Here is a 123,973-nt window from a genome sequence, read left to right as displayed (position 1 = left end):
TATACAATGTGCTTTGCCACAGTTTAACATATGTGGGCCGTATACTTTCAGTATCCATTCAAGGCCTGAAGACAATGCAAAAAGTTTGTTTAGGCCAGGCTTGTTTAGCCGTTGGAAGGGATAATACACTGTATTAATGCCGTGTGACTATATTTTCAAGCACCTCGTATCGACTTCTGTAATGTGGCCTTTTTGATAATTCTTATACGGGCCAATGTCCCTTATACCTGTCTGAACTTTCTCGCTGTCTTCTTATTTCATTGTTATTCTATGGTACATGGAGGCAGACTAGGTCAAAAATTGTTACCGAGGAAAACTTGTGCCAGCCTCATACTATTGTTTATGGCCAAATTCACACCGGCCACCATCGGTCTATGGTTTCCGGCCCTCTGGGATTTCCCCGGTAAGTCTTATGGTCAGTCCTCCCCTGATTGATACACCACCATACCAATTGTCACGCTTCATCTCAAGCTACACGAGTTACACCACGTTTTCTGTTAATTTTGTCGAGCAGTGAATTCATAATTTAAATGATCGCATGTAAAATTACAAATGTTGATGTGAGTAATTTCTTCATCCTTTGTTTCTTTGTTCCTTTCTACCCTAAAACCTTGTCCACCGTCTAAATCTCGGTTTCCCAATAAAAGTTCTAAGGCTGTTTAAAATATGTTGTAGAGTTTTAAGGGCATCAGCGACTAAGGCCATATTTCTCCGCGTGTTCTGAGGTCGAATTTCCGTTTGCTAGACGAAACACCCAAGTTTCCGGGAGGAAAACTAAATGCTTCCGTCTCCTGAGACTGTAACTCGGCCATATTGTAATAAAGGTCCATAAAAATTCCTCCCGTCATCGACGGGACTCGAACTCGGGTCTTTTCCACCCAGTGTTGGGGACGGCGATCCTACCGACTGCTACTCACAAGGGCGGTTTAAGATAAGAAATGCAGAATAGTAAATTAGTTTGTATACAAATCTCCAGCTTCATTTTCTTTCATTTGACACCTGATCAGAAACAAAACTCTATGGAAGTGTGTAGAGAAATGCTGACCCGATTTGAGAGACAGGGCAAAGAAGTTTTTCATAGCATCGCATATTAGCTGGTGATGGGATATAGATCAGACGTTATCATTCACGGACAACACATAAATCAATTCATATTTATAGCACATAATTTAAGGACACTTTGCGACTATCGGACAGAATGTCAGAACTTGCAACTGTGTCAGAGTATTTTTGGACATAGAATTTCCTTTGCCGAAACTTGAGTGATTGTATATGGCGCTTCCATTCTGCGAATTAAATTATCAGTTAGGTTATGCATTTCCTTAAAATTACAATTAACAGAAATTCAAGTCTAATTGCATGGGTTGAGGCTAAAACTGTTTGTTTGGGGTTTCATAAAAAATGCAAGCTAAAATTTCAACTCACAAACAAACTCTTTGCAAATTAACGGACTTCAAATCCCAAAAATTAAGTATTTTATAATCGCTCTGAAGATTGAGTAACGTGAGTTGTCATTCCATAGAAAGTGTTTCCGCTGTTCCAACGTCAAAGAACGATTGATTAAGCATCAATGAAAACTTCCTCTGGCAATCATTGGTGTGATGTGAGACTCGTGCAGCAGTTCTTCCAAAAAACCCACACCGTGCAGGTCTTTGCAGACTGTACATGAAAAAACACTTATATTAACATATAGTCTCTTCTAGTGCCTCAACATAACATTTCCTGAGAACTCATTTTTCTCACTCATTTTTATTTCCCATTTTCTTCAGGGATCGGCCATTCTTCTTCATTTTAATTTTAACCATTTTCTTCAGGAATTGGACATTCCTATATATTTCCTTGTATTTACGAAAATATGTGTAATCTGTCATGTACAGTCCTGCATGAGAGGTTACAGTATAAGCCAGAACATGTCGAAATCACAGGAAAAATTCTTAGATGGATGGCAGAACGGCTGCGGGTTAGGAGGCCGAGGATTTTTGTTAATAATTACTCGTTATATCTGACCAACGTAAAAAATGGGGGTTCCCCAAGGATCCGAAGTGGGGCCGTTTTTGTTTTTGACTTTCTCAAATGACATCGACTAAGGGAGTAATGGGATTCAGGAGACACATAATCTGAAAAATGTGCAAATTATGTCAAGATCGGTAGAATAGCTAATTATCAAAGCAAAGCAATCCTTCATGACGACTTAGATTGACTTCGGGGATGGTTAGAAAAATAGCAACTAAGCAAAATGAAGGCCCTGCACTTGAGAATAGCAACCCCAAAATAACTTATACATATGGTGGAGTTGAATTAAAAACAGAGACGGAAGAAAGGTATTTCGGATTTACGGTCTGAAATTCTCCAGGAATATAGAGAGGAGGCAAGAAAGGCCAATGGTGTCGCATCGATGACTTTTCGAACATTTGATGAATGATAGAGATATGGCAATCGTAAGGCCTCATATTGCATAGAGATCGCACTCAGAAAAAGAAGTCAACTTATTGAAAGGGCCTAAAGACATTCAACGGCACGTTGAATGTCTTTAAGCCCTTTAGTTAGATCGGAAAAAGGTCGTCCATATGATGAGACTACGAATAAGTGGCCTACAGAGCTTTTTATCTATTTATCTATTTTGTTTTATTTATTTAACTAATTATTTTATATTATTATTTATATATCTATTTATTTTATTATTATTTATTTTTTTGGCTACTGCATCAAAATCCTCGGAATTCCTTGCACCATATGGTTATTTAAAATTTAAATTGTTATATCAGGGTTAACCGTAATTTAATACATTAACCCGTATTTGTGTCTGTAAATTGCGTGTGTTCTCTTCGATTTGCCTGTTTTGCTGGACGAAAAAAACCAAGTTTCTGGGGATCGAGGGATTGATCAGCAAGGACTTGGACTGAGACTGACTAACTTAACCATGGAGTGAAAAAACCTCACTTAAGTTCCTCGCGCCATTGACGGGACTCGAACATGGGCCTCTTCCACTCCGTGTGGGTGACACGGTGATAATACCATTATGCTACCGAGCAGATTGCACCATATGGTTAATAGTAATGCATCTGTTTTTTTTTTACCTACTTATTTATTATAATCATATAGTCTACGCGTGGTTTCTGCCCTTCCCCAACTGGATGGTGTTGGCCCGTGTTCGAATCCCGTTAATGACGCGAGGAACGTTTATAGGCTTTTTTCACTCTGTGGCTGAGATGGTGATAACAGGTCTTTCACTTCCCTCCTAGAAACTTGTCTTTCGTCTATCAAACAAGCAAGTCGACCGCAGACCTAACGTTGTTGTTTTTAGGTTTTAGGAGCATCGGAAACTAAGCCATGTTGCGTGTATATTATCTGTAAAGTTTGCGTGTGTTCTGTGCTCGATTTCCAGTTTGCTGGAAGAAAAACCCGAGTTTCCGGGAGAAAAACGACGCTACCCTCGCCTGAAACCGAGTAACTCAACCACGTTGGGAAAAATCCCATAAAAATTCCTCCCGTCTTCAACGAGATTCGAACTCAGGTTTCCACTCGGTTTGGGGAGGTTGGCAACTACCAACTGTTCTACCCACGAGGTCCACAATACACGTAACTTACAGACACTATATTAGAAAAGTAATAGAAAAGTTCAGCGCAATTTATAACAGTATTATAAAAGTGCAGTACAATTTACGGTATTTATACAAAGAATTATTATTTTGCAATAATTTTCAGCGATATTCATTAGAAATTTAGGTACAACAAAATGATTCCTACACTCAGAACTTCATTTTAACGGGATTTTACTCTAACTAGAAATACATTGTATAATGCAGTCTACCGTCCCTCCTAGCGTAAACTGTGTACTGGGGTTAAAATTAACTAAATAAAAAAATAAAAAATAAAATACTTGAGTACCCGTGTACGATAGCAAACAGTGGTCTTCGTAGTCTATATTCACACACGATTTCGACACGTCGTAAATTTTATAAAAAGATTACGTTATTGGAAAGTTTATTGTAAAGCTTTTACTTTTTTTTTTTTTTTTCATCAGTATTTTGAATAAACGGTCATTTTCACCCAGAAACAGGTGGAGTGCAAAGGTCTTTAATATGAAATGGTCATCAATTGGAAATAATGCATATAGCATACAATAGATGGCGCAAGGTAGCATGTAAAAAAACGGCAAAATTCCTTAAAAGAAAAATAAAATTACAAAAAAAAAATAAAATAACTGTACTATTATCTTATTATCTTTTAAGAATTTTGGAACTAATTGAATTAATAACAATATGGGGAAAACGAAAACTGGGTAATACTGTACGCTACCTAAGTTGTCATATTACTGCCACCCGAGAACTAACTCATCTGTCTATGAATTTCATGTGTCCTCGGAGTGAGGGGGAAGAGGATTCTAGCTGTCCATGCTTGAGACCGACTCACTTAGCCACGGCGTAAAAAAGCCCATAAAAGTTACTTGCGTAGTTGACGGGAATCGAAAGGAGGACTTTTCCAGGAAGTGCGGGGGAAAACGGTGATTATAACCACTGTGCTAGCATGAAGATACGGTTCTCTGCGTTAACCTATTCCACCTTTAGCGCCCTTTTCCTCTGGCCCCATAGTCAAGCATATGAAGTACCATGCATTTTTTAAAGTCTATAGTAGCACTCCCGTTTAAAACGTTTTCCCGTTTATACCAGTCTGCGCGGTAGCACAGTGGTATTGTCACCGTCCTCCCTACACCGGGTGCAAAAGGCCCTGGTTCAAATCCCATCGATGACGCGAGGAACTTTTATGGGCTTTTTTCACACCGTGGCTGAGTTAATCGGCCTCAGGTGTAGCTAGCAGGGATTTACTCCCGGAATCCGGGGTTTTTCGTCCAGCAAAGCAGGCAAATCAACCAAAGAACACAAGCAATCTACAGACATAATACACATGGGTAGTTGATTTAACATTCTGGGGGACCCTAATAAATAGTCCCCCTACAGTTTATATTGCTTTGTTTAGATCCCAAGAGAATAAACTCCGATATGAACCTCCTTCCCTCCTGAGTTCACAGTTCACAACTCAAGTCCACAGCTATTCTCTCTTCAAAAACGCCTTCACCTGTCGGACCGGTTCTTTCCTCAGCAGATGTTATCACTCGTCCAAGATCTAGATGTCGATTTAAACAAGTTTAGTCAGGACTGACATTATAGAAAAAGAATAGTCGGTAGTGGGTGGCCAAGGCCACCAATATTATAACCTGAGTACCGATGTATTCTCTTACTCAATTCAATGTGCAGTATATAATTATGCTATATAATTATTCGATGCAGTATATAATTATTCGATGTACAGTATATTCTTATGTTATATATTTTGTGATTAATATTGTGTACACTCACTTAATGTTTAGTATACCAAATTCATTTCTCTATTTTTCTAATACTTTATTTAACTTATTCATTATTATTATACTCTTTTTAATTTTATAAATATTTTAGTCCTGCTCATTCGGATGCAAAAATATTCCTCATGCATTATGGAACCCGAAGCAAAATGTCTGTTCCTAACTGACCTATGTAAACGCAGGTAGATAATTACATAGTGATATGTATTCTACCTTGAGAATGCCGTTGGTGGGATACCCAATGGGAGAAGAGGGATACAGGTCACGTGATACAAGTGAGTAGGGCAATTACATTACTACAAATGCACAGGTAAATAATTATATAGGTCATTTTCTGATTAGATATCGATAATAGTGGCAGTGTTTGGATAAGGCACTGCCTGGTTTCCCACATCTGCACCATCAGTACTCTCGTGATGAATACAAACCTCTGTGTTGTGGGTTGCATGTGTAGTTTAGTGCTGGGTTCTGTTTTTTGTGCTGCAAGGCCAAGAAGCAGGAAACGTGGATTCCCTAGTGGGACTCCCTGGTAGTTGCTCGCTACCACCACTGGGAGGTGAGCCAGGTTGTACACAGTACTCTGGCTGCTCTCCATTAGGGGTCGTCTGAGCTTCTGACAGAGAACAAAAGGAAAAAAAAAGCATGAGTGAAGGGGATAGCTGAAGGATTGGAGTAAAAGGGGGAGGAGGAAGAACATCAGTTTGTTTCGACAGGTGGGTCTTACCTCCATTTTTCCATGATTGCTTCTAGAAAAGATTGCTTCCAGGAAAATCGACCAGAGAACCCACGCAATTTACAGACAAAATAAATATATGGTTAGATGTAATCATTTACAGGGGACCCTAATATCATAATTTTTTATTTATTTTTTTTTTTTTTTGATATTAATCCCAACTGCATGTGGTGGTTGGTTGTGTGCGTTTACAATTATTATTGTTATTACTTTTAGCGGGGATTGGCGAGCTAAGCCAGCAGGGGGAAATCTCCCTAGTCATTATTATCAAAACTTTTTCTCCTTTTATGGGAGTTTTTTCCACCATGACAGGTACTGATAGCACAGTAATATCGTCACCGTCCTCCGCACACTGGGTGGAATAGCCCAGGGGTCGAATCCCGTCGATAATGCGAGGAGCTTTAGTGGGCTTTTTTCACTCCCTGGTTGAGTTAGTCAGTCTCAGGTGTAGATAGCATTTTTTTTTTCCAACAGAAACTACGGTTTTTCGTCCAGCAAACAGGAAAATCGACCAGAGAACCCACGCAATTTACAGACAAAATAAATATATGGTTAGATGTAATCATTTACAGGGGACCCTAATATCATAATTTTTTTATTTATTTTTATTTTTTTTGATATTAATCCCAACTGCATGTGGTGGTTGGTTGTGTGCGTTTACTATTATTATTGTTATTACTTTTAGCGAAGGAACTTTCTTACTGTTCTACAGATGCGCCAGATCACAGCTTTCCGGAGTTCCATATAAGTGTTCTCTGAGAGGCCCATTGCTGCTAGGCTCTCACGGATTCTCTTTGGCGCCATGCCGGTGGTTAACATAGGACCGTGATAGTCATTACTTTTTCCATTTGCCACGTTTCTTTGATTTCCTCTCTTAGTTCTGTATACTGCCTGATCTGCGCAGTTGTGGGGAATCGCCAGTAGCGCCTCACTCCAAACACTATGCACCTCCTGATCTTTTCCTCGTAGGTTATCTGGAGGTTGCTGGTGTTGGGCACCTCTATGTCGATCAGCTAGGTAGCCATTTTCTTTTTGTCGATCATTTCCATTTAAGCAACAGAACCTCCAGTGCGCCACCCAGGCAATTTGCCTATCTGCGCAAAAGTCTTAATTTTTGTTTTATTACAGTTTTATTTATGTGATTTATCATCACTGCAATAGTTATCAGGCCAGAATTATTCTAAACATTTCTGTTGATTAAATGGCTCGTTATATCGGTCTTTAGCCTGTGGTCACACAGAGATAAGCAAATATCCCGTGTGACCACAGTTACCGCCCCTTCCTCGTGGAGGAAGACCTCTACTCGAACGGAGGTTAAAATTGTTCAACTTTGGCTTTATAAAATGTTAAAACTGTAGTCTCACACTGAGTCTCTTTCCAAGCATAGCACTATCTCAATAAAGCCTTACCTACCAGGCCAATTACAAGCCACGGCACCTCCATATACAGACCCATAACCACAGACAACATCACTTAACATTTTTTAATCATAATCTGTTCTTCTCCGACTTAAGGCCATTGCCTTTTCATACTCGGAACAAGTATGGTCTACAGCATTATGTTCTGCTGTTTCTTTTCTGCTTTTGCAATTTATACAACAAGGTGGCATTTCCTTGTTCACACAATCTTTATAGGAATGTCCTTCAATGGAACAATATCCGCAAAACGCTTTCATTTTACAGAACTTTGCAATATGGCCAAAAGCCATGCATCTGAAACACTGGGTCACCGTGACAATGTCACGGACCCGACAGGCAGACCAATTCACAAACACTTTTCCTTTTCTAATCAACTGTTTATGGACCGGACCTGCTATCTGCACTATCCAATTATTCAATTTCTTGCTCTTTGCTTTATTCACACTTATCACGTTAAAACTTTCTTGGAATACTTCTTGGTTTACTCCATAATCTTTCAAGTTCTCAATCCACAATTGTTCTTTCAACTCTTCTTTATTCACATCTAGTTCCACATCATAAATCAGAATTTTAGGATTTCGCTTCTTTACCTTATCCACACACAATTTTAGTTCTTTAAACTTTGGACAATCAACGAGCATATCTATATCCTTTTCTGACTCTACTTCAAGGACGATCTTCTTATCCTGTACAGCTCTTAAATTTTGTACTTTAACATTCTGTAGTTCAGGTCTCACCTTTCTAATTAAATCTTTTTTAATATCTTCACTACATTTATGTTTACTGTTCTTGGTAGTGATAATTGCCACTCTGGGTTTTGCAACACACTTTTATTTTACCACAGTAGCATATTCCTTTTTATATTGTTCTTGAATATCTTTCTTTTCAGCTCTACTTACTTGTAGGTCTATCTCCAACTTTACTATGACCATTTCTAGATCATCCCATATTTCCATAATCTTGGTTGCTACATTGCCCGTTACTCGATATTCTCTTTGCAATAGGAGAGCCCTTAATCTCCCTCGTGCCTCCACTATTTTTTCTAATCCAGTTACCACTGGTCCTTGTTCTGAACTTTTTATCATAGAGTTCAACAACTTCTTCATACTATGTATCATTTCTAATTTCTTTTCTGGTGTCCAAATCTCCTGCTTTTTCCTTTTAGAAGCTGTATCCTGTGATATCCCAGTACTATCAGATTTTTGCTTCATTTCTTCGGGAACTATTTCTTCCACCTCTTCCTGAACCTCAGAGTTTTCACTCTCTGAATCTTCTGAATCACTATCTGCTTCCATCTCAATATCTGCTTTTTTCTTGGAAAGAGAGCCAGCGCTCGACTTTTTACCGGACATATTAAAAGGCTGTAATTGCCAACTATTTACAACTTTAACTTTATAATACAATAGTCTTAAAGACCAACACTTCAACTCAAAACACAAGAATCCAAAAATCTATTCAGAAACTTATTTAAAAACACCCCCCACTCAAGTGAAACGAGTGGGGGTCCCAAAAGCTTTAAACTTGAGGGCACAAAATGCAATTTTAAACTAAATTCTCTCTGCCCCACCAACTCAATACCCGTTTAGCCGGTCAGGGGGATGAACCCCTAACCGCTCACCCCAGACGTCGAGAACGTAGGGCAGCTAATCAATGCACTTCGTGCAACAGAAAACTTGAAAAGTAACAAATCAATAAAAAGAAATTTCAATCAAACTTCACTATTTACACTTCTGCTAAGTCACTCAGTCAAGTCCCCAAGATTAGCCCCTGGGGCTTCTTGTCGATCAGAGTTATGTCTGGTCTGTTATGCGGGATCTTGTCTGTTATGAGGGATCTTGTCTGTTATGAGGGATCTTGTCTGTTATTATGGCATATTCTCAGTATAGTTTGTGATTAGGGGTTCAAGTACAGCCTGGGGTTCATACTTGTAATACGGTACACTCTCTTTGATCAACTGGTATTTTTGCGATAGCTTCTGATGTATAATCATGGCGTCATGATCGTGTCTGTGAGTGTATTCCATCTGGGTAATCACTCTGAATCTTGCGGTGATGTGCTGGATTGTCTCTGGGGCCAGATAACATCGTCAACATGTGCATCTCTCACTCCGGGATCCTTGGCGATGTGTTTCCTATTATCCCTGGTCTGCGCGGGTAGCACAGTGGTATCGTCACCGTCCTACCCACACCGGGTGGAAAAGGCCTGGGTTCGAATCCCGTCGATGACGCGAGGAACTTTAATGGGCTTTTTTCACTCCGTGGCTGAGTTAGTTGGTCTCAGGAGTAGATAGCAAGGTTTTTCTTCCCAGTAACTGGGGTTTTTTCGTCCAGCAAAACAGGCAAATCAACCATAGAACATACGCAATTTACAGACACAAATACGGGTTAATGTATTTAATTACGGGCAACCCTAAAATAATAATTTGATTTTTTTTCCAATCCCGTCGATGGCGCGAGGAACTTTTATGGTCTTTTTCACTCCGTGGCTGAGTTAGTCGGTCTCAGGTGTAGATAGCAAAGTTTATCCCCCTGGCATTCCCGGTTTTCGCGGTTTCCAGCAAAGCAGGAAAATCGACCAGAGAACACACGCAATTTACAGACACAATACACATGGGTAGATGAAATAATTTTCCAAGTAACCCCAATATATAGTTTTGTTTTTTATTGTCCCTGATGTTGATTACCTGGTCTTGGATGGCAAAAGAATCCCTCGATCTCAGCGAAGAGCTTCCCGTTCATGAGCCAAGCGTTGGAAGCCATCTTATCTATATGGTCTTAATGGAAGTCATTGTGGTGTTTGCCATGGAGTGCCTTCGTTACCTATCGTTCTGTCTTTGTTTCTTCTGTCTGTGTGAGGGGTGACTCCTTGTTAAGGTTGCGTGTTGTGTGCCGTTTATCTATATTTTGTATGGCTTGGTAGATTGGTGCTGTGTTTTCCTGGAAGTAATCGCACAGGTTCTTAATAGCTTTCTCCTCTTCTTCAATGAGGTCAGTCAATCCCGACCGTCGTTCTTTACGGGCTATGGTCAGTCTCTCGATGGCCGACTTCGGATGTTGTTGGCTGCTCTTGGTCATCATTATCCTGGTCGATCTCATATTTTCCAGCTCGGTATTGGGGCGTTAGTACTGGGATTGCGCAAGTGTCTATGGCTGTGACCATATTTCTGCCATTAAACTTTGATTTTAGCAGGGTTCTCAGTCTCTGATGGTATTTCTCAGTCAGGCGTGCCTTGATCTCCTTGTGTGCTAACTGTTGGGTCTGTAACATCCCCTGATATTTTAGGTCTCTTTCTCTGCCATGGTCTTAATGTCTTCAGCTGGTAGTTTCATGCAATTGGTTGTCCTTGATGCAATTCATGGATCTCGCAGGCCAGATTGCATCCTAATGTTAGTACTAAACCTTTCAGTGAGACGGAGTAGCTGTTGGAGTTCCTTCTCTCTGTTGCGGCATAGCGATTGATGTCATCCATGTATGTCACGTGAGAGAGAGAGAGAGAGAGAGAGAGAGAGAGAGAGTGTATAGTTCTTGTTTTCTTTTATTGTATATCCGTACTTGCTGTTATTGAGCGTATTGGACAGTGGATTGAATACTAGACAGAATCACAGGGAGCCCAGGGTAACTCCTTGAAAGATTCCTCTTCTGATTAGAATCGCCCTGGTCGTGATGTTCTCAACCTTCCTGCTGGTCCTCCATTTTTCCATGATTGGTTCTAGGAAGTGTGTCCATGTCAGGTTTATTCTGTCGATCATCAGTTTCTCTATCAGGCAGCTATTGGACAGGGAGTCGAAGGCCTTGCGGTTGTCGATGTAGGCCATATACAGGTTGTAGTGCTCCATGACTTGCAGCATTAATGGTCAATTGCTGCTTGCATCCTTAGCTCATCTGCTTACATCCCTTCAGCTTTTGGCCATAAACTTCTGACTCTTCAAGTGGTCCGATATCTTAGTTATGTGTCTCGTCAGGATCTTGTTCATTGTTAGGAGACAGGTTATTGGGCTGTGCTTTGCTGGGTTAGTGGTATCTTTGTGCTTAGTTTTCAGATAGATGATTACTTGAGTCAGAGACTCTGAAATTGTGTCAGGGTATCTTGTTATCTGGGTGAACTTCTTTGCTATGTGCCTGTGTGTGCAGCTTTTTGTACCAGTAGTTTTAAATGTTATCTATTCAACAACTGTGTTCGTCAGTTGTGCACTTCCTGATCGACTGTTGTACTTCTTCCTCCCGAATTTCCTATTCTGTCATCTCTTGTATGTCATTGGTTTTCTTTCGTTCTAGATCTATATGGGAGTCACGGCTGTTGTGGCTAAATTCGCTGCTCCATAGGTTTCCCCAGAAATTCTCGAGTTTTTTCTCGTTGGGGGGTCCGTTTCCTTCCTTCTCTTGTCCGATTTTCCTGTAGAATGCTCTATGGTTTTCATCAAATATCCTGTTGTCTGTTTTCCTCTGGGCACTCTCCCTCTAATGGCAAAGTTTCTTGCCAGTAGTTCCTGCTTGAGGGTACCAAAGTATTCTTCGATCCTCTGATTATAGGTCTCGTGTGTGCTGTGGAGGTTATCTTTCTTGAGGATGGTCTTTACTTTTCTTATCAGCTACTTGCTTCTTATACCCCGTTGATACTGGGTCAGTTGGCCTGTGTTGATTCATCTCTTTATCTTCTGCTTTACCCTTCTTTCCCAGGCTGATGGTTCAATGTCTTTGCATTTTGCTTTTGTTGATTTCTGGTTTCTCTTTCGTTAATCCTGGTGGCTGCTACAGCGGCATGGTAAATAGCTGTGCGGATGGTGTCCAATGTTGCTTCATTGTTGTTGAGATAATCTGGTATTATTCGTTTATTGAGGTGTTCTGTGACTTTCCACAGGATTCTGGTGGATCTCTGCTTCGGTATGGTGTGAATCTTTGTGGGGGGTCTATGTCCTCGGATTCTTTCCAGGGGCATTCTTCCAGTCCTTTTCTATTCCAGATATCTCCAGAATAGAAGAGCTCCAAATACAAGAACCACCGGATATCTCCGTAAGTTGTTTCATTTGGTGTTCCTCCTCCAGTTTTGGTTCGGTTGTGTCCGTGTACGTTGCTGTTTGTAGTCGGTCGCTCATATCTTGCTTGGTTTTTTACAAGACTGCAGGAGCTATCAGATTCTTCGTGCCGATGGTCCGTCTTTGGTCTGCTATTCACGGTTCAGTGACTTGAATAGTCGGGAACCATTCTAACCATTTGTTGTGTAGTTTCGTTCGGTACATTGTCGGGTATATCTTTAGCTTGGTTACTTCATAGTATGATCGCATGATGAACGTATCCATTTCGATGCTCCATGTCATGCGTTGGCTTCTTTTTCCTTCCTGGGTGGTTAATAGTGCAGGTGAACAGCAAGTACTTCGAGTTGGTTGGACTGGGTGGTCTTTCCCTTCACTTGTGGTAGCCATACAAAAATATATTTATTTGTTTGCATGTATTTCTAAGGAATTCTAGAAATATTTATTGTGGGTACGGAATTTTACCAGCAATATTCCGTACCAACAGCTATCCAAACTAAGGGTACCAGCATAGAAAAAAAAAAATATATATATAATAACAATAAAAAATAAAATAAATAAATAAATAAATAGATAAATAAAATAAAATAAATAAATAAAGAAATAGATAAATAAAATAAAATAAAATAAATAAAAGTAAAAAAATAAATATAATAATGGCAAATATAAAATAAAATAAAAGGAAAAAGATAAATAAAACAAAATCATACCCACAGTTGCTTAGACTATGGTACTAGCTAAAAAATGATGAAAAATCAATTAATAACCCAAATATAATACAGTAGTTTAGTTTTTTTATTATGTTAAATATTCCTGCCTCTCATATTCATCCTACTATGGAGGTGGACCTCTTTAGGTTTGGCTTTTGCATCTAGCGGTGGGTGATAATTATCGATAGCGACACAAGATGGAGCCATTCTTCGACCGTGGAGAAGATAGGTCCAATGAAGCGACTTTGGCGACTTTTTCCCCCAACGTTTTCTTTTTTTTTTATGCAGAATTTGAACTTGGGTCTATGATAATTTTGGTCCAGCGTTGTAGCCATTGGACAAATCGCGTCCAGTGGTCAAATACGACGTTGTTTTTGTTATTTTTATGTGAATGCTATATTTATAATCTTCATAATATTCGAAATATCTTTAGTTTAATTTAATAAAATATTTTAAATTGATTAGATTTAAATTTATTTAGATTTAGAATATTTAGAGTTATATTTAATCTTTTATTATTAATTTAATAGCGAGTAAGTAAAAAACGTTCAAAGTTGCCAAGAAAGCAAGGCATATTACATTAAGTGTGTAGATTTTCAACTTACACATAAACCATAAACAGTTTTTTTTTTTTTTTGGTAGTTGTTAGCGAATCGGCTTCTGTGCACCTCCCAAGGTTTTTATAGTACTTTGATCCAAGCCAGAGGCGGGATTCGAACCCGCGACCTTTGGGTTGCCAGGCAGGCACTTTACCCACCTGGCTAGCCCGGTCGGCACCATAAACAGTGCAAAAAATTGAAAATCAATGATAATCTACCAAAATATTTATGAAATATGAAAAATATCAGTCCCGGAATGAGGTCTTATAAGCGATATAATAGGAGTTTAATATGATAGACTGTTTACTTTCTGCTACATTTAAGATAAATGCAGAAGAGATGCTGCACTGTTTAAAGAAATGTAATGTCTATTAAAAAAAAAGAAAACAGTATTTGTTTATTATTTTAATATAAGTATATTTTAATATTTTAATCAATAACATATCAATTTTATTAGAAAAAAATAATAAATAGGCAAAAACTTTGGCTCCTACATTAACTTATTACATGCACTGAATATGCACGCTTGTCATCATTGACGTAGCCGAGTGGTTAGGAGCGTGAGTGCAGTAGCACGCTCTGTTTGAGTGGACCGGGGTTAAAGCCTGTAACTGCTAAATACGATTAACGTTTGTAGTGATGATTTATTATAAGCTCCACAGACCTGGTGGTCGTGCCCGAGTATAAACAAAAATTATGATTACCCCATCAGTAATGGACTATGCCGGATGGCTCGCAGTATAAAATGCCGAACAACTTCCTAGACTACAGAAGCGGTAATCTGCATCTAGTCGTGCACATCTTAAGTTTTATGGGTTTTTTTCTCACAAAAGCCCTACAACAAGTGGCCAGAAATAACTAAACAACACAACAGCACACACCCTCCGTAAACATAGCACTGCACTCATTCCTGGCCATTGTACAGAGTTTTGTATATCATCACAGAGAACCATGGCAGAGTTGAACAAACGTTTAGGGACCACCTTACATAACACACACACACTCCGGCAAGGGGAGGGGAGACGGTCTCCCCTGTCTCCACCACTCCTCGCAGCCCCCCAAGTTTCCTCCTGATGAGGCATGGGCATGCTCCACTAACACCAAACTGGGGTTGACTTCCCTATTGACCCCATCCTTCTGTCTCTCCCCTCAGTCTTCAGTCTCCCCCCTCGCTATCTGCATACTAGCGAATGTCCCGCACATCTAAATCTAAATTTCCAAATTATGATTTCGCCCACTCTTCGGCCTTTCAAATTCAAGAGACGCTCCTCCCCATGCAAAGTGTGTGTGTGTGTGTGTGTGTGTGTGTGTGTCAAGCGGCACTAGGGGTTTCCCCCATCTCCGCGTTGATTAAATTGTGGATGTACCAGCTTACTGGAAATGCCAGAGATTTAAAAGTGTATAGACATTGTTTTTTTTTTTTTTTTTTTTTTTCAGGAGCATTAATAACTAAGGCCATATTGCTCCGGGGATATGCGCTGGTAATTCCCTGACCTCATCCTCCGTATTTGGTGGTCACGGGCTCGAACCCGGTCTAATCAAGAAGCGTGTGTTACGCACTGCTGCTCCTGCCCACCTGGCTACGAAGGCGCCGTATAGATATTGTATATGTGCAGTGTCATGTACCGTTGTTCTTCTGGTCCCTTAGCCCCTGTACCCCTGCTGAGGCCCAACATTGTCCCACTTTCGCCCCGTGGAGGCATACCAGGTACCCAGTAGTCAATAGTTCATTCTGGCAGGTCCCGCCACCTAAAATCCTGAGATTTCAGTGGCTAGGACCTAAAAAAACAAAGGTTGAGGGGAATGTACATACATACAAACATGCATATAAATAAAACATACACACATACACATCAATTCTAGAATTTCATTCTAGCGCCTTCCCCACGCCAATTAAGGTTAATTGGCGTGGGGAAGGCGCTAGAATGAAAAGCCAAGAGTTTTTTGGGCGAAATTTATTTTGATGGTTAAATTTGTGTGGGACTTTCGCTTGCGTATAGTTAGAGTGGGGGGAGGGAGACTGAAGACTTGTGAGATGTAGTCAGAGATAAGGAGCCGATAGGGAACGTAGCTCCAGCTTGCAGTGGGGAATGCTCATGCCCCACCAGAAAGAAGAGAAGGGTGGCGGGGGTTGCAGGAGATGGCTTACCGTCTCCTGCAACCAGCAGGAAAGGGGAGGAATAGTGGGCCAGACAAGGGAGCTGGCCCAGATCGCCAATAGGGAGGAACCTGTAGGAAACATACTCGATACCATTTTCCAGTAACCACCCGACCAGCTGACATTGGAACAAAGTGATATATGCCAAGACAATGAACAATACGAAAGTAATCAGACAGAACCCCCATTTACAATGAATGAAATGCAGGAGGCAGCGCAAAGAACCAAGAACAGGAAATGCTCAGGCCCGGACCAAATTAAACTGGAAATGGCAAAAAAGGCCATTGAATTCGTACCAGATCTTCTGCTCCACCTCTTCAATACCTGCCTGGCACAGGGCCAATTTCCAGTCCAATGGAAAATTGCAACACTCAAACTAATCATCAAAAGCCCAACCAAACCCCCGGAATTACCAAACTCTTACAGACTGTTATCCACGCTTTGTAAGATCATGGAAAGAATGCTACACAAAAGTATAAATCAACATTATCGCAATGCCAAGCTCAACACACCCAAACAGTACGGCTTTACTCGCGGAATGTCAACGGTTGAAGCAATCCGAAATCTGCTCTGCAAGGCAAATCAGTGCACTAAAAAATATTTTCTGTCCATCACAATTGACTTTTCTGGGGCGTTCAACACACTGTGTTGGCCGAGCGTCCTGGCAAGGCTCAGAGCGGCGTGACTCCCTCAAAACCTTTTCAATTGTTTAAGATCATACCTACAAAATAGAAAAGTCCAGATTGTTGCTCCTCATGCCAGCACCTGTAGAAAGGTCCGCAGGGGCTGCCCCCAGCGTTCTGTTCTGGGGCCTAATCCTGACGACTGCAGCGCACTCGAGAGTCTGCCTGGAGATCCAAGCTAATCGGGCACTTCAGACAGTTCAAGCCACTTTATACTCTTAAAATTGCGCCAGAGAAAACTAATTCCATCTTACTTAGGGGTACCCTGGACATGAAGAGGCCTCCATAGATCAAAGTTGCGGGAACCACAATCAAACTGTCCAAATAACTCAAATACTTGAGTATAATACTGGACAGGAACTTATCTTTCACGCCCGATATCACCAATTTAAAACAGAAAATAAGAAGATATACGGCCCTAATTGCAAGAGTGACACACACAGAGACTGGGAGCTCAACAGGCCAAATGCTTTTTACACCAGTCATAACCTACGGAACCCCTGCCTGGTTCTTGAAGGCAGGAACCGCGGTCAACAGACAATTACTAGAGACAACCCAAAGAAACATCCTCCTCACGATCTCCAGGGCAATCAGCACAACAAGCACTGCGGCTCTTCAAGTCCTGACGGGGGCTCTCCCGCTGAACCTTGAGGTGCTCCGATGTGGACTGATGTATCACCTTTCACGGAAAATTCACATAACAACGAATGGATACGCAATGGATATGACTAAGGAGTATAAAAAATAAAAAGCAAGACCATCGGATCATTTGACGCTACAGTAGCAGACTAGGTGGAGTGAGACAAGTAAAGGCGAGATCACCCGTAAATTCATATACAGTGTCATGAAACTATATCCAAAGGCTCCAGAATGGCTTTGCCCAGAACTGAACACCACCTTCCTCCTCACAGGACATAGACCTTTTAAAGATAAGCTCCACAGTATGGGTATTATTGAGGAACGTCACTGTCCCTGTGGCGAGATAGAAACCTGGAAGCACGTTATCCATGAGTGCAAATAATAATAATAATAATAATAATAATAATTTATTTATCTCTATTTTATGTTACACTTTTTTGGGAGAAAAGGTAGAAGAACACATAAGCCAATAGCTTTTTAGGGGGTGTTCCCTTAAAAAATGATGAATATACAAATATTCAATTGAAAAATGTACAGTTCTGAAATAGTACAGGCAATGTTAAACAGGAAAGACATAAATAAATTGGAGTGTTTTGTACATTTCTTTACAGAAGACTTCGAAATGCATCACTACTTATAATAACATTGTGAACATTTTTACAATTAAATGAGGAGAGAAAATAAAAAGATGAGATACATGCACAGAAAGTTATAAACTATTTGCCAACTGCTTCCTTTAACATTTGTACATTATTTCCATGTTGGCGTTTTTAAAATCCAGGAGTTGAGTGGAAGGTAATTTAAATCAGACATCGATGTGTTCGATTAGTAGTTTCTTGAATTGATTTAGTGAAGTGACATTTTTGATGTTTGCAAGAAGTTTGTTGTTCCAGGTTTTAGCACCTCTGTATTTTATACTTTTCTGACCTATGACTTTTCTGAAAAGCGGAATCTTCATGGCTTCATTTCTTAGATTGTATGATATTTCTTCTTCGTCTGTGGTTATGAAAAAGGATCTGAAGAGAGAGGGAAAGTCTGCTGTCTTCAAAGCATTGTAAACAAGGATCGCCTCGGCTTTCGCAATAGCTGGTAGATGCTTAGGAGTCTCACACAATTATACGAAGACCGAAGAGGAGAACTCATCACGAGAATAAGATACACTCCCACAAACCAATAATACCACCTATTAGACTCCAAGGAGGAATTTGCTGCCCTCAGCAAATTTGCGAAGGCATTATTTAGTAGACGAAAAACAATGATAACAATTTATCAAGGAACGCACTAAGAGACAAACATCAGATGTGACACCTGGACAAGACTATTGAAACGTGTGATCTCCTAGTGATAGCAATCCAACAAGGAATATGCTAACCAGACAAATCTGAGATGAGAGGATATGACACCGAATAAGACCGGCAAGACTAATGATTCCCATTGAAAGTAATCCATCAAGGAATGCACTAAAGAGATAAAAACCAGATGTGAAGACACGCCACTCGGACACTACATTAAAGACGGCTGATTCCCTAAAGACAGCGAATCAACTAGGAATACATTAAATTGACACATCAGATCTAACGAATAGCCATATAGGGCGAACTGGGCTGGATACACTTGTCTCAGCCTGCTTTCTTCCACTCTCCCTGGCAGGGGGTGAAGGCCCTGCTGGCTCCTTCCCCTCATGCCGCCCCACTCTTCCCTATGGCAGAGCATGGGCATGCCCCCTGCTGCCCTCTGGAGGCCATCTTCCCTGTCGGCCTCCTCCTTCTGCTTTCACTCCTGCATCAACTTATCTAAACTTACTAGGGAGCTGCTCATCGAAGAGCTCGCTCGTCGATTATAACTTAAGCTGTAATTTCCGATGAACACACTGTGTAATTTTTGTATCGTTCTATAAATGTATTTATACAAAAATTAGAAATGACAACATGACTACAGAATAAGAACCACTAAATAAAGCTATATTGTATTTTATTTTTAGTCTATTTTTAGCATTATTAAATTGTCATCACTATGTACCTACCCATCCTCCTGCCCGCAATAATTTTGTGTTTATGGTTCAACGCCAACCCATGGAGATGAATTTGAGACAGTTGAGAAAAGGAGGGTTCCATGAAGAAATCCTAGAACCTGGTCGCAATTGTGTTATTGTACAGCCTCCGAAATGGAGACCTTTTCTGAAAGCTGCATTTATTCTATGGTTGGTTTAACTATTATTATTATTATTAGTAGTAGTAGTAGTAGTATTATTATTAGCCATATGGTGCAAGGTAACCTGAGGCTTATGCTGCACCAGCCAAAAAAAAAAAAAATTCCCGCGTTATACTAGGAGAGAGAGAGAGAGAGAGAGAAATGGAAGGAAATCACCAAGAAAGTAAGAAAGAGCAGAATGATGATATCCAGTTCAGGACCCTAGGTTAGCCAAACCCATACTCACCAGACTGGCTGGAATGCAAAAGACAACCAAAAAATTCCAGTTTCCTGAACCAAAAATCATCCCATCTTCTCACAAAACTGACTAACTCAACTACAGCCTCAAAATAGCTCTTAAAATTTCCTTCTTTCCCAAAGGAAAGCACAATGCCTTTTTAATAGACAGTATCGCGCTACACATGAAATAGCAGTGTCAGAACGTTTGGATATTCACCTTAATTACTAAATCTTGCATCCTGCAATTTTTTATTATTATTTTATTTTATTTTTTCATCTGGTTTCTGAGAGTAAGATTACTGGTGAACAGTTGTTGCATCAAAAATGTTGACGAAGTACAAGTTTCTGCGACAAATGAGCTAAAGAGAACGGTTGGTGAATGACAATATGTTGTCATAAACTAACGTCATATGAAAAAGTCCCATTTACACTATTAATTTTGCAACCCTTAAGAGGTGATTTTGTATGAGGTCGCTTCCTTCTTAACACAACCTTGCATAACGTCCCACGTAACACAGATTGGGTGCGAAATTTCAGATTAATTTTAATAAGAATTAAACGCTTGCTGAAAAGTTTACACCTTATTTAATTTTTTTATGAAGCCAACCCCTATAGTCCCAAACATATATACATAAGGTAGTTATATTTATAATGTAAATAAATGATCTGTTTCTATTCTAGCATTATCAAGTTGGTCAGAGGCGTTTATAACTAGTTGCTACAAGAGTACTGTATTTTCATTAATTGTATTTAGCAGACACGATGGTCAGAGGATGTTGAGTTCACAACATAGAGAACATAAAAACGCTAATGGTATTTAGTAACAGTAAATAATGGAAGGAAAGAAGGAAGGAAGCTTGCAGAGCACCATCTAAATAATAATAAAATAAAACTGCACACATCTGTCCATCTCCTGTAATAATTTTTCTGTTTCCTTAAATTTATTCAAACTATCCATTTCAATTTCCATACAACCATATAAATTTTTTCTAACAATCAGTTTCTCTCTCGCTGAAAGCAAATCTTAGCACATCTATCGAACAAACCTCCTTTTTTTCAATTTAAACTTATGTCCCCTTATAAGCGTAGGTCAGAAAGAGCAAGGATGCCATCAGTATATAATTTACTCAATCCATTTAAAGCCTTAAACTCTTCAGTCAGGTCTCCTTGCAGGTGCCTGGTTTCCAAGCGCTGCAATTTGCAGAACTGAAATTTTTTGTGGTAAGAGTACGTACCCTTTTGTGTCCTTGGCTACTCTTGTTGCGCTTCTGTGCACTCCTTCCAGTAAATCTACGTCCTTCTTAAAATAAGGCTTCCAGATCTCTCTGCAGTACTCAAGATGAGGCTTAACCATTGTCTTACACAACAGGATAACAGGATAATTATATTCGTGTCCCTGCTGGCAAAAGTACTGTGCATTACTGACAGCACCGCTATGAGCTCTTCTAGCAGCATGTCTGTACTACTCAGAGAATTTCATGTTTGACTGCACAATTATCCGAAATCTTTTTCATTCTCCACAATCCTTAGTTTGATACCACACAGTTGGTATGTTATTCTGGGATTACTGCTATCCATATGCAGTCGTAAATGTTAAACCACAATTGCCATGTCTGAGCCATCTGCCTAATTTTTTTAGTGTTGTGTGAAGAAATCAGGATATGCTACTGCATACCCTGATTTCTATCATTAACTGCTCTGCCAACCTTTGTATCATCTGTAAGACATTAAGCTTGATATGCTTTCATCAAAATCTCTAATAAATAATGAAAACAGTAAGGGACCCCTGCTGTAAATCCAGATTTCACTAATAACATTAGTCCAAGGATTCGAGCTATATATAGGAAGAAAAAAATGTCGATTTCTGCTTTCCTATTTCAGCGAAATTTGGAATGGCTCAATAAATCATTCTAAAAGACCCAAATCTAAAACGCTAGGAAAATCTGTCTACAGAGAGAGAGAGAGAGAGAGAGAGAGAGAGAGAGAGAGAGAGAGTTGTTACAAGCGGACGGACGGACAGACATGTTGAAGACAACAAGTGTAGTACTCATTTTCGAACGCAACTAATGAGGCATATCATTATTTATTAAGTCATTCTGTGAAAAAAAAAAAAACAGTCTCATCTTTTAATAATTTAAATTAGATCATTGCTTTTTGAGACATGATTAAAGTAGTTTTTTACCCCTTCAAACTTTTTTAAAAATTAAAGACATATACTTTTTGAGACTAATTTTTATTCAAGATTTTAAATAGTGACATAATAAACCTCAGATAAATATTTAAACTCCTTATAATAACATTTGACATTTTAAGGCTATTAATCCTACACTAGCTTTTCCTAAACTTCTCACCCGATTAGAAATATTTTGAAAGAAAAGCCTGCCATTTAAGCACTCGAATTTGAAAGGAAATCTATAAAAATTATGAAAAGAAAAATTCAAATCATTAATTTTAAATAACAAAAAATCCATTTTAATTTTTTAAACTGGATTTTTGTATTGTTTTGTTATTGTTATAGATGTAAAGTAAACAAAGAATAAAAGAAATAAGAAGTCATTCATTAAGTATACTTTTTATTACATTTTAAAATTTTAAAGGTTTGCTTGCCATGTGAAATACTAATTTAATGTTATTTAGGAACCATTCATAAATTAAGTAACGAAATTTTTAATCATTTTCATTGTGTCACCAAACAACACTTCTTAACAAGAGCGTTTCATCCTACCCATTATCATGAAACTAAATATTACAGTTGAGTAATTTTAGTTACTTTTTTATGAAAAATCTATTATGTAGCATTTCTGTGATGTATTTTTGGGAAATACATGCAAAAGAAGGCTGTTCTTTCTTCTGAAGGTTGGTTCTGTAAGTATAGAGTTGGACAGTGAATGGATGTTGACTAGTTGAGGAATGCTTTCATTTTATTTCATCCGTAGTAATTCATATTTTATCTGATTCACTGACTCCTCTCCTTGCGTTAAGTGACTTGCGAATTATTCTTATATAAGTTACTTGGAATTTAGACATTTTTTGTATTTTTGTTTAAAATGTAATAAAAATTACACTTAATGGATGACTTCTTATTTCTTTTGTTCTTTGATTTATTCTAACGTTTCGCGCCATTGCTAGCCTCGCAGTCCTCCGTGATATTATAGCGGGTGTGTCAAGAAATTCTTTAACGACTCTTAAATCACAGCTATAGTTATTCGATCTCAAAGAGATGGGATAGGGTTCCCCCCCTCGTGAATTATTCAGGGGTTCCACCCTCACAAGACGCAAATCGGTCCAGAGCACAACCTTGTACAGACATAATACACAATAAAAGATCGGTTCTACTCTCAGTAGCATATAAAATGGCTCACTCTCACCAAATGTACGATCCGCCAAGAGCGTGTACTCTACTTTAGCATTTTCTGTTTTTTTTTTCTTTTAAATGAATTCAGTTTATAATTATACTTTTAAATAGATATAACTTGCTTTTATACTTATAATTAGGTAGAGTTGGTGGCCTTTTTTTTCATGTTTAATCAAAAAATAGCGAAACTACGTGATTATTTTTATGTATTTTTAATGTGATGACTGTCGATCTCCATAGTATCGAGATTGTTCTTCAAAATAAGTACAAAATACATACAACACATCTTTCAAAACGTAGCAAGTAACAAATGTAAGAATAAAGTTTATCACAATAAACCAATCAACAAATTTCTTCATATCACACATCACTACGTTCTATTACTTCTATGTACACCATGTTATCAAACGCACCCGGGCACTCATGGGATTTCGGAAAAATTAACATCCTCTTGTCAGGAATAAGTATAAAAACAACTGCGTTCATGCTAGAGGTAAGCAGATCAATGAAATGCCGTAGATGGGTCGAAGCGTTGAACTTAGCGGCTTCCAACAGAAGTCAACATAGGATGCCATATTAGCAATCAAGCTGTCGTGGCATTACAGAAAAGCTACAACACCCTAGATCGAAGGCGGTTGATGTAATTACTAAGTGGAAATGTCACGAGAATTCGGGGAGACCGCAAGGGGTGACGAAAAGCGAGTGCAATGTGTTCATAACAGTGGTATATGGATCCCGCCAGTCCTCAGCGAATACTGTCAAGCAGGAGTTGAGAGAGGCTACAGAAACTGATATTAATACAAAGACGGTACATAAGGCACTGCATAGCATTGGATTTAACGGAAGGGCTACAACACGCAAACCAAACATCACAATATACAATGCACAACTTCGACTTGCCTGTCGAAGGTGCACAACCAATGTACTGTAATTGGTTTCTGGAAGGTTGGAAAGATGTGTTATGGAGAGACAAACCATGATGACTCAAGCTCTGTTTGAGTCTGCTGAATGTCCGGAGAATGTCATTTATCTAAGTCAAGAGAACATGCAAGTCACTGCCAGGGGTTGTTTCTCATGATTTGAAATTTGACCATAATGTATACTGATATTTTGGAAAATTCACTCTTTCTACACTGGCGATAGTTTGAAGAGAGCCGTTTTTCAGACATATTAATAAATATTGTTATCAATAAAAAATTTTTTTTGAAACATGCAGGTGTCTAGTTACTTTTGATTATACAGTGTAAAATTGAAATCAATCTATTCCAACCTACTTATTTAAATGTCCATTATTTCAAAATGCTGATTATTTTCATTTGTTTTGAGTTATTGGGGAAAAGTGTAATCTGTCTTCAGTATTCTGAGTTGGACTGAGCAAATAAACGAGAGGTAACAAAAACCACGAAGGGTATCATCATATTGTGTAAATATGCTGACGCTTCCTGTAAATTGAGTATATTTTATAGTTAGTTTGGCTGTTCAGAGACTGTAATGTAATCTTCTCCCATGACCGACTAACTTTACATAAAGATGTGACTACTATGAAGGGTAAAGGGTTTTTGCTTTCGTAAAGGAGATTACAAGGATCACTGACAGTTTTTAAATTTTGTACAGTGAGACCAAGTAATAATGTTACCAACAACAAATTCTAATTGGGCCATGGTATGAAAAAATCCCATAAAATTCTTTCCGTTAAAATGAGATTGGATCAAAAGCATTTTCCACTGTGGTAGTTAGTTTTAAGTTGATATAATATTGCTTGATCCCATTGTTATTAATGTCTGCTGATTGGTATCAGGAACGTCTTCCTTTCCATCTCTCACCAACCATGAAGGGTAAAGGGTTTTGCTTTCGTAAAGGATATTACAGGGGTCTCAGACAGTTTTAATTTTTTTTTTAAATTCGAGAGGACTTCTTTGGTTAATCTGGTTAAAGTTGCACTTATTCGTAGTCCTCGTCAAGGCATAGATCATAGATTAGTGCCTCGCTATCCCTGAAGTAAAGGACTTCCTGTTTCCTTTTGTGTAGACAAAAAGTATTTATTTTGTACATAAAATAAATATTTTAGGATCGCTTTTAGGAAATGTTTTGGCTTAGGGGCTCATCATGATTAAATTCGACCCTGGTTCTTGTTAATGAAAGAATGAATTTTCTCACTCATTCTTGGCAATTTCTGATGAATTTTCAAGACTCTCATCTATAAATTTATTTGCTTCATGTCAGCTCTGCAAACTGACTCAAAGGATTTTATCATTTTCTGATCGAGGGTTTGAATATAATGCTTTGGATATCAGAAAAATTAATTCTACGTTCTGTAAATTTAAGCTTAGATGAGCTGTGCAATTTTCTAAAACCAATGCAATTTTAATCAAGTGAGAAATTATTTTCGCTTGATTACAAAACAACACAAAACAGCATTTTAATATATTTATTGTTTATTTTAAATACCCTTCTGCGTTTATTTATAGAATCACTTTACATTTCCCTTATGATAAGTTAAGTTTAATTAGCATTTATGGATCTGAATATTGTCGTGTGTTATTTATGAAATTTAAAATAACTATTCCTAATTATTGTTTACAAGTGAATAAATCAGTTATCTCTTTGTTGAAAACAAAAATACTAACGTAATCAGTGTTTGATTCCATCATTATGCGTTATCTAAATGAATTTCTGTCGACAGTAATGCTAACATATGGATTTGACCTTTCTGGGTCCCAGGGCATGCGCTTTGGAACCCTACATGGCGAAATCCATCATGGTCGAGAGGTTTGTACAAATAAAATCATTGAGTTCGCCAATAATGCAAATATTTATAACACTTACATGCCAAAATATATCAATAACTGAAATGGATTTTCATTGCAAAATTTAAACTCTTTTGAAGTTAGAAATACAGCGAAACAATGAACGAAAGATTATTGGATCAATAAATGTTGTATTTCACTGTTTAGAGAAGGTATACTATGACAAATCTTGTAAAAAATCACATTCGAAACCAACAAAGTAAAAAAGAACTCAATAAAATGTGATCTGGTTTAAACTTCTTTGGAACTTTCTTATTTTTTGTCTTTTCTGTGGAACTTTCTGCGTCATAACCGTCACAAAATATGAGGGTTCGAACCGTGGCCAGGTTATTGTACTTACCATGTTCTGTGAAAGCGACTTTGAAATGTGCAACAAATTAACCAAACATCTTTTACTAGAACACGTAAAAATCATACATCTATAAATAATTATATTTTTCTCCGAACAGCTGCAGTAGTGGCAGACACGAAGTGGGGCTTTGTGCGGTATTGGCTGTCGCTGGTAGTCCCGATCGATCTTGGAGAGACTGCGAAAGGCGTGGTGGTGGTGGTGGTGGTAGTAGAATAGAGTAAAGAAAGGGCGCCGTCAGCCGAATGTCCGCCATTCGCAGGGCCGAAACTACAGGGCGTTAGCAATTCAAAGGTTGGTGAAATATCTAATATTTGTGCAAGATTTTGTTTTTGAAATCTTTGCCGCTTGTACTGTAACACAGTATAACTACTGAGTGTTGGAAATCAAGATAATTGGTGGCCAGGTGGATGCACCAGACTTCAACACATAACAGCAATGGTTCATCGGAAGATTGCGGGTTTGTAGACAGTACGTTGGAATTTTGCGTAGTCTGCGAAGTAAGGGAGCATGTCTGCAGTTTTTCCATCATGTCTTCCATGGCTACACATACACGGCTTTATATACGGGGTGAATGAACTGCAAAACCAATTCAAAGAGTTTTTCTTCCGCGTAATCATTCTATTAGTGTTTTCTGGAAACATTACCGATAGGATACCCGTTTCTGAGTCACGGCTTTTACGTAGAAGAGGGGATGATAAGATAAATCCTAGGTCAGTTAAGATCCAAAATTTTAATAACGTTTGGATTAATGTAATGTCTTTAAGGGTGAGTAAATTTTGTATTTGAACGGGAGAGATTAAGAAAAACGAAACATATTCTGTGTTGCAGTACGGTGGTGCAGTTGAATTTGAAATTTGTCTTTAACTGAAAAGGTCGTTACCTCATATAAAGTGAACAGTTACTGTAACAGTGTAGCATGTCTGGATGTCGGGTTAAGGAAGCCATTGTGAGAAAAGATGGATAGGTGAATGTCCTGTATTAAAAAGGAATAAATACTCCAGGTCAAACAGGTGGTTCTTATACGTAGCGCACAGAACACATTGCCAGTGCTATAGTGGTTTCTTTCCGAGAAATAGGAATCTCCTAATCCTAATCTCCATCGTCTGCTCATAAAAGATGGCTAGTTTATACCAGTGTTCTCGAACTGTGAATCGCGGCATAGTTAACTGAATATACATTTAAAATAGTATTTAAAAAAAAAAGGGAAAATAAAAGAATATAATGTGTCCTAACTTTCACATTTGAATTGTTATTTCGGACCATTCAGTAGTAATGTAAAGCCATATTAAAATTGTGACGTCAGGATGGAATTTTTTTATATTAATAATTTACAAAGTACGATTATTATACAATTTTAAGTAAAAGAAGACGCCTAGGTGTTCGTAATAACCTCTAAGTGAGACTTGAAGTGTTTAAAAGTTTTAGAAGACCTGTCTATACTACTCTTTCAATTGATTATTAAATGGATTTAATAATTATTACTTTTACTAGTATTCCTATTTACCATTGTTAATACCATATTTTTGTATTAATTCCAAGATTCTGATGGGGTTGCATTTTTCACTTTGTGACTCAGAAATTGCCTACTGATAATTCCACTATTCCATTAACTTGTTATTTAAATTTTATATGTGTACACTAGTACATGGTTTAGTCACTCAATTGATTACTAAATCATGTACTCTAAGGTTTTATGCATGCTTTACTCACTTAGATCTGTTCAGCACTATAGCTAAGAATGTTCTCATCACATAAATATAGTAATTATTTACATGTTTTAAAATTTTATATATAGCCATCTTATAACCTTCAACAAACCGTGAGGTGCGATACTTTATTTTTATGGAAATAACAATATGATAAAATATGTATTTTAAAATAAATAAAATGTATGATAACTTATAAATATGCACAATGGCACACATTAGTAAGAAAATTATGCTGTTAAAACGTTACAATTAAAAATTACACAGGCCTATGATTAGCAGGCGTGTCGTTTTAAGCTACAAATTAAAAATTAGCTTGGTCTATAATTAATAGGCTTGTGGTTCTATAAATACGCTTGCGATTGCTGACGTCAAGTAAATAAAAAAGTACTAATATGGGCCAAAATTAATTAATTATTATTTTTATTTACTATATAACTGAAATATTCATCTGAAATTTTCTGAATTGCTGAAATAACTGAAATATAATAAGCATTTCTGCGCAAACATAGAAATATTTATGTAGAAGAAACAAGGAATGGAAGTGCCTTCGGCAGGAGGGAGGAAAATTATATCAAAACCTTCCAGAGAGTATGGAACAGTGTAATAATCACTGCATACATTATCCATCATCTGCAGGATTAGAGTTTGTGTTGGGACTGCCCGCCACGCAAAACGTATTCTTCAATGAAGCAGGGCAATTAGAACAAGACGTTTTAGTTTGAATTTCCTATTTTTGTTTCAGTATTTATCTTACTGGTGTTACAGAAGATGTAAAATTAGGGAGTTTATTAATAGATCGTGGTACCCTTTAGCAGGGTGTTCTATAGCCAGCGAATAAAATGTAACATACTACATTTGTGATACATCACGATTTTCAACTAATATTTTAGAGTAGAAAATGTCCAAGCAAATTAGCAATCAATAGGTTGGTTTAAATTTTGAAAGGACTGGTGTATGACAGATGAAAGACAGGTTGGCAAAACAAAAAAGTGTAAAAATCATGCATACATGAAGTAATCAGTTAAAAGTCCTAGAAAATTTTTAAACTGGCTCCAAGCACACACTTCCACTTATGATGCGTCAATAAACAAAATTTGAGGAAAAAACCTTGTGTAAAAAAAAAAAAAAAAAATTCATAAAAAATTTCATATTAAAATCGCTCGAGAAATATAATCTACACATGTGTATTATTTCTGTATAGAGCGTGTGTTCTCTGGTAGGTTTGCTTGTTTTTCTGGATGAAAAACCCTAGTTTCGGGAGGAAAAACCTTACTATCCTCGCCTGAGACAGTCTAACTTAGCCCCGGTGTAACTAAAACCTATAAAAGTTCCTCGCGTCATTGACGCATTGGCGAATTTCCACCCAGTGTTGGGAGGACGGTGATTATAATCACTGTTCTACCCACAAAGACTTCCCACACAGTGATAGAAGCATCTGTGCATCCATAAATGTAAGGTATGGTGCGTTATTCCATCTGCCAGAATTGTTTTGCTAATCTTTCATGAGAACACAATGAATGCCGACTGTTAATGGCAAATCCTTCAAGAGAGCTTCAGTACAAATCTTTATGGCTTGTAAGTTAATATGCAAGAAATATTTTACCAATTTTCCACATAATGAAAATAAGATTTCTTTAAGAAACATGTTAATGATAGAGCCATCTCGAACGCAATAGCGAATAACAAAATATTCCTCAACCTTCAAAACTTCCATTATGTAATTAAAGACCGTTCATACTTATAGCAAGTAAATTTTTAACTTTGCAACTACAAGACACCAAACACCATGTCAGAACTTGCAACTGCGTAAATGTATTCTTTGACATACACTCCTCCGCCAGTTCACCGAAACTTAGGCAGTTGTACAGCGGGGTTGCCATTTCGCGAATAAAATTATCATTTTGTGTAAACTTCTATTTTTTTTAAATATTTTATTTTCCTGAAAGCATACAATCCATGCAGAGTCTGAAATGGGGGGAAAAGTTTTTAAAAACTCACGAGGTCGTTAAGCTGTGTGTTCTAATTATCGACCTAATGTGGTAATTGTTTATTTACACCTCATTTACATTTTATCGGCCACTGGAGATTGATGAAAGATTCTACTTTGGTTGATAATGGAAATTAACTTGATGAATCGGTTTTTCACTGAACCATGATCTTGTATAGGACCATAGTTACAACTTCATTAACGAAAATATACATAGAAATCGTTTAAGAAAATCTGGATTTTGGCATATTAAAAGAACGTTGGTTAAAATATTTTAATTCGCTTAAAAAGCTAGGATTTCAGAATAATGGAAATAGGTAGATTACTCTCTTTGCTATACTCATTTCCTGCAGAACTCTGTCTTCTAGGTAAGCGTACTTTGCAAAAAAGCTGCATTGTTTGTACCCAGTTAAATTCTTTACGTTTTTGCTACATTTAGTAGTCTAATTATTTAGATAGCTTATAAATATGCCCTTTTTATACATCATTTTGAACTGCATCATAGCTATGTGACCTAATTTCATTAAAGTAATAACAGAAAATTTCCTTCCGTCCCTTTTCTGCTGTCCTGTCTTTACTAGATTTTGAGGACAGTTTATTAGGCTTATGTAACGGCCACAGGAGTTACTAACTGCTATCGGTCTTCTAAAATAGATACCATAATCGGTTAACGACACTGGGTATACAATGAACCACTAAGCTACATCTTTTGGCCGCCTTCCAGCTTTTCCAATGAACCCCCCCCCCCTTTTATGCAATATCATCAAGCAGACGTTGTCAATCTTTTGTGGCATTTACAACACACAGAACATTAGCTACCAGATAGTCTGTCAGATTTTTACATTATGCAGCAATGAGTAATTGGGATTTTTGATGACAAAAAATACAATGTTTTATTTTCCAGCGTTTATGTTCAGTGAGAAGAATGTCATTTTCTAACGGCATTCTTTACATGTAATTCATTTCGTGCAATCATTATTTGCTTGCGTGACTCTCTGATTACATTTTGTAGCTGAGCCTTTACTGGATTATAATTTTTATTTTTAAATTCAACTTAGAGAAATTTCATCACTCAGAATAAACTGATTTAGACGTGTTTAAGATTGGGTGGATGGAGAGGGTTTCTTAGGATTAGTGCCGGACAGCTCACGCTGTGAGGTCTCAATGTAAGGTGTCGTAAATTACGTATTTTAAATACGGTATATTTGAGGGATGTAACATCTATGGTAAAACTTTCCACCAGCAACCACAGCCCCAATGAAATAAGGCTTTATTAATTCGTTGGTACAATCACAGGATTCTAACCCAGCCTTCGAAATGGGTGATATTGGCATTGTCCCTCTGGTAGACCTGTTTTTTAGAAACAATAAATTAAACTTTTTTTTCATTTATTTCGTCATCTTTAAGAAAGCAAAATACTAATATATTCCAATGTAACATGACAGTTTTAAATTTAAATTTCAAATACCGAACTATTGCTAAATTAGACTTTTAGGTGCCATTCACAAATTACTTACTGTGATTCTTAATTTTGTGAACATCTCCTTCTCGTAACATTTGGTAACAAGAGCTTTGATCCTGATCCCCCAACTAATACCTAATGAAATACTCCAATTCAAGTCATATTATTTATTTATTTAAAAAAAAAAACTGTTACGTAACGTTCTTTCGTTCTATAATTTGTGAACGACGGCCCCAAATGCGACGATCGTAAGAAAATCCTTTCTTATGTTCTCAGTATACAGATGTTACCAATAATTATTAAAAGATGTTACCAATAATTATTAAAATTATTAAGATGTCTGACGGTTAAAAAATGACACGTCTTTTGCAGCTATGAATAGTAATTCTACGTCTAACATAAATTTATAAAGATCAATTTTATTTATTACCTCTTGTAAAAAAGCAGCACTGCCCATGGCCTCTCTATGTAAAGGTGTGACATCTGCTGTCCACTTGACGGAATTCATGAATCGTGCTTGCATTGGCTGTGACACGGTCTCTACCTCCAGAAGGAAAAAAAAAAAAAAACTATTTAGAAATAAAAAAATAAAAATAAAAGATAATGTATGTACGATTATATGATCATATAAATTGGACTCTCGTTTTTAGTATTATAATTTATTTATTTGAACCTAATACCGCTTATAATTATTTCGGTTTATTGTCTTTTAAATTTGGAGCATATCTTATAACTTGTATTTGTGAATTGGAGTTCGCTACAAATGTTAATAATGCCCTCTTTTGTTTTAAAATAATTTCCGTCCTTTATGTTTTCCGTTTGTGTTTCGGATCTCTGTATAATAATCGCTTACAATCAACCGTAAGCGATTATTACACAAAATAATTTAATTTATTTTGCCATAAATGAAAATCAACCTTCTGATTATGTAACAAATCCCATTAGCTAAAACTTTGACATCATTCCATCAGTCGATAAATAACAAAATTGTAGATATAACAACAGATAATGTAATTATCATTACAATCACTACACGTATTTGGAGGCAATGTTTAATTTTTTTTTTTTTTTTTTTTTTTGTCTTTCTGATGACAACTACTGTTTTTGCAAATGAAATAGGTGAGTTTCTGTACAAATTTTTCCCCTTCTTTTAATGTTAGTAATATTATTTATTTTATTGATTTTGTGTGTCCTATATTTTCAACAATTCTGTACCATAATTGGAATATTTTAATCCCGAATAATAATTCTTTCTCATCCACAAGGGTAAGTTTTATTTCCGTTTGGAGTTATCATTAAAAATTCAAATTCGCTGTTACGAAGGCTGATTTACGATTCCCTGTTATGAAGGCTGAGTTAGAGAAAGGGATATTAAAAGCAAAAACATATTAATTAGCTGTAACAGAGAGCACAAAATTAGAAAAACAAACGAAACAAATAAAAATGATCTGGAGATGAAACGTGGTGCCCTCAAGGTATTGGACAGCTTGAGGGCTATCCAACAGCTTGAGGAAATGTACGTTCAAAATGTACGTTTTAAAACTCTAAAATTTTAATATATTTTCTACTTACTAACTTCAAATATATATATATTTTTTTCAGACATGCATATATTTTTAATTACAATTATGAGCCTCTTCCTTCTAGAAAACACAACTACGAATTGATGACTTGGCTTAACTAATGGTTCAAAACATTTGCTCATCCACGTGGAGAATCTACGAAGAGACAATAATGCAGATGCTAATTGTATCCTAGCATTCTCCTGCGGATACCAGTAGTCAATGTAAATTTTTTGTGCTTACCAAAAGCGCATTTTCACACTGATGTATATAATTGCAATGGTGCTTAGTGAGAAGGGAAAAAGCCTACTTTTCACATTTCTATGTATTCCTACAAAGTGTGACATGTAGCATTCATGTAGCATTCATAACCTGCTGTTCAGAAAGAATTCCCTAAAAATTACAGTAAAAAATCCTAAGAATAATAGCTTAGAAAATGAAATGTGTTTGATTCAAGCTGAGTAATAACGTATACAAGTATTAGCAATTGGGTTCTTGTTTTCATGACAAGGAGCCCATCACTTTCCGTATGGGTCCCTTGTCAACGCCCAAATTTCATTCAAAAATTTGGGTGTATGTCCTTTCCCAAATATATTTCAGGTTTTTTATTTTTCATTTTTTTTTAATATTTTTTTATGAGTGAATATAATTCACACAGCTGGACAATTGCATCTGTTGGGCTCTTGTAAATTCAAGAAATAGTCAATTTTATTTAAAGAAACAGCGCAGTAAATAGCTGGCAAAGTTCCTTATATTTGATCTCGATTGCTGGGAAGCAATATCGTTCATTTTAGATCTTCGGGATATGCACAATTTTTCTCGTAAATGTAAAATATAAGAAACGATACGCCTTGCGGATTACAGCTTAGCACATGCTGCTTAAAGTTTTGTTTTAATAAGGGGTATCGTAATCAATCATGAAATTTATCTTTTTAATCTGGCACAGACAAACAGGGCACAGAGATAAAACTGATTAAAATTTTGTTTTGATAAATCTGATTGCTAAGGAGCTATTATTGTATATAAATCTTGTTTACAGCTGGGATACTCATTTTATTCTGATGAATACGGGGTATATTTACTATCGGGGATCCAGATTAGCATATTTTATGACTTCCTGCTCATCTGTTGTTAGGTTTCTACTACGTCAAGTAATTCATTCACCTAATGACCTGAGCAAATGCTTCTGTTCCGAGACCTGTTAGGTTTCACCATAAATGCTGAAGATCTTACGATTTAAAACACTAGAAAGTTGATGGGGGAGCCCATCGCTTTCCGTATGGGCGCCTCGTTAACACCCAAATTTCATTCAAAAATTTGGGTGCGTGGCTCGCCCTCATGGTTTGAGCCCTGGAAAACGAACCTTGTGTTAGAGGACGGAGGAGGGCATTGTGTTATCATAGGTAACGTATTTGTGATAGGCAGAATTATGTAAACAACAGGCTGCAGATTCACAAGTCTACGAACAATAACTAGCCTCATAAATTCCAAACAACCAGACTAAATTGCCTGCAGGGGATGTTCCTCAGAATACTAGAATTCTTGAAGAGCTGGACATTGGTTGTGAGCATATGTGCGAAGATAAGTCCTAAGAAGCGTAGTTATTCAAGAAATATCCTTTTGTAACAAGCCCGCTCCAGATTGTTCCTGCTTTCTATACCTCTGATGTTTCTAGGTGGTCTTGCTAAAGACTATGATCGTGAACAATTTGGTAAAGAGGTTGTGCTGTGTTTGTCCCTGTCTGATGTCCAACCTAGTCCTCGAATTCATGTACCAATTTCAAATGCGATGTGATCCCGATATTGACAACCTTCTAACTCTTTTTTTTTTTAACGGTATGTTCACATTACTCTTTTTTTTTTACTATAAGTTTACTGAACATGCAAAATCCTCATGTAAATATGTAAATAAGATATCGTATGTTATATTATTTATCCTTTGGCATATCTGCAGTTTCTAGGAGAAGTGTTTACTTTAGATTAATTTAAATATATAATAAAATAATAATAATAATAACGTCTACAACCGTGTCAACCACCGATATGGTGCCAAAGACTCCACATAACAGCCTAGCAGCAATAGGTCTCCCAGACAACACCTACAAGGAACCCCAGAAAGTAGAAATCCTGAACACCTGTAGGATAGTCAGAGAGGTTTTCGAGCAACAGTAACATCAGACATAATAACCAACCTGTGTACTTGGTAGCAGTATCTGTCGCGCGGTGGCACCCTTAATCATGGAGAAATAATAATAATAATAATAATAATGGGCGCGATGGCCCAGTGGTTAAGATATTGGACTACCAGCCTGATGGACCCGGGCTTGAATTCTGCCTTGATAGAAGCGAACGCAGCTCTATTATCTGGGAGACCAATATAATAATAATAAAATAATAATAATAACTTAAATAAAAACATCGCAAAAGTTGCTCCATTGGACTTACCTTCCCCAAGGTAGGAGTGACGGCTCGGGCAGATAGTGGCGTCATCTGGTGTCACTCGCGAGAACTAAAACAACTGGATATAAGCCGAAGCTAAACAAGTCCATCTCCATAGATGGATGATGTCTCAGAGAAATATTAATCTACTCCATCGAGTGTGGCGCAGGAAAAAGTCACTAGCGTTCAGGCCTTAAGCACCGGTTCGAAAAGTTTGAGACAGTCTTCCGAGCAAGGCAGTGGAGCAAGTGGCGCTGTCCCCCGTATGGCTACCACAAGAGAAGGGCAAGACCATCCAGCCCCACCACATGGAAGTGCTTCCTGCGCAACTGCGCTAGAGACCACCCAGGAAGGAAGAAGATGCCAACACATAAAGTGGAGCATCGAAATGAATACATAGATCATGCGAGCATACTATGACATAACAAGGTTAGAGACCGATATGACAATGTACAGGTCCCGAATACATACCAAGTGGTTGAAACGATTCCCAGATATTCAAGTCACCGAACAGCGATTAGCGGACCAAAGAAACTATTAGCTCCTGCCATCTTGAAAATAATCAAGCAGGATGTGAGCGATCAACTACAAAGAACAAAGAATATGGTCAATATGGAACCAGAGGAGGAACAGCATACTGCGGAACCAGAGGAGGAAGAGCAAGAAGAAATACAACCCAGAGTAGCAGAATTCTCATGTAATTTAATTTCGACAATTTATGCAATTGTCTGGCATAATTACGTTGGACACTAAGTATTTTGGCCTCGTTTAATAAAAAAACTATGTTTTTTGTTAACGGCATGAAAGGCTAATTCTGACGCTGCTGAACAAGAAGCACAAACTGAGGCCGCATGTTGGTTAACACGAAAATTCAGAGGAAACCGCGTAGAACCTTGGTACGACGAGTTGCAATCACCGCAAGGAATGTATACCAGGTCATTTATTTATGTTGCGAATGAGGAAAGGGCTGAGCGATTTTTCAGTATAGTGTGTAGTTTCCGTATTGACCTGCCCACAATTTTAAATTCGGTATCATTAAAGAATCTGTTAAGCTGTTTGTGCCACTGTTCAACATATGGGACAGAAATTACGTATTTTTTAATATTACAATTGTTGGTTGATATAGTATTTTGTATCCTATCCCTAGCTTGTACCCTAATTCGGTTTATTGTAAAAAAGGGATAGCCCCTGTTTAAGAATCTGCTGGCTAATATTTGTATTTCTGAGCCCAAAGCAGATTCCGTCGTTGAATATTTATAGGCATTTAGAAATTGATTGAAGATAATAGATCTCTTGTAGGAGAACGGGTGATAGCTGTTATAATGTAGAAGCATGCCGGTGTTTGTAGATTTACCGTAACTTCATTACAGTAATTAATATATATATATATATATATATATATATATATATATATATATGAGAAACAAAAAGGGAAGTCCCAGCTTCAGAGCGTGTGGGACCCGATTCGCAACGTTAATCTATGAGAGCAGCGGCCATTTATAACACTTCTGTAGCCTACCGCTTAACGATTCCTTTATCTATAGTTACAGTCTTCGGTGGTAGCAGAGTAGTTTTAATCCTCCTGCTCCCTGGGGTGGTTATCAAGGTTTCTCCCCCCCCCCCAGAAAAGCAGCAAGTCGACAAGAGAACACACTCAATATACAGACACAATACGCGTGGATAGATGAAGTGACTTTTTGGTGACCCTAATATAATAGTTTAAAATCACCCTCTTCCCCACAACGGGTGGAAAACGCCTGATTTCAAATCCCACCAATGACGCAAGGAACTTTTATGGCTTATTTTCACTCCGTTATTAAGTTAGTCGGTGTGAGGCGAGGATAAATATTACCCATCCCCACCCCTGCGCACACACAGAAACATGGGTCAAAAAAAAAACAGACAAACCGACCAGACAATCCACACAGCTTAGAGACATAATGCACGCGGGTAGATGAGATAATTCTCGACTGTCCCTAATATGACAGTCTTTTTATCCCTAGTAGTAACTTACCTTACTGGAACAATATAATGCTACATTGTCTAAATTTGCTGGAAGATAAGTTACGGAAATATCAGACCCGAAACTCCAGTTCATCAAGAAAACTTCAGGCCACAGTAAAAGATATTTCTCCTATAACAGTAAATATATGCTAGCTATTTGTTACTCAAATTAATAGTTTGCTCGTATGAATAATAAATACAATGGTAATAATTAAGAAATTAAATTAAAAATAAATTTAACTTTCACTGAAGAAGTTTCTATTAAATTTATTTACCAATAACAGATAAAGATACTTTTTCCCCAGTATATCTTATTATTTTCCTTAGATAATAAGGCATAGGCTTTCTGCACCATGCGGCCATTACTAATACTAATACTAATACTAATAAATTTTTATAATGACACAATAAGAAATTCGAAAATGGTTGTCCAGTGAAAATTACAAGTTTTTATGATAAATTTGTTTCTGAATAATTAACTATATAATAACAGGGATAAATTAAAGTTATGAGAGAATTAGGCTAACGAGCCTATTATCTTGATGTACACTATTTTTCTTAACTTCAATTGGATTCCCATCTGTGCCGTGGTCTAGAAATGGCAGATTCATCACATTATTCTCCACAGACCGTTGTTGTAGCCATCGTACTTTGTACATACAGATATGGTCCCCTAAGAATTTCCACAATAGAGGTGAGGCAAATTGTTTAGCATGTCACAATATTCAGCTGTATTACGGTTTCTACGATGGCAACCAAAGGACCAAGTTCAAACAAAAAGGGCCCCATATCATTGCACTGCCACCACCAAACTTAATTTTTGATGCGGTACTATCTGTGTGAAACTGTTCTTTGGGAATATATCAAACCCAGGAACATCCATCTGATACCAGGATTGTGTAGCATGATTCATCACTACACATCATGTACTGTCAATGCAGTAATATCCAATTATTCCGTTCTCTGTACCAGTGAAGTGCATTTCTTGGAGACTGTTTCGGCTTTCCAACAGCACGCTGGAAAGTCGAAATTATCACGATTATTATAACCACTCAATGAAGACTTTACTGATGGTCAGGTGGGCCTATACCCATCCAAGTTTTATCAACAGTTTCTGGAGCCAACACATTAAAGGTGCCCTTGCAATTTCCTCTTACTACTTGTTTTAACTGTCGACTGCCGTGGGGATCATTGTGGAAGGGCTGGTTTGGTATTCCACAATTCATAACCTTCTGTCTTCCACTGGTGTTTTATGATTTCACCAATTGATTTTGGGTGTCCTACTTTTTGTATTATCGGGCGAATGGACGTACTAAGAGGAGAGTGAGATTCTTTTATCGTCCTATTCTGGTCCAGCTGCCCGTCACCTAGTGCTAACTTTTATATCTTATATTTGTCCTCGCGTGTAGCATAGTGGTTATAATCACCATCCTCCCCACACCTGGTGTAAAAAGCCTTTGTTCGAATTCGGTCAGTGAAGCGAGGAACTTTTATGAGCTTTTTTTTCACTCTATAGGTCAGTTATTTGGGCCCTCTTGGGCAGTACAGTTGGTATAATCGCTATCCTCCCCACACCAGACGGAAAAGGCCTGAGTTCGAATCCCGTCAATGGCGCAAGGAATTTTTATGGGTCTTTTTCACAACGTACCTGAGTAGGTCGGACAGAAGAGGGTACTGTTGTTTTTCCTCCCAGAAACTCTGGTTTTTCGTCCTGCTTTTTTTTTTTTTTTTTGGTAGTTGTTGGCGCATCGGCTTCTGTGGCCATAATGCACCTCCCAAGGTTTTTGCAGTACTTTGATCCAAGCCCGAGGCGGGATTCGAACCTGCGACCTTTGGGTTGCCAGGCAGGCACTTTACCCACCGGCTAGCCCAGTCGGCTTTCGTCCTGCAAATTGACCACAGAACACATGCAATTTTTTTCCCAGCAAACCGGACGAGAGAACATACGCAATTTATGGACGTAATACACACTGGTAGATGAGGTTATTCTCGGATTATCTTAATAGGTCAGCTTTTTTTTTTATGTCCTACATTTAACTGTTACTGCCATATACCTGTCATGTAACTTCTGGAATTAACAATTACTTCCTATGGCCGAGGTTGTCTCAGTGCATGCTTCAAATATACGTATATTAGCTGGAGTTAATGTATTTCAATAATGAATTGGGAGGGGAAAGGAGTAGCTAAAATATGATATAGGACAATAGACTTATTATACCATGGGCTAATCTCGCTCTGTTCATCAGTCGTTTGTTGTTTAAACAGAGGAATGCTTATAATTAATTTAACAAATGTTGTGTTATTTACCATTCGTTTTTGTGGTGGGATGGAAACGAAATCAGAAGGACTGGCATAGGAAATATAAACTGACATTGTTCAAATTAAATAAAAGGAATGGGTTTGGTTTTTTTTTTTTTTTTTTTTTTTGCACACTGTGCACACATTATCAAGCCTCAATTGTTTCTGGCAAGAAGCAAAAAAGGTCAGGCTTAATAACGATAATACAGACTACATCACTTCTTTTTCTATCACTACCTCCCATCGTTTCTCTAAATTTTGTTATTATTGTCCATTATTGATTACTGTCCATTATCATTGTAGAGCTATGTTAAGTTTGCACCTTGATTGTGGTCTCAGTGAATTTGAATGTATTTGCTGCGATGAAAGATCTGCTGCTCCCATAGCCCGTCGAAATCCAATTGATAAACTTATTGCCTAGATCAGCATACAAAAAACTGACGTACATAATCAGATATGCTCTGCTGTCATTTTAACAAATCTCTCCTAGCACACTGGTTGCAATCGCAGTACCTTTCCACGTGGCATGTAGAGAAAATCTAGGTTCGAATCTCTTCAAGACGACGATCGCAATCTTTTGCCCAGTTAGTCGGTCTTCATCGAGAAAACTGGCAATCTGACCATAGGTTTGCTAGGCTAGTTGTTAGTGTTTAGACGCATCAGCAACTTATGCCGCATTGTACCACCTGACCATATAATACAAGCGGTAAACAGACACAGCATACTGATGCCTCATGATCATAGTTTCCTCGGAAAAAAAATCTAAGAACAAAATCAAAAAAATCTCTACCTAACGTGGCACGACAAGTTAAATCTGAAGGCGGATATCGAAAGCATGGAATTCTGCTCTCGACCCGATTAAGCATGCGTGAAACATCCGCTGGGAAGATATATTGGTGCTCAATTGGCAGTTTCTATGAGGCTCCAGTTTCTGGAGAATATTCCTAACAAGGAGTGATAAAAAAAATATATTCAAGCTCGTCTGCGTAACTTGATCAGCTCGACGTCACGATGTTTCGAAACTCGTCCAGCAGTAGTAAAAGATTGCCCACTGTAATAAGACCCCACCTTCAAGAATAAGTGAAAGGAGAGAAAAATAGAAAACGCAAATTCTGTAAACAATAATAGCTCACATGGGCATCATTAAATTTCTTAGTCTCTATAACCTCAATATTTCGCTGTCTGGTTGCCCCCTGTGTAAACTGAAAAATTTGCTTAATGTGTTTGTTGAGGAATGCCAACATCGATTTGTTTCAGAATGAGGTTGGACTCCAGATAATCCTAATTGCTTTAAGTAGTGTATTTCAAACGGAGTTATCTTTTTGAGTCAATATTTACTAATGCTTTTATTTTCGGATGCTTCAGTGATATTAGAAGCCATTATAATGAAGTGCACAAAACTTATAATTTCCGGTGATCTCAAGTTAAAAAAATAATAAATAATTTAAACCAATAAATTTTTGTGACAAAGTTGGGAGGAGGAGCAAGGAAAGTTAATATGTAGAAATTATACATGAGCAACAGAAGCGAAAGACATAAAACACATAATAACAGAAAATAAAAAAACAGCTTTTAGATTCACAGTGAAGATTCACAGTTGATAAAATTATTTTAAAAATATGCAAAAATTGCAAACTCGAGAAGAATTATGAAGAACACAAAAGAAGAGAAAACCACACGAATACCTAAACAAACAGAAAAGAGACGTAAAATTTAAGGAGCTAAAAGTTGAAAAAATTCAGTAATAAAATTTTACTGGTGTGTACGTCGTGCTCTGCGTGCCATCTAACAATAGCACGATCTTGAGAATATGTGAAAACTTAGAGATACGTAAATTAGCAGTAGGAAAAACTATTGATAGTTATTTTGCAGAACACTTTGTTTTTATGAAATAAATAGAGGGCGTTAGGTGTTAGTAGTTCGATATCGGGTAAAAATGTGTTTGTTTTTGCCTAGTTTCAATAAAGCTCACATCGAGTTATCATCAGCTTTCAGAAAATAAGATGGTTAATTAGGAAAAAAGTTCCAAAGTCTGCGCTGGTTTCGACAGCTTGATCATTAGTTGTGCTTTCGTTATTTTGGGATCAACGCTACTGACATACTGCTAACGTGTGTAGTAATGTGTCGACAGGTAATCATCCCGTCGTTTTAATGGCCAAAATACATAAATGAGTTGCAACATTCTGTTCACTTCAATTGGCAGTTAACAGCTGTGGTGATTATGTCCAAGAAGAATGCTCAAATAGCGCTACCCTTAATTCTTTTTCAAACTTTACTCATGGCCATGAAGAATTCATCAAGGACATATGTAGATTTCATATAATTTCGTCGTGTCGATATACACTGTGCTGCCACTTTATTAGGTACACCTACCTAGTAGCGTGTTGAGCCTCCTTTAGCCTTCAAAACAGCCTGAATTCGTCTTGGCATGGATTGAACAAGATGCTGAAAACGTTGTGCAGGAATGGAGTACCATGCAGACATGAGTGTGTCACGCAGTTCCTTGAGATTCGACGGAGGTGTAGGCCTGCAGCGAACAGCCCTTTCCAGCTCATCTCAAAAATGTTCAATAGGATTGAGGTCCGCAGACTCAGCGGGCCACTGCAGCAAAGAAAAATCATTGTCATGTTTCTGGAACCATTCCATAGTGAATCGGGCTTTGTGCACCGGCGCATTATCCTGCTGGAAGTAACCATCTGACTGAGGATAAACTGTTAACATGAACGAATGCACTTGGTCAGCAACGATGTTTAGGTATGATGTGATGTTAATAAGAACTAACACATTGTTAGCTGTTTAGTTGGATAATTGAATTTCATAAGAATTATGGAAGGATCAAGTGGAACAGTTAGGAAGCATACAGTGGGATCTGATACAGGGGAGGACGGTTCCCCCCTACTTCCACCTAAAGTGCCACAGTCACGGGAAGAGTTTATAAAATATGGGGAGTTTGTATACTCTAGAAGACACAGTCAGGATCAGTTTAGAGCTTTTGGGAATACGAATATTCAGTTAGCGCATGAAGAGGAAGTTAGTGATCAGGTAGCTGCGAATACTGAGGTGCAACTTATACCAAGTCAGGATGTTGAAACTATGACTGATGAGCTATACAATGTACAAGATGTATCGTCAATGTGTGAGGGGATTTCTAAAATGAGGAAAGACATTAGGAGCTTCCTCTTGGCAGATGTTAATAAGGTTACAAAGAAGGTAGGAGACATAATTATGGACAAATGGGCTAAGTTAGAAACAGCGACTATGGCTGTATTAATAGAAAATGAAAAACTTAGAGCTTTAAATGCCGAGATCAGTAAACGGGCGAATTTACTAGAACATTTAATTCAAACATTTTCGTCTGAGCCTTATAGTAAGACTGAGGCCCACAAAGCAGTAGTGAGTGATGAGGGGGGTGTAATAGGTAGTCAAGATCATGCGCAAGTGCAGGGGGTGGAAGTAAAGCGTACTTATGCGGAGATAGCGAGTGGTACTCGTCCTAAGGAAGGAATACCCAGGTCTGGGGAAAATCTTATGATTCTTCGAGCTTCTGATAGTAGTGAGCTTAAATCGAGTTCTGAAGTGAAAACTGCTGTGGCAAATGCTTTAAAAAATGAATTTAAGTCAGTGAAAGTCCGAGCTCTGCGGTTGGTGCGAAATAAAGGTGTGTTATTAGAAACAGCTATAAAGACGGATTTGGTGAATATAGCTGCATCGGATTCTTTGGCGTCTGTTGGAATAACAACGGGTGTTCCTAAAAAGGGCAACCCATCTGTGATTATATATGATATTCCTAAGGAGTTAAGTCAGGAAGATATCATTGAAGAATTATACTGTAAGAATTTGGAAGAATGCGGGATCACGTTTGAGGAAGTTAAGAAAGACATAAGTTTTAGGTTTACGACCAAGTCTAGAAGTACAGCTTTTGTACACTGGGTTATTACTCTCTCCCCAAGGTTATATAAGTTTATATCCACATTGGATCGTTTATACTTGGCAGTAAGTTCGCATAGGCACCGCCCCTTTACTATAGTTTCCAGATGTTTTCTATGTCTTGGATACGGACACGTTACGAAATATTGTACTCACAGCTCCCCTACTTGTGGTCATTGTGCAAGAGGGGGGCATGTATATGCTGAATGCCCAAACAAAGATCAGGAGCCAAGCTGTGTTAACTGCAAGTGCCGTAAGCGGGATTGTTGCCATTCAGTAAGGGACGTCAGATGTCCAGAATATCAAAGAGCACTGGAAATGGTACGAACTCGGACTGCTAATGAATAGTTGTAATGAACGAAGAGAGAGGGGGTTGGAAGAAGATCCTGAGTTAACTGAAGTTTTTTATTCTACAGGAATTAAAATAATGCAGATTAATGGACAACGATCGAGATTGGTAGCGGACGAGATTAGGAAGATTAGTGAGGATTTTCAAATTGATTTGGTGGCAATACAGGAACCTTATTGGGCTAGAGTTCCAGGTGAGCAAACATCTAGAATATTTGGTTATCCCTTAACGTCACGAATAATACAACCGGTGCAGGAAGAGCCTAAAACTGGAATTGTGGTCAATAATAGAGATCTAGACGTAGTGGTTGTTCATAGGTTATGTAACCAGTTCGCTACATGTGTTATGGTGGCCTCGGCAAATGTTCAATTCTATTTTATATCTCTGTATTGTGCTCCTTCAATGGACTTTAATAATTGCGTGGATTATTTAGAGTATGTGTTGCTCATTTTAAGACCTAAACAAGTGATTATTTCGACAGACGCTAATGCAAAGTCTCCATTGTGGTATAGTGCAACATCTGACATGAGAGGTTTATTGCTGGAAGAGTTTTTATCGAGCCATAATTTATTTGTAATGAACAAGTCAAATCAACTCTCTACTTTCTGTGGACCAATGGGTGAATCTAATATTGATTTAACTATAACAACTTCTGGTATTAGACATTGTATTTGTAACTGGAAGGTAATGCCTGATTGGACATCAAGTGATCATCGAGCCATATTGTTTTATGTGAAGAATGTGCCGGATTTAACTGGTACTCAAGATCGGATACCACACATTGTTCGGTTTTCGTTGAAATCATTTGATTGGTCCATGTATGAAGCTTCTATTCTTCGGGACTTTTCCTCCGATAAACAACAACAGATAGTTCGTGAATCTGCAATATATTTAGCTAATACTATAGAGGATTCAATAGTAAGAGCGGCATATAAGTCAGGTAGGAAGAAGGTTATTAAACTAAAATCCTGCCCATGGTGGACAAACGAACTGACTGTCTTACGACGGGCTGTATATCGAGCTAGGAGACAGTACCAGCGGCATCGGAATTGGGGTCATTCTGAGGTAGTTAGATTGCATGACAATTATGTATCTCTTAAAAATAATTACAAGAGAACCATGGCAACTCGGAAGAGAGAAACCTGGCAATTGTTTGTAAAACAATCGGGGAGAAACGATCCCTGGGGTTTGCTATATAAGTTGTCAAGAGATAAACTGAGAAGTTTGGAGGTATTTAATACAATTCAAGAGGATTCTACTGAGACTATTGGCTGGGAGGATTCAGTAGATGCAATATTAACCAGGCTGTTCCCGGTTGACGATCCCATCTTAGACTCACAGTGCCAATTCGAACTGCGGAGAAAAAATCAATTTTATGTAGCTAGAGGCAATACCATGGCGTTTACAATAGATGAACTAGCAGGGGTGTTAAAGAAACTTAATTTTGCAAAATGTCCAGGAATAGATTTGATTGAGAACGCATTTATAGTGAGGTTTTTTAAGTTAATACCTAACATGTTACTTTTGTTATATAATAAGTGCCTAGAGGAAGGACTGTTTCCATTGAAATGGAAGATTGCTTTATTGAGGCTAATTAGGAAGCCTGGGAAACCTTTAATTGAGCCTAAGTCGTACCGTCCAATTGCTTTGTTGGCTAATCTGGGGAAAGTGTTAGAGAGGTTAATGGCAATACGTTTACAAGAATTGTTAGAACGCCATGACATGATTACACCTAATCAGTATGGTTTTACACCGGGGAAATCGTGCGAGGATGCTCTTCTGGACTTTCATACATACATTTCAAACTCTGATTCAAAATATGAACTCGCTATATATATAGATTTTGAAGGTGCGTTTGACTCAGTATGGTGGGAGGCAGCTCTTTCTCAACTGTGTCGTGCTGAGTGTTCTAAGCAGTTATACAGTCTGTTCAGGAGTTATTTTTCTGAGAGATATGTGACTGTAAGGTCTAAACATTTTCTCCTTCAAAGACAAATCACGCGAGGTTGCCCTCAGGGCTCTGTATTAGGTCCTTCCATTTGGAATTTAGTGTTACAGAACTGGCTGGTTCGACCACAAGTAAATTGTCACGTGATAGCTTTTGCTGATGATGTCACATTAATTGTGGCAGGTCGATCACGACACGATTTGGAGCAAAATGCAAACCGTGTAATAAATGATATTAATACCTGGGCACAAGGATTTAAGCTTACCATTAGCCCCCAAAAGACCAAAATGATGCTTTTTAAAACCAAACTTGATTTGGGACGACCGCCGCAAATAAAATTAAATGGGAGACAGTTGACTATGGTTTCTGAAACTAAATACTTGGGGCTCATTATTGATCACAAGTTGTCTTATTATGCGCATATAACACATCTACATAGCAAGATTAGGAAATTTGCCGGCTATATTATAAGAGTATCAAGAGGAGATTGGGGTGTGTCCAATAAAACTTTATTTTTATATTATAAGGTGGTGTTTCTGCCTATGGTTACATATGCAGCGGGAGTTTGGTCTCACAGAGTGGCTCTTGTTAGATTTCAGGCTAAATTAAACTCACTACAAAGAACGATGCTTCTCAGTATATTAAGGGTATGTAGAACTGTAGCTACGACTGCACTTCAAGTGATGGCTGGGGCAGTCCCTTTGGATTTGTTCGTGGCTTATCGAGGGCTGTGCTATGGCATTAAGAAGAAAATATCTACTAGACTTGTTGGCATAGAAGTTGACATAAATTCTGATATTAAGAGGGAGAAGAGAAGATGTTTAAATGAGATTGTTAACTTGTGGCAAACAAGATGGGACACTGTATCTACTGGTCGAGTGACAAAGAAATTTATTCCGGATGTTACCTTTTTAAGTGACAGAACAGTTCGAAGTTGGTTTACGCCAAGTTTACAAACATCATTTTTACTAACAGGTCACGGCTCGATGAAAGCGAAATTATTTCAGTTGGGTCTTTCGGATACAGATCTCTGTTTTTGTGGTCAGGTTGAAAGTTGGCACCATATATTATATGTGTGTACAATTTACGATAATGTCAGGGAAATAATCAGGGAAATCATTGCTGAAAATGAGTTAGGTCGGGAAGAGGTGTTTGTATCTAATAGGAGTGTATTTCAATTATTCCAGGATTTTGCAAAGGGAGCCTTTGAACTGAGGAAACGCCTGTTAAACAGTTGAACCAGAATAGTGTGTTGAAAAGAATACTGAAGTGGGTCCAGAATGCCCAAGAGACTATTGGTGATGATGAGGAGGATTTATTTATTTATTATTATTTTTTTTTTATTATTTTTTTTAATTTATTTATTTATTTTTTTTTTTTTTTTATTTATTTTTTTTTTTATTTTATTTATTTATTTTTTTTTATTTTATTTATTTATTTTATTATTTTTTTTTTATTATTATTTTATATATATATATATATATACGTGTGTTATTTATTATTATTATTATTTTTTTTTTTTTTTTTTAAGCTCTGGATTGGGCCCCCAGAGGGTTTTTTTTTTTTTTTTTTTTTTTTTGTTGTCTCATAACCTGAGACCTTATGCGTCCCATCTACTGGAACTGGCCCACCTTCCCGTGGTGTGGACGAGTATCTAGAAGCAGCCTTCCTGGTGATAGCTGCTTCTCGGTAGCTAAGAGGTCAGCATAACACAACAACATAACATGCATTAAACTACACGAACATTGCACTACTACACGCTGGCCTGTTTTGCAGAGTCTGTTCAACGTACAAAGAAACGAGGTGGATTTGAACGGACGTTCTAGGAGCCACCCTACCTATACACACACATGTCCACATGTCCACATGTCCATGATGTGATGTTAAATATTGCACCACTGGTATTGAGAGACCAAAAACGTTCACAACAGCAGCAGCACTCTCCACACCATTACACCGCCATCACCAGTCTGCATTGCTGACACCTGTCATTAATAATGAGTCCATAAACTCATACTATTTTCGCCATATTCTGTCCTCCCATCAGAGCTAAACAGTAGTACTTGGAATTCGTCAGTCTAGAAACGTCTAGGCCTTCCCTCTCCAGTGTTAATGTTCCTGCTCCAGTGGTGTATTCGCGCCGGAACGACGTTCCGGTACTTTTTTCTAAATGTCATAATAGAAAATCATTAAATTTATACATCTAATATTATGAAACAATGGCATAATCAAAGGGGAGGAAAGGGGAGAAATATCTATTTTACCCATTGCTACTAAAAATTTATATATTAATAGTAATCCTTAAAATTAATAGATTTCTTTAAAAATTTATTTAAAAACAAAAATATAAATTTCGCAATGAAACTTGAACGTTTCTTACTAAAGTACAATGAGGTAGATAAAGAGTCCAACGAGTGAGATATACTGTGATGCATGCGAACGCTGCATTTTGATTCGCCATGAGCTGAACGCTAGAACTGATTGTTCTATGAACTGTTAGCCTGAAGTCTGATTCAGTTACTGTAAAGTCGATGTGGCGTTATCATACAGCCTTCTGGAGAACGAGCGTTCCGGTGAGCGTTTCGGTACTATTTTTTTGGCAATACACCTCTGTCCTGCTCCCACTGACCGTACCGTCTTGTTTTTTTGCTAACAGGAGTGGAACCCAGTCATACCCCATGCGATACCTCATCCGTGACAAGGATATGACGAGTTGTGCGTTCTGAAATGCCTCTTTGGTTTACGATTGTTGTAGTATTTTTTATAAATCGGTGTGCAATATTAGAAAATTGTATTTGACTGATTGTTGCCTTTCTATTACCACGCACACGTCCACAAATCTTGTCAACCTCCATTGACCTCTGGCATCAACGAGTTGTTTGCGACCACGGGCTCGCCGTTGGCTGGATTTTATTTGGTTATCAAATCAATCTAGATGCACCTGAGATACATACGTGAAACTCCAGCATGGCTAGTTTCTGTAAAATACTCATATAGGTGCGGCTGACGCCAACTACCATGCCATGTTCAAAGTCACTTAAATCTTTCGTCTTGTCCATTCTCGCACTTAAATGCTTACATACATATTTGCCCTACGTATCTGCCCACCTGCTTTGTATAGTGTATAGTGTATAGTGTTTCTTGTCAAGCGGCACTGGGGTTTCCCTCTCTTCCAACTTCGCGCAGTGTACTCTGTGTCGCAGTACAAACTCTGTAGAGGCCAGAGATAATGTAAGTTTATATGTAGTCTGCATAGTGTAGTGTTGGTTATGTTGGCCTGTTGTTCCTCCGACCATTTAGCCGCGGGGCCCCTAGTAGGATTCCGTTTCCCGTCTACACCTTGAGGAAGTAGGCTGGGAGTAGGATGTAGATATAGACTCTGGCTGGGACGAACCTTGAGCTTGCCAGAGTGGGCCCCCTTGAAAAAAAAAAAGAACACTGGAAATGTTTATTAGAAAAGGACCGCAGAGCTGATAGTTAAGTATATTTGGGAAAAGGGATAAAGATAAGAGAGGTGAACGATAGGAAGGCTTTCCACCTGGAATGAGGAAGTTAAAGGTATAGAGCGGGCATCCCTGTGGAGGGAGCCCACCCTGCACGGGGGAATTGTCAAGAGCAGTAAAAGGTTAGTGGTTGTAGGATCCAGCAAGCGAAGGGTTTGGAATCGGAGGTGGTGGTGGAAGGGAAGCAAGGCTTGTAGGGGTGAAAAGTCATAAGGTCAGGCTTGTGTGTGTGGGTGTACGTGTATCATGGTTGCTCCAAGACAGTAACCAATCTACACTTTTGTTCTCTGTGTTGGTGTAGAAATTCTAAGCCACTTCGCCAGCAGGGAGCAACGAACACCTGGGCAGCTGCCGCCTGGTGCCCGTCCCCGGGCAAGATGAAACCGGCCTGGATCTACTGTCATAAGGTGAGGGCGCCCTTAGTAGGAGGAGGGGGATCGCACTGTGGAACGTGCTTCTCTGTTTAGTGGTCCCATACCAGCCAAACCAGCTGCAGCCAGTGTCAGCTAATCCTACATCATGCCTCAAAAGCGGGGCATGACGTCAGCAAGGCAGTTGGGGGTTTCCAGTAAGGTTGCCCCTCTGCAGTCTGCTCTTCTACTGAAAACAAAGACAGTCTTGGTGCTTTCCAAAATTTTGCAGTACAAGTTTTCAAGAGACGACGAGTCCTGCTGCAAATGGAGCAAGAACAATGCTGATAAAATTACCGTTGTACTTCCACAGCACATTCCAATTTTTCGTTAGTGAAACGGATCCATATAGGATGTCTCTTCGGCTGCAGTAAATGTAATGGAAGAAAGCAGGTGAAATGATTCAAGAGGGCTGGTGCGAGGACTTTCTGACTAGCTATTTTTCTTGGCAGAGATTCAAACTCACATGATGTGAACGGTAGTGTTTCATTACCCTATACTGGAGTGGACATATGAAGGTTTTTTTTTTGCACATCAGCTTCTGTGGCCAAAATGCACCTCCCAAGGTTTTTGCATTTTTACTGTGATCCACAAGCTCAAGGCGGGATTCGAACCCACGCCCTTTGGTTTGCTAGGCAGGCACTTTACCCACCTGGCTAGCCCGATCGGCAACATATGAAGTGCGAAACTTCAATATGTTATAATGGAGCAATTGTAATTATTTGTACAGCATATAAATAGTGGCGGGGGTGCCAGGAAGGCTGACTGGAACCTCCGAGTACAATAAATAAATATCTTTTGGTGGGGGGTTTATATAGCATTATACTTTATATATTATTGATTTGATATTGATATTTATTACTTAAAGCGGTCCCAGCCAACCAATGGCAACCCCGCTGTCAGTTACACATAATTTAGCAGTACTCTTATATACTCCCTCTCCTGTTTGCCCAAGTATAGGGAGTGAAAAAACCTGCTACGACCAAAAAAGATTGATATGAACAAATTGAAAAATAATCAAATTACATATAAAATAAAATATACATATAATTAAATTTCAGACAAAGTCCAAACTTCATTGGAAAGATCTGCATCTGTTCACAGTCTGTTGGAAAGCAAGCAGTGCTAGGAGCTGCCGAGAAGAGAAATACCAGCGCCAAGAGCTGCCGAGAGCAGAAATTCCAGCAGAAGGAGTTGCCGAGAAGAGAAATGCCAGCACAAGGAGCTGGAGTTGCAGTGGATAAAGCAGACTCAAGCCTCCACGATTTCACAGAATTCTAGGTAATTCGGCATACACCATACCGCAAATCCAATTACAAATCCAAGGCTTCCAGATGCAGAAGAGTCTTCCGCCTAAGAAATATTCCAGTTGCAAAGGCTTGAAAAGCCAGGAAATTCTGTTTATCAACTAGAATTGTCTCGCAGCCTTCTGCCATAAGATTGTGATTACTAACCCGAGATACCAGTACTCCTCACAGTTGTACATAATATGTTCCCATGATTCTCTTTCTCCACAATGGCAACTAGATCTTTCATTAATTTCTAAATCATGCAACTTTGCATTAATCGAACCATGACAAGTTAATAAGAACATAGCTTGTAAGTTTGGGGCAAACCATTTGAATTTTATCGAGGCTGCATTTCTGAAATCTGCAAAAAAATTTGTGTAATCTGTCCTTTATCACAAACACTTCAACGCATCTTGACTTTTACCAAAGCATCCCAGATTCTTGTAATTTCTTTCCTGGGATATGCCAAAATGTCCACCTGTATATTCAGAAAAGAAAAGGGAATGCCACGGCGGATGAAGTAAGCCAATGCACAATACAATAAATGCAGATCAATAGGCAATTTTCCAGTCACAATCTGCAAAGCTAGGGTTGACACAGTTCTGAATGTCATGCACATCCTAAGGAGCATTACTCTTTGAATGGAACTGAGATTTCTAGTAAATACTTTTCCACTTACACGTTCAAACCAAATTGGTGCACCACACTTTACCATGGGGATAAATACACATTCATATAGCAAGTTCGGCGCCTTCCTTTTATTCCCAGCTCTAGTGATTCGAGTAATCATTCCAATAAATTTCCTCGCCTTTTCTGATAGATAAGTAACATGTGAGTTGAAAGTCAGAGATACATCAAACATAATGGCTACATATTTTCATTGCCTTGCCGATTTTAGGCTCGACCCATTCATTCCAACAACCGGGGGTCTTCTACTCGAAAATTGATCCTTAAAGACCATTGTCCTTGTTTTGGTTCCTGATACAGTCAGTTTATGTAACCTACACCAGTTATTAAGTTCAAACAAAGCCTGCTGTGACCTGGTTTCTAGTTGAATCCGTGTATTTCCTTCAATAAGCAACACAAAATCATCGGCATATGCCACCATCTCTGTATGCTCGAAATCCCTACGCAACCAGTCCTCCAAAACTAGGTTCCACATTAGTGGTCCAAAAACCGATCCTTGTGGGCATCCCCTGGTCACCTCTCGTGCAATAGAATCAACCGACGACTTAACAGTCACTGTACAGAGCGCGAAGTAGTCCTTTACCATCCTAAAGATCTTAGTTGAACAGCCTGCAAGTGTCAACATCATAAGAACGCTGCTCCATTGAATGGAGTCAAAAGCTCCCTCAAAGTCAATAAAGATTCCAAGGACATACTTACTGTTCGAGCCTAATATATAGTTTCGCATGCCCGAAGCGCATCTTCTGTTCCACGACCTGGAATAAAACCATATTGTCTGCCAGACCAGCCTAAGTTTTTTTCAGTATAGTCAGTAATAAGTCTCGCCAGCATCCTTTCAAATACCTTTCCTAATCCAGGGAGGAGGGCAATAGGTCGATAAGATCATGGATCATTCTTTGGCCTAAATGGTCCCTTCAGTATCAGCTTTAATAGGGCATCCTTCCATGGTGATGGAAAAGCCCCATCACGCAGGCAGCTACTAAAAGCTTCAAGAAGGATCCCTGGTATCAGTCGATGAGCCCGTTTAATGACCTCTCCTTCAATGAGGTCCATCCCTGCGCATTTATTGTTCCTTATGCGTTGTACTGCAACACAGAGTTCAATCAGGCTAAAGTGATCCTCGTCATGTGCCCCAGAGTAAGCATGATTAAGCCTTTTCATCAACATCTGTTCCTCATCGTCTTGCTCAGAGATAGTATTTCCAATCAGATTATCCAAAATCGCAGCCATACTTTCTCTCCAACTCGTACTTTCTTGGTCAATACCTCCAATAGAGTATTCTGTATCTCCATTATATATTTTAGTCTTGCCAATACATAGCTTATATACAATTCCCCATAGGTTCTCATTGCCCACTGTTCTAACCAACGTTCTCCAGAACAAACTTCCATCTGTCGTTGTGGAAGTCGATAGGTTGAATAAATTTAAGGAGGAACTGAACAGACATTTGGAGGGAATGGTGTGATTTTTTTTTTTTTTTTTTTTTTTTTTGGCTGATGCTGCATATGCTCATACACTTGCTTTCTTGCATCACATGTTACTACTACTACTACTACTACTACTACATGATGCTCTTACTGAAGGAGCACCCCATTTCATTAAATTTGGCGCATTATGGCCTTGGTTGCCAATGCGCCATTAAACACAAATAGCTAACTAACCATTTCAAGAAAAGGGTGAAGTGCACTTAATACAGTGGCCACTCAGTGTACACGATCCTACCAACTGCAAATTACGATATCCTACCAGAACTCATGGAACAAATGTCCCATAAGTTTTAGAAGGATAATGTAATTTGTAGGTTTTTTTTTTTTTTTTTTTTGCACATACTGATTTCTATTCGAAACGTTTGTAACAAACACTAACGTCTACCATGCAAACAAAATAACCAGTCTTATGGCTCTAAGGTTACTTGTTACTATGCTAGCCCTCTTCATATTCGGTAATTGGCATATTTATTATTTCTAAGCGGGCCAGTTTTCATTGAAGAAGTAAAAAAAAAAAGAAAAAAAGTTTGAATATTTTCTCATTAGCACGCCTAATGTGTATTTTCGGCCTGTTTTCTGTTTGAAAGATAAGAACTGCAAATTTCCAAACGAATAAATAAAATGCTACATTCTTACAATTTAAAAATGTTTTTAAATAAAACTAAAATATTATACAAAATATTTTAGATTTATAATCTGAATATATTATAAATATAAATTTATAATCTTCTCTAAATACAAAAGTACAAAAAAACAGTTTTATCACATAAAAGGTGGTAGTAGTAGTAGTAGAAGTAGTGGCATGTGATGCAAGAAAGCAAGTATATGAGCTTATGCAGCATCAGCTAAAAAAAAAAAAAAAAAAAAAATCACACCATTCCCTCCAAATGCCTGCCCAGTTCCTCCTTAAATTTATTTAACCTATCAACTTCCACAACGACAGATGGAAGTTTGTTGCAGCAATTAACCACCCGCTGGCTAAAGGCAAATTTCCGCACATCCATTCTACATCTGTCTTTTCTTAATTTGAATTTATGCCCCCTTAGGTTTGTAATCTGAACAAGTGGCAGGATCCCATCAGAATTCAGCGTGCTCAACCCATCCAAGGCCTTATACACCTCAATCAGATCACCGCGCAGGTGTCTAGTCTCCAGCCACTGCAATTTGCAGAACTTAAACCTCTCTTGGTAAGAGGATCTTACCACTGCAATTTGCAGAACTTAAACCTCTCTTGGTAAGAGGATCTCTTCATTCCCCTAACCAATCTTGTTGCCCTTCTCTGTACACGCTCAAGCAAATCTACATCCTTCCTAAAATGAGGTCTCCAGACCTGTACGCAGTACTCAAGGCGTGGCCTGACCATTACCTTATACAGAGGGACAATCACCTCCTTTTCCCTGCTAGCAAAATTCCTATATATCATTGACAAAACCCCATGACCTGTCCTGACAGCCTGTCTGCATTGCTCAGAAAACTTCATATCTGACTGCACAATTATTCCCAGGTCTTTTTCATTTTGTACCACCTTAAGTGTAGTACCACACAGTTGGTACGTTTCTCTGGGGTTACTTCTACCCATATGCAGTACTTTGCATTTGTCAAGGTTAAACTTCAGTTGCCACTTCTTAGCCCATCTGCCCAAATTTTCTAGATCCTGTTGCAGTAGCACTGCCATTACTGTCGTTAACAACCCTGCCAATCTTTGTATCATCTGTAAACTTCAACACTAAGCCTAATATGCCTTCATCAATATCATTGATAAATAAACAAAACAACAGTGGATCCAACACCGAACCCTGTAAGATTCCACTAATAACATTAGTCCACGAAGAGCAGCACCCACTGATTACCACCCTCTGTCTACTCCCACTCAACCATCCTTTTATCCATTGTAGCAACTTACCCTTAATACCATTCTGCCCTAATTTGTACAGCAGTCTTCCATGCACAACAGTGTCAAAAGCTTTTCTGAAATCCAAGTATATGATATCGAAATTATGTTTTGTACCCATTTGTTTTGTAACCATATCATAGTATCCTATCAAATTTGTCAGACAAGACTTTCCCTTAATAAACCCATGCTATGTCTGAATTATTGCTGCGGTCTTGTCTAGATGATCTTGCAATGCATCTTTAACCAGTGACTCCATTATTTTACCCGGAACAGAAGTTAAACTAACTGGTCTGTAATTACTCGTGTCACCCTTCGATTCCACTTTGTGAATTGGGGATACATTTACACATCTCCAGTCCGTGGGGATCTCCCCTGAGTCCAAGGATGCTCTCATAATTATGGCTAAGGGTTTCCTTAGTTGCTTTGCCGCCTCCTTTAATATAACTGAATAGATCCAATCCATCCCAGGTGCCTTCCTTATGTTTAACTTCAACAATTTCTCCTCCACTTTGCTCTCAGTTATTACAAAATCATTAAGTATCCTGCTACAATTTGATAACCTGCTGCCATTTTCAAACCTTAATAACTCCTCATGTGTGAATGTAGATGCAAAATACTTATTCAGTTTGTTTGCTATCTGAGTAGGATCATCAACAGTCAAACCATCGATATCAAGTGGACCAATCAGATTCATCCCCTTCCTTTTAGAGTTTATATAAGTAAAGAAATCCTTGCTGTTTTTCTTAGCATCCTTTGCCAAAGATTTCTCGTAATCTGCCTTTGCCTGCATAACCTCCTTTGTAACCTGATTACAGACTAGCTTGTATCTGCCATAGGCTTCTGAGTCGCTTGATAATTTATATGCATCCCATGCATTTTTCTTCTCTGTCACGAGTCTCACTAGTTCATTTGATAACCATTTAGGCCTAAACCTTGAACAATATTTCTTAATAGGTATGAAACTTTTAGTAACTTCCACGATTAATTCCTTGAATGCTTCCCACTTACAATTTACTGTTGATAACATCGTCAGTTGATCCCACTGTACAGAATTTAAAAACTGTCGGAGACGACTGTACTCGCCGTTATGGAAGTAAAAACCCTTTCCTTTATCCCTGATGGTTACGTAGGTTACGTAGCAAAATAATTTAGATATCAACAGCAGCTCTTTTTAATGACAGTACTGTAATTTATTACAATAAATTAAAAAATTAGAATAATTTAAAAAACAATATTTCTCAAAATCATATAAAGGGGACGTATATATATAAAAATAGAGGGAATATAAATAGAAAATATAGGAAAAATATGTTACAATTATTAAATACTTCATCTTATTAACGTTTGCTTTAAAAGAATTTTTAATATTTTAATTAAAATTAATCAATATTAATATTAAAAATATATGCTACATTTAATGTTTTATTGTATTCTTTATGAATTTTAGGTGTATATACTGAGTGAACAGAAATCATGGGATGTCTACTTAGTAATGAGTAGGCCCACCTTTCGCCCGGATAAGGGCAGTCACACGGCGAGGCATTGAGTCCACAAGTTCACGAAAGCGTTCCAAAGGTATTTCCATCCATGCTTGCTGCACCGCTGTCCATAATTCCATCACATTCCTGGGTGGAGGATTCAAAGCGCGTACGGACCTTTCCACCGCATCCAAAAGATGCGCCACAGGGTTCGTGTCAGTTGAACGGGGAAGTCATTCCATGGTGGTAAAATTTGCGGAATGGCTCTTCGAATCATGTTCTAGTCACCACGACTCCATGGGGAGGCGCATTGTCCTGCTGGAAGAGTTCATTGTCCTGTGCAAGGATGAACACGTAACCTGGACCGTTCAGAGATGCATCTCGACATACCAGAAATCCCAACGTGTGCCAGTTGAACACGCCCCAGACCATTACCGACTGTTCACCTGCCTGAACAGTTCCTTGTTGACATGATGGGTGCATAGCTTCGCGCAGCTTTCGCCAGATACGCACCCTCCCGTCCGCTCGAAATAACTGGAAACCGGACTCATCAGACCAGAAGATCCGTCTCCAACCATCCAAGGTCCAGTGCCGATGTTCTTTTGCCCAGTTGAGGCGTAGAGTCCTGTGTCGTGGTGTTAGCAATGGGTGTTAGCAATGGTGGGTCGGCGGCTCCCATAACCTATTTCGGCTATGATCGCCTGCTGGTCTTGGTGGAGACGTTTCTGGCACCTCCTTCGTTGAAGTCGGTGGTGACACTGTCGCTCTCCGGCTGGCTGAAACAATGCGAGACAGATGTCGACGGCTACGTTCATCCACCACCTTTTTCCACCCACAGCGCTGTCCACGATGAGATGTTATTCAGGAAATTGCGTTATTCGGAAAATGTCACCCACTATCATCCCTCTTTCAAAGTCGGTTAACCCATGACGTTTATCCGTATTGACACATAGAATTACCATCTACGTGATTACAGTGATGCAGTGCACCTATATAACTGCCAAGCGGTGGGTTCGTCCACTAGCGAGAGGAGTGACAGCGTTGTGTTGCCCAGAAACCAGGTATTCCAAGAATTCTGTCCATTTAGTGTACACTTACAGCAGGTTCACAGCACTTCGGTAACAAAAAGAAAAATCATTCAGTCTATAAAATATATATATATATATATTTGAAATTTCTTTTGATACAAAGGGTATAATGAGAAAAATAATTTTCTCAGTTGTCCAGATATTTCTATAAACTAAATTAATAAAACGGGCTGGAGTTGTGTTTTTGGTAACGTTTCTCAGATCCATTCTCAAGAATATACTACGACATAGATGAATAAAAGCAGAACCGACTTATTCATCGATTCGGTAAGTAGAAATTACCAACTAGCATTGCAGCGTATAACCAGAGAATGATGTCATCATTCAAACCATGCACGCAAACCATGAACTCAAGTATGTGGTCATGGCCACTTTGCATTGTGTAACGATCGGAGTTCTAACCTTGAAGTGCGGAGTATTAATTTTTGGACAAATGGGTCCCACACTCGCTGTTTCTTTAAGATTACCAGTTCAAGTAGGGATTAGGGATGAGCCAAAAGAAGTGGAGGAAGCCTATCTTGCAAAAACGATCCTCTCATTTTATCTACATATTTAAACTTAATCTGTTGAAATTAAGAAGAAAAATTTTATCCAAAACGTCATAGAGTTCTGACCTCGTAATCTGTTGCTTAAGCTATTCTCCATTCGTACTTAAAGGAAAAGTAAATTTTCCTATCATTTTGAACCCAATAGTTTTACCCTTTCGCTATTCCCATTATGCATTGTTGCGATTATATTTTTTTGGCTCAATTCCCATTATCCTGAGGTCGTGAGGCTATAGAGAGACATATAATTCAGAAGTAGTTTTCGTACCCGAATACGTAATCGCTGATTCAGCACCTTCCTTCATAAAGCACAAACCTTAGAGATACTATTCTTCTGCTGTAAAATGGTATTAAAATCGATTCTAATCTAGGCTACTGTGGCAAGTGATAAATTGTAATTTATATGATATAGTAGGTACCGTTATACGCCGAGTAGCTCTTATCTCTCATGTAATGAACAATAAATCAAATCGTTACTACACGTGAGTATATGCCGGTGTTTTGACCTCGTTCGGCAGAGTAGATAATGTCGTAACCTCATTAACGAACCAATTTTAAAATTTCACTTATTCTCGTTTTTCAATATGTGGTCAATCTAAAGTAAGCAAGCAGTCAACCTTTGTAAATAGAAAAATGGAATTTGTATTTAACAGATTTTATCTATATACGTATGAGTTTTTAATCAACTGAAAGCAGATAGAATTTATATTTCAAAATAAATTTGCTCTCCTCCGTTTCCTAGAATGTCTAGATAACTTTAGACCACTGCATTTTGATTCTCTTTTGATTTTATTTTATTTTATTCTTAGTTGGAGCAAGCAATATTTCAATGTTTGATGCGTTTATTTAACCATATTTAACCATACAGAAGAACTAATTCGTAAATTTTTTTACTGAAATGGGTTTGCTAATAGATTAAAATTTTCGAAATTAAAGGATATAATGATTGTACCATGAAATAATTTTGCATAACACACATTAAAAATTACTTCTCTATACGTTTTCATTTAACTAATTTTTAATTTAACTAATTAATTAACTAATTTAACTAACGGTTGCATAAGGCTAGATTATTACTCTTGGAACTCGTATAACTTGCTATAAATTTTAAGAATTTCAACTCACTTGTTATAACTCTCTTAACTTTCCTTATTGCAAACGAAAAACTGAATTTCACCAAGTTGATAACAAACAGTAAAAAACTTCCGAAACATTAATTCATAGTGGCCACCAGAGGGCAGACATTTATCTAGTTTAGACTTCGTTTCTAGAAGTTCATAATTTCATACTTTTATTTGTGATTTATCTAAATTGTATAAGTTGAACCTATAATAATTTTGGAAACATAAAGTTGAAATCCTACAGTTCCAAGATTTTAGGTATTAAATATTTTCTTCTGTTATAAAAATAAAATTAATTTCATTTTGTTCAAAAGCGTTAATGTGTCTCTTCTCTGTTCATGGGTCGATAGGCTTTTTTACCTCTATTTTGCGATTCTATCATACGTTATAATAGTTTGGTATGACCTATAAATGGCTATTCATTGTTTATAGATAGAAAAGTAAGTTGATTTAATCCCATTTCAATGAAGCTTCAGTTTTAAGGTTCTCGATTTTAGATACGTGTTTATTAGTCCTGATGAAAATATGGCAACATTTTAAAATAAACCTTATGAATGTATTTTAGTGCCATTTATTTATTTTTATTTCTGGGATAAAATCATCCTTGCCACAATTTTTAATTTTCTTCAATTTTACTTTCAGTTCTCTTGATACCTTAAAAAACGAGTCAAAATTTCACGTGCTCATAGTATATCGTTTCCTATAGCAAGAAAGCAGCACGGCTGACTAAAGAATTTCGATTTCATTGAAACAGTATATCAGTAAGCAATTAATCTGTTTTTTCCGATTCTGTTATTGGCAAGATATTGTTTTCATCACTCGGCAGAATAGATTTTTCTCATTCTGTAATAACTTTCAACTACTAGTTATGAAAATTATTCTAAAACATGTAGAATTTTATGCTTTTATGGCTTAATATTGTATCGTATGTAAACAATCCATCAAATTCTATATCACTGTTAAAATTCCCCTTTATATTTCTGTTCAATCGATGCATAAAATTGTTCACGTGATGATACTTGATTGGCTGACTTAATTCTTATACAAATTAATAAATTAAATATAAATCAAAAAATAAAACGGTGTTATCAGGAAATAAAATATTAACTTTTCCAAGAAATGAGTAAGGACAAACAATGGCTGGCGGAATGCATTTTTTTTTTGTGAACGACTATAATTTTTTCATGAGGATATAAAGGGTATTCAGGCAAACCTCTGAGGAAGGAGGATTTAACAGGATTATAGCAGTTATAATTTAAATGGACCAAAACAATTAGGGGGGCACAGTGCAATCAATTGGACAATCTGCCGTATCAGTAGTCATTTTGACAGCAATGACAGTACACGTTCAAGATTGATGTTCAGCATTCTCCAATAAATTCAGGCCGAGAAATAGGCTCAGGCGACTGAGCCTGTTCTGGCGACTGAACCACAAAAAATTCAAACAATACACTTCTTTATTATCGTAGTAAGGCGTCTGAAAATGTCAGTCACAGCCGAATTTTCCAGAGAATTATAAAACGGCTTTTAGAATCATCATGAGACCGGAGGTGGCGCAGGGTCCCTGCAAGAAAGGGACCCTGGCTGCCTGTGTAAGAAAGAAAATTCGTCGTCGCCATCCCAGCAAAAAATAAAATAATAAAAAATAAAAAGTTGGTTGGAGATTTTTAATGAATCGAATGTAATCTTACTCTGACAAATATGCCCTTGAATAATTAGCGTTGCCTTGGAAACTGACTGGTTCATTTTTTTTAGTGGTTGATAAGGAATATATAAGTATATATCCCAAATGACTTTTATCCTTCTTTGAAGCGGATATCGCAATTAATATCGTAAAATTCCAACAAGCAATCATCTGTACAATAGCAAGTCAGTAAGTATGTAAATATAAAAACAAAGCAAATATAAAAACGCAAAATGATATTTTGTACAGGCTTCGGTGGCAAACTAATACACGTTAGGAATTTGGTAGACATCTTTAATTAATATGTGAAAAAATGTTTTTATTAGGGTTAATGAAGGAGCAGAGGTTTGAATAGGATGAGATACCACATCTCCTAAACAAGAAAAGAATGTGATCAGGAGCGGATTAAGGTCGATTGAGGCCCCGGGCGCAGAAGAAAATATTGGGCCCCTTAAAAAAAAGAGAGAGACAGGGAAAATAAAAATACATCTTAACCATTTTTTTAAATAAATAAAAAATATTATGTACTATTAATGTTTTATTTCCAATAAAATTTGAATATAATATATGCATAATAATAATCACAAAGTTTTGAACTAATATGTTCAACTAATTTATTGGGGTTTTGCGTGGGCCCTTCAGAAGTCGGGGCCCAGGACGCGCGCCCGGTGCGCCCGCCGTTAAATCCGCCTCTGAATGTGATGTACAAGTTCAGTGTAGGCAAATCTCGCCTATTTGCTCTCTCGTTTTCTTTCTCCTCACGCCAGTTGCAGTTGAGTTTTGAAGGCTACCCAGCTAATTGGACACGTTGGAGCAACAACAGGGTTACGGGCGTCAACCCAAACCATCCAAAATTGTCTGCACAGACATAGACTTTATGAGAGATCTATAGCGTGTGTCTTCCACTTTGTGCGCAACATCGTAGAGCCGGAAGATTGCGGGCACTCAAACATAGTAATTGGACTGACCAGGAAGGACGCCGTGTGATGTTCACTGTCGAGTCCGGGTACAACCTATAATCATATTCTCATCAGAATCAAGTGTGGGTGAAAGAGGAACACGAAACAACCGTGTGTACATAGAGGAACACAGTAAGTCCGGTGGATGTGGATTGCTAGTATAGAGGAGCAGTAGTCTCTGGGTCGTACAGACTTCCACATCATCAGGAATGGGAGCCTGTCTACATGCAGATATAAAGATGCCTGACTACATGCAGGTATGAAGATGAGATCCTTCGACCCATGGTCCTTCCCTATGCTGGTGCTGTAGGCGAAGAGGTTGTTCTGATGGGCAACAACAGCGCTCAGCTCCATAGGGCACAGCTGTTTAACAGTATGTTGGAAGATGGGTATATCGTCCTTATGAATAGGTCTGCTTGTACTCCCCCCCCCCAGCCTAAATTCCATCACGCAAGTGTGGGACATTCTAGGAAGACATATTTTAGTTTGTTCGGACTGTCCAGTGATCCTTGTTCAATTGGAAATAGCACTTATACAAAGGTAGCGACTGATTGCTGAACAGCTCGCTGATACCTTGATTTTATGGATGCATCGCAGATGCGAAACATGTCTATCAGTAGCTGGGGACCATGAACAACACAGAAGTCGGTATCCATTCACATGCCATCCACAGCGTGTGCGACAGAAACTGTTTCTATAAGCGTACAGTACTTTGCTTCTGATGTGTCATATTCAATAACGTCGAAACTACTGTTCACTCTGAAAATTTTTTGAATGTTTTCGACATAAACTGATCGGAACGTGCTTCAACTACATCGTGAAGTAGCTATATCATCACATTTACACAAACACCGTTTCCGCTTTCTCTGCTTCCAATTCTTTTTACTGGTGTAGTTATTGATTTATTTAGCCACCCAGAAAGGGTTGCAAATTCCAATACATTACTTATTACAATCTTCATCAGTAAAAGTACGTAAAGGTATATTCCATTTTTGTCCCTGCAGATTGTGTGGCAGTGTGACATAAGCCTTGGATTTTAAATATAGAGGTAAAATTCTATTGACGTGACGTTATTGATTCATCGAAGTCACGTCAAATGAATCTGAAACTGGTCCATATTCGCTTATTGTATGCCAAAGTTTTTTGTTTGTTTTTTTAACTACCACACTTAACTCTGAGAATCTTCTGTGGTAAAGCTTCCTGAAAGAAATGTTTTCCACACAATTTTATTCATATTATTGTAACAAGTGACCTCTGGTTGGTTGTTTTGGAAATATTTTTGGTGCATCAGCTATATTAAGTAATAGTTCGTTTTGCATATTGTGGGGGCTGAAACAATTGGAATCGCTCAACGGGGAAATATCTACTCTCTTCACCTGAAATCGGCTGACTACAATTCTCCATTGAAGAGGACTTCAGAAAATTCCCCCAGTTGTCAGCGGGAATCGAATCCAGGCTGTCCAGCTGGAAGCAAACTTTAATGTTTATTCCTTATTTATCCATTCTAGCATGACGAGAGAAGCATAGGCGCAAACGGCGAAGCCTGTTCTGCCCCTTCTTATCAAAGCGACATGAATTAATCAGTTGAAACTTTCATGGTGTGCCCTAAATTTATTAATGATTCAATATATTTTTTTCTGCTATGACTAGGCGGTGACTTCATACAATAATTAACAACAATAACTAACATTAATTATTGATATTACTCTTGTGTAACGAAGAGGCTAAACGTTGGCAAAGCAGGAGGCCTTTCCCTTGCTGAAGGTTACGTGTCATGAATGACATATAAAACGAGGGTTTTTGCTGATTACCTCTCGCCAGTAGCTTAGCCAAAATAAAAGCCGTCGCTGCTTCTAAAATATTCTTGAACCAAACGTTTTATAACATCCTGGAAGTGCACGCCACTAGCACACCATTCCTGTACATTTGGTTTTACTCTGATGTTTTGATTTAACGTCATGAGTATACGCTTGAGAAGTGTCATGCGCTAAGACTTCATCGTGTTTATCAACTGGGCTTTTAAAATAATGCATTCATTATTAGATAATGAATTTGGATAGTTTAATGGTTTTCGGGGTGAAAGTGTTTTCATAACAACAACTATCAATATCGTACGATTTCCACAAATTCACGCAATGTTTGCTAACATGACCACTTAATCAGCGAAGCTATTAATTTTTTTATACATTGTTTCATTTTTTTGTTTTAATGTTTCTCGGTAGCGATTAGTTGCTATAGCGGCGAAGAAGTTTACAAGTGAAAAAGGAAATTCAATTAAAACGAATTTATTTATTTCTCCAATTGTGTTTAATGTGATTAATATATTTTAAATGGCAATTAAGCTGAAATTATAATTTTTATTATAATATGTATACTTGTCCGACTTGTCAGTTCTATTCTACTCGGTCTCCATAAGAGGCGACTGAACTTGATATGACTTCTTTTTTTAGAATTGGAGGTGTTGTTCATAGCTTCGTCATGAGCCTCCAGTTCTTTTGTGAAATCAGCTATTATTAAAGAACGATATAGATGTGAGAGGGTTGTGTCCTTCAGAAACCCATATCATGGCAGGGATTACTTGAAGAATATTCATTTTTTTAGGCAAACAGCTCTTGAATGTATTATGAGTGTTGCAAAATTAAGTTTCCTATCGAGAATAAATCCTAGAAATCTAAAATTATTGTTAGTCCGTCAGGTTCAGGGTGTGGTGCGCGTTTTTCACAGAAATGAATAGCAATGGATTTCTATTCAAAGAGAAAATAGCCATTACGTGCTATCCACAATCTTATTTTATTGATCGAGATTTAAATTTATCTCTCCCTGGAATTTGTATGATAAGATCATTATTATACGCTGTGTTTCTACAGTATTTTGAATATCTCTGTTATGTCAGGGCCCGACAAACATGGTTCTCATGTGACTAAGAAATCGAAGACTAGTATTTTACAGATTTTACAGGGCTGTGGCTGAGTGGTGAGTTCTTTTTTACTATCGCTGTGGTCTGTATCTTGCAAAGGTTGGCAAGTCTTTCGACAGCATTATTTTACCAAAGGAATCCAACTGGTGAAAGAACTTGACAAAGAATAATAGCCCAACCAGTCATATCCGGATTTCGGAGGAATATTAAAGAGCATTTCCTAATTGGATTCTTGTTCAACGTCGATACAGCAAACTGCATTCTTTTCTTTCTAATAGAACAAGGAAAAATTTAATAACTACTCGAAGATTGTTCACTCATGAAATCATTATAATGTACTTTGTCTTATGACGCTTTGTTCTTATGCATGATGGTCGTAAGTCGGGTGTTGGTAACTCGGAGAAGGACCTGGTAATTTATCATCTTTTGCTGTGATCTGTTTTCAATTTATGTTTCTGTGATAAGTTGGTAATAGTGTATAATTAATTTAACATATAGATAAAAGGTAATCACTTAAAGAAATGTTAAAAGCTTTCGCAGAATCTAATTATCAATGGACCGTCCAATATCGTTGCAGCTTTGTTGAACAACAATATTGGAGCATCAAATTCGTTTCACGTTGATATCAGCTGCTTTGGGAAGTTGGCGTTATATGAATTTAGTGCTAACAAGCAAGGTAACCACCGGCATGTTCACCTCATTTCGTGATTTGAGTAATTGCTGTTCCAGAAGACTTTTTTTAATATGCTCTCTTCCCCTTCCGAGTTGATGACTAACTCTTTGGCAGTGGCACCTAGATCTTGAACGAATTTGCTGATGACTGTTTATTGTTATTGAAAACAGCACAGCATTTAGTAATGACCCCTTCAGAAAGCTTTCTTCCTACACAAATGATTTCAACAGGATATTTCTATAGCGGAAATGAAAGGTTCTGTATTGGAGGAAATTCTGAATAATTTAAGGCAAGTGACCTCGCAGTCCAAAGAAATGAAGATCTTGGTAAACAATAAATCGTTAATTTGTGTTGAATGCCTTTTCAATATCTAAACTGGCGATAATTAGGTTCATTTCTAACAAATGCATTTCGGATATTCAACTCAGCTCTAGCCATAAGATCAAGAAGAAGATAATATCGCGGTCATAAGATCAAGATAAAATCAAGTGAAATCGATTTGTCCGAAAGTCGCATTGATTCTCATTCATCAACTTCTAAGTGTCAAGGAACTACAGTACATAAATCGCCTTTGTGTCATCTTTACTAATATTTTACCTAAAACATCTTGTAAGCGATACTGGCCGATAGTTACCTGTAAATTATCTGTCCCGATTTTAGGGAAGGCTAGGACGACTGAGTGCCTCCAAAAGCGAGGAAAATAATTTCCAATATAAAATCAGTTCTAAGTAGGAAAAGCTGATCTCTTCTATTTAATTATTTCAGGACGATGTAGTATATCCCGTACAGACCGATATCTCTATTGGTTATTTACTCTAAAGACTCCTCCTGTATGGCTCGTTCATCATAAAAGGCCTCTTGTAAGATATATTTGTATCTTTCAGTTGTCTTGATTAGTTGGAAAGGTTGTGGCTGACATATTGGCAAAGTTTTCTGCTAGAGCATTCCCGGAGAGTAGGAAGGGGGGGATGATCTCTGAGAATATTTGCCCTTCAATAGTTAAATTATTTTCCACATTAACCTGATATCTGTATCTCTGGCAACGGTTGAGAGAAATTGAATCCAAGGTCTGTCTTTCCTTTTTCTTCTCTTTTTTTCACAGTTAATGAGATTATTTTTTCTTAGCAGTATTACAAGGATAATTTCACCACTGACTGGCATATTTTCGATGACCAGTACTGGATTTAGGTATTGCTATGGAAGCAGCAGTAAATATTTGTTTAATAATATACCCAGTAACATCACTGTTGGGTTTGGATTAGATGATTATCAAAGGATATGAAAGTTGAAAATGTAACCCAGTCTGCTTTGAAGAATTTTCATGTTATCTAATGTTTTGAGGAAGTTGACAAATGAATGGGATATTATTAACATAGTGTGGATCAATTAATAGATTCTCTGTTCCTGGAAGAAGGGAGAAAAAACAGAGAAGTAAAATAAAAGGTGGAACCTCTTCTTTGTATTCTCTATTTATGCTCTACATTTGTTTCCCAACATTTGTAGGAAGACAAATGTAGATGTGGAATCAGTATTTAAGAGAGATGACTTTGGGCAAGCAATGACTCAATTAGTTTCCCCTCTTTTATCCATTTATGGCAAACACTGTAATGGATGATGTTTGTGAAATTCACCAGGCAAATAAAATGGAGCTGATAGGTGGAGTATAAAATTTTCATGGTCTTTTACCGGTACAGGCGTGATTTGGAAGGAGATATACAGATGTATTGGTATGCGTTGACACACACACACACACACACACACACACACACACACACACACACACACACACACACACACACACACACACACACACACACACACACACACACACACACACACACACACACACACACACACACACACACACACACACACACACACACACACACACACACACGTCAACTACAATTTGTAGAGAGTCATATCTAGAAGGGATTGCAGAAACGTAGGAGAATTTTCACGCTTCCATGAACACTGGTTGCCATCTTTCCGTTACACTGTGTATAATTTCCCTAAAAATGTGGCATTATTTGACTTTATGGTGAGAAGGTTGCTTTGTCTACTTTTTCGTGGAAGTTTGCTTATGGCAATATATGCAATTTTAAATGATTTATTCAGTCTCCCTTCCTTGGAACGTTGACTTTGATATCATTGATTAAGTCGAAAATTAAATATTTATTCATTCTATTTTTCAATAATTATAAAATGCTGTTACGTATTTACATCAAGCAACATGTACAATATGTATAAGTAAGACTAAATGCAACTGAGCATAATATCTTTAAGAGTGATAATTATCTATATAATATTGGTGTAAAAACACCATACACAACTCGTAAATGAAAAAACTTCGATAGTAGTGTAAAAGGCATCATTTCAACTGTATCTCGTATTCTGCTTATCTTTCACATCGAGTTACCACGTATTGCACTATCTTGAATGTAACGCTTCACTAATAGAGAAGACTATTGTTGTAATATTGATGTAACGCTTCACTTAATAGAGAAGACTATTGTTACTTATTCTCATTGGCACCACCACCACCTAGACAGCAACGTTTCAAGGCTAGTTGGCCTTTCATCGGTTGGTGGGCATCCTGGTATTGCAAACCCAAATCGCACAATATGAGAGATACCAAAAGGTGTACATGATAATGTTTAAGTAAGACTGAATATAACTGGGCATAATATTTTTAAGAGTAATAATTATCTATATAATATGGGTGTAAAAACACCATAGACAACTCGTAAAGGAAAAAACTACAATAGTAGTGTAAAAGGCATCATTTCAACTGTATCTCATATCGTGCTCATCCTTCACAACGAGTTACCATGTATTGCACTACCTTGAATAAGTAACGCTTTACTAATAGAGAAGACTATTGTTACTTATTCTCATTGCATTCAGTCTTACTTAAAAATTATCACGTGCACCTTTTGGCATCTCTCATATTGTGGGATTATCTTCACAACTTGGTTGTCATGTTTTCAATACCAGGGTGCCTGCCCACCCACCGATGAAAGGCAACTAGCCTTGAAATGGTGCCGTTTGGGTGTTGGTGCCAATTTGGGTGGTGGTGCCAAATGAGAATAAGTAGCAATAGTCTTCTCTATTAGTGAAGCGTCACTTATTCAAGGTAGTGCAATACATGGTAACTCGTTGTGAAGGGTGAGCACAATATGAGATACTGTTGAAATGATGCCTTTTATACTACTATCGTAGTTTTTTTTTCCTTTAAGAGTTATCTATGGTGTTTTTACACTAATATTATATGTACAATATGTATGTAATCAGGAGCGGACTGTCCTTTGCTTCCTTTAATAAATAAGTGCTATTGTATTTTGCGTGTATGGGTCGAGTTAAAGTGTGCTGTGTGTTCTGTGTACTTATTTGCTAATTCAGTACTTAAGCGTTTCATTTATTATTTTACTGAATCCTGAAGTATGGAGAAAATCGTACATTATAGATCACCTTCAGCGTTTTCTGTTTTAGTGCTGTATCTAGATTTGGCGCTAACCTGATATCGATTTTTCTGCTTAAGCTCAACAGTGAATAGCCCGGGGGGAATCTGTCTACGTGTGGAGTGTTTTATTACTATATTGAACTGATAGAAATGAGGATATCCATCACTCCATGTAAGATTATGGATAATTAAGATCAAAACAACGGGGGAAAAAAAAACATCGAAACTAGGACAGCCAGCCTTCTCGTATATCGCTTAGGGAGGGCATATAATAACGTGGAAAATTTTTGTGGAGGATATCTCCCACAGGTGGATAAATGGACTAGATATACAGAATTATTCATTAAAAACAAAACCTTACATACATGAAATTCAAATAATGCAAATTTAATAAGCATTTTTTATTAATAATGCTTCCATACACTCATACATTAATCGTAATAAATTTTGGGAGAAAAGCGTCTTGTGCATGTAAACACCCTCTGGCCTGTTTATCATACTCATCTGTTTATCATGTGTCACAAGGGTCACAATTCTATTTTAGATGCTCATTTCAGCGTTCTGTTTAAGTTCCTCCAACGATTGTAGATAACTGTTGTACATTTTTCTTTTAACATTCTCCACACAAAATAAAAAAAATAAAAAATATATATAATAAATAATCCAGAGTTCACAAGTCAGGGGAATATGGTGGCCATAATCCTTTTGAAATAATTCGATGACCAGAAACTCTTCCAACAGATTCATAGTTGAATTGGCCGCATGGCAGGTGACACATTCTTGTTTGAACCAGGAGTATCTTTCAACTTCTTCCAAAAAAAAAAAAAAGTGCGATAATATCCTGGTATCATTTAGCATATATACTGTTTCATCGAAAAAGATTGGTCCAACAATACGCTTTTGTGATATAATACACCACGTTCTGATTTTAAATGGTTCCACAGAAATGGTAAGGATTTGCAGAACTCTAAATGCAATTATTTTGACTGTTTACATAACCAGACAAGTGAAATCTTGCCTCGTCAGAGAAAAATATATAGTCTACGGCAGTGTCATGCTAACGTTTTCATCCACGGACCCCCAAAATAAAATATCATGTTGTTTTATCGTTCTCAATAATAAAACATTTGTGATAGACAAACATAAATATTTCTAACCTAGTTTAAAAATTTGCGCATACACGTTTCAAAGTACACATATTTAAAAATAAAAATTTGGAATCTAACTTCATGTCTATCTGTACAGATTTAAAAAATAAAATTAAAATATTTATCCATCTCTCTGTATTCAGTCCCCTCAATAATACATAATTGCTTATGTGAGTGTTTCTCAAAGGGTGTGCCGCGTCACATTAGTTTGCCGCAAAATTTTCCAAGTGTGCCGCGAAATTTAGAAATTTCTTCTTCTATGACTACGTAGGTGTGCCGCGAAATTTTTCTTCTTTGGAAAATGTGCCACGAGAGTAAAAAGATTGAGAAACACTGGCTTATGTCTCGGCTTGCAAGGATGCTACAGGGGAAAAGTCTGTAACAACTTACGTCTAAGAACTAACAGATGAATTTGTGTCTTTTTTTGCTACAAACTCATTCATGGTGAATATATTAAAGCGAGGTGTCCACCTTCTCGTGGATTCCTTGGGGTCTCAGACCACAGTTACCCCACTGGTCTAGAGTATAGATTTCATTACATGTTAAATTATGTAGCCAGTATCGCATCCTTGCACCATTGCCAGGTTCTTTCAATTCGTGGACCACCTGAATGTGATATGCACACAAGCCTAATTTTTCATTGCCCTGTGAGCACTCCCATATAAAAATTAACACACTTATCAGCTTTTTTTATTGACTTCCTTGGAGAATTCTCAAGTGTGCAACTTGAACTTCAGTTAATTTTTCTTCTGTTAACACTTGTTTTAACCTCAGTGGAATAAAAAAAAGTATAAAAAGCCAATGCGAAACGGGAGTGAATTCCGGATCGCTGAAAAAGCGGAGAAATGTTGTCAAGACCGGATGGATGACTTCTTTGAAATCGCTAGTGGGGGTAACTTCTTCGCTGTTAGGGAAACTATATAAAGTCACTGTTTATAGAGACAGACAGTCGGAACTCTGTCGAACAGACAGTCTAAACTGTAGAGTTGCAGAGATAACTCCAAGAGATTTTTAGTAATCAGAGTTCAAGAAGAGAGTGTAAAGGTTAGGAGTCTCTCACAAGGAGCTGCAGAATGGAAATGAACTATATATATATATATATATATATATAATGAATATTAAATGTAACTCCTTAAAGGAAATGTTTAAAAAGTTACATAGCATAAAGAGGTATTCAGTTAATGAAATGGATCAGGTATGACAGATGCACCTAAAAGCGTAAGCAGCATTAAAGGATGCAAGAGTATATACAAGTTTGTATTAATATATTGAATAAAGTATGCATAAATGGATGTGAAAGTTACACAAAGTGCCAGTAACTAGAAGGGTGAGGAAGGTAGAAAAAGAAGTGTAGTAGATTTGTGAAAGAATGTTAATATCCTAAAGGTTATGATGAATTAAGAAAATTATGGGCAGAATTACCAAGCCAATAGAAAGTGGAAGAACTGTAAAGTAAAAAAATATATAATAACAAAAATGCAAAAATAAAAAAATGAAAGTGGTATAGCTGTCATCAGATATGGGCGGGAAACATATTTAGAAAATGGTCGAATATAGGTAACGCAAATATTCTTGATCTGATGTCAGCTGAAATAAATATTGATACATAATCAGATATTTCATCAGGGAACTACACTTGACCATTTATCAGGAACTGAGTTTCTATACTTGTCCATAGTAGTAGAAGAAAAGTGAAAGGCCAAAAAGAAAAGAAAATGAAATTAGCACATTCTAATACTATGGGACTACCTTGTCCATACTGTATTTTGTTAGTATATATTTGTATTAAACTGGATTATAACTAACTTACGTGTATATTATAAACTATGGACCCCAGTACTCCAGGCCCATTTGTTACTGTACTACACTTCTTGGCAGGAGCAGCAATGTGTAGCACACGCTTCTTGAGCCCGTGACCGCCAAATACAGAGGATGCGGAAAGGTCAGGGAATGACCACCGCATATCCCCGGAGCAATACGGCTTTAGTTGTTAATGGTCCTAAAAACCAAACAACGACTACACTTCTTTTTATACTTGCCTCACCTTCTACTGGCACTTTGTGTAACTTTCACATCCATTTATGCATACTTTATTCAATATATTAATACAAACTTATATATATATATATATATATGGAAATTTGGGAGTGTAATGGAGAATGGAACATATATATTTGGAGATAAGTTTTCCGTCAGTTTGGTTTTTTATTCATCTACAATGTAGATGTATCTATATAGATATGAAATTAATTGAGACACACGCATAAAGCCCCTTATCTCACAAGGGCTATGCAACGTATTTCAAAATTATTTTGAAACAATCTACCTTCACTACTCAAACTCTCTCTAGGCACGTTCTAGTAGAGCAATGGTAGCGAGATTATTTGCCAGCTGATTTAGAAGGAAAAACCTCATACAGTGTATTAATAATTGAAAAAAATGTTCAGTTATTATTAAATCAAAACATACACTACAGTAAAGAGAACCCAGAACTTACGAAAGAATTCCTTACTGTAATGGAAAATACCAAATATATAAAACAACGTTTATATTGTTGTGAAAATTTTTTCTTTATGGTCACTTTAATATCACTTATATGACTGACTGCTACAAATTTCAATTGAAAAGTTTGACTGTCCATGTTTCGGGAGGCATTGTCTGGTTTTTCACCTGCGCCAAAAGTCTTTACGTGGTCCTGGACAAGCTATGCAACCTCTCTCTCTTCCGAAAGGATACGAACACTAAAAAAACACGATTTATCGCATAGTTATGACGTTATGATGGGCAAACCCAAGGTCAAGTTCAAAAGGGCATTACTGTTGTCAGAGCTCTTTCTACATGAGCCTATTCGGTCTGTGTCCAGGGTCCCAAAAGTAAATACAGTCAGTCCTCGTATAGCAGGATAGTTGTGTTCCTAGAAACCCTCGTGCAATGCAAAATCGTTCCCCTATTTATAAATCGTAATAAAATACGTAAGTATTTTTTACGACTATTACGTAATAAAATATTGCTACTGCTTTTGCTTCTATCGTAAGCAAACTTTTTTGTTTGATTTTCTATCCAAACAGATGACAGCCGTTCCATCTCTTCCAATTCTTTGTGTCTTAATCTAATGGATTTTAATTACACTTTGAGTTGTTCCTGCTATGAAAGTTGTTTTTATTTTCTCTGCATTCTTTGTAATTCTCGGCGTTGCCTCATTTATGTCTGTAGCACGTGCAATATCACATGGTCTTTCATTTCGCTCAAAGCGTTTCACAATTTCATATTTTTTCCTCTATCGACAGAAGCGGACTGGCCATAAGCCTTACCGGGGAAACCCCGGTGGGCCGGATGCCGGTGTGATTTTGGCCATAAACCATATTATGAGGCCACTATAAATTTTCCCGGGTAAGAATTTTTGATCCAGTCCGCCTCTGTTTATCGATATTGCTTTTGTTTTTCTCTGTGAATCTGCAGTGTCTTCACCAGGACGCCTCCTTTTCACACCTTTTAAGTATTTTACTCATTTTTAGGGAATAAAGCACAATTAAAAAACAAGGAGGCACGCTTGATACACATAAACAAAGCTGCGCGCGTGTAGCAACTGAATAAACAACACCGTAAAGGCAGAGATACACTATTAACACCTCACATTTTATTAAAGCACATTTCTAGGGGTTACTACCAAAAAACAATAAAAACAATTTCCAGTTGCGTTTCTGCGAGTGGAATCTGTTATAAACTGATAGTAAATTCGATCTAATTGCATTTGCGATTATACCGATAGCTGGAATTGTGTTGGTTTTTACGTTATTATGGTGAAATGTGTTTTCCCCTTCACTGATATAAAAAACTTACATTTTCAGAATCTTCTCTTCATTCCTATGGTGTTGCGTTCAGTTGGGGGTGATTCCGTGTTCGACTGCCATTTCTTGTAAACACAAAGGCGAATCGTGCATAAGCGAATTCGGTTCGTGTTATATAAGATATCGTTCCCCTATTTATAAATCGTGTATGATCAAATTCGTGTAGTGTAAATACGTATTATACGAGGACTGACTGTACTGCTGTTGACAGTTACATGTGCTGGCTAGTCTAGCGATCGCGTAAAGGATATTTGAAAGGCACTTGGACGGAAAATATGCATTTCATTTTAATGTTTTCGAAGACTTTACTAAGAAATTATTTATAAAAAAAATATGCCTTCGAATAAGCTGGTGGTTGTTGATCTTACTTTGATAACTGTGTGTAGTAGATATGCTGGTTTATGTTGGAAGCAATACTGTACTTGGTTAGTGGCGGTTGGCCTATTACCAACACATCCTGCAGCAGTTGGCTTGAGATGCTTTGGTTTTGGGCAATTTTTAACTTTAGTGAATCTTATATTTATAGAGAATTGAAGAACTGGCGTCCTACTAAGGACGATTGGGCTATAAGAGGGCAGATCCAGGGTGGGGAAGGTTTTAGAATTATCCTCCTAAGCTTATTTCAAAAGCATGTTCTGCTTCTGCGATATATGTAAAAAAGAGGACATATTCATGTTCTTTTATCCTCCTAAGCATGAAGGTTGGATCTTTCCTGTTACTCCTCCTTCCCCTCCAGAAACGAAGGCTGGATACGCGTGGAAGAGCAAGAGAAAAGCATTATGTGATCTAACAAAGACACCCTCTTCCTCTGTTTTCGCTTTATCTTATGATAGTGAAACTAGATAGGAAACCTCGACTGGTTCTCCGATAATCTGAAGAAATCGATAATATTGCTGGTATACGTAAACATTGTTCACCATCCGATAGCCACTCACCATCCGATAGCTCTTTCTGCAGGAAAGGGGGGCAGAGGCACTCTCAGGATTAATCTGAGATCTTTTGCGACCGCACATTCTCCCGATGTAACCCAGTCAGTGCCAAATGTGATATCTTAGCTGGGAGGTGGTGTACTTTTTCTGTAAATTAGGACGATGTACGAATTTGGCGTTTTATAATTTTATGTTTGGTGCGATTAGACATAGCTTATTTTAAACATTAAATTTGGCTGTTGTGTGATTTTATTTTATTTTTATTTTTAAGGATTGCGTGGAAGATAGAGAGGTAAAGTTTTTAGGGTAATCTGCATATAAATCCCCGCTAAGAGTCGATATGCAATCTTAACTCTTTGTACCCAGTTTTGCTTCATTCACACAATAAATTCTTAATATACTTGAAAAGTTCAAGCAAAATCATGCAGTTCATAAATTTCAGAAAATCTATAGTTATGTTTACTCTAATAAGAACACTAACCTTCTTAGTTGTGTGACTAATGGCTACGCAGACAGCCGCTCGCCAGCCGCCATAACGGCGGCAATAGTAAAAGAGGCATCATTGTGATCGTGCTAAAAGAAAAATATATTTTTTCTGTTTGATTTATTCACAGAAGCAAGAGAAGTAAAGTAAATAAAATTTTTCAATTTTAAATTGCTATTTATCTGGTACAATAAAAAATGAATTCGTTGTCTGTGCATAAGCGCATAATAAATCACCCAAAGGGGATAAAGTCCTCCAAAAAAAAAGGTTACATTATATAATTGTACTGTGACGTATTGACGCTTGTAAAATCTACCAATATGGAACGTACGAGTCCTCCCCCCCCTCCTCCCATAAAATCATATTTGCTACTGGGCACAACTGACCATATAAATCTGCGGATCCGTCGCGCTCAGTGCGGTAAGTCTCATCCCACTGCCATGATATCTATCGCTTTCCCCGATATTAGAAAAATCAGATGAGAAAGTATCGAAAACCAGTTTCATGGTGGTCTAGACTCATTTGTAAAGAAAACATTGACCTCTGGTTTTGGGTACAAAGACGGCGCTGTTTGCATGTTCAGTCAGTGTCTCCTATCTGAAGGGATGAGAAGAAATAGAAATTATGAACTGTCTCCCATCGAATTCTCTTTCTTGAACCCTTCTCTAATACAATTTACTTCCAGCTGTCGTCTATATACAATTTATTTGCAAATTTGTGTTGTAAGTTAGGGCAACTGTTGTTGCTATAACTTTGAAGCAATCACATTCTTGATCGGTTATGGATATAGCTAGCTCAGTTTGCGACCTTCCTGTCACCACCTTTCCAATAACCATCTACTGCTCGAACCTTCCAAACGTCTATGTTGTATTCTACAAAAAGAGAAAATCGTTAAGAAGGTCAGAAATGCTGATTTGCATGTTTGGGAGCATAACATCATATTCTGAGGTCATATTCAGAATTGTCTTATAAAATTACGCTAGGGCGTCGAATTTCCTATAAAATTTATGTAATTATGTAAATTTTGGCTGCGTAATTACTTAACTTTTGGAAACGAGTGTAGTTAAAAATATGTAATATTTCATAGCAATTTTTTATATATACTATAGTAAATATATTTCGTTTTTTTATAGACTTACATATATTGAATAATACTGAACTAATTCCTTTTATAAAATGTATACCTTACTGGAAAAGTATAGAATGCAAGCATTGCATAGAACGCCTGGCAAAGTATGAAATAAACTTTTTTTTTTCATCGCTCTACCATACTCTTATGTAAGTGAATCACACTTACCGACCTGCATATAATGGTATATGGGGGAAATACTATTTCCCCTGTATCTTCTGCAAAGGAATCGGAAGGAATATGAAATGAAAACTTAAATTTAATTTTTAAATTGAATCAGTTTTCCATATTTACATAGGAGTATGTAGGAGAGTAGTATTTTCTTCGTATGAATTTTTTAAAAGTTAGGAACTATGATTCATTTACATAACTGATACCATTATGCAAGTTAATCACAGTTCCCGACTTTTATACATCAGCATATGAGGTATACTACTCTCCCATAAAATATTCATGTTAACAGCCAGATCTGGAGAGTATTATTCCCCCACCCATGCTCTGGTTTAAAGGTCGGAAACTGTAAGTCACATAACAGTATCAATTGTGTGCCCGACTTATTTATAAGGGGAATGCCTGGATTCTACTCTTTTTGCCTGTAATATATGCACTGATAAATTAGCATGTAACGGAACCTATTGTTAAACCTAACATTACTAGTTTCTTCAAACATAGTTCCATGTAATTCAATCGCTGGGGGATGCGGATCTCATGCCTAATAAGCAATATAAGCAGCAGATCATTAACAGACTCTTTTTTTTTTCCCCTTTCTAGCTAGTTAATTCTCCCTCCCCAAATCTCACTGGAAACAGACAAAATTTATAGGGCGGACTACTTGCTTAGTGATATATCTCCCTTGTAAATTAACCATGTAAACAACCATGTGAAGAAACTGATGCTTATAATAAATTATATATTACTACTCTTCATTATCTCAATTAATTTATTTTTCTCACTTTTGTATACTGCAAGTACCATAAACGTCGTGCCATGATGAGTCATATTTCAATAGATTGCTTATTACAAGTATATATTTATGCATAATCATTCTTGGCAACAAATATATTAATATATCATATATCTAACTAGGCATTTATTGCTTCGGCATATTCAGTAACATTGAAAAAATTCAGTAGGCATTCAAAAACACCCGATCCAGGAAAAATCAAGTTTCTCTCGAAACTTAATTGGCCTGACTGCAGTATAAAAATGCTGTTTTAGTATTAACAATATTTTAGACTCTAGTATGTATTTTGGTTTATATTACTACACTCAGAGCCATTTTGTTGTTTGTATGTATTGATGACATCGCGCAAAAAAAAAAAAAAAAGAAAAAAGAAAAAAGAAAAAAGTACTGTATAAATTGAAGCTCCGAGTCATTGGCAGTGTACTTTAATCACTGTTTGGCTTCCTAATCACGTTCGATTTGTTGTGACCCACCATCTCATCGTTTCGCCGTTATCGCTTTTCCCTCCCGGTACGTATGTGCGCTACATCTCCATCAGTATAGCACACCCGGCCACTTCTCGTGCGTGTGCGCTTTGTCTGATGCCTACCTGACATCACTAACCCCCCGTTTCTCCTACCTGATGAATAGATTGGAACGGTCTTGTCGATAAACGCATGGTGGCGTGTGCCGAGCACAGAACACAACGTACGAAGCACGTGCCTCGTGGAAAGCCGTCGAGGTTACAGGAGACGGAACCCGCATCAGGGTAGTCGAGAGGGGGGAAAATGGTTGCCGATGCCACACATATGACAGACAGTTTAAGGGGAGGTTAGAGAGAGAGAGAGAACTGGCTCCAGTGATGAACAAGATGAAGTAGAGTATTTCACAAATAGAATCTATGTGTCTTTTGCTGACGGGCGTGTTTACTCCCTCCCTCATTACAGGTACGTTTTTTGTTGTTTTTGTTTTCTTTTGGGAGATACTCTTAATTTTGTTTCTCATAAAAGTGCATTAAACTTTAACGGTAGTTTATAAGCATTCCTTATGCTCCCATTCATACCTTTTTGTCTATGGATTCCGAACCTATAAAATGTAGCCCAATAATCTATGCTAGATTAGTGTGGTTTCTCAACGTTGTAGAGGAAAGCAGATGCGTAACATGTGTTGCCAAGAAACGTCATTTTACGTACTATTTCACACCACCTGCCCAGCTGGCATGTTTTTTCCGCTTTTACTAGAAACCCGTATATGAAAAATTATTTTTTGTTAATATTTAAAATCAGTTATTGCAATTCTATACAAAGGCATTACGAGTGCAAATCAATCGACCACGTTATTAATTAAAGTTTAGTGCACTTCTTGTGACATTTACTTACCAGGATATTTTAGAATTTTATTTCATAAATTAATATTGGTAACTGCATCTGAATTTAACATTATGTTAAATTCAAACAGACGGAGAGTTTCTCTTCAAGAGAAACTCGCCATCTGTTTTAAGAGAGTTTCTCTTGAAGAGTTTCTTGGAGAAGAGTTTACTTGGAGAGTTTCTCTTGAAGAGAAACTCTCCAAGAGAAAATTGAAATTCTGAAATTTTAAGTATGATATATATTTATAATAAAAATAACAAATTATAAAAATATAAAATAATAATTGTATAGCACATTTCTAAGTCACAGTATATATATATAAATTTTGATTATAAAATTCAGTTACTATTAATATTAAAATTTTTGAACAATAATTTTTTGTTTTAATAATCATAATTATTAAAACAAAAAATAATTGACTTTAATTAAAAAATCCGTTCCGCACAGAGAGAGGAACATAAACGGCCGATGAGAGAATATACAGTATATATAAACCGCCGGGTTTATATATTCTCTCACTGGCAGTTACATTCCCTCTAAGAGGAAACTGTGACCACCAAATACGGAGGATGCGGAAAGGTCAGGGAATGACCACCGCATATCCCCGGAGCAATATGGCCTTAGTTGCTAATGCTCCTACAAACCAAATAACAAACAAACAAACTAAGAAGAAAAAACACGCAATTTTTTTTTCCTTAATTTTGCTCAGGAAAATGTTCCCCTCGGATTCAACACTAACACCTCGAGAAACAGCTTTCGTCTTCTCACAGAACAGATGTTTATAAAATCCAACTCAGCGTGACAGGACCGTATTCAACTGTTATACCTTATTTATTTACTACTATAACCATTTCTAAAAATACTCGCTCATTCACACTATTTTTTTTTAAATTTTCATTTATGTTTGGAACCCGGCTTTATTTTTGTAAAATATTTTTAACGGTGAAGGTAATGTTCACGAATTTGTAGGAACAAAATTAACAATAATTTCTTTAGCTCCAAAGTATTTATAGAGTAGATATATTTTTAGCTTACGATGATAAGGTTTTTTCGAAAAATTTATCCAAAAAAAAAAAAAAAAATATATATATATATATATTTATATACTGACAGGGGCGTGTTCAAGGGAGAGCAGATGGGTATATGCCCCCTTAAACATGCGTATAAGTGTTTCTAGGTCTAGCTAAAAAAAAAAAAAAAAAAAAAAAACACTCGAAAATCTGGTCGTCATGCCCCCCCCCCCTTCAGGATGACACCTGGATACGACAGTGTATACTGATATAAAAATATTAATTTTGCCAAAAAAAAATAATAAAACAATATAATACAGTATGATAAAAATTTAAATTAGAGTATAATAATAGAATAATATTATATAATTTAAATTAATATGCTATACAACTGTGATTATGTTGTTTGAGTTTGGGTGGTATTTTTCATTTAATGTGCGCCAACAAATTATTTGTTGTACTTTTAAAAATATTTATTTTGTGAAGAGATATAGAAGTACGAATAATATCCAGCTTATTGAGTATTATTTATTATTATCTTAATATCTCACTGAGTATTATAAATAATAATCTAACGTCGTGCAATATTTATTTACCTTTATAATTTGTTTTTATAATTTCTAGAATATTTTTCCTACCACCTATATTCAGTACTCATTGCACAAATGTTTTGTTTCTTTATTGAAAACAGAAATAAAACATTTGTTTTGTTTCTGTTTGCAATAAAGTATAATCGTAAATGTTAGTTGTGGTTCTAACGACAAAAAATGCTCTGTACCTTTATATTTTATACTTCATGCTTTATTTATTTAGATGCAGAAAATGGAATTAAATATAAAATTTAAGTTTATTAAACTAAATTAAAAATAAAAATTAGATAATTTTATCATTTAGTCAATAAAGCACGCTAGAGGAACCATTATATTTTTATTTCATCATTCATTATTTTTAAATTTTTAGCAGTTCCAATTATAAAATTTATTTTAATTTGATAAATTAAACTTAAAAATTAATTATTGTATCATTTCATTCAGAAAACTTTTTTTACTAGAATGAATTCGAACTACAAGACCCATGCTATTAAAAGGAAGGGGGAAAACCAATATACAGATCCTTGAACCAAATATTCACTGTTTTTGACAGTTTTTTTTAAAAAAAACAAAATCAGTTTAAAAGAAACTGAAGTGTTTTAAATATTATGCTGCCATCTGCGTAATATGTTCAGTCTAGAATTTTGATATCTTTTTCCAAGCTGCTTTTCCTGGTGTAGAAAAATATTTAGATAAAGGCAATAAAAATAAAAAAATTAAGGATATCGCGTACAGAAACTGTGTTCTTATACAAAATCTTCTTTCTAGTCTAGATATTATCTGTACATAAAGTTTCCTCACCCATACTTTTTTTTTTTTTTTGGCTAACCCTGTTTCTTTGACCTCTAGCCAATACATTGAGCCCTAGCTTAATATAATCGCTCAATATTAACCGTGTGTTTGCATGTGTGACGCCAACATAAGCCGTTACTGTAAGCGTTCCTATCAGCTGTTGCGAACAGTGCAGCTGTTCAATTAAGCGACAGTTACGGTAACAGTCGCAGGCCCCATAACATACGGAGCGTCATTTTGGACCGTAGGAAAGCGCTTGAATGGTTTCCCCTGACAATGGGGATCACATGTGTACTTCCTCGGCAGTCTTCTCATTTAAATAGCATCTGGATTTTCACAACGTATATGTACGTTATGTCTGATATGAACGTTAAAATGAACGGTATAATGTTAAACGGTATGTTAAAATGTACGTTAAAATTTTTATTGCAAAATATTAAACAAAATTTTCAGCCAATAATAGATAAATAAAAATTCACAGATCACAACCTTTGATATTCTATTGATATTGCTGTTATTCATTTCATGACCGAATTCATATTTACGATATATATTAATAGATTGTTTACTCTGTCCTATAACATCATTTCGTGAATGTTTTTTCCTCAGGAAATTTTCATTGCAAATCAGCGATTCAAGCTGCAACAATTGTAGATTAATGGTAGATTTTGCTGATCCATCTGTCTTTTCTATTTTAGATTATTAAACTGCATCAAACGCAAGTGCTCCATATATATGGTCTCCCCAGTATAAAACGCATATTGTAATTGTATTCATACTTGTGATTTTTTAAATAATTCATGCGCTTTATTCTATTATTGAATCTACAAAACCAGTGCTATCCCTCGATACTTTGTTTCGAGGTTTTTGTGAACTTATTTTTTGAATTTAGGCAGATACACCTGGATAGTTTTAAAACAGGTGTTGCCAACGAGCAAAGTTTATGCTATATAAATATGATAGTTTAGACATACATTAGCGAAATATTTATTGAAATTAAACTTCACTCCATTATCGTAGTTCTTTATTCCAAAGTCTACCAGAATTTCCGAAAGATAGTCGTGGACTTTCAGACAGAGCTCCTCTTTATAACCCTCCAAATAAACTCTGCATATCGCCCACCCCCAACTTCAACTGTTGCAAACCAATACAAAACACACTTTGATAACATTAATAGGCAAAATTGGTCATTAAAAAAATAAAAATTCCGGGAATCATTGTGGGTATTGTGATATAAAGTTTGGTTGGAGGTTAATATCCGATTGCCTTACCTGATTTGCTGAACCTTTTAATGCTATGATGCAGACCTCAGTTTCTCGCAACACAGTAAGAGTTAAGATGTCAACAATCACAGGGATTACTGCTTACTAATAATCCATTATTAATCAATCCGGCATAAGAACTGATGCAATACCTTCTCTAACTATGAGGTGAGATCCATAGTGTAAAGATACTGCATCTTTGGTTTACTTAAGTCCTACTGATTTATTAGAATGGCAAATGCTTCTTATATGTCATACGCTGGCACTTCCCAAGACTGCCATCTGATAGAATAGTTCAAGAAACTTAAGAAACTCATCCCATATGGTTTAATGAGCTTGAAGTTTTAAAGAAATGAAAGTTAAAATTGAAAATTAACGCAGTGAAATCCTCCTGGGCGAGGATGACTTTGGCCAATAATCTTGACTTCTTCCTAGATAGACTCTTGAGATACGGGCATGGGGGCAGAGATCAAACGCTCTAAAAATAAACAAAAGAAAACAAAATGATATATATGAGCTAAAATAAAACGATACAAGAAATTAGAATAATATATGAGAAATAAGAATATTACAAAAAATTAATTAAATATATAGTCAGGAACACAAACAAATATAAAATTTAAAATAAGTGAAGTAATGAAAGAAAATAAGAGACAGAACAAAAAAAAATTCTGTAGACTGCAAAGGAAGCACCAAAAAAGTTTTGAGCTGTTCATTGAAATGACTGCTTGAAATAAAAAGATCAAGTTGGTAGCAAGTAGTTTGGTTTCGCATTGTCAGGAAAGATCATTATCGGCATCTAAAAGAGTTAAAAATAATTTCGGCTAGAAATTTGTCGAAAAAATGTATACTTCACAATTTAATATGTGACACAATCTACAAAATGACACTCATCAATTTACTGTGGAACTGTCTTATTATTCTTGATGAAATTGCTTTATTTATATGATCAGTCTCTTTCTGCACCATAAAGAAGTACCGCAGCGCTTGCACTTCCCAAGACTCAGATATGATTACATATATTTTACAACTAAATCAGGGCCAAATCAAGACTTTTAAAAAACACCTGAATGCAAACGAGCGAACGCTGCCCTTCTTCGTCACATGAAAAGGGCAGCAATTATTCATTTTTCCGCCCTTGGATGTAGTAGCTCCAGGCTTCCATCTTAACACAATAATGGACTAAGCACACTTCCCAGATGGTTTCTGCTTGCGCGAAGTTCCTGAGCAACTTTGACAATGCTTTTACTTAACTTACGTGGCTATTAGAAGTCGTACACTTCCAAAAAAAAATGCGATTTTGTGGAAGGCTGAAGCTAAAAGGAGATTCATTTTTTCAACTAATATAACAATCATAAACGTAATTTTTTCATACGAAGCATTATAATCACATTTTTGGAACAACATTATGTGAAAATGATAAAATAATCTTTCTTCTAATTGCACTAATTCGGTATATCCGATGTGTCAGTCCCTAAATGGGGAATGAATGAAGTATTTCACTGTTGCTCAATGAAAAACCTAACTTTTTATTGAAACCTTTTCTGTAACACATTCCGCTTCAACTTTAAACAATTTTACTACTGTACCTACCTTTTTTATTGTATTTCTGTTATCAAATTGGGCTGTCCTTCATTAAAGAGCAATTAGACTATTGTCTTCACTAATCTAAAGTTGTACCAGTGCCTTATTGTTTTGTTATCAACTTTGGAGTAACAAAATCTTATCACTGAGATACTTTTTGTTAATCAGTAAACTATGAAATAATACGATGTTTGTGTAAAAATGTTTGATACAGATCAAACATTTTTACACAAAGGTTTCTGGTTTCTGACCTATTCTGAAAGTGTCGCTACTTTAATGAAATAATTATATGAGGGTTGTTTGTTATTCTAGCCTAATACAGAAGGACTTATCTGACATTGACTTTATACTATTTTTCGGTGTAGTCTCCTTGTAACTCAATGTACTTTTTTTAGCATACCTCCAGATTCATTATTCCAGTTTTGCAATTAGTGCAGCGGTTCCCAAACTGTGAGCCGCGGGGTTATAGTGCGCCACAGAGAACTCACAGGGGCCCCGCGGGATATTTTAAAATTTTGAGGGAAACATAACGATACTCGACATCTGTCAGACACCGTGCGAACTACTAGCTCGAGATAGTTCACAGTTTCAACATTACTTATTAAGTTGTTTGGACCTAACTACTTAATAAACGGAACTGTTAGGTATTTCTTTTGGCCTAGGGGCGCCGTGAAAAAATTACTGAGACACTAAGGGCGCCGTGAACCGAGAAAGTTTGAGTTTGTTTGTTTGTTATTTGGTTTTTAGGAGCATTAGCAACTAAGGCCATATTGCTCCGGGATATGCGGTGGTCATTCCTTGACATTTCCGCATCCTCTGTATTTGGTGGTCACGGGCTCGAACCCCGGTCTAATCAAGAAGCGTGTGCTATACTCTGCTGCTCCTGCCCACCCGGCTACGGAGGCGCCTAAAGTTTGAGAACCTCTGCAATAGTGTCTTTTTTGAAGGTCGTGAAAAGAGGATGTACAGCCTAACACCTCATCATCCGACCCAAATTTCCTTACAGACAAGTCGGATTTTTAGTTTAGAATAGGTGGAAATCAGACGAGACTAGATTTGACGAGTGTGGTGGATGGGGAAACAATTCACAGCCATCTTGATGAAGCCATGCCAATATCCGATGTGTGCGCAGGTGCATTATCCTGGAGAGAGAAAAACAGAGGACACTTTTCCTGACTTCTTTAACTGAATTGCATTTCGTAATTGAGTTATTTTGAAAATAACGTACCATTATTATCCCTTTTGAATCCAGAAGACGGACGCCGCGACTTTGCCTACTGATGGGACTGACCTGGCCTTTTTTGGAGGCGGTTAATGAGCATGCTGTCATTGCAGTTTTGACTCTGATTGGAAACGATGAAGCCATATTTCATATCTGGCCAAAAAGTTCTCAAGATCTGCTTGATAACGAGCAAAAAACTGCTCTTTATAAAGTAAAAAAAAAAAACAAAAAACACTTCCTGACTTCAAAGACGTATTCCGGGGAAGGGATTAAGTGGTTAATCCTCTCTTCCGTGATCCAGAATTTTTTTTTCTTTTTATTCCGTTTAAGTTTACGCGATTTTGAAGGATACAGCAAAGAAAGGATTTTCAAAAATTTTTGAAGGATGACAACAAAAAAAGACAGTTTCAAAAAATACCTTTAAAATTTGGATCAACTTTCTTAACTAGCTTTTGTACAAAAAATTTGCATTCTCATTCTCTAGCCAGATTGTCATGGATCCAATTTCACTGGCATGATAAATTATCATTCGTTGCATCCATCAGAGGAAATTACATGCATATGAGATATGCCTCATACACGTCTCAAAACTATATAACTGTAATGCTTATCTGAATATATCTGTAAACTACCAATAATATGTTATTCTGATGAGAGCCATAAGTATTGTTTAATCTGTAAATATGCTATCCTGTGGTCTACAACTTATAATCATGTATAAATACATAAATAAATATATAATCTGTAAATAAGTATAGACGTCATCCTGATCTTCAGACTATATACCTGAATTCCCAGCGTTCAGTTTGATCTATCTGGTCCTTCTTGCCAAGATTGAAGGCCCACCATTTGTTTGGGGTTTTGGGGCCTTTTCAATCGGGGGTCCGGTTGCGTTTCACTTTCTTCATTCTCCTAAATCCCACCAGGGGCCCCACGACTTAATGGCCTGAGGAACAGCATACCAATACATCTCAACGCTTTACGCAGACTATACTAAAACTCAGTCTCCGACATTTACAGATTTTGTACTTACTGCGACGCAGAGTATACTGCATGGAGTCAGAGGGTGCCGTTTGACAAGAAACACTGTACACTTTTCCAAGAATGTCGTAACACTGACTTCTAAACCTATATTTTATCTGTAAAGTTTGTTATTTGCACTATTTTCTAGTCTATGGGAAATATTGAAGGATACCATTCATAAGTTATTTGGTCTATTCCTGCCCTTTTCTTTCACTACCACCACCAAAAAAAAAAAAAAAAAAGATTTTTGTCCTCTGTTTATAAAACTTTTCTGTTGAGCAGAGTATTTTTTTAGGTGGGAGGGGTGCAATTCTGACTAAATTACAGAGATTAGCAAGCCTAGGTTAGCTCTGGCCACCTTTTCTATATAAATCAGATTGCTTATTTTTACGCGTATACTATTTTATTTATGCACAACGGGGTTTTTTTCCTAAACGAGAATTTAATGATGGGATTCAGAACTTTTTTTTTTTTTATCAGAATAGTTTCACAATTGTAGAAGAAGTAAAACATTCAGCAGGAAAAATTTAATGTAGATAAAAACATCCAGGCTGTTAGAAATGCTTCTGCTGAAGTTTTATCAAGGGACGGAAGGTAAGACAAGTATCAAGCTCCTTTTCTTACCTTCCAATACCATAGCTCTCATACCGTCTACGGATCGTGTTTATCTGTAAATGTTTGTATCAAAGGAAATAATTGAAGTGCTTGTTTTGATGATTCCAATACTGAGCAGGAAACGAATGGGGAAAAGCAATGGTCAATATTAAAAATTGCAACATAAAAAGGTCTGTTTGCAACTGGACTGCAGGTTGGGGTGAATTAAAGCAGCAAGTACACGGCACGGATAAAGCTATTAAATGATAGTAATTTTGATATATTCACCATACAAAAGTAGCAGTCGCCATGATGGTTTGCAGGCAGGCTTTCGAATCATATCAGAAAGCATACACTTATTACTGCCCTTGCAAGTAACACAGTGGTTATAATCACCGTCCTTCCCACACATGATGGAAAAGGCGCAGGTTCAAATCCCTTCGATGGCACGAGCAACTTTTATGGGCTTTATTCACTCCGTGGATGAGTTAGCCGGTCTCAGGCGAGGACAGCAAGATTTTCCTCCTGGAAACAGGGTTTTTCGTCCAGCAAAATAAACAGACCAACCAGATTCTCGAGTAGCTAATATGACAGTGCTTAGGACTACCACGAAAGTATTCCCAATGTTGACTTGCGGCTACCACACCAGACATGAGGTGCCCACAACTCCTCTTGATGTTTGTTTGTTTGTTATTTGGTTTTTAGGAACATTAGCAACCAAGGCCATATTGTTCTGGGGATATGCGGTGGTCATTCCCTGACCTTTCCACATCTTTATTTGGTAGTCACGGGCTCGAACCCCGGTCTAATCAAGAAGCGTGTGCTAAGCACTGCTGCTCCTGTCCACCTGGCTACGGAGGCGCCACTCCTCTTGATCAATGATGTTGTGATTCACCTGATTCAGACCTATATAATATCGAAAAATAGCAAAACGAAGATGAAGATAACTTACACCTTCGTTTGGTAGTCATAGTAAACTGCAGAGAAAACTAATGACACTGTTGATTTTGGCACACAAAATACATATAAACAAAAACTTTTTTTTTTTACATAGTAAATAGTTTGATAGTCAAAAGCATTGCTTTTTGTGCGTATGAGCCCGAAGAATAGCTAACTTTTGCTGTTTTCGTTTATCAGTATTTCGTCATGAGTTTTTAATGTTTTGGTTGTTGTTAGTGATACGCCAATCGAAAATGTTATTTTAATTTTTGACTACGGCATTAATTAATACCATTTTCATCTAGTGCATTCCGACCATATTAAAGTAGTTGTCTCGCACATTTAAAACTTGAGGACTAATTAAATATTTTCCTCACATATTTTCTCCTATTTCCAGTTTGTGACGCCTAACCCTAAATAGTATCCCACTATTACTTGCTATAGACTACTTGTACGTAGTTTGGTTATTCATTAGAATTACTTGATTAATAGATTGGAAAAAGAGTCAGCTTAAATACTCTTATTTGTTTTCGAGAAGTTATAATCATGGAATTATTATTGTTATAAATTATTATTATTATTATTATTATTATTATTACCTTTTCATGGATAAGCAGATAACACAAAAGGATAAATGGAGCATTATAAATAACATGTTAAGTACAAGGAAGAAAAAGTCAAGGGGAAACCAAATTAAAACACTAGTAGAACAGATTTCTGGTGCAAACAAACAATATGAGGCTGCAAATAGGTTTGCCAAAGCTGTATTAGATCTCAACAGATATTTAATACATTATTGCCAAAATTCCTTTACTCAACAAGATAGGCTTCCTCAGATAATGAACTCTTGTGTAGTCTTAGCTCCACATTATACTGAGATTCTTAAAATTATAGAACAATTAAAGAACAAGAAATCTTACGGACTGGACTGTATTACAGTAACCGAGGTAAAGAGAAACAAAGAACAGTTCTCTGTTCTCTTGGTAGAGCTAATAGCACGGATGTTAGAGTCGGGAAGCTATCCTACAAACTTACTGTCATTTAAGATAATTCCTATATATAAAAAGGGACCACCAAATGACTTTTGCAACTACAGACCAATAACAATACAGTCAGTTTTAAATAAGATAATAGAAAATTATATATTTTCCCATATAAGCAAATATTTACATCAATATGGACTGTTAAACAACTCTCTATTCTCATATCAGAAGGGCAAGAGCACACAGACATTATTAGAGAACTTAATAGACTCTCTAAACTTACATTTAAACAACAATAACTTCATATTGATTTTATTTATAGATTTGACCAAAGCATATGACCTAATTGATATCCCAATATTGCAACAGAAATTACTGAAATATGGTATAAGGGGAAGACTCAATCAACTACTAGCAAATTATTTAACCAAGAGAAAAATAACAGTAGAAGTAGAAAATACAAAGGGGAAATCTTATAATGTAAAGAGAGGAGTACCTCAGGGCACTCATGCTGGGCCAATCATGTTCAACATCTATATAAATGACATATTCGAAGTAATTAAGAACTCCTTTATAAAAATTTATGCAGATGATATAATCTTACATACAATAGGAAAGGACCTAACAAAAATGGCGAATGATTTACAACAGGATGCAATACATTTACAATCTTGGCTGCACGATAATAAATTAGCACTCAGCTTTGAAAAAACTAAATTTTTGGTAATAAGGCCTCCTCATCAAACCTTGGACATTCAACCCTCTATCAAATTGCACAAACATGATTGCCTACATGAACAGAATTTCCAGAATTGCGAATGTCAAACTGTGGAAGAAGTCTCAAATCATTGTTACCTTGGGTTATGAATCGACTACAGTCTAAGTTGGATAATGCATATAACAAACTTGTACAAAAAAATGAGATTTTATGTGTACTTTTTCTACTACATTAAGAATAAGTTAAATCTTAGAACAAAAGTTACCTTATTTTATGCATTAGTGGACTCCCAACTCAATTATTTAGTAAATATATGGGCACGAGCAAATAAAACAGAAATAAGGGCAATAGACAACTTAATGAATAGGATTCTGAAACTTTTAATGGGGACAAACTCTTGGAATGACCTGAATAAGAGAAGGCAATTTTTGTTGAAACATAAAATATTGTATCCAGTTCAAAAACTGAAGTTAAATCTATTCTTAAAAAATCTTAACACTATTTTTGAAGAGTCGAATCTGCAAAGAAATGTCTCACATAATTTAAGGAACCCAAAAGCAATTACTTTGCCTCACCCTAGGATACTAAATAGATTTGGAGATAGGCACACAATGAATGCAATAAACAACTTGTTGGCTAGCATTGATTTCAGGCTCAGGAGAAGTTATCCCATCTCCAAATTAAAATTCCTAATAAGAAAATTCTTGATACTCAATGACACAGTAGATTAGAATTGATAACCTCTGTTTACAGTGTGGAATATACTATGTGTAGTGACTTCATAGTCTTTTCTGTAAGATAACAAATTTGTACAAAACTTGTAAAGGAAGAACTACAACTTGTTGTCAAGAAATTTACTTTTCTTAACAAGTTCATTTATTGTAAACGAATTCTCTTAATAAATAAAATTGTATTGTATCAATCAACTCTTAGCATGTTATTTAACAAAAAAAAAATAATAAATAAATAAATAAAATAACAGTTGAAGTAGAAAATACAAAGGGAAAAGTCATATAATGTAAAGAAAGGAGTACCTCAGAGCACTCATGCAGGGCCAATCATGTTCAACATCTATATAAATGACATATTCGAAGTAATAAAGAACTCCTTTATAAAAATTTATGCAGATAATATAATCTTATATACAATTGGAAAGAACCTGACAAAAATGGCTAAAGATTTACAGCAGGATGTAATACATTTACAAACTTGGTTGAATGATAATAAATTAGAACTCAGCTTTGAAAAAACAAAATTTTTGGTAATTAGACCTCCTCATCAAACCTTGGACATTCATCCCTCTATTAAATTACATAAAAATGAATGCCTACGTGATCAGAATTTTGAGACTTTTAATTTCCAGAATTGCAAATGCCTAACTGTGGAAGAAGTCTCAAATCATTGTTACCTTGGGTTATGGATTGACTATAGTCTAAGTTGGGCAATGCATATAACAAATTTGTACAAAAAATGAGATTTTATGTGTACTTTTTTTACTACATTAAGAATAAGTTAAATCTTAGAACAAAAGTTACCTTATATTATGCATTAGAGGACTCCCAACTCAATTATTTAGTAAATGTATGGGCACGAGCAAATATAACTGAAATAAGGGTAATAAACAACTTAATTAACAGGATTTTGAGACTTTTAATGGGGGACAAACTTTTGGAATGACCTGAATAAGAGAAGGCAATTTTTGTTGAAATATAAAATACTTTATCCAGTTCAAAAACTGAAGTTAAATTTAATCTTGAAAAATCTTAACACTATTTTTGACGAGTCGAATCTGCAAAGAAATGTCTCACATAATTTAAGGAACCCAAAAGCAATTGTTTTGCCTCACCCTAGGGTACTAAATAGATTGGTAGATAGGCATACAATGAATATAATAAACAACTTGTTGGCTAGTGTAGATTTCAGGCTCAGGAGAAGTTATTCTAGCTCCGAATTAAAATTCTTAAGAAAATTTTTGATACTCAATGATACAGTAGATTAGAATTGCTATGCAGATAAATTGCTATCTCTGTTTGCAGTGTGGAATGTACTATGTGTTGTCATTTCATTATATTTTCTGTTAGATAACAAATTTGTATGCAAAAACTGTTGTAAATGAAGAATTACAACTTGTTGTCAAGAAATTAACTTTTCTTAACAAGTTCATTTATTGTAAACAAATTCTCTTGATGAAAAAAACTGGACCACATTTTAAGTACTTATCCGAGATTTAGACCAGATTTTTACACCCTGTTCATAAACCTCTTTTGGTAGCTGTTGTTACAATTGTTTGACAACTTTGCGACTTTCGTCCCAAAGTCTAGAATTTCTTCAGCCGTAATAATGACTGACTCCATGCTGTACCGCCTGTTCTCTGGTTCCAGTGCTTACACTGTCTCATCCGTAGTCACCCGGTGGTAAAAGAAGTCATTTCCTTCCTATTCATATTGCATTAGGCGCTGCAGACACGATCCCATTCGCAACCGTTTCAGTTCGTGTAAATGATCTGTGTAAAGTGGATTCCCAAGTGTCCTAAACTTCGTTCGCAACACGTTGGAAATCCCCTTCCACATTTCTCACAAACCCGTCTGTCTGTCATGGGGTCGTTAACTCCTCAAAGGCTGACTCAATCAAAATAAAAAAGTACCTTTCTCTAGGTAAAAACAGGGACACACACACTTAGCGATATTTTGTAAACACCATATTTCTGAAAAGGATTCAAAAGAGTATTTTTCTCAAGTTAATATTTCAATGCATAGCTAGGGCGCAAGAAAACATATGATGAAAAAATCTGTAGGAGAAAAAAAAAACGAAAGTTATCAGGAAGGAAACCTACAGGAAAGAAAACTCCAATAATATTTGTATTAATAATAATGACGCGATTAGTCCAGTATATGGATCCGGATTCCAATCACACCACCGCGGGGGAAAAAAATAGCGAAAGGAAACAAAATCACGCAAGTTGCTTCATTGGGCCTACCATTCCCAAGGGGATCGAAGTAACGCCGATGTTGGTCCATAACTACCAGCCACCATTGGATGTGAAAGTAAATAGGTCCATCTGTATAGCTGTATGAAGACGAGTTGTAGAAATATTGAACATATTGCATACTGCATCGAGTGTGGCGCAGGATAAAGTCACTCGCGTTCATACCTTAGGCAGAGGGGGAGGAAAAATACAAGACCCATGTATTGCATCAAATACATCCAGTCGGACGAAACTGCCGAAGACCGGTGAAGATATTGAGGTCATGACAGAGGAAGAAACATACAGATATCTAGGATGATGCAGGCTCACCAATTAGAGCACAAGGAAATCAAGGTCGGCTGACTGAGAAATACCATCAGAGACTGAGAAGCCTGCTAAAATCAAAGCTGAATGTGGTCACAGGGTCATATGGTCACATGATCATATGAACATGGTCACAGCCATAAACACTTGCGCAGTCCCAGTACAAACGTATTCTTTCTTGATCATAGATTGCACCAACAATCTATGAGCTGAAAGAAATTATGAGATCGACCAGGATAATGATGACCAAGAGCTGCCAACACCACCCGAAGTCAGCCTTCGAGAGACTGACCATAGCCCGTAAAGAAGGAGGGAGGGGACTGACTGACCTCATTGAACAAGGGAAAAAGGCTATTAAGAACCTGAGCTTACAGTAAAATACGACTCCAATTTACGTAGCCATAAGAAAGATAGACAAACTGTACACAACACTCAACTTTAACAAGGAGATCCCCTCACACAGACAGAAGACACAAAGACAGGAAGATGGGCAAAGAAGGCACTCTATGAAAGGCACTACATTTATCTCCATCAAGACTACATAAATAAGATGGCTTCCAACGCTCCGCTCACGAATGGAAGGCTCTTCCCCGAGACTGAAGGATTCATGCTCGCCATCCAAGACATGGTAATCAGCACCAGGAACTACAGGAAACACATCGCCAAGACCCCAGAGTAACAGATGGCACATGTCGACGATGCAACCTGGCCCAAGAAACAATCCAGCACATTACCGCAGGATGCAGCGTGATCACTCAGACCGCGTACACTCTCATACACGATCAGGAGGCCAGGATAATATATCAGAAGCTACCACAAAAATACCAGCTGATCAAAGTTTACCGTATTACAAGCACAAGCCACAGGCCATACTAGAGACCTCTACTCACAGACTATACTGGGACCATGCCATCATAACTGACAAGACAATCCCGCACAAAAGACCAGATAAAACCCTCATTGATAAGAAGGAAATGGCTACCCACCTGATCGAAACAGTGGCGCCCAACAACAACAACAACCTCCAGAAAACATACTTGAAAAAGATCAGACAGTACTCAGACCTAAGTCTGGAAGTCAAAGATATGTGGCTTATGAAACAAGTAATGACCATCCCGATCACATTGTCAACCACCGGCATGGTGCCAAAGAGCCTCCATAAGAACCTAGCAACAGTAGGCCTCCCAGAGAACACTTACATGGAACTCCAGAAAGGCGCAATCTGCAAAGGCGACGAGTCGAATCAGCAAAGAAATTTAACACCTGTAGCGTAATTTAATGGTAGGCACGGGGAATTTGATTAGAAATTTTCATGTAAGACTGGTGTCACGGACGCTCTTGTCATTTTAAATTGTATACATCCATATTTTATTAAACACGTTCAACGTTATCATGTCTCTTAACAGTTACTACTGAACTCCTTACAATTCTTAAAATCAATTGAAGTCTTTTCATTTATAGGTCGGCATCGTCAGTTGGCTTATGTTTCCTTCATTTTCTTTGCAATCTTCTTCCTTTGAAATTTTTGAAGGACAACGGTCCGTCCTATACGGACGGACCGTTGTCCTTCAGGACGGACCGTTGTCCTTCAAAAATTTCAAAGGAAGAAGATTGCAAAGAAAATGAAGGAAACATAAGCCAACTGACGATGCCGACCTATAAATGAAAAGACTTCAATTGATTTCCCTGATCGTTTGGTCGTCCCGGAGTATAAACAGAAAATTTATTTATTATTATTTTAAGAATTGTAAGGAGTTCAGTAGTAACTGTTAAGAGACATGATAACGTTGAACGTGTTTAATAAAATATGGATGTATACAATTTAAAATGACAAGAGCGTCCGTGACACCAGTCTTACATGAAAATTTCTAATCAAATTCCCCGTGCCTACCATTAAATTACGCTACAGGTGTTAAATTTCTATACACGCGTAATTTTGTGTGGTTCATTGATATGCCAAAGTTCTACGTTCAGCATCTTTTCTGATGGGACGTTGCCTACCACCATTGCTGGAAGGTAAGCCAGTAATATTTTAGATCATCGGTGTACGAGCTAAAATCCTTAGTATGGCCAAGAGTGATTCAAGAATAGTTACAGAAAGGGTTGCTGAAATAAGCCCTCCCAGCAGAACTTCTCTATATTGCGCGTTTTGCTTGCATGTTTCTGTAAATGACCAAAATGTGTCTACAAGATACTTTCAGTTATTTTCAGTGCGTTTATATTAATGTTAATGTGTTCCTTGAGGATATAGATTAGGGCAGAGACTGTAAAGCAGTCATATGCTGCCTTGACAGCTGAGAAAATATTTGTCAAATAATTTTTGTAGCGTACAGCTGATGGTGATGGGCCTGAAATCCTTAGACTCTCTTATCTTTCCTATTTCGGTAGAGACTGTACAAGGTTCTATTCTTTTGGAATAATTGCTTTGCCGATGATTTCAATAAATACATATAGCAGTAAGTTTATAATAAAAGTACTTCAGAGTTTTAGTAGAAAGTTAGATATTCCGTCAAGACCAGCTGTGGATTTGTTTGGAAATTTTTTTTTAAAATTCTTATGTGTGATTGTAACGTTGTTCAGCGGAAGACTATTCAATTCCTTCTTTGTCCTGCGATTTACTTTCTCAGATAACACTGTATGCCTTCCTCTTAGTTCTCAGGAAAATTTCCGTATTATTATTGTACTTGCTATTCCTCCTCCAGTTCTGGTTCTGTTGTGTCCATATTCGATGTTGTTTGTAGTTTGTCGCTCACATCCTGTTTGATTTTTTCCTAGATTGCAGGAGTTATCAGGTTCATCTTGAGAAGGGTCCGACTCTGATCTGCTATTCGCTTTTCGGTGACCTGAACAATGAGGAACCGTTCCAACCACTTAGTTTCGGCCTGTACCTTGTCATGTGTGTGTGTGTGTGTCTAACTCAGTTACTTCATATTACATTCGAGCTAACCCCCTTACCTAAGGCTTCAACTCTAGTGATTTTATCCTGCGCTAAACTCTTCTTTTTATCTTCATCCAGTTATGGAGGTGGACCTGTTTTAGCTTTGGCTTTTGCATCTAGTGGTGGATGGTAGTTATGGGAGCGACACCAGATGGCGCCACTCTCTGCCTCAGCCGTCACTTCTACCTGGGAATGAAGCGACTTTCGCGATTTTTTTTTTCTTTTTTATTGTGGCCCACGTATTTTTTTTTTTTTTTTATTTATTTATTTATTTTTTTTTTCGCGGTTGGGATTCGAGCCTGGATTCATGATATTGGCGGTCCGGCGTCGTAACAAATGGGCTAATCGCGCCCCTATTATTTATTTATTTGTACTTCCTGTAATCTGCTTGAATTAGCCTTCCTCCATCATGGTTTTTTGCTTCCTCTGGAAGTCTGTCTTTATAGCCTTATTAAACGATGGTGAGAACTTTTAGTGAATGCTGTTAATATATCACTGGACACAACCAACACTTTCAGAAATGAGAGGTTCTCTCATATAGCCAGAAATCCAAGTATATGTCTGTTCAGATATATTTGAGCGTATTTTCAAATATTTAATTATCACGACGACATCCAAGAATTCACATCGAGCCATCATAATCGATACACAATATAGTACACAGTGTGCATAGCATACTGGTGTGCAAAATTTAAGGACCAGTCAGGTTTTCACTTGTAACTCCTCATAGGAGCGGCCTGGATATGGGAAAAACATACCAAAGGAACCTCGTGAGGTACAGAAATGATGAAGGAAACAACACCGACACAACAACTGAAACAAAACGGTACAGAGGGATTTTATTCAAAAAATGGCAACATAGCACTGGCTGCCATGATACAGATGCATCACTGAAAAAGATGGAACAAAGGGAAGAGGTGGTCCTCAGTAGGAGATATGGCCACCCCTAATGTTGATGCAGACTTTGCACCACCTGTCCGTACTTATAACAATGTTGTTGATAAGTTCTTGCGGTAACGTCGTCCTTTCCTCTGTCAGCGCCATCTTCAGCTGGTAAACATTTTCTGGTGGGTGTGGATGTGCCGCTAGGCGTCTCCCCAGAGCGTCCCATATGTGTTCGATGGGATTGAGATCGATGGAACGGGCAGGCCAATCTATACGAACAATATTCTCACTTTCCAAAAGCATATCACAGCTCCAGTGCGATCGGGGTGTGGTGTTATCATCCATAAAGACGAAATCGGGGCCAATGGCACCTCGGAACAGACGCACATGGGGAAGGATTACCTCAGTACAGTAGCGTACACTGGTTACAGTACCGCCTTCCAGTATGAGTTGTGTACGTCCATCTAAGATAACGCCTCTCCAGACGAGAACACCTCGACCGTCATATTGATCCCTTTTATTGATGTCTGCGGGGTGATACCGTGTGCCAACCTCTCGCCAGATTAGCTGACGTCCAGAATCGCTGCTGAGACTGAATCTACTCTCATCAGTAAAGAGTACCTTAAGTAAAGATTTTGTGGTTGTAACCTTTAGAAATAGTGTTGGTCCTTACGTTTTGCAGACCAGTGTATTAGGGTCAGGCGCCACCTGTGGTTTTCCACATCTGAGCCATATGTACGCTGTGAAGAAATACAGTGCTACTGTAAATGCCAGAAAAGTGTTGTGTGTTGTATATGACATATTGCGTTAGGTTCTGTTGTGTGTCCTGGCATTTGGCTGCAGGGCCCCTAGTGGGACTCCATGTTGGCCGCACACACCACTAGGAGGTAGCTAGGCTGCTCATTATTCTTTGGCTTGTCTCCGCCAGGGTCGCCAGAGCTTCCTGGACGGAGAAAAAAGGTAGAGTCGAGGAAGTACAGAGTGTACGCAAGAAAGGAGAGTATAGCTAGACATGTGGAGGATGTAGGCGAAGGCATCCTCCAGCTTATCAATGGAGCAATAAGCACCATCAGGTGAAAGGAGAACCCGGGGAGGAGAATAAATAAGACACAACAAGAGAGCTGCGTATAAGTTGCCACTGGCGAATCATGTGGCCCGTGGGCCAGTTCATCCTATCCAGGTTAAGATCGGTTGGCCAGTTAGGTTAGGATCAGATGTTTGGAGTGTTCCTATTCTGCATTGGCAATAGGGTGCTCCGTTCTGTGAAGAGGGCTTGTGCAAACTTGGTAAACTCATAGTAGTAGTTTTCTTCTGTGATGAATAAATCTTCATTTCTTTGAGGGTTGTCTTGTATACGAGTAAACAGGATGCTGCGGAGATCCTCATAGTGTTGACAGGTATTACTATAGGTATATACAATACAGTACAATTATACAATACAGGTATATACAATAATATACAGGTATATACTAGAGGTATATACAATACAGATATGTACAATAATATACAGGTATATACAATACAGTACACTTTACTGTCTGCCATGCATAGTTGTTAAGAAGGAATTAAGATGGGAAGGACAAATATCATTCTCAACCCATTCTAACGAGATGAGTCAGATTTATTGCGGCGATAGCTCATAAACACATTGTTCATCAGAGATTTTCGATTTGTGCCCTGAGGACGTTCCGAAATAAACAAGCCTTAAATGAATAAATAACTAACTTAAATCACTTTGTTGACATTATTACTCAAACAGAAATCTTTATTTTTGTTAGAGAGGTTTTTGTTTCACATATTACCGAAACTATTCAGAAGAAGATAACTTATAACTACTGTATTTGATTCTTATTCCTGTTGTGGTTTCTTTAAAGGGCATCAGGAGATTTTTAGCAATTTTTTTGATGGAATTATATTTTCATGTAACACACAATGCCACCTTGACGTAGAATTGTTAACACCCCACCTGCTTCCGGAGCGTTACCAGGTTAATTTGAGAGTACTGTATTTCTGTATGGCGGATAATGAAATGGCCTTGAAAGATAATTGCGACCTTAGTTCCATGATAATAAATTTATAAAATATGGATAATTTCATAGAAAACATTTACGCTCTTCGAATGACTCATTACATTTTGCTATGAAGTTTTAGATTTATTATTAATCTTAGCATTATTAATTATTTTTACAGGAATTAAATATCATTTAATTACATATTCAGTATTTATTATAATCATTAGATATCTAATTTTCATGATGGAAGAGGCAGATGTGCAAAGCTCTGTATTCAAACATTTACTGATAAGTCCACTTGACTCATATGCCACTTTGAGTGCTTTTCAACGCAAGCCCCCGAAATAACAACCTATTTGATTTGCATTTAATAAGTCTGTTAGCCAGTTACGAAAAGTGCAATAAAAAATAATAAAATAAATAAAATTAAATATTATTAAAATTTAAAGTACAGTAATTATAAAATCTTACTTCCTACTATTTCAGACGGAGGGAGTAGGGGTTTCTCCCATTGTTATTTTCTCCTTGGTTTTTCAGCCCACAAAAAAAAAAAATAAACTGGCCCGTGAACACAAACTATATACAGACATAATATACACAGCGCAGCATTGTCTTAATGCCTTAGATTCTGATACGACAAATATAATTTGTATTAATATTAAATTAATACAAAGGTGGTATTTATGTTTAAATGTAAAATGCTGCCAGTAGTTTATCGTATATTTACCTGGCGCTAGGGAGTCCTTAATCAGTAGTTTATCGTAGTTTGATATATTTGTCTCGCGTAGAAATTAGCATAAATTTGAAACCATCACTGAATGACTTAGTTGGAGAAAGAGAGAGGAAAAAAAAAAAAAAAAACTATCATATTAGAGCCACCCGAGAATTGCTTTATCTGCACGTGGTGTTATGTCTCTAAATGCGTTCTTTGGTTGGTTTGCCTGTTTTTCTGGACGAAAAAAACTCATTTTTCGGGGGGAGGGGTCCTTGCTATCCTCGCCTGAGATCGACTAACTCAGCCACTGATTGAAAAAGAAACCATAAAAAGTTTTTCGAGTCATCGACGGGATTCGAACTCGAGCCTTCTACAGCTTGTGCCAGCGACTACAATCACTGTACTACCGCGGAGTAGTTGGAGGAATAGAGTTCCCCCGTCAGTGATATGAGTATTTGAATTTTGGATTCAAAAAAAAGAGTGAGTAGTTTAGTATAAGTAAACGTTTTGGCTTCAGACAGAATGAAGCCAAGAAAACTGAAAAGATTAAAAAAAAAAAAAAAAAACGTATAATTTGGGATTACGCCAATTCGGTACAGGTAATTCGATGATTGCTATAATTCGATGTATTATGCGATATTTTCGTATCACTGGGTTAAATGAAAGGTCTTTAGTCATTCTATGCCATGCTGTAAAGTAAATTTAGTGAACGTAGTTTTTGCTACATTTTATTCAGTTCAGCGGACTACCGCCGTTTATTTTACAGTCCACATTCTCATTTTTTATTTTATCTTAATCCCTCTAAAAACTACCGTGGTTGAGTAACAAGAACAACTATTCATACAGGACTTAAAATTATATATTTTACAATTTTCAAGAAATATTATAGAGGAAGGTTGTTTCAGCGACCAAAGAATAAATGAAGAGGAACAAAAGATAGGTCAATGAATTTGGAATTGAATCCGAATGGATGAGTATTGGTTTATACACGTGGTCAATCGGTCGGTTGTTGATCTTGTAAGCTACATTGATTTTTTTACAGTAAGTTGTTAACGCTGGTTTGGATCAGTATCATGGATAGTTTCAGAAGAAAAGATATTTATAGACTGGAATAAAAATGAAAATAATAATAAATAAATTAAGTGTTTTTTTTTTTTTTTTATGGAAGGTCTTTTTCCCTAATTCAAATATCGACCCAACCGTACTATTAGAGTAATATCGGCTCCTTGGTTAACATAAAGACCAATCTTCAGCAGCCTCAATATCAGTTGAATGCAATGTAAAAAAAATATAAAATAAACAAAGTGGGTGAAAAAGTTTGAATACACCTTTTGATACACCTCTAATTATTTCTTTACTTACAGCCAAATAAATTTATCCTTTTCAATTAATTGCAGCTTAAGTTTAATTAATTTGTTTATATCATTGGATTTCATCTTGGTTAACAAAAACATTGCTGGGAAGATATTAAATATCTTCCCAGCAATGCCGAAAATTTATGGGTTAAGGGTACGAAAGAGTGATATCATTTTATTCACCCACTTTTTGTTCATTTCAGGCAAGGCGTTGCTAAAGTACTGAAAATCGATTATGCAAAACAAAACAAAAGCTGAAATTAGTCTTCGAGTCGAAGTATAATTGAACACCTTTTCTGTGATTCTCCAGACTTTTGATATACCTCTAATTATTTCTTAACTTACAGCCAAATAAATTTATCTTTTCAATTAACTGCAGCTTAAGTTTAATTAATTTGTGTCAGTTCGCGTTTGTTTATGTCATTGGATAACATCTTGGTTAACAAAAATCAGATTAAAATAACAGCAAATCATCCATAAGTTCGCAGTCTTGCTTCTGAACATAACCATATCTGCTGTTATCGAAATCCGAAGGATAGAAAACAGTTTTTTTTTTAAATTGGGAAATGCAAATTTTTCGCATTAGTACAAGAACTGTTGTCAACTGGTGCGTGGGTAGTTTAACGAGATGCCACTTCTAATAATGATTAAGTAGTCGTACTTCATTTCATTTAATTTTTCAAGTTATGATAAAATCGAAGCCATAAACACTAAATTGATATATAATATTAAGTGTTACTGATTTAATGTATAATCTTCCCAGCGATGCGGAATACTGTATTTATGATGTACTGAAACACTTTAAAAAATACAGTATATGACATGGGAGTGCAAGCCGATACGCACCTTCAAAATGTGATACATATGAATTATTAATTAAATATCATTGTACTTGCTTACTATATCTTCCTTCTTGGATTCTGGTAGATATATGTAACAGTCTGTTATGGGAAACAAAGTTGTAAATAGTTGGAAAAGTTCCATATACATGTATTTGAATCTGAGAGATGAGGAGTTTTATCTTAGACAGTTACAGAATGCTCAGTTTTATAAATTTAGTAATAATACGCCTCTAGCCATTCACACTTCATTACATAACAAAACGGGAACCCTGTATCTATCTCCTCCTTGAATCTCATATTCTTCTGCAAGATCAATTAGTGCCTCGTAAGGAGTCGAATGTGTATTGGCGACGTCAAGCGATATGTCACAACGGTACAAGATTAACATTGGGATGTGCTAGCCGAGTACATATTTAGGTTTGCTTGCCTAACGTTGTGGGTTGTTTCATTGATGAAAGAAATTCAGAAACCCCCAGAGTTCTGATATTACTTCATATTCCATCGCCTAGATTATTTTCGGCCCTTTTAATTTTTTAACCCTTATTGTTTTATTGCTTTTATCGGTATGCATCGTGTGTATTTAATTTTATTTTAAAGCAGTATTATTTAGGGTGTAGTATTATTTAGTATTATTTATGGTGTTCGTCGTGGTCATGTTTTTGTTTTTAATTTTTTTTTTGTTATTATTAGGATTAGTCGGAAACGGAAGAATATTTTAAAGATATCACTAAATTCAAAATTCCGTTAACGACACCTTTTCCTAATTCTAATAATTAAAAACCACGTAAATTTTCAGGGTAAAACAGTCCAGGTTATTGAAAGTGGATGTAGAGTAAAAATATAATAATAATAATAAATAAAAAAAACTTACAAAAAATATTCCAATAACAACCATTTTATATGCCAATTTTAAAGATGTTTCGAAATCCATGTGGATATTGTTGTCTAGAAGTAGTTTTTTTGTAAGAACCAGTAATAACACACTGCGCTGTTTTTATTTTAAATTGATTACATGAATTAACTGCAAAATACATTAATTAATAAACGCTGCGCTATTATTTATTATTTTATTATTTTTTTAATTATTTGAATTAGGTGAAAATTATCTAGAATTCAGAGACGACTCACGTTATTTAAGAAAAACGCTGCTTATCTTAATAAAGCTATTTACGATAAACGCTGTACTATTTTATTTTGAATTAAAATAATTATTTGAATTCTCATCAAGAAAACGTTAACCACTGTTAGCGACTGTTCATGTTGTTCATGAATAGTTATTAAAAACCTAGTTATGATACTACAGATATTAAAGGGGTCGTTACGATAATACTTGTGTTATTTGGCATACTTGCATTTTACGAGGTACCGTATATCAATGCGCCTGGCATCATTCTTACAAATTACATTTAGTGTATCGTGTCACTTATTTACAAGTTAAAGTTGAAGTGTGCTACTGAAATATCGTTCATCGTGAATACTAAAGACAAAGAAAGCGCGTTGAGCTATTTGAAGTGTAAGAACTGAATTAAGAAGGAATTATTTTGTCCCGATGAAGTAAATAAATCGATTGTTACGAGATTGAGTCTTATAATTACTTAATTTTTTCTGTTTTTTTTTTTTTTTTTAATAATGTTATCTCTCCTAGTACAACACAATAGCGACATATAAGGGAAAGGAACATTTCCTCCTCCCCCTTGTCGTTGTGTTGAATCGGAAACTGTGATTCAGTGTTTTTTTTTTGGTTAGTTTTAAAATGTGGTACCCCTTAAGTCTTTGTAGTGATTGACATGTCTAGCCCGCTATGGTTAGTCTTAGGGTGTTTATCTCTCCGTTGCCGCTGTTTTAAAATCGGAAAATGAGTTCCCGATTTTTAAACAGCAGTAAGAAGTGGGGGGGGGGGGAACACCCTAACTGTTTGTTGTTACTTGGTTTTTAGGAGCATTAGCAACTAAGGCCATATTGCTCCGGGATATGCGGTGGCTATTCCCTGACCTTTCCGCATTTGGTGGTGACGGGCTCGAACCCCGGTCTAATCAAGAAGCGTGTGCTACGCACTGCTGCTCCTTCCCACCTGGCTACGGAGGCGCAACACCCTAAGACTAACCATGCTACTGCTACTCATAATGATCAATCCGGAAGAGATACCAGATTGGAATTTTTTTTGGCTGGTGCAGCATAAGCCTCAGGCTTCCTTGCACCATATGGCTAATAATAATAATAATAATAATATGCCGTTGTATTAAATCCGAAACTGCTGCGTGTTTTCTCAATCTTTGTATAAGTGACACGCTACGCTAAACCTAGATTTGACTAACCATGCTACTGCTACTCATAACGATCAATCCGGAAGGGAAGCCTAACCGGTTTTTTTTTTTTATTTGATAATTTTACGTTTCCAAGCATAATACAATGGTTTTCCTTCGTATGCCGTTGTATTAAATCCGAAACTGCTGCGTGTTTTCTCAATCTTTGTATAAGTGATACACTACGATAAACCTAGTTTTGCAAGAATGACGTCAGGCGAATTGATATACCCCGTAAAATGCAAGTATGCTTGCTATTTTTATTTTAAATAAAGTAAATTATTTGAAATTTAAAAGAAAAAATTCTTACCTAGAATATGGATACAACTTTTGGCTACCTTCCTCTTGGTATCTCGGTACTCTGGAGAGGTTTAAACTCGAATGTAGGTGAAAACAAATACTTGAGTTTAACAAAAATGGAAAATACTTAGGTTTTAAGTTACGTTTAAGTTTAATCTGAAGTTCGTAAATTAGGCTCAAATAATGATTATTAGAAGCTAGCTTGACTTGCATATATAAAAATATTTTGAAAAATACTTAATTTTTCTCAAATTTAGTTGCCTTCTGATGAGACATTATTATATAATAATTATTTTTTGGATGGGATAAAGTACAGTACTAACGAATTCAGCGCTCTTAATAAAGTTAATTATGGCACTGTGTAATAAATTACTTAAAAGAGTAAGAGATTACCTCAATACTTTGAGGTAATTTCTTATTAATTATTAATTACACCAATGTGTAATTAATAAATGACACATTGGTAAATTATGCATTAATTTACATAAATTTATTATAAATTAATACATAAAAATAATTTATGCGTATTTTATACTGTCATTTTAAGTCACTGAATAATCAATTATATGAATATGATAAAGATCGTAAAATTAGATTTTTTTAATTAGTAGCCTGCTTGGGATTACTTGGATTGTTGGTCTTCGTTTTGGGTTGTGCTGCAGCTTCAAGGTAATAGAATGGTTGCTGATGCTACCCGAGGTGGGATTCTCTTCTAGTTTTAGACGTTGGTTGTTTTGGGAGTTCTTGGGATCAAGTTCTAGTAACCTGTTGTGGCTACATCTTCTTATTTGTGAGATGATCTTTTGCTTGAAGCGATGGCGACATTCTTGCCTGATGATGGTACCTTCTTTCTTGTTGATTTTTGTGTCTCTGTGGCATTTCCCACATTCGAAAGGTCATCAAAATTGGCATTTAAAATGATTGGATTATTGGAGTGTTCTTTTTTTTTGTTGTTGTTTTTTTTTTGTGTTCCATCCACTTCAATTAACTTGATCATTTTTGCCCCAGAACAATTCAGGAGTGCAGCGTTTTCTAATCCATCCATAATTAGTATTAGTTATTCGCGCGTATGTGTTTCTCCTAAAAAATTAGAAACGGTTTCCTATTTTCTATGATAACACCTCCTAAAAGGCGTAACTACAAACTCTCTCTAATTAACTTAGGTTGGTCTGAATCTCCAGTATCAAGTTCATTGTTAAATAAATATAGAGTGGGCTAGCTACAAATTAATTTTACGATAATATTAAATAGCCTGTAGCTGTAAAATTCCAATCGTGAAATACAATTTGTGGTTTATTTAGTGTCACTTGTTTGGCAAAGCTGTGAAGTCCTTTACAGAGAATAACTTGCTTGAAATGGGCACTATTAACTTGAACACAGCGTGTTCAAATTAAAGTGCCCATTTCAAGCAAGTTTTCTGCTTGTACAGTCAGAATTTTACAATTTTTCTTTGCGGTAGCTGGTGTTTCTTAATTATTTCTACTGAATACATGTCGATCGGATTCTTCTTTTACTTCTTCTGAATTGTTTCATTTGATTTTGCATACGAGTTTTATAATATCTTCCAGGTAGCCACACTCTTGTACCAACTCTATTCACCAGTGACATATCCAGGTCTCATCGTAAGGGGGGGTATGGCGACCAGGCTTTTGAGTTTTTTTTTTTTTTTTTTAGAACGTCTCCTGCGTTCTTTTTCTTTAATTTCAAATTTTGGTTAAGGGAGAGCATATGCCCCCTCTGCCCACCCCTGAATACGTCCCTGCTATTCACAAAGAGAATTAGATTATTTTTTGTAATTATCTTTTCTCCAAACTTTGGATGCCATACATGTGATTCTGTGGAAACGGCATGCACCGGATAAGCAGTTGTTCAAGCAATTTATTACTAGATCGTTTGCGAAATATTATAGAGAACATCTAAACTTTTCGAATGCTGAAAACGCATGACATCATGAGTTACGGGTAGACATTTATTCATCCGTCAAACAGAAGCATAGTTTGACTTACGGGCGATGTTGATGTGAATGTCATGCTGTTATTTTAGACATAAATGTTGGGCTAACAGGGGCGTCTGCCGCAATTGCTGTCATAGACCAAAGCCATATAATTTGCGATTTTAAGAATCAATAAATTAGGACAGTATACTTTTGCTTATTCTCTTTATGCTTTTGATAATGAACGAAATTGCAGCATATCAGAATCTGTACCTCTGCTTAAAGGTAAAAGTAAACTGCAGCCATTATCAAGCCACTGCAGGATTTCCATCCTGCAGTGGGTTGATAATGGCATTTCCCTCAACATAATCGTTGAAGAAGCCTCCTCAACCATTATGCTGAGGGAAATGGACCATAATCTGCCACGCTGGTCCAGTACAGGTTGTCAGATCGACCGTATTTATCAGTCAGGGGCTTGAACCCCGGTATACTTAAAGAGCGTGTGCTACTGCACTCCCGCTCTTAACCACTCGGCTACGGAGGCCTCTGCTTCTTTTTGAGTAACTATATAGAATTCTGGTTAGTGCAGAACTAATCCATACAGTGACACCAGAGAGCTCTTGGCACTGCATGTAGTTGCTATGCAAAGTAACTCTCGTGATATGAAATGATTGGTGATAACACATGCTTAGATGAGATAAATGATGCAAACTATGAAAAGTCAGCATGATATTGTAAATGTAAGATCGTGCTGTGTTGGATAATCTCTTTAATCAAAACAATAGTAAAGTCGTTGAGCTACAATCGTACCGTCGTCTAGAAAACTTAAGAGACCGCCTTTCCCAAAATGGTTTGCGCAAAATGATAAAGAAATTAAGGAAAAAAGGTGGTGCTTTTTCTGTACTCCTGGCAGAGAATATCACTCAGTTCCCTCAGCTGTTTTTGACTAAATGGCTGTTGTTTCAGAAGGCATGTTTCCAGCATTCCCTGTGACATTGTGCTGTATTTCCCGTACATTTGCAGTCCAAATTGATTATCAGATTGAGCAGTTTTTATCTCCATACCCCTAGCAACCTAGCTTCTTCATACGCTATTGTAACATGATCAAACAAATTACGCTGTTGGCTGCCTGCAGCGTAAAACGCACCTAGGTGTCATTTTGGGAACTCTTTTTCTGTCTTTCATTTCGGCACTGTCTGGACACCGTCTGTTCCAAAATTCGTGGTTTTCCGCCTGTACGCGATCAATGCAACGCACTTTAATTATAGCCACCCTGTATATACTGACACTTCATAAACTTACAGTAGTTGCCACTTGGGAAAATATAAACAATCCTATCCAGTTTCAGTGACCTATAATGCTGGTGTCAGCGCCCACATTTTTAGTTTCCATACGGGGCAATTATTTCCGAAGTCAAATTGTATCGAAACAGTTGATTTCTGAAAGAATCAAGTGATTCTGCCGGGTTGTGGGATTTTCCGAAACATATCGGATGATTTTTGTTCGTTTGCAATAATACTTCCTTTTTGAATCAGTAGAGTTTGACGAAGGAGAAGATATTGGCCATGATGCTAGTTCTGTAGCTTTTGTTAGAGAAACCTTCCGGGATTGATTTGTAGATTATTGTATCGGGCTAATTTGTTAGATGGGAACATACAGATGCAAGCTAGATTCTGCGTGGTACAGTAGTTGTTCTCTGTAATATGCTTATCTATCCTCTTCCTACCAATTTAGACGACGTCATCTATGTTTAGAGAATCAAGTGCATAAGAAGTAAGTTGGCTAAACATTACGATATTGTTATGAGAAAATTTTACGGTGTAATGTCCAGTCTAGAGTATAGTTCTGACCTGGAAATTGTGAATGTTTTTTGGCAGCCCAGCTTAACCATTTCATGAACAATATTCTAAGTCTAGGTGCCACTTCAGATGAGATGGAGGGACAGACGCTCAGATCACCAATGCGTAGAGTATTATGAAACTTGAAAAACATCAGGACTGTAAACTCGTTAGTCAATAGCTAAATAAATATAGAAATTCGTTTTTCAAAACATAATAAATTGTTAATGATCTAGCCTTTGCTGATGAGTAGTACCAGACGTATGGTTCACCTTAGAGAACTACGTAGCGATGTAATTTGGACATGTATTGGGATCGGCGATCAAGACAGACCACACTAACTAAAACTGAATGTTTAAGTCATAGCAATTAATTGCGCAAGCTTAAGATCGCTATTCATGTTCTGTTTTTGAAATCTTCCACCCATTTCTACGCACTCCTAAGCGATAAACATGATTTTGTATACTATTGCACTAATCTTCTGTAAATTTTGACGGATTTAGTTTGTTCTTTCAGCAAAATATTGATAACACACTTCCAACACGGAGAACATTGAATTTATCCATGTTCCTTACTGTCTCGGCATTATTGAAACTGCTCATCAGTATTGCCACTACTTTGACATCAAATTTCGTGTCTCTAGCAGTTTTGCTACTTTTATTCGAAAGAAATGCACACAAGCTCAAACAGACTACATATTATATTCACTTTAAAATACTATACTTTTCTAAGGCCTTGTACATTTATTTCACTATCGGCACAAAGATTTTGGTAACTGGTATTATTGTTAACTTAATTGCCATTAAACTTATAGGTATAACTCAGATGAAGGGTAACTTGGCATGTGAAGAATATGATAAATTCTGGTGTACCTGGAAACTGTTCTAAGCATTTTAATATTAAAACAGGTAGTGTGTGTGTGTGTGTGTGTGTGTGTGTGTGTGTGTGTGTGTGTGTGTGTGTGTGTGTGTGTGTGTGTGAGAGAGAGAGAGAGAGAGAGAGAAGGAGAACACCAAAGCAACCAAGGTTATGAGGTGACATTATATGTCAGGGGAAACCATGCTACTTGAGATTGACTAACTTAACCACTTTGTGAAAAAGCCCATAACATTTCTTGCGTCATTAACGGGATTCAAACCCGGCATATTTAACCGGTGTGGGAGAATGGTGATTATATCCATGGTGCTGGCCGCGAGGGCAACACTAATGAGCTGAGTAGAAATAATCCTTTCACGAATTTTGGAGTTGGTCGACTCTCTTACTGCTTTACATCTTTTTAAGTTCTTTGAACACTTCAGAGTGGCAGAGCAGACTGTATGGTAGGCGAAAGAATTGAGAATGAACTAATACACAATGTAATTATCAGATGTTAACCCACCTTCGCGAGGCCAACAAAAACAATCACAGAGGTTTCTTGGCATGGGGAGGGAGGGGTAGGTATTCTCCTTCACAAAAGTGTTAACCTTCTGTGGCGATAATGACAGTCAGGCTTCAAAAAATTCAAATGGCAGTTGTTGTAACGCCCACCATTGTGTATAGATCATTATCTTGTGATTCAGGGGAAATTTAAGGAATTCGATTTAGCAATTGCATAAATATTGATGCAGCAGTTGCTAAAATCTTTCAATGGAGACGGAATGAGCGGTCTGGCAGCAGAGTAGGATAAATGTATTAATCTATTTTTAAATATAATAGTTTTCATCTATGCACTTTTGCCTTTCCTTTGACTTGTGGTTGTGTTTAATAAACAAACATAATTTAACACTAGTTAATTTTTATATTCATCTGTAACGTTTGTCTAATTAAGTATTCAAATATTATTTTAATGGTCAGCGGCACTTGAGTAGTTTTTACTTAAAAGCCTAATTGTTTTGTAATTATAGTTTCCGTAAGTAATAAAGGATATCATTGTATTATCTCTTTTATAGAAGTCAGGACATTGACTAACAGTACAGTTCATATTTTGTTTACTAGCATCATGATATGGTAATCAGTGTTTTCTTTATTTTCTTGCAGATATGGCAAGCCATGACTTCATGCCACTGAAATCGGGCTGTAGGGACAATTGGTCGTGGAATAGAAGGGACAAATCCCACGAGGTTAGATTATATGGTCCACGCTACCGAACAGCCCACTTTCATCCCAACTGGAGTAATGGTACAGCTGGAGTGCGTGGTACGCGAATAGTGAATAAAGGTCGTTACTATTGGGAAGTGAAGGTATCGCAGAGGATCTTCGGCACCAGTATGATGTTTGGTATAGGAACAAAGAGGGCAAGGCTACACGTGGATGCATTTGTGAACATGTTGGGGGAGGATGAGGAAGGTTGGGGCCTGTCTCATAAAGGATTACTTTGGCACAATGGAAAATGGAGACAATACACGAAACCTTTTCGAGAGAATGAAGCTACGACTGTTGGACTTTTCTTTGATGGTCAGAAAGGTACGCTTACGTATTATAAAGATGGTATATGTCTTGGCATTGCCTTTTCTGGTCTAAATTTAATCCAAGACGATTTATATCCTATTGTGTGTTCCACTGCAGCAAAAACAGAAATGTATCTTGGAGTGATGCGGCGAGAGTACACTAACTTACAGGACAGATGTAGGACTGTTATACTTAAGTTTGTTAAACATTCCAGTGATATTCATAACCTGAACTTGCCAAACAGAATGAAAGCCTTTTTGCTAGAGGCAGTAGACAGACCCATTGGCCAAGAGAAACACTGGAGACGCTCTAGTATCTGTAGGACGAATGCGTGCCTCTATGTATGACACATCGCCAATTATTTATTACATATCTTTCATACTACTAATATATACTTAATATAAAATCCACTTTTGTAAGGACATTTTCATCTGACGTGTGCTGTAATTTATTAGCTTTTGTGCCATTTCCATAAATTATGAGGATCGATTTCTGTTTCTTGTTAATTGTCTCATACAATAACACGTATATAATCATTCTTTATCTCAAGAAAATAAATCAGGAAAATAAAAAAAAATTAAGATGTCACATGCCTACGTAGCCTAACTTAACTTCTAAGAAGATATTCAAGAAAAACGGATGTTAATGCGATATATTTAAAATTGAAACAAACGCTTTATGTGTATCCTGTACGAAGGTCGTATTTTGACTATTAAGGAGTGAATTTATTGGCTTTAAATTTTATGTGTAGTTAATCTATTTTTAAATATAATGTAGCAAATCTTAACTTGTTTTCATAATACCTTTCTATTATGTAAACGTGTCAGAAAAATGGAAGCCATTATCAATACCAAGACGAACAAAAGCAAAGAATTGATATCACTTCATTAAGTGTATGTATATACGATTATGTACTCCATCCACGAACACACTTTATGCCACAAAACACTCACTAAAACTATTATAACTGGCTAAAATTATCAAAATCTCTTATCTGTTCGGCACCTAATTTTGCTATTTGTTGGCGGGAGGTTTTGGTAAATTTAATCAGTTAAAAAGAAGTGAGGAAAGTCACTGAGTTCGAGATATTTTTTATACTTCATAGATCTCTGAGCAATTATATTTTGTTTTGCAAGGATATAATCCGGTTTGTGAGTGAACAAGTCCCGAAAGTCGCGGTAACATATTACTGAATAATAAATGATTTTATCCTGGTGTACAGAGATAAGTAATTAGTATCTACCTGTATGGATAACAACCACGAATAAAAACGCGTTCAAAGTCATGGTTAAAGCAAGCATAAGCAAATTTGACTGCAACGGTAAATGGCATATTTGGAGTTGTTCTTTCATAATAAGATAAAACACAGAAACTGAGGACGTGTATCGTTTTGTATCATCATGAGGCCATCATCGATCCTATGCATAGGGTCATCAGACACCAAACGTAGGAGGGGCGTTTGAAAAGTTCATCGCCTGATTAGAAAGGGGTTATTTGAGAAGTCTGGTAAAACATATTACTCTTCAACATGCCCCCTTTGAAGTCAATGTACTTTTGTCACCAATGCTGTAATGCGATGATTCCAGCTGCGAAGAAAGTTTTGTCTTGGGCCCCAGGAATGCATCCATTGCACCAATGACGTCACTGTCTGTGTTAAAATGGATGCTGGCCAGGTAATTTTTCAAAATAGGTGAAAGTCCGATGATGCTAGATTTAATGAATATGGGGGATGGTCCAAGATTTCAAAGCTGTGCTCATGCAATGAAGCCATGGCAATGACAGACTTGTGAAGGCGACTTGTGACTTGTTCTAGTGGAAAAAGGCTCCTTTGTTGAATTTTCTTCGGTGTTGGTCTTTGATGTTTTCACATGAATACCCACAAGGTCTGCGTAATATGCCTCTGTGGTTGTCTGGCCTCTTTGAAGGTAATCCACTAGCAACACTCCATCAGCATCCCAAAAACCGATGCCAAGACCCTCCCAGCAGGAGGAATCGACTTGGAGGGGAGAAGAGCTGTGTTTCCACTGTTTGGGCTGCTCTTTTGTTTCTGCCTGAAAGTAATTGGCTCACATTTCATCTATAGTCACAAACCTTGCAAGAAAATTTGCTGGACCTGCTTGAAAATGATACAAATGTTCACTTTACAACTCTTATTAGTTTCTGATCTGCTGTCAACGGCTTTGGGACCCATCGTGTTGACACAATTTTTATAGCCACAACCTGTGTTATTTTGTGACACGTTCAGATGAGATGCCGAAGACACTGGCAATGCACTAAACTGTCACTCATCATCAGATCATGCACACTGTCAACAGCTTCTGGAGTGATGGATGTCGCAAGTCTTCTAAAGCGTGGGCCAGGGCGCCTCCGTAGCCAGGTGGGCAGGAGGAGCAGTGCGTAGCACACGCTTCTTGATTAGACCGGGATTCGAGTCCGTGACCACCAAATACGGAGGATGCGGTAAGGTCAGGGAATGACCTCCGCATATTCCCGGAGCAATATGGCCTTAGTTGCTAATGCTCCCAAAAACCAAATAACAAACAACAGCGTGGGCCATCTTTCAGGCTTTCCTTCCTTCGTTTAAATTCTACTTCCGACTTCTCAAACGTGAAACAGGAAGTGGCATCGTCCTCCAGTGTTGTAACCATATTCTCATGAATTTCCTTAGCTTGGGCCTTTTTTCTCCCTCCAAATATTGGATGAGCACAGTGTCTAATTTTATCCATCTTTTTCCATTCGCACTTTGTTGACTTCAGGACCAGTGATTAAAAAAAAGACTATTGAAATTGCATGTAACTTGGTGGGTTACTATTTGAAGTGTTATACAACGCTTCTCGTATGATCTGCTGAAAATACTTAGTTGTTGAACCAAGAAAATACGTAGATATGATGATAATGAAGCATAATAATAATTTTTTTTTCAGTGTTATTCAAGTTTTAGAGTACAACTGAGCTGGATTAAATGCATGCCGGTGCCTGGGTGCAGAATCTCTCATAGTGAAATATTATCTTTAAAATTAACCTTGCAGATAGTTTTTTTTTTTTTTTTTTAATATGTTTATTGGAAAGGAGAACATATGGTATACCCATGAAAAATGTATACTTATGAAGCGATAAACCACTTTAAATTCATTTTGATTGTTAGGGAGAAGATATACAAAATATTTTAAAAACTATTAAGTAAGGTGGTGGTTCCCCATAACCAGTTCACTAAAGTCGATTGTTAAATATATTTTTTTAACGCTTCTGCTGTTATATTTTACTCTCTTATAAACTAATCGAGGTGAAATGGCTGTTGAAAATCTCGATGACATCACTGAATTAAAGTATAGCGGCCACAACAGGAAATAGCGGTAAACAATAAAGAGAATATTTCCTCACATGGTAGGGGTGTAACAGAACACTGCTCGATTAAGTTTTCATGTACAGGTTATGCCAGTACAAATAAAACAGTGGTAATAGCAACGTGGAAAAATATTGATGCGTATCTCTGACATAAGGTTTTATTGACGTTTGCATGTAATTGGTACAATTTCTTTATATTAACACAATACGCTCATAATTTTAATTCATTTCGATAATTATGCAAATTACCATCATCAGAGTAACTTACAGTCATTCTGACGATGGGAATATATTAATTGATAAGTATGTACACTGGTGTTCAAAGAAAGTACATCACCCCTTAAAATTGTAATTGTTGTCCGAATAAAGTAAGTATATGGCAATATTTCTTACAGATTGCATCAGATAAGATTGACACGTGTAGGTGATGACGTAGATTGCATCAGCTGTTATTTTCAGCTATATAAGCACGCTCTGCAAGAGTTGCAGCCAATTCCTTGCTTGTGTCAGGATGGCGAGTTACGTGCAGTTGACGTCACGAAGAAAGAGTGCTATTGTTGCTTTACGTGAGGGAGGATGTTCTTCCCGTCATATTGCTTATACAGTGTCTTGTAATCCGTCTGCAGTGAGTAGATTTCTTTCCAAACTTAAGAATGCTGGTTCTGCTGAGGGGTGTGGGGGGGAAGGAACCAGACGCAAACGAGTCTCTACGCCAAAACAGGACCGCGTTTTTAAGCGCTTATGCCTTAAAAAACCGTAAAGCTTCTTAGTCTGAGCTGAAAAGAGAATGGGAAGAACATAAAGGAGTGGTAGCAAGTGCAGTAACAGTCAGAAGACTCCTCTTCAAAAATGGACTTGTAGCCCGTCGTCCTAAGAAGAAGCCTCTCTTCACACAAAAAACGAAAAAGCCCCAATTAATTTAGTGTAAGGAACATGTCAGATGGACCCCCAGAGCAGTGGAAGTCAGTTATTTTCTCGAATGAGAAGAAATTTAACCTGCATGGCTCTGATGGGAGACAAACGATTCGCCACAGACGTGGTGAAGATTACCATCCAGACTGTATGGTGTCTACAGTGAAATTCGCTACCAGCCAAGTGATATGGGGTGCATTTCGTATCGCGGAGTAGGTCACCTGCAGTTTATAAAAGGTTCCGTAAATGCCAATGGATACCTGGCTATATTGAAAGGCAAATTGCTGCCAACCATTTGAACCTGCCAAAAAAGTGTAAGTAGGCACTTCTGTAGTTACTTTAGCTTCATTTCTGCATTAGAAGTTCGACAGTAATATGTTTACATTTGTTACAGGTGAAAAAATGGTTGGAAGAACTATCCATTACAACTCTTAGCTGGCCCGGACCTGAATCCTATAGAGAACTGTTGCCATCGTGTGGAATCTGCAGTTGCCAGAAAGAAACCAAAGACACTTCGTAAACTTCTGGAAGCCATAATTGGTGTTCGGACCCACGAACTATCAGTCGATTATCTTCAGAAATTGATCTTGTCAATGCCTCGACGGTGTGCCGCTGTCATCAGGGCCAGAGGCGATTCAACTAAATATCAGTTTGCACCCAATGAACTTTTCATTTTGTTTTCCATTTAAAATGATAAACTGAAGCAAATTGAGGGCTTCTGATAACATTTCACCCATAATTGTCGTGTTTACCAAAACTGTTGTATAAAGGTTGCAAAAGCTTATTTTGGAATATTTTGAAAGCCCCTGTCAAATATTACTTAGCTTTGCCTGAACTATTAATAAATATCTTTTGTTTATATTTCTATTTGTGATGATAGTCATTAATGTAACATACCATCGCGAAAAATGGTCAGAAACGTGAAATTCCTAGGTGATGCACTTTCTTTGAACACCAGTGTATATGTAATACATACACTGTCCTGCCAAAAGTGGACAGATATTGATGCGTATCTCTGACATAAGATTTTATTGATGTTTCCATGTAATTGGTACATTTTGCTTATATTAACACAATACGCTCATAATTTTTATTCATTTCAAAAATTATGCAAATTGTCATCATCAGACTAACTTACATTCTGACAATGGGAATGTATTAATTATAAGTATATACAGTATGTATATGTAATACATACACTGTCCTGCCAAAAGTCATAGGCCACTTTTAGTTATGAACAAAACATGAATTTATTCAAAGAAATTAATAGCACATTGGCTGTAATTACTGCTACAATTCGTCATTGAAGACTTTCTACTTATATGTGGTGGGAAGCAGGCGGTACTGCACACAACTTCTCCTTCAAAGAATTCGTGAGCTCTACTAATGAAGAGGACCATACTCGACTTGCTCTAATTGGGCCGGGATCAATGCTCTATTACGGCCACTGCAGCGGTCCAATATTATTCTCTTTGAACTACTCGCTCACAAATAAAGTTTTGTGAACTAGTGGTTTTAAGCTTACTTTCTTTATTCTACTCTGGTGGCGAGAAACGAGAAGCAGGAGTGGGCTTTATGGTCGATGCTCAGGCCACCAGTAGTGTGATCGCTTTCCAACCAATATCGGACCGCCTGGCAGTCCTTACTGTCAAGGGCACCATCAAGACCCATATTATCTCCGCCTATGCGCCAACTGAGACTAGCTTGGACCCGACCAAGAATGACTTCTACAACCAGCTCCAACATACGCTGGATTCAATTCCGCAGACAGAAGTGATCATCCTCGCAGGGGACTTTAATGCCCATATTGGCGTGGACAGATCTGGTTGGGAAACAACAATGGGCAAGTTTGGCCATGGGAAGATCAATGACAACGGACTACGTTTGTTGTCCTTTGCCGCATCTAACAACCTGATCATTGGAAACAGCCATTTCCAGCACCTTCAAAAACATCAACTTACATGGCGAAATCCATCTGGCAAGGACTCAGCAATCCTGGACAGCAACTAATAAATGCTATAAACTCCCTGCATCCATCTAGTACGGAAGATCGAGTATTCCCTGCCCAGTGGAATGACTATTCTGTGCTCCCATTGCCCAAAGCTCAGGAAAGCCCAAAAGATTTCAGACCAATTTCTACTCCTTCCACCCTCCTCAAACTCCTAGAAAAGGTACTCCTTCCAGCATTAAGCAAACAACTCATGCCACAGACACCGAAACAGTTCCATTTCGCAGATGCAAATAGATACTATAACAAACATGGTGGTACTGACATCAATTTTTCAGGCTTTCAAAACTAAATCCGAACTAGTTATTGTGTACGCTGATATTGAAGCTGCCTTTGACAGCCTAGACATCACAGCCGTTCTCAGACCTCTCCAATTCTTCAGGATTAATGACGACTTACTAGCTTTATTCACCGCTTTATTGAGGAAAAGTGTTCATCTCACAATGAAGTGTAATTTTTGGTCTTCTTTTCTCAGCCATTCTAATTCCTTTTATGTATTCCCGTGATGATGCTTTAATATATGCTGATGATATAAAGTTAGCATTGGCGTTAGCATTAGCAGGGGCAATGATGCAAGAAAGCAAGCTTATGCAGCATCAGCCAAAAAAAAAAAAAAAAAGAAAAAAAAAAAACACTTCCACTGCACCCCTCTGTTCGTTTGAAATACCTGTCCAGCTGAGCCTTAAATTTATTTAGGCTATGAACTTCCACAACATGGGATGTAAGTCTGTTCCACCAACCAACCACCCACTGGCTAAAGGCAAATTTCCGCACATCTATCCTACATCTGTCTTTCCTCAATTTGAATTTATGCCCTCTCAGGTGATTATTCTGAGCAAGAGGAAGAACCCATCAGCATTGAGCATGCTCAAACCATTCAAAACTTTATACACCTCAATCAGATCACCTCGCAGGTGCCTAGTCTCCAGACACTGTAATTTGCAAAACTTAAGCCTTTCTTCATAAGAGCAACCCTTTGTTCCATTCACTAATCTTGTTGCCCTTCTGTGTACTCGTTCCAAGAGCTCTACATCCTTTTTGAAATGAGGCCTCCAGATCTGTATACAGTACTCAAGGTGTGGCCTGACCATTGCCTTATACAATGGAATAATCACCTCCTTATCCCTGCTAGAAAAATTCCTGTATATCATTGACAAGACACCATGAGCTACTCTTGTAGCCTGTCTGCACTGCTCAGGGAACTTCATATCTGCCTGCACAATTACCCCCAGGTCCTTTTCATTCTCTACCACTGTCAGCGTAGTACCACAGAGTTGATAAGTTGCTCTGGGGTTGCTGTTTCCCATATGTAGTACTTTACATTTATCAATGTTAAACTTCATTTGCCACCTCTCAGCCCATCTGCTCAACCTTTCCTGATCCTGTTGCAGCAGCATAGCGTCAGTAGTGTCCTTAACAGCCCTGCCAACCTTTGTATCGTCTGCAAACTTGGACATTAAGCTTGATATACCATCATCAATATTATTTATAAATACAGAAAACAATAATGGACCCAACACGGAACCCTGAGGGACTCCACTAATAACATTAGTCCACGATGAGCAGTGTCCATTGATTACCACTCTCTGTCTTCTCCCCCTCAACCATCCCTTTTATCCATAGCAGCAGTTTGCCTCCAATGCCACACTGCTCCAATTTGTGCAGCAGTCTTCCATGTGGAACAGTATCAAAAGCCTTTCTAAGATCCAAGTATATAATATCAAAGTTATTCTCTGCATCCAGTTCTTTTGTGACTGCATCATAGTATCCAATCAAATTGGTCAGGCAAGACTTTCCCTTAACAAAACCATGCTGTGTCCGAGCTATAGTTGAAGTCTTGTCTAGATGATCCTGCAGTGCTTCTTTAACCAGTGCCTCCATTAATTTTCCTGGAACAGAAGTTAAACTCACAGTTCTGTAATTACTTGTGTCAGCCTTTGATCCTCCTTTTTGAATTGGGGTCACATTTGCTCAACTCCAGTCTATTGGTACCTCCCCTGAGTCCAAGGAAGCTCTCATAATTATGGCTAAGGGTTTGCTTACTTCCTTTGCTGTCTCCTTTAATATAACTGGATAGATCCCATCCACCCCAGGTGCCTTTCTTGTGTTTATTTTCAACAATTTCTCCTCCACTTTACTCTCAGTTATTACAAGATTATCTAGCTTACTGCCAGAGTTGAATACACCTCTGGCATTCCCCTCGCTGAATAACTCCTCATGTTCGGATGTCGATGCAAAATATTCATTTAGTTTGTTTGCTACCTGAGCAGGATTATCAACAGTTGAACCATCGATATCATGTGGACCAATATGATTCATCCCCTTCCTTCTAGAGTTTACATAAGTAAAGAACTCTTTGCTGTTTTTCTTTGCATCCTTTGCCAAAGATTTCTCGTAACCTGCCTTCGCCTGCCTAACCTCCTTTGTAACTTGGTTACAGATCAACTTATATCTATCATAGGTTTCTGTGTCACATGTTAATTTATATGTATCCCATGCATTTTTCTTCTGTGCCATATGTCTCATTAGTTCATCTGACATCCATTTAGGCCTAAACCTTGAACAATATTTCTTAGTTGGTATGTAAAGCCTAGTAGCTTCCAAGATAAGTTCTTTGAATGCTTCCCATTTTGAATTTGCTGTTGGTAACATCATCAGTTGGTCCTGTTGTATAGAATTTAAATACTGTCTCAGACCATCCCTGCCTATGGACCGTATCGTAGTCGCCTTTACGAAAGCAATAACCCTTCCCTTTACCCCTGATGTTAGTTACCTCTTTGAGTAAATCCCACTTCAGCAAACTGTGATTACTGCCACCTAGTGGTTTCTTTATCTGCAGATTCTTAATGCATGAAGAATCACTACTGATAATCAAATCAAGAGTATTACTCCCTCTAGTTGCCTCCCGAACATGCTGATGTAGAAAACAATCATCCAATAAATCCACAAAAGTCTTGCCAGTGTGTGAGTGACCAACCCACAAATTCCAGTCAAGATCTGGGAAATTAAAATCCTCCATTATAAGACTCTCTGATTTACTGGCCCACTCTATTTCCCTGTACAGTTTCTTATTATACTCAACAGAGTCATTTGGCCTATAGCACACTCCTACTCTCAATTTTGACCTCCCAATGCTTATGTCACACCAAACTGACTCGACACTGCACTGTTCAGCGATGTCGACTGGCTTCACTTCCTTGGATTTTATGTGTTTCTTAACTAATAGCATAACCCCTCCTCCCTTCCTGTCCTTTCTGTATACATTGTACTCCCCAAATTCCAGTTCTGCATTTCTTATATCTGTGACACCACGTCTCTGATATCCCAATATCCGCCTTTGATGCTTTGAGCAATACCTCAAATTCATCAAATTTATTTACCCAACTCCTAGCATTGGTGTACACGCAAGTATACATGTACCTGTTCCTATTCTTAGCTACCCTAACACAACCCATGTGTTTACTTGTACCGCAATGACGCCGAGCAGTCTCTGAACTATCCTTCTGCTCATTCCAATAGAAGCAGTGCAAGAATCACTTTCACCTCTGCCAGTGGCTACTGTTAATCTATTAGTCCTTGTATCCCCCCAAGCTAGTAGTTTTCTGACTTAAGGTCCTTAATCCCATCATCTGCAAACCCAAGGCAATTGCATCTTTAATCACAGAGCTTGACTACTCTTTCAAGTTACTTGAAAATTTTTGGGTAAATCTTAACCCTTCTAAATCTGCAATAATGATTTATTCATTGAAACAGTAACCAATAGTAATTTAACCATGAGTTTGTGGCACTCTCGTTCCAGCGGTTACCAGCCATAAGGACCTAGGTGTTTATTTTGATCCAAAGCTGAGATTTGATGCTCACATTGAATATCCTGGGAAGCGATTTATCACCCTACACTGGAGAGTGCAGCAACATTTCATTCCAACTATGCTTCAACCACTACTAGATATCTTCAAACCATTTATCCAGTTATTTTGTATGCTGCTGAAATTTGGGCATCTGCTTTGGCCTCTTTTCAAAAACTGGTGTTTGTGTGTGAATACTAGACTCTAAAATGGGATACAAATAAGCATGGTCAACCCCTCAGCTGAGAACAACTGACATGGTTGAGCAGCTAAATGTACCCAGGCTCTCAAGGGTAATTGACATCAGGTGTTTAATGTCTACAGTAAAATGTTCACAGGACTGATAAATGCCCCAAACATCTGGGATTTCTGACAGTGGCACAATCCTCTGCCATCCTTGAGGTCCTGACCCCCACACTAATCCTCAAATACAACCATCTGAAACCGTAATATTTTCCTATCTGCATAGACACTCCCCAAAATTCAGGCACTGCTCTGCCTTGGAATTAACCTGCAGAAAAACTGATTACAAATACTGTTGAATTCTCCTAGAGTGGATCGTATCTGTTCAAGTGGAATAAATTCTTCCAAATTGTTACGACATTCATTTTTTTTTTCTCCTTATATTTTCCTACTTATTATAATTTTATTTTTTATATGCTTTTATTTTGTGTAACATAATTTCCTATGTAACTTCATTTTCCTAATTTTAATCACGTATCATTTTCTTCCTTAATGTAAAACTCCTGGCCAATGTCACCATGATAAGCATTATTGTTTCTAGTACTTGTACCATACTTAGCAGCAATAAATAAATTTATTTATCTGATGGTATCGTCTCGATCATGAAATTCACTGAGGCAGACTAATAGTACATGGGCTGCTGGGGCCTGTCCGGAGTCTCCAGTGATAGTAGCACAAGAAACCATGAAATCCATGACTTCTTTGGACAAGTATTCACTACTACCCACCCTGTGGGTGTATTATGTAAATGGATTCCATTAGTATTAGTACAGTATGACATTCCAGGACAAGTCCTTAGGGAGATGTGGTGGGTGTAACACACCTGGGCCTCTAAGAATCTCAATCCATAGAAATGGTTTTCCCCTCAGTCCATATTACTTCGTTGGGAAAATTAGGAAAGAAAATTTATATTTGCTTACAATGAACAGAAGGCAAATTTTGTCCAAAATTTATCAAGGAAATCAGAAAGAATGAACCAGCAAACATCTTTCTCGATGTTTCTCTGGTAAAATGATGTGTTCGTGTCAAGAACTGAGTCAAACATATTCCATCAAAAAAAACAAACAAACAAACAAACAAACAATTGTATTCAACCATTGGATAAATACTTCAAAGGTATAAGATTAATAATTAGAAGACTAAAAGGGCAGATAAGATTCAAAAGTATTAATGAAAAAACAGCAGCAACAGAAACCATATTGTTTGAGTTTTCATCATGAAAACTCAAACAATATGGTCCAAACAAAATGTACTTTGGTTTATGACCTAAGTTTTGCATTTTGCGATCCTGCATTTAAAAAAAAAAAAAAAAAAAATTGATGTATACTTGGAAAAATCTAATTATATTACAGATGTTAATCAACAGCAATTTCAAAAAAATATAAAAAAAAGTTTAAAAACATTAAATTTTTTTTTACTTAAAAACATTTAAATTTTTTTTAAAATTAAAAACATATTTATGCTTAGCTTTTTTGATTGGCATATGAATATTAAATTTTTCTTTAAAAAACAGTTTTTTTTTATTTTAAATACATTGCTGTTCCATCTCAGAAAGAAACTGATAATCTCAACCACAAAACAGAAATCACAAAAAAAAAAAAAAAAAATACACAAGGAAATACAGGTAGGACTCATTTTACATGGTTAGGTTCCAGCAAAACAGGGTCGTAAAATGAAAAGTCGTAAAACAAGACCAAATTATAATGTAATTGAATGAGATAGGTTCCAAAATTCCAAAAATTTTTGCAAGTATGCACTAATATTTCTGATCTTTATAAATAATTAAATATTTTAAACATTTAATGCACATGTTAAAATTTTCATTAAATGTATTTTATTTTATACTTATATATAAAATAAAATTTTAGTTTGGTCCTGTGGAGTTATCACTTGAGTATGTATTTACTCAAGTGATGACCTCCACTATCGTCCACATTAAAAACTAAATCAGGGTGGTAGTTGCCTTCATCTATTAAGCGTTTAAATTCGGAAGGATACTCTTCCACCACTGCAACATCAGCACTAGCAGCCTCACCAGGCACTTTCACATTGTGAATTTTACAACAACTATTATTAAACTGATGAAACCTTTGCTGACCGTAAATGTTTCAGTGCTACCAGACTCCTCACATATTTCGTCAAATAACGACTTTGCCTTGTCCAGAATTACCACCTGTGTAACAGGAATGTTATTTTGGTTCATATCAACCCACAACACTAACAATTTCTCCATTTTTTCCATTGTCTCACTGCATGAATAAGTTGTTCTGGAGGATGACACACTTGTTATCCCTGTGTGTGTGTATGTGCGCGCTTTATTTTATCAAGATTGTTCAAAATCGTTGATAGAGTAGAAGGTGCTAAACTCAATGCTTTACACACATCCGACCGATGCTTACCAGACTCCATGTGGCGATCACATCCATTTTCTCCTTAATTGTTAGTGTTTTACACTCTTTTTGCCCCCCCCCCCCCCCGACACAGAAACTGCCCTACGCTTAAAGCTCATGGTTACACAAAAATTATTATTAATGAGAAATAACACTGTGTAACACATTAACAATTGAGGGAAAATTCACAATGAAACGAACATGGCAAATTGAATGTAAACAACACTTGGCGTAGCTATCACTCCACCCACAATGCACCACGAAAAACAAAATAAATGCCTGGTGTGTGTTTGGACTTGCAGGTGTTGCTGCAACGTGTTACTGAGTTGTGATTTTTTTGTTATTTTCAATTTTTTCAGGTAATAATTTGAAACAGTCGTTAATGTGAAAAGTCGTAAAATGGACCATCGTAAAACAGGACCTACCTGTATAATTCAACTTTCAAACACCAATCCGTCCTGTTGAAAACAACTACTCACTAAACAGCCTGGTGGCTAAACTACTTTTAGATAGAAAAGTTTTGAGTCAAAACTGAAGAGGGATGTCAGCGGCATCCCTGGTAAGTGACAAATATGTACATGGTGATTTTTTCACAATTTTAGTCCCATATTTTTATAACCCCCTTGTTTTTGAACTTAAAATTTAAATGACTAAGTTTTTTTTGTAT

The 123,973-nt window shown here is 37.2% G+C and overlaps 1 protein-coding gene across 2 annotated transcripts; it reads left to right on the top strand.

Annotated features, from left to right (window-relative positions):
- Positions 1-26,464: 26,464 nt before the first annotated feature.
- Positions 26,465-110,910, top strand: SP555 (SPRY domain-containing SOCS box protein SP555). 2 transcript variants are annotated; one of them, XM_090373203.1, is made up of 2 exons: positions 26,465-26,567; positions 110,153-110,910. In XM_090373203.1, exon 2 carries the CDS (start codon positions 110,155-110,157, stop codon positions 110,908-110,910), a length of 756 nt encoding a protein of 251 aa, XP_090229329.1. In that variant the 5' UTR covers positions 26,465-26,567; positions 110,153-110,154. The 2 variants fall into 2 exon arrangements, with proteins under 2 accessions (XP_090229329.1, XP_090229328.1); XM_090373202.1 differs by lacking the exon at positions 26,465-26,567 and adding an exon at positions 78,437-78,586.
- Positions 110,911-123,973: the final 13,063 nt, after the last annotated feature.

The sequence above is a fragment of the Mastigoproctus giganteus genome, chromosome 5 (genome assembly GCF_048544385.1).
Source record: "Mastigoproctus giganteus isolate SK-2022 chromosome 5, ASM4854438v1, whole genome shotgun sequence".
NCBI lineage: Eukaryota > Metazoa > Arthropoda > Arachnida > Uropygi > Thelyphonidae > Mastigoproctus > Mastigoproctus giganteus.
The sequence above is the reverse complement of the archived record's forward strand: the minus strand, read 5'-3'. Positions and strand labels throughout refer to the sequence as shown.

What these genes read in the sequence shown, in the direction of transcription:
- SP555 (XM_090373202.1), top strand. Translation starts at nt 78,541, where the DNA reads ATGTGTCTTTTGCTGACGGGCGTGTTTACTCCCTCCCTCATTACAG. An exon ending in TACTCCCTCCCTCATTACAG is followed by an intron (nt 78,587 to 110,152) that starts GTACGTTTTTTG and finishes ATTTTCTTGCAG; the next exon opens with ATATGGCAAGCCATGACTTC.